General features: G+C 38.1%; 2 protein-coding genes across 2 annotated transcripts in view; both read left to right on the plus strand.

The window, feature by feature from the left end:
- Positions 1–3,776: 3,776 nt before the first annotated feature.
- On the plus strand, positions 3,777–119,291 carry BRWD1 (bromodomain and WD repeat domain containing 1). Its single transcript, XM_060010294.1, has 41 exons — positions 3,777–3,962; positions 4,056–4,114; positions 4,252–4,281; positions 4,435–4,494; positions 29,011–29,161; positions 31,225–31,323; positions 31,667–31,827; positions 32,982–33,203; positions 42,973–43,073; positions 44,229–44,299; positions 45,918–46,018; positions 46,818–46,858; positions 48,075–48,173; positions 51,016–51,166; positions 51,403–51,537; positions 55,328–55,456; positions 55,635–55,860; positions 61,180–61,365; positions 65,998–66,181; positions 68,487–68,580; positions 73,142–73,273; positions 79,782–79,876; positions 82,077–82,266; positions 83,912–84,037; positions 84,132–84,239; positions 86,871–86,995; positions 87,661–87,743; positions 90,927–91,038; positions 92,074–92,135; positions 94,770–94,925; positions 95,152–95,272; positions 96,188–96,313; positions 97,790–97,862; positions 98,961–99,002; positions 100,798–100,944; positions 101,703–101,855; positions 108,219–108,385; positions 111,646–111,872; positions 113,406–113,564; positions 115,666–116,568; positions 117,963–119,291. The coding sequence occupies exons 1-41, from the start codon at positions 3,914–3,916 to the stop codon at positions 119,126–119,128; spliced, it is 6,822 nt and encodes a 2,273-aa protein (XP_059866277.1). The 5' UTR covers positions 3,777–3,913; the 3' UTR covers positions 119,129–119,291.
- Positions 119,292–132,633: 13,342 nt separating this feature from the next.
- PSMG1 (proteasome assembly chaperone 1) overlaps positions 132,634–144,179 on the plus strand; it is an 11,912-nt gene continuing 366 nt past the window's right edge. The window contains exons 1-6 of the mRNA XM_060010295.1: positions 132,634–132,798; positions 134,100–134,206; positions 135,170–135,321; positions 137,639–137,701; positions 140,338–140,536; positions 141,423–141,559. Of these exons, the coding sequence (XP_059866278.1) occupies positions 132,662–132,798; positions 134,100–134,206; positions 135,170–135,321; positions 137,639–137,701; positions 140,338–140,536; positions 141,423–141,559 (795 nt within the window). The 5' untranslated portion in view covers positions 132,634–132,661. The remainder of the gene's footprint in view (positions 132,799–134,099; positions 134,207–135,169; positions 135,322–137,638; positions 137,702–140,337; positions 140,537–141,422; positions 141,560–144,179) is intronic.

A 144,179-nucleotide genomic window follows, 5' to 3' on the forward strand; every position in this document is an offset into this window, starting at 1 on the left:
CCACTGAATTTTTTTTTTATGATGATTCATCCTTAGGCAAATTCTTAAACTTTCTAAGCCTCAGTTTCCTCATTCTTAAAATGAGAATAATAGAGTCTAGCTCAGACTTGCCTGTGGTGAGATAATGCACGTATTATGCATTTTCAAATTTCAGCTCTCTCATGTACTAGCTGTGTGATCTTGTCTAGGCCCCCTGGTCTTTGGGCTCTGATTTCCTCCTTTATGAAATGTGGCGAGGGCAGAAAGCATTCTGCAGTGCTTGTGCTCAGTTTAAGGTAGTACTGTCCCACCGGGCTTGCAGCTACATGTCCTTGGGCGCTTCTCAGTCTCTCTGGGCCTCAGCTTTCTCAGTTGTGAAGTTAGCATATTAACAGCACCTGACCGTTGTGAAGATCAGTGATGTGTATCCAGGATGCTTGCCAAGGACTAAAACATCATAGTAGTTCCCTTTTAGTGGAGATGGGTGACAGCATTATAGCTGATGTCACCAGCCATTAAGATCTTCCAACCCTTGCTTACAAAGCACTTTTTCGATAATTTAGTTTTCCATGTAGCTTTCCTGTGGTGAAATTCAAAAGCTATTTCCATTTACCCAAAAGCAAACCTTAGTGTGTGCATTTGGGATGGCTTGGATTCAATTGCGTGAGGGACCCAAACATGATTCTCGCCTTATTTGGAGACCACTTCAAATAAGGCAGGTCCCAACTATGGAGTTGCTGATGGACAGTTTTCTCCCCTTTCCTCCTCTTCATTGTCTGTAAGTGGGAGTCAAATCTGGGTTTCTGTCACTTGACAGCTGAAGGGGGAAGATATTCTGCCTCTTGTCAGAAATCCTTGCGTCTATTCCAAACCTAGGAACAGTGCTTGTCGTGGACGTCACGGTAAGTTGTAAAGGAACTAGTAGCGCTTGTACAAGGGAAAACTCCTGTCATCTTTTCTGACCTCTTGTAATGGTTACCATGCTGCCCACACCAGAATTGCAGTTTTGGACAATGACCAGTGCTTGGGATATAAATTCTTGTAACATGTTTTGGGGCTTTTACTTTTATGATTTTGCTACAAAATGAAATATGCAACTCCTTCGTCTATCTCTGAAAGGTTAAATTCTCTTCTCTTCATGTCTTTGTTATTTGCTAACTTTGGTAATCTTGTAGCATCAGATCATACTGTCCCACAGGAATATATGCGCTGTAACTTCAACTAATCAAGTTGTTCCAAGTAGTTATCCATCGTAACAATTTAACTAGCCTGGATGCCCTATCTCAGTTGGTGGCACAACCTTGACCTACTAAGCCCCAAACTTGAGATTTTTGTGACTTTTCCTCTCATTCCACTTCAACCTCATCTTACTGATTGAACTTCCTATTTCTGAGCTTCTTTTTAAAATTTATTTTACTTATATTTATTTTTGGCTGCATTGGGTCTTCGTTGCTGTGCGCGGGTTTTCTCTAGTTGTGGCAAGCAGGGGCTACTCTTTGTTGCAGTGTGCGGGCTTCTCATTGCGGTGGCTTCTTTTGTTGTGGAGCATGGGCTCTAGGCGCGCGGGCTTCAGTAGTTGTGGCATGTGGACTCAGAAGTTGTGGCTCGCGGGTTCCAGAGTGCAGGCTCAGTAGTTGTGGCACAAGGGCTTTGTTGCTCCGTGGCATGTGGGATCTTCCCAGACCAGGGTTCGAACCCGTGTCCCCTGCCTTGGCAGGTGGATTCTTAACCACTGCACAACCAGGGAAGCCCTGAACTTCCTATTTCTGAACCCGTCTCTCTCTCCATCTTTACAATGATTGCCCTAATGCATCTCATCTCTTTCCTATTTTCGGGGTCGACTAAGTGATTTTCCTGCCTCTTGGTCTTAACCCTTTCAAATCTATCCTACAATGAAAAGAATCCTTTCTGGCTTAGAGCCCTTCAGTTGTTCCCAATTTTAACTCCCCCCCCAACTTAAACTTTGATTTAATGGGTCCCATTCATACTTCCAAAGTCACCCCAAGTAGTCATATTAAACTTGAATTCCTTAAACTTGGAATGTTATTCATGTCTTGGCCCTTTGTTGTTCATGTACCTGGAATCCCTTTCCACACACTGAAGACTCAAACTTCTACCATCTCCCCCTCCCACAGGTGGGTTAACCTTCCTTCTTGTCATTCTTTGCAACGATGTAAGCATCATTTCTCCTAAAAGACACTGAAATCTTGGATGGCAAAGCTGTAACTCATTCCTTCATCTCAATCCCCATCAGTGTTTGCTGAACCAACAGATACAAGAAAAGACTGCTGATGCACTCGTTCAAACACGTTTGGATCGCTCCCTTACAAACATATATAAAAACTTCTGCTATGTGGTGTCTAAATAATTAAAAGCTGGCACGTACAGGGTGCTTGCTGTACGCTAAGAACACATATTAACCCATTACACCCTCACAACCCTATGAAGTAGGCACAAATATTATCTACAGTTTACAAGTGAGGAAAATTGAGGCTCAGAGGTTGTGATTTGCTCAAAGTCACACACTGAACAGCCCGGCAAGGCCCAGGGTCAGTCCCACTCCAGGGTCTGCTCTAAACCACTACCTTTAACTTTTCTATGCTGTGGTTGTTATTCTACTGCGTAGGAATTGGAATTACAACGTCCTCTCCACGAGGACAGTATTTTGCTCGCTGTTGTACCTTAGGATTCCGAATAGGGCTCGTTGGCTATGCCGAGTGAATGAATCCGCAGCCTACCACGGCATTAAGGGAATTTTCTGGACCCTTGTGCACTGCTCCAGCCTCAAATCCTACTACTGTCTTCCAAGAGCATCCTAGTGACGCATGGTTCCCCCCCCCCCGCCGCCGCCCCGCCCCGCCCCGGGTGTCCCTCAAGGGACTGGGCTGCTGCGTGTCTATTGCCCGCTTCCTCCCACCCGCCTTCCTATCCGGCTAAGTCATCGCCGGCCTGGACTGCCTTCCCGGACTAGCGAAGTTGACATCCTCAGCGTTGTACTGCATTTTCTTTAACCCTTTCTACAAGACTGCTGGGCTCTCCTAGGACTGCGGCTCGGCCTCATGATTCTATCTTCTTCTACTGCATGCGGCAACGTGGACTCTTAGTAAACGTTTGCTGTGCTCTCCAAGCTACAGAGGCTCAGTGTCCGCGGCCCCCCGGTCCCCACCCCCATCCTGTGACTTCCCCACATCCCTCCTCCACTCTCGGGGGAAAGCTTCTCGGCCGGCCTTCTCTTTGCGGGCGACACGATTCTCAGTTGTAAGGGTTTCGCGTCCTCGAAGCAAGCGATCTTCCGTGGGGGGTAAACACACTGGCCCCAGATGACCGTCCGTGAGGTCCTTTCCGAGAACCCGAAGCTGGCGACCGCGCCGCACTCGCCGCGCGCCCTGGGACCCCCGCTTCCGCGTCGAGGGGGGTCCGCTCCGGCCTTCGAAGCGGAGACCTGTCCCTCTCCCGCCCCCGCCCCAGCACGACCCCCACCCGACCTCCGCCCCCGCCGCCCTCCCCTCAGCGCAGTCGGGCCGCCGCCTCACAATGGCCGGGCGCCTTCTCACCGCGCGCAGGGATCCCGGCCACGCGCGCTCCCCTCCCCCACGCGCCGCCTCCTCCGGGGCTCGGCCCCTGGCGCACATAGTCTCCGCCCTGCGCCCCCTGAAGCGGAGGAGAGGGAGGCGAGGCGCGCTCTTCCAGCCGCGGCCCGACCGCCGTTCGTCCGGTGGCGCCGGCGGCCCCCACGGAGGAACTACTTTCTCTCCCTCAGGGGCACTACTTCGCGGAGGCGTCGGCGCTGGCGGCGCGCACGGCATGGCGGCGGCAGCGGCGGCAGCGGCGGCGGCGGCGGCGCGCCTGAGGTAGAGAGACGCCGGCCCGGTCAGGCCTCGGCACGGCCTACACGCTTCGCTCACCCGCTCCCGCCCCGGCTCCGCGCCCGGCCATGGCGGAGTCCTCGCCCGCCCGACGCCCGGTGCCCCTCATCGAGTCGGGTAAGACGCGCCGCCCGCGGCGCCCCCGCCCCGGCCGCGGCCCCCTCCCCGCCGCCGCGCCTGCTCCTGACCCGACTCCCCGTCTCCCCGCAGAGCTGTACTTCCTTATCGCTCGGTACCTATCGGCCGGCCCGTGTCGGAGAGCCGCCCAGGTGAGTGCGGGCCCGCGGGCGGCGGCCGCGCTCCGGGGGTCGCGGCCCCGCCGCCCCCTGGGGTCGCGGGAGGAGGGCGCCTGGCGGACTCGGGGTGCGGCCCCCGCCCCTCTAACTGCGCGTCTCTTCGGCTGCAGGTGCTGGTGCAGGAGCTGGAGCAGTACCAGGTCTGTGCTGCGCGGCGGCGCCCGGCCCGCCGCGTCCCCTGCGTCCCCTGCCGGCCCTGCCCGGGGGCCGCTCGCCCGGCTCCCCCGTCCCCCGCCCCGCCGCCCCCCGCCCCCCGCCCGGTGGTCACTCGTGTGCGTCTCGGGTCTTTGCAGTTGCTGCCGAAGAGGTTGGATTGGGAGGGCAACGAGCACAACAGGAGCTACGAGGAATTGGTGAGAGTTTTGACATTTCCATCCCGGTGTTTCCGAGCGCCCGCCCCCCGCCCCCTTTTCTGGTCTCCTGCTGGAGGGGCGAAGTGACCGAGCGGCGCTCGGAGGGGGCGGGAGGGCGGCCCGGGCGTCACCGGGACGACGGGACTCCCCCCTGTAGGTAGTATTTTGCTTTGGGGTGGCCGGGCTTGTTTGGGTAGGAAACGGCTGCGGGGGGCGAGGTGGCGGGGTGGGTCCCCAGGTGCAGTGCTTCTGGTGAGAGCCGGGGGCGCGCCAGCCATTCAGCGAGCTGCTCTCATCCGTGTTTCTCCTGAACCCGACTTGTAACTCGACCTGTGATTGGTCTTCCTCCTTTTGCCCCGCCCATCTTCTCCAACCACTTGTTCCTAGGAATAGAAGCTTCGGTGTCTGAAAGGTGGAGAAATGTTCCTCTTTTTTCCCTCAGCAGAGTAATAAAAAATCTTGTCTGCTGTGAGACTGTGCCGCTCCTCCAATACTTGTGCCGCTGTAAACTGTGCTACACTTGTTGAATGCCTTAGGAAAGTTAATGTGATGAATTTTTACGTTGCTGCTTAGTGTATGTTACTTAATATAGGCTCTAAATACGCAGTTTCTTTCTGGAGCACCATTTAACATAGATTACAGTTCTCTTTCCATTGTATTTTGTCGTCTTTTTTAGTTGCTCTCACAGTATATATGATTTGGTTTGATTCATTCGTTTTGTCCTTAGTGAAATAAAACATTTTTCAGGAAAATATTTTTCCAATTTGTATATTAGGACAAAGGATTTCTTTAGTTGCCAGGTCATATTCAGCATCTCGTATGCACAAAACAACTGGGGGGGGGAAAAAAAAAGAGTTCCTGAATGATTTTTTACCACAGTTCTAATACCTGCAAGCAGAAGTTGGTAGAATATGATCACCATTGTTGAATTATACAAAAGAACAGAAATAGGGGGATTTGTTATCTGTATGTGAACAGTTAAGTATTTTTTTAAAAACTTAATTGTAGTTGATTTACAATGTTGAGGTAATTTGTGCTATACAGCAAAGTGATTCAGTTATATATACATTCTTTTCCACGTTTCTTTCCATTATGGTTTGTCACAGGATATTGAATCTAGTTCCCTGTGCTCTACAGTAGTACCTTGTTGTGTATCCATCCTCTATATAATAGTTGGCATCTGCTGACCCCAAGCTCCCAGTCCTTCCCTCCACCACTCCCCCTCCCCCGTGGCAACCACAAGTCTGTTCTCTGTGAGTCTGTTTCTGTTTTCGTAGATACTGAACACTTCAGTGTTAACAGTTAAAGTTGGTTGAATGTAACAAAAGATTCTATTTCAATTGTCAGTTTTAATATTTGCCTTCCTAGAGTTTTTTGAAGCAAACACTTAAAAGTGAATATTTTCAAGCAAGTGAGCTCTAAAGGTTCTGTATCATGGCAGTTTTTATGTTTTCTTGAGTTTGACATTTTGAGACTTAAGGAAATGTTTGAAGGAGTGCTCCGTTTTATTGTTTTACTCCTGTTGGTAGGTGAAAACAGTGTTGTCAGTGAAGCAGAAAAGCATTAATATTTTTTAAATTTATTTTTTATTGAAGTATAGTTGAATTACAATGTGTTAATTATTGCTGTACAGCAAAGTGACTCAGTTATACACATATATACATCCTTTTTCATATTTTGCATCATGGTTTATCATAGGATATTGACTGTAGTTCCTGTGCTGTACAGTAGGACCTTGTTGTTTATTCATTCTATATATACCAGTTTGCACTGCTAATTCCAAACTCCCAATCCAACCCTCTCCCACCTCCCTCCCCAGAAAAGCATCATTGACATGACAGTGCAGTCATGCTGCTGAAGAGAAAATTGCTTACATTTTGAAATAAGCGTAATGCTGTAACTACTGGAAAAGTTTCTTTAAAAATAGATTTGTATATTTTTTGGCTTTTGCTGGTAGAATTGCTTAAAACTTAAAATTCTGCTTTAAATTATTCAGAATCTCTCTTTGTGATATATCCCTATGATGTGGCTGCGACATATGTCTTCTCATTGGATGATTTGTCTGATGGGTATCCTCTTCCTCCTTTACCTTCCTGCCTCCTCCTCTCCCAGCACTAAATGGTAGAGGATGAGTTTCCTGTATAGAGAATTATTCTTTTGTCAAAGGTATGAGTAGCTTCTAGTTCTCCAACAAAGTCTCCTTTTTTTAAAAAAAAAAATTTTAAGAAGTGTTTAAATATACACAAATGAGAATAATGTAATGAATCTGCATATATCATAAAGAAATTCATTAGCAATTTTTTTTTTTTTTTTGTCTTTTGGCCTCACCCTGTGGCATGTGGAACTTCCCTGACCAGGAATTGAACCTGCGCCCCCTGCAGTGGAAGCACGGAGGCATCACCATTGGACCCCTGGGGAAGTCCCCCAATTTGCTATACTTATTTATTTTTTTATATTTGGCTTGAATTGGGCTTCAGACAAGTTCCATGCATTGGGCCGAAATTAAATCTCTTTTTATCTTGCATAGTATTTTTTTCCCCATGCTGTTGATTTACTGAAGAGACTGAGTTATTCTTTAGAATGTTTCACATATTGGTTTTGTCTGATTGTTTCTTATAATGTTGTTTGTTTCTTTACTTTGTTTAATTTATTCCTTTTTCTCAGTAGTTCGCATTCTTGGATCAGAACCACCTGGGAGCTTTATAAAATCTGGATGCCCAGGCTATGCCCCAGACCAGTTAAATAAGAATCTTTGTGGTGGGGCTGGACATTACTATTTTTTAAAGCCTTTCAGGTGATTCCCATATCACTCTTTATAAAGCTACAGTTTATCTTAGACTTGTGACCATGCTGTTATTCCAGCATGTACTTTGGAAGTAAGAATGTTTTTGATACTTCTCAGGAGAATTGAGACTAGTTATCTCTCAATACCTAACCCTGCATTAGCAGTTGGACCTGTGAATTTAATTGGAATTTTTATGATTTATAGGTGGTGAAGAAAGGGGAAGAGTGAAATAGAAGTATAGAACTGGGCATGGGAATTGGGAAGGACTAGGTTTGTAAAAGGAGGGGTGTATTTAAAAAGGGGAAAGTGATTTGATATACTTTGTGATTGAGTAACATGATAGATCAATTTTTGTAGGCAATCTCTTAACCAGAAAAAAAAAAATCAGAAGATTCTTATAGTGTAGCCTATCATTAGGGGATTTATCGTCATTAAGTTGTCATTTATTTATTTTTGGCTGCGTCCAGTCTTCGTTGCTGTGCGTGGGCTTTCTCTGGTTGTGGCGAGCGTTGCGGTGACTTCTCTTGGTGCACAGCACGGGCTCCAGGCGCATGGGCTTCAGTAGTTGCAACACGCAGGCTCAGTAGTTGTGGCTTACGGGCTCTAGAGCGCAGACTCAGTAGTGGTGGCGCACGGGCTTAGTTGCTCCACGGCATGTGGGATCTTCCCGGACCAGGGCTCGTGTCCCTTGCATTGGCAGGCAGATTTTTAACCACTGTGCCACCAGGGAAGTCCCTTGATATATATATTTTTTAAAATAATGTTTGAGTAGGCCTTTTGTGTGAGGGAAAGTCTTCAGAGTTATTTGTATTGAAATCAGTATCTGGTTTATTAGAATTGTAAGTGGTCATAGTTTTTAAACTTTTACGTTCATTTACAAATTTTAGAAGTCTAGTAACATATAGAAACAAGTATATTTGTTTTTACATTTTGATTAGTGTTTAATTTGTCACAAGAATTAAATCTTAAAATATTTAACACCAACTTAATATTGTTAATTAAATTTCCTTGGGGGTTTCCACACTATATATGCAAATAGATGATGATTTTAATCTATAGATGTCTCAAGATGGCAAACATAAGATCTAAGCATAATGTTTCTAAGAATTTAACTGTTGTAAGTATATTTTATTTATTTATTTATTTATATTTTTGCCCGCTCCATGCAACACGCAGGATCTTAGTTCCCCAACCAGGGATCGCACCTGTGACCCCTGCAATGGAAGTGCAGAGTCCTAACTACTGGACCACCAGGGAATTCCCAGTATATTTTTATTTTATTTTATTTATTATAAATTCATTTTAATTTATTTATTTTTGGTTGCCTTGGGTCTTTGTTGCTGCGTGCGGGCTTTCTCTAGTTATGGCGAGCGGAGGCTACTATTCTTTGTGGTATGAGTGCTTCTTGTTGTGGTGGCTTCCCTTGTTGCGGAGCACGGGCTCTAGGCATGTGGGCTTCAGTAGTTGTGGCATCTGGGCTCACTAGTTGTGAGGTTAGTTGCTCCGCGGCATGTGGGATATTCCCGGACCAGGGTTCGAACCCGTGTCCCCTGCATTGGCAGGTGGATTCTTAACCATTGTGCCGCCCGGGAAGTCCTATTTTATTTATTTTTATTTTAAAAAAAATTTATTTATTTGGCAGCATCAGGTCTTAGTTGCAGCATACGGGATCTCTCATTGTGGCGCGCGGGCTCCAGATCTTGCGGGCCCAGTAGTTGTGGTGCGTGGGCTTAGTTGCCCAATCAGTGATCGAACCCGTGTCCCCTGCATTGGAAGGTGGATTCTTAAACACTGGACCACCAGGGAGTCCCGTAAATGTATTTTAAATTTATTGTAGCAAATTATTCTTTTTTACTCTTACAAACATTAAAAATAGTTCAGTTATTACAAAACTTATTACTATATCAGAATAACTATAACTTGCACAAGTGTATTCATACTTCTTTTCTTCATCTCTACTTATTTGTAAACCTTCCTCGGTTTATGCATTCACTGTCCAAACCAAGGGGAGAGTGGTATTACCATCTTGAGCTCCCTACTGGATTAAGGACTCAGGTTATGATTGAAGATTATGACTCAGGTCTTGAAATTTGGGTGCACTGCCACATAGACTCTACTGTAGTCTCAAATTGAGCCTTTTTTTTTAAAAAATAGCAAGGCTACTTATTTACCCATTTCAAACAAAACAACTCCTGGGACTTCCCTGGCGGTCCAGTGGTTAAGAATTCCCTCTTCCACTGCAGGGGGCATGGGGTTGATCCCTGGTTGGGGAACTAAAATCCCATATGCTGTACTGCACGGCCAAAAATAAATAAATAAAACTCTGTTTTCCCCACCTGTATTGCAATTAGTCACATTACCATTTTATTTTCATTGTGGGATTCTAAAGACCCTTCATCCTGAGTGCAGCTTATTTCTTTCCTCTCTGCATTTTCTTTGTACTTGACTATAGAGATCTATCATTCTACAGGCATTTCATTGACAACACTTGGGAACACTTAATGATCATGGTAGTGTGATGATAAGTTACAGTCTAGCAATAGAGCAGTATTAAATCAGAAATTTGGGTTTTGGTGCCAGGTGGCTAGGCTGTAATCTTGATTTTTTAGCATTACTTACTAGATGTTCCAAGGCAGATTATTTAATCTCTACCTCAGTTCCTCGATCTGCAAGACAAGGGTAATAATAATTATATCAAAGTGTTGTGAACCTTATATGGAAATAAATGATTTTGCAGTGTTTATTAGTAACAATGTTGATAGGACAGTAAGTCATAATATTGTTAGACTTCCCCTTCACCTAATTTATATTTGTAGGGTCTTATGAAATAACAAAATACAGTCTTTATGAGCTCTAACACTTGTATGAATGATACCTGGTATTCACCCTTATGGATGACCACAGAGTAGGAAGGGGAACGGCAGTCTCTATACCTTAGTGCTGAATAACGGTAGTGGTGTCACTATCTGAGTCACTTAGCCTTGACTCTGCTACTTTATTTACTTAATTTTTTGGCTGTGTCAGGTCTTAGTTGTGGCGCACAAACTCTCTCTAGTTGTGGCGCACAGGCTCAGCAGTTCTCACGGCCTTAGTTGCCCCGTGGCTTGTGGGATCTTTGTTCCCCAACCAAGGATGGAACCCGCATCCCCTGCATTGGAAGGTGGATTCTTAACCACTGGACCACCAGGGAAGTCCCTTGACTATGCTACTTTAAAAGAGAATAGTTATTAGTTACTTTGTTTTCATAGGCTCATCTAATCATAACAGTTACTTTCCTCTAAAGCAGGGGTCTCTAACCCCTGTGCTGCAGACTGGTACCTGTCTGAGGCCAGTTAGGAACTGGGCCGCACAGCAGGAGGTGAGTGGCAGGCAAGCGAGAGAAGCTTCATCTGCCGCTCCCCATTGCTCCCCCCCATCACTTACATTATGCTTGAACCATCCCCCCACCAACCCCCCCCTCCCCCGCCACGGTCTGTGGAAAAATTGTCTTCCACGAAACTGGTCCCTGGTGCAACAAAGGTTGGGGACCGCTGCTCTAAAGGACAAAGGTCATGTGACGTTTTTCCTTTCAAATTGTCTAAATCCTTACAGATTTTAAAAAATCTCCTTCCTATGTGGAGTTATCTGTCTCTCTTTTTTTTCCCTTAGTTCTTTACTTTGAAGCTATGTTATCAGGTGCATACAAATTCCAAACTTATCTTCCTGTTTAGTTGATCCCCCTCCTTCTTTCAAATGGACTTAATTTTTTAGAGCAGTTTTGGGTTCATAGCAGAATTGAGTGGAAGATACAGATTTCCCATATACTCCTGCTCCCATAGTCTCCCTCATTATCAACATCTCCCACCAGAGTGGTACATTTATTGCAGTTGATGACTATTTTGACATACCATGCTCATCCAAAGTCTATAGTTTATGTTAGTGTTCTCTTACATTTACATTCAGTGCTCTTGGTATTGTATAGTCTGGGTTTGGACAAATGTACAATGACATGTATCCACCAATAGAGTATCATAGAGTAATTTTACAGCCCTAAAAATCCTTTGTGCTCTGCCTAAATATCCCTCCCTTCCTCCCTTCCACTAATGTTTTTGCTGTGTCCATAGTTTCACCTTTTCCAGAATTTGACCCTTATTTTATTTTTATTATTTTAAAATTTATTTATTTTAAAATTTATTTATATTATTTTTATTTATTTTTGGATGCATTGGGTCTTTGTTGCTGCACACGGGTGTTCTCTAGTTGTGAGTGGGGGCTACTCTTCGTTGCGGTGTGTGGGCTTCTCATTGCGGTGGCTTCTCTTGTGGAGCACAGGCTCTAGGCACGCGGGCTTCAGTAGTTATGGCTTGCGGGCTCTAGAGTGCAGGCTCAGTAGTTGTTATGCATGGGCTTAGTTGCTCCGCGGCATGTGGGATCTTCCTGGACCAGGGCTCGAATCCATGTCCCCTTCACTGGTAGGCGGATTCTTAACTGCTGCGCCACCTGACCCTTTTTTTAAAAATTAGGAAATACTCTCTCTTCATACTTCTTGCCTTAAAGTCTAACATTGCCTCGTGTTATTGTAGCCAGCCCAGCTTTCTTTTGGTTAGTGATGGCATGGTATATATATTTTTTTTATCCTTTTACTTTTGGTATTCCTGGGGTCTCATTTTTAAAGTGTGTCTCCTGAAACAGCATGTAGTTTTATTCAGTCTTTTAGTTGGAGTGTTTAAACCATTTGTATTTAATATAATTACTTAAACATGATTGTGTTAGACCTACCAAGTATCTGTTTTATATATGTCCCATTTATTTTTCCTCTCTTACTTTCTTTTGGATTAAGCAGCTGTTATTCTATTTATTTTTTTTATTGCTTTTCCATAATACATCTTTTTATTGTTTTAGTGGTTACCCTAGAGATTATAATATGCATTACCATTTACTTTAGGTACTTTAACCACTTCTCATATAAATGGAGTTAAAACTATTAGTTGTCACCCTCTTGTCCTTTGGGCTATTAGCATATTTTACTTTTACATATGTTATAAATTTTTCCAGATGTTATTGTAGTTGTTTTGTTTTATTTTATTTTTTTTGGCCACACTGCACAGCATGCAGGCTCTTAATTCCCCAACCAGGGATCATACCCGCATACCCTGCATTGGGAGTGCGGAGTCTTAACCACTGGACCACCAGGGAAGTCTCTGTAGTTGTTTTAAAGTCAATTTTCATTTGCTTATCCACTTGTATATCTTTCCTGGTATTTTTAATTCCTTCCTGTCTTTCCATGCCTCTTATATGTGATTATTTTTTGTTCAGTCTCCACAACTTATTTTGGTATTTCTTTTAATGAAAGTTTGTTGGCAGTGACTTCAGTTTTCCTTTTTCTTTCTTTCTTTTTTTTTTGGTTTGAAAACTTCTTTGTTTTGACTTTATTTTTAAAAAAATATTTATTTTTTTGATTTATTTATTTTCTTAATTTTTGGCCGTGTCTGGTCCTAGTTGGCAGCACGTGAGATCTTTCATTGTGGCGTGCGGTCTCTTTGTTGCGGTGCTCAGGCTTCTTTGTAGTTGTGGCGTGCGGGTTTTCTCTCTCTAGTTGTGGCTCATAGGCTCCAGGGCACGTGGGCTCTGTAGTTTGCGGCATTTGGCCTCTCTCATTGAGGTGCGTGAGCTCAATAGTTGTGGCGCGTGGGCTTAGTTGCCTTGCAGCGTGTGGGATCTTAGTTCCCCGACCAGGGATTGAACCCGCCTCCCCTGCATTGGAAGGCAGGTTCTTTACCACTGGACCATCAGGGAAGTCCCTTGACTTTATTTTTAAGGTATTTTTTTTTATTTTTAAATAATTTTTACTCATTATTATTAAAAAAATATTTTTAAAAAATTCTTTTCATTTATTTTTGGCTGTGTTGGGTCTTTGTTGCTGCGCGCTGGCTTTCTCTAGTTGTGGCGAGTGGGGGCCACTCTCGGTTGTGGTGTGCAGGCTTCTCATTGTGGTGGCTTCTCATTGCAGAGCATGGGCTCTAGGTGCACGGGCTTCAGTAGTTGTGTGCAGGCTCAGTAGTTGTGGTGCACGGGCTTAGTTGCTCTGCGGCATGTGGGATCCTCCTGGACCAGGGCTTGAACCTGTGTCCCCTGCATTGGCAGGCAGATTCTTAACCACTGCGCCACCATAGAAGCCCAGATTTTTTTTTTTAATTAATTAATTTGTTTGCTTTTTTTGGCTGTGTTGGTTCTTCGTTGTTGCGCGCGGGCTTTCTCTACTTGCGGTGAGCAGGGCCTACTCTTCCTTGCAGTGTGTGGACTTCTCATTGTGGTGGCTTCTCTTGTTGCGGAGCACGGGCTCTAGGCACGCAGGCTTCAGTAGTCGTGGCACGTGGGCTCAGTTGTTGTGGTTCGTGGGCTCTAGAGCGCAGGCTCAGTAGTTGTGGTGCATGGGCTTAGTTGCTCCATGGCATGTGGGATCCTCCCGGGCCAGGGCTCGAACCGGTGTCTCCTGCATTGGCAGGCGGATTCTTAACCACTGTGCCACCAGGGAAGCCCCCCAGATTTTTTTTGTTTTTAAGCTGTGAAATTCTGGTTGGTTGGTTGGTTCTGGTGTTTTTTTCTTTCAGCACATTAATAGTGTAAAGCCAGCAGTCTTACTATTCCTTCTTTCAAGATAATGTTTTTTCCTCTGGCTGCTTTTTAAGATTTTCATTTTGTCTTTAATTTTCAGAAGTTTTACTATGATATACTGTAGTCATTATCGATTACTACATAAAAAATTATCCTAAACTTAGTGACTTAAGACAACACAGATTAATTAAGTAATTATTTTTACTTGGTTGCGCCACACAGCATGTGAGATCTTAGTTCCCCAACCAGGGATCGAACCCGTGCCCCCTGCACTGTAAGAGCAGAGTCTTAACCACTGGACTGCCAGGGAAGTCTCACAGATTTATTATTGTCTCTGTTTAAGTCAGGAGTCCAGGCACAGCTGAGCTGAATCCTCTGTCTCAGTCTCTCTCAAGGCTGCAATCAAAGTGTTGGCCAGAGCTGGGGTTTCAACTGAAAGCTTGACTGTGGAAGGATCTGCTTCCAAGTTCACATCGTTTTTGGCTGGCTTCAGTTCCTGGAATGGATTGTTAGACTGAGAGCCTCAGTTCCTAGTTGGCTCTTGGCTGCACTCAGCTCCTTGCCACATTGATCTCTCCAACATAACAGCATGCCTCATGGAAAGATGAAGGCAGAGAGGGCAGTAGTCTGCAGGCAAGACAGAAGTCACAGTCTTCTGTAACCTAATAATGGATGTGTTACTCAATGTTAGTGTGTTCTGTTGGTTAGAAGTAACTTACTCAAGGGGAGGGGATTTCACAGGTCTGAGTACCAGAAGGTGGGAATGTTGGGGTCCATGTCAGAAGCTGCCTACCACATGTGCCTAGGTAGATTTCTTGGCACTTACTTTGCTTGGGGTTCTCTGAGCTTCTTGAATCTGTAGTATATCAAGTAGTTCACTGTATAATTAAAGTCTCCTATGGAAAGCATAGAAGAATAGGGCAGAATAAGTATTTTGAAGAGACAATGGCTGAGCATTTTCCAGCATCTGGGCCATCTCTGGGTCTGCTGCTTTTCGCCACTCCCTCTCTTGACCCTGGGTCTCATATTTTGCTTTGTTGTATGTCTCATCATCATTTTTTCTTTTGCGGTACGCGGGCCTCTCACTGTTGTGGCCTCTTCCGTTGCGGAGCACAGGCTCCGGATGCGCAGGCTCAGCGGCCATGGCTCACGGACCCAGCCGCTCCGCAGCATGTGGGATCTTCCCGGACCGGAGCACGAACCCGTGTCCCTTGCATCGGCAGGCGGACTGTCAACCACCGCGCCACCAGGGAAACCCTGTCTCATCATCTTTTGAAGTATACTGGGCCTTTTTGCGTTAAAAGAGTAGTGTAGTTAGTCTCAGTAAAGGATGTGCTTTTTTTCCTCTCTCACAGCTGTTACTTTGTGGGGTTGGGTCAATCTGATTTGTAGCTGATCATCTCTGGCCTTTGGTGCAGCTTTAGTTGCATTCACTTCATAACTGGCTTCACGTGTTCTGAGGGTGGGATTGAGACTCTTGCAGCAGAGTTTGGAATTTGGGCACCAGTGAGATTCTTTTTTTTTAAATTAATTAATTATAATTACTTTGGCTGCGTTGGATCTTAGTTGATGGCATGCGGGATGTTCGTTGAGGCATGTGGGATCTTTCTTTGCAGTGCATGGGCTTCTCTAGCTGTGGCATGTGGGTTTTCTCTTCTCTAGTTGTGGCACATGGGCTCTGTAGTTGTGGTGTGCATGCTCTCTAGTTGAGGCGCGTGAGTTCAGTAGTTGTGGTGTGTGGACTTAATTGCCCTGCGGCATGTGGGATCTTAGTTCCCTAACCAGGGATCGAACCTGTGTCCCCTGCATTGTAAGGTGGATTCTTTACCACTGGACCACCAGGGAGGTCCCACCAGTGAGATTCTTGAGAGGTCTATACTTTATAGCTGAGTTGCCTGCTTTCCAAATTTGTAAGATCTTGCGCTATTTTATAGTCCAGTTGCCTACATTTTTGTTCACGAAGAGTTCTCTTTGCTCTCCAGTTCTACCTTGTTGTCCTATCCCTAGCCAGCTGCTCTGCATCCAGATTTTGGCCCTGTGCAGTTGGTGAAGGCCTGTGGAAGGGAATTGGCATGGGTGCAACTCACTCTGAGGAGGCTCCTTAGTGTTCTAATCAGTCGTCAGCCCACAGGTGGCTGTTTAAAAATTTGACAGATTTTTCCTTTTTCCTTATGTCTGCGTTAGTTCTTCCTGCCTGTCTGCTATGGATGAAAACAGCTGTGAGTGTTTTTTCTGTTCACAGAAGGGCTCATCAGTTCCTTGGGTACAGTTAATTTAGATTTGTTCCCTTAGCCCTGTGAAGGGGGTAGATAATCTAGCTTGTTCTCATTTTTAAGGTGAGAGCAATGGTTTTTCTTGCATTATCTCCTTTGAAATAGTTGGAATAGATAAATGATTACTTTTGACTTTTAAAAATTATGTGGCACAGGAATTCCCTGGTGGCACAGTGGTTAAGAATCCACCTGCCAATGCAGGGGACACAGGTTTGAGCCCTCGTCCGGGAAGATCCCACATGTTGTGGAGCAACTAAGCCCATGCACCGCAACTACTGAGCCCGCGAGCCACAACTGCTGAGCCCCCCATGCCTAGAGCCCATGCTCCGCAACAAGAGAAGCCACTGCAATGAGAAGCCCACACACCGCAACATAGAGTAGCCCCCGCTCGCCCCAATTAGAGAAAGCCCGCACGCAACGAAGACCCAATGCAGCCAAACATAATTTTTTTATTTTAATTTATGTGGGACATACAACCACCTGTAGTTATTTGTAGGTACAGCTAATTATATTTCTTGGCACATAGTAGGCGCTCAGTATTTATCGAAATAATTAATGTTTAATGCTTAGTATATTTTTTTACTGAGAACCAGTCATTAACAGTTTGGTTATTAAATAGTGTTTTGTCTGATCTTTGAGTTCTTAAAATTTCTCTAAGAAGTGTACTTCATTTGTAGGGCAGGTAGGGCAGTGTTTAGCACCGAATGGTCACGAGATACATGGAAGTTATACATCCCTTTTTTTTTAAAGCTCCTTAATCCATTTCATTAGGAACCTACAAAATAGAATTTTTCAATGATTGTTTATCTTTCCTTTTTTATATGGAAATGGGGAAATGGCATTTTTTTTAAATTATGTATATTCAAATGATAGTGTTTTAAATCACACGGAACAACAACAACAACAAAATCTTGATAAAACAAGAAATGGGAGAAATAAAAACTGATTTCTGAACCAAATGTGTACTTACACAATAGTGAATCACTGGGAAATGTAGTCATGGACTAGGTAAGCTCCATGTGAAGAAAACATATAGGAATTCAAAAGCGTTATAGCACATAACTCTTTGTTTTTTAAATAGATAGGCCTCAAAGTTTTTTTTTTTATAGCACATCACATCTTTTTAAAATAAATTCTCACTTTTCTTTTTTGGCTACATTGGGTCTTCGTTGCTGCGCGCGGGCTTTCTCTCGTTGTGGCGAGTGGGGACTACCCTTGGTTGTGGTGTGCAGGCTTCTCATTGCAGTGGTTCTCTTGTCACGGAGCATGGGCTCTAGCCTTGAGGGCTTCAGTAGTTGTGGCACGTGGGCTCTAGAGTGTGTGGGCTTCGGTAGTTGTGGCTCGTGGGCTCAGTAGTTGTGGTGCATGGGCTTAGCTGCTCCGTGGCATGTGGGATCTTCCCAGACTAGAGATCAAACCCATGCCCCCTGCATTGGCAGGTGGATTCTTAACCACTGCGTCACCAGGGAAGCACCAGGACTATTTTTTTAAGGAAGTACGTTTATTGGCGGTTGATAATTCATCTTTTCTGAACTGCCTTTTTATATCTTTTACCTGCTTTTCTCCTGCTGTCTTATTGTTTTGCAAGAATTCTCTATATGTTAGGTTATTCTTTAGTCTGTCACATATTCTAAATTCCTTTTTCCAGTTTGCAAGTTGCTTTTTAGTTTTCTTTGGAGGTTTTGTTTTTAGAGGTTTAAGATTTTTAACTTTTTACATGTCTTAATCTTTATTTTGCTTTTATGGTTGTTCTTAAACCATACTTTCTGTACTAGAAAATTATAAAGGCAATATTATGTATTTACTCATTTATATTTTTCCTAGGTCATTTATAATTTCTTTTTAAAAATTTTTATCGTTTTATTTTTTTAAAATAAATTTATTTTATTTATCTTTGGCTATGTTGGGTCTTTGTCGCTGCACGCGGGCTTTCTCTAGTTGTGGCGAGCGGGGGCTACTGTTCGTTGCAGTGCACGGGCTTCTCATTGTGGTGGCTTCTCTTGTTGCGGAGCATGGGCTCTAGGCTCAGGCTTCAGTAGTTGTAGCTCACAGGCTCAGTACTAGTGGCTTGCAGGCTCAGTAGTTGTGGCTCGTGGGCTCTAGAGCACAGGCTCAGTAGTTGTGGTGCACGTGCTTAGTTGCTCCACGGCATGTGGGATCTTTCCGGACCAGGGCTTGAACCTGTGTCCCCTGCATTGGCAGGCGTATTCTTAACCGCTGCACCACCAGGGAAGCCCATAATTTCTTTTTAAATGTTTTTATGTAGAGTTTATTTTAGCATTTGGTTGGTATGATATATGAATCTAGCCTTTTCCAGATTGTCAGTCAGTTTGCAGGTAACATCTGAGTCATCTTCTTTCTCTGCAGAGAATGCAGTCATTATCATTTTCTAAGTTCTTTCTGACTTTCCTCTATGGACTTTTTCTGTTCTTGTGACATTCTGTACTATTTTTATGATTGAACTTTTTTTTTTTTAACGTCATTATTGGAGTGTAATTGCTTTACAGTGATGTGTTAGTTTCTGCTTTACAACAAAGTGAATCAGCTATACATATATATATGTCCCCATATCCCCTCCCTCTTGCGTGTCCCTCCTACCCTCCCTATTCCACCCCTCTAGGTGGTCACAAAGCACCGAGCTGATCTCCCTGTGCTGTGTGGCTGTTTCCCACTAGCGATCTATTTTACATTTGGTAGTGTATATATGTCCATGCCACTCTCTCACTTCGTCCCAGCTTACCCTTCCCCTTCCCCGTGTCCTCAAGTCCATCCTCTGTGTCTGCGTCTTTGTTCCTGTCCTGCCCCCACGTTCTTCAGACCAATTTTTTTTTTTTTTTAGATTCCATATATATGTGTTAGCATACGGTATTTGTTTTTCTCTTTCTGACTTCACTCTGTATGACAGACTCTAGGTCCATCCACCTCACTACAAATAACTCAATTTCATTTCTTTTTATGGCTGAGTAATATTCCATTGTATATATGTGCCACATCTTCTTTAAACATTCATCTGTTGATGGACACTTAGGTTGCTTCCATGTCCTGGCTATTGTAAATAGAGGTGCAAGGAACATTGTGCTACATGACTGTTTTTGAATTATGGTTTTCTTAGGGTATATGCCCAGTAGTGGGATTGCTGGGTCATATGGTGGTTCTATTTTTAGTGTTTTTTTTTTTTTTTTTTTTTTTTTGCGGTACGCGGGCCTCTCACTGTTGTGGCCTCTCCCGTTGAGGAGCAACAGGCTCCGGATGTGCAGGCTCAGCGGCCATGGCTCACGGGCGCAGCTGCTCCATGACATGTGGGATCTTCCCGGACCGGGGCATGAACCCGTGTCCCCTGCGTCGGCAGGCGGACTCTCAACCACTGCGCCACCAGGGAAGGCCTATTTTTAGTTTTTTAAGGAAACTCCATACTGTTCTCCATAGTGGCTGTATCAATTTATATTCCCACCAACAGTGCAAGAGGGTTCCCTTTTCTCCACACTCTCTCCAGCATTTACTGTTTGTAGATTTCGTGATGATGGCCATTCTGACTGGTGTGAGGTGTTAACCTCATTGTAGTTTTGATTTGCATTTCTCTAATGATTAATGATGTTGAGCATCCTTTCATGTGTTTGTTGGTAATCTGTATATCTTCTTTGGAGAAATGTCTATTTAGGTCTTCTGTCCATTTTTGAATTGGATTGTTTGTTTTCTTGATATTGAACTGCATGAGCTGCTTGTAAATTTTGGAGATTAATCCTTTGTCAGTTGCTTCATTTGCAAATATTTTCTCCCATTCTGAGGGTTGTCTTTTTGTCTTGTTTATGTTTTTCTTTGCTGTGCAAGAGCTTTTAAGTTTCATTAGATCCCATTTGTTTATTTTTGTTTTTATTTCCATTTTTCTAGGAGGTGGGTCAAAAAGGATCTTGCCGTGATTTATGTCATAGAGTGTTCTGCCTGTGTTTTCCTCTAAGAGTTTTATAGTGTCTGGTCTTACATTTAGGTCTTTAATCCATTTTGAGTTTATTTTTGTGTATGGTGTTAGGGACTACATGTAGCTGTCCAGTTTTCCCAGCACCACTTATTGAAGAAGCTGTCTTTTCTCCGTTGTATATTCTTGCCTCCTTTATCAAAAATAAGGTGACCATATGTGTGTGGGTTTATCTCTGGGCTTTCTATCCTGTTCCATTGACCTATATTTCTGTTTTTGTGCCAGTACCATACTGTCTTGATTACTGTAGCTTTGTAGTATGGTCTGAAGTCAGGCAGCCTGATTCCTCCAGCTCCATTTTTCTTTCTCAAGATTGCTTTGGCTGTTCGGGGTCTTTTGTGTTTCCATACAAATTGTGAAATTTTTTGTTCTAGTTCTGTGAAAAATGCCAGCGGTAGTTTGATAGGGATTGCATTGAATCTGTAGATTGCTTTGGGTAGTAGAGTCATTTTCACAGTGTTGATTCTTAAATCCAAGAACATGGTGTATCTCTCCATCTGTTTGTATCATCTTTAATTTCTTTCATCAGTGTCTTATAGTTTTCAGCATACAGGTTCTTTTGTCTCCTTAGGTAGGTTTATTCCTAGATATTTTATTCTTTTTGTTGCAGTGGTAAATGGGAGTGTTTCCTTAATTTCTCTTTCAGATTTTTCGTTATTAGTGTATTAGGATGCAAGAGATTTCTGTGCATTAATTTTGTATCCTTCTACTTTACCAAATTCGTTGTTTAGCTCTATTAGTTTTCTGGTAACATCTTTAGGATTCTCTATGTATAGTATCATGTTATCTGCAAACAGTGACAGCTTTACTTCTTCTTTCCGATTTGGATTCCTTTTATTTCTATTTCTTCTCTGATTGCTGTGGCTAAAACTTCCAAAACTATGTTGAATAATAGTGGTGAGAGTGGGCAACCTTGTCTTGTTCCTGATCTTAGAGGAAATGGTTTCAGTTTTTCACCATTGAGAACCATGTTTGCTGTGGGTTTGTCATATATAGCCTTTATTATGTTGAGGTAAGTTGATTGAACTTTTATAATATATAGTCAGCATTGTAGGTCAAAAAGAAGGTGGTCATTAAATACATTGTGTTGTGCTTTAAGGTGCTAGGGAATTAGGAAGGAATTGGTTTTGAACTATACCTTAACCAATAGCTGTGTAGCCATGTACGCTTTCTGGCCTTGTATTTGGGAAATAATATTTCTGTTCTAAATTATTTAATTGCATTTACTTAAGTATTTTAGACATTTCAGGGCTCAGCACCTGAACCTTTGACTCTCCACCAAGTACATTTCTTTTATTTGATTCTTTGTAAACTCTTGATTTATGTTTGTATTGCACTTTATGAATTTGTTTTAAAGACATAGGTAAAATGAATAGGTTTTATTTCTTTTGGCCATTTGGAATAGGACAGACTTCTGGGTGAAATAACTGAGTCTGGCTAGGAGATGTTTTACATTGATGTTGAAATCTGTGGTCTTTACTATGTACATGTGGCTGAAATTGTTATTTGACCAAGAACATTTATTATTTCATATCTTCTGTAGGCTATACATGTGTAAAATTCATGCATTTTAAAGTGCCTATTTCGGGAATTCCCTGGCGGTCCAGTGGTTAGGACTCTGTGCTTCCACTGCAGGGGGTATAGGTTCTATCCCTGGTCAGGAAACTAAGATCCAACAAGATGCGTGGCACCAAAAAAAAAAGTATGCCTGTCTCTTCTGTTTTAATACATCTTGTTAAACAGTATTTTTAGAAAATGAAGTTTAACTTCTTTGGGAATATTTGTGTCTTCATTAAGTTCCATATGCAGCGGTCCCCAACCTTTTGGCACCAGGGACCAGTTTCATGCAAGACAGTTTTTCCACGGGGTAGGAGGAGATGGTTCAGGCAGTAATGCGAGTGATGTGGAGCGGCAGATGAAGCTTTGGTCACTCGTCCGCTGCTCACCTCCTGCTCTGTGGCCCTCTGACGGTCCTCGGCCTGGGGGTTGGGGACCCCTGCCATATAGGATCCATACTTTAATTAGTCTTTGCACATTTTGATCATTCTGCTAAGAAAATTCTGTCATTTTGATTTGGTACAACAAAAATCTCAAGATGAGTGTTTTCTTTTCAGAAGTCAGGTGATTTATGTCTAAAGTCCCTGAGAATTTTGCATTCTGTGTTTTATTCTTTTCAGGTGGTCTGATGGTAGTTCAAGAAACAGCAGGAGAACTCCCTGTCAAGTGTATCAGAAACCTTATGGGAATTACCTGGTGGTCCAGTGGTTAGGACTCGGTGATTTCACTGCTGGGGCCCGGGTTTGATCCCTGGTCGGGGAACTAAGATTTCACAAGCTGCGTGTTGACCAAACAAACAAAAAAGAATATCAGAAGTTTTAGGTTTTTTTTCTCCTGAATAGTTTGTAAGTTGGAAAAGCTTATATGGTCTAGAAACAGGGGTCATTGTTTTGCTAAGGGAGGAAGAAAATATTAATAGATTGCACAGAAATGCTAACTAAGGATGTGTCCGGGCAATGAAACTGAGAAGAAATCTCCTGAGGCAGGGGACCGTTCCTGTAAAAATTCTCCTCCCTAATAAAATAGTCACAGGAAGAAAGAATCCTCCCCTTCCAGCATTTCCAGGGTATGATGGCAAGAGCTGCAAAAACCATCCAGCAACGTAAAAACTAAGAGTCTGAGGGCAAAAAGCCAAAATGTCAAGGCTGCCAAAGCAGAAAGACATGCTCTTTAATGACACCATTAGATCACTGCATCGATTCCATCTACAGACTTGTAAGACACCATTACATATCTTTATTATTACTTAAGCCACTGCTTTGCAGCAAATGGAGTATTCAACAGCCTATTTTCATGTGCTGCGCAATCTTACAAATCATAAAAGCATGTCCACCAATCTGAATACCTGTAACAAAGTCACCCACCAACCATCTCAGTAAAGTGAGGCTTGTCTGGAAAATGCTATTAATGCTGACTTCATTGTTGGCTAAGCAGGCAGTCGCTGCTCTGGGAAGCTAAAACTGGTTAACTTTTTTGAATTAAAATACATTGAAATGCTTTTAAATGAAGGATCTTCATGCCAGCACTAGAACATTTCTCTGCCTAGGTCCTTTTGTAAATACTGTTAAGCTCCTTTTTCCTCTTATTTATATAGGAATATTCTGCCATTGACTACTAAACTTGCACTTTTTATTTATTTATTTATTAAATTTTTTTTTTTTTTTTTTTTTTTTTTTTTGTGGTACGTGGGCCTCTCACTGTTGTGGCCTCTCCCGTTGTGGAGCACAGGCTCCGGACGCGCCGGCCCAGTGGCCATGGCTCACGGGCCCAGCCGCTCCACAGCATGTGGGATCTTCCTGGCTGGGGCACGAACCCGTGTCCCCTGCATCGGCAGGTGGACTCTCAACCACTGCGCCACAAGGGAAGTCCCTATTTATTAAAATTTTTTAAAAAATTATTTTGGCTGCGCCATGACTGAGTTGCGACACGCAGGATCTTTAGTTGGGGCATGTGGACTCTTAGTCGTGGCATGCGTGTGGGATCTAATTCCCCAACCAGGGATCGAACCTGGGCCCCCTGCCTTGGGAGCATGGAGTCTTACCCGCTGGACCACCAGGGAAGTCCCTAAACTTGCACTTTTTAAATAAAGAAGAATGTCTGTCTCATCAGAAGCTGCGGGGAATTTCTTAAGCAAGGAAGACACCAAATTTTTTTTTTTTTTTATAAAAGGCAGTGCTTTCTGTCACTTCTTATGTTTCATTGTTATACTGTACTTTTCATTGTTATAGGAATTATGATATGGTAGTTTACTTACACGTTTTCTGTTGTAGGATTTCTAGGTGTAGCTTAAAATAATTTGAGGGAAAGCTAAAGATTAGACAGGTACATATTAAAGATATTAAATATTAATTCTAGATCCTGATTAGATTACAGCATCCCAAACTTTACAGAAAAAGCTACTTTTCCCCATAACGTTCCAATTATTTATTTATTTGTTTAATTTTTGAATTTTATTTATTTTTTTATACAGCAGGTTCTTATTAGCCATCCATTTTATACACATCAGTGTATACATGTCAATCCCAATTGCCCAATTCATCCCACCACTCCCACCCCCTGCCGCTTTCACCCGTTGGTGTCCATATGTTTGTTCCCTACTTCTGTGTCTTACTTTCTGCCCTGCAAACCAGTTCATCTGTACCATTTTTCTAGGTTCCACATATATGTGTTAATGTACGATATTTGTTTTTCTCTTTCTGACTTACTTCACTCTGTATGACAGTCTCTAGATTCATCCACGTCTCTACAAATGACCCAATTTCATTCCTTTTTATGGCTGAGTAATATTCTGTTGTATATATGTACCACATCTTCTTTATCCATTTGTCTGTTGATGGACATTTAGGTTGCTTCCATCTCCTGGCTATTGTAAATAGAGCTGCAGTGAACATTGGGGTACATGTGTCTTTTTGAATTATGGTTTTCTCAGGGTATATGCCCAGTAGTGGGATTGCTGGGTCATATGGTAATTCTATTTTTAGTTTTTAAGGAACCTCCATACTGTTCTCCATAGTGGCTGTGTTAATTTACATTCCCACCAACAGTGCAAGAGGATTCCCTTTTCTCCACACCCTCTCCAGCATTTGTTGTTTGTAGATTTTCTGATGATGCCCATTCTTACTGGTGTGAGGTGATACCTCATTGTAGTTTTGATTTGCATTTCTCTAATAATTAGTGGTGTTGAGCAGCTTTTCATGTGCTTCTTGGCCATCTGTATGTCCTCTTTGGAGAAATGTCTATTTAGGTCTTCTGCCCATTTTTGAATTGGGTTATTTGTTTTTTTGATATTGAGCTGCATGAGCTGTTCGTATATTTTGGAGATTACTCCTTTGTCTGTTGATTCATTTGCAAATATTTTCTCCCATTGTGAGGGTTGTCTTTTCGTCTTGTTTGTAGTTTCCTTTGCTTTGCAAAAGCTTTTAAGTTTCATTAGGTCCCATTTGTTTATTTTTGTTTTTATTTCCATTACTCTAGGAGGTGGATCAAAAAAGATCTTGCTGTGATTTATGTCAAAGAGTGTTCTTCCTATGTTTTCCTCTAAGAGTTTTATAGTGTCTGGTTTTACATTTAGGTATCTCATTCATTTTGAGTCTATTTTTGTGTATGGTGTTAGGGACTGTTCTAATTTCATTCTTTTACATGTAGCTGTCCAGTTTTCCCAGCACCACTTATTGAAGAGCCTGTCTTTTCTCCATTATATATCCTTTCCTCCTTTGTCATAGATTAGTTGACCATAGGTGCGTGGGTTTATCTCTGGGCTTTCTATCCTGTTCCATTGACCTATATTTCTGTTTTTGTGCCAGTACCATACTGTCTTGATTACTGTAGCTTTGTAGTATTGTCTGAAGTCAGGAAGTCTGATTCCTCCAGCCCCATTTTTTTCCCTTAAGACTGCTTAGGCTCTTTGGGGTCTTTTGTGTCTCCATACAAATTTTAAGATTTTTTGTTCTAGTTCTGTAAAGAATGCCATTAGTAATTTGATGGGTATTGCATTGAATCTGTAGATTGCTTTGAGTAGTATAGTCATTTTCACAATATTGATTCTTCCAATCCAAGGACATGGTGTATCTCTCCATCTGTTTGTATCATCTTCAGTTTCCTTCAACAGTGTCTTATGGTTTTCTGCATACAGGTCTTTTGTCTCCCTAGGTAGGTTTATTCCTAGGTATTTTATTCTTTTTGTTGCAGTGGTAAATGGGAGTGTTTCCTTAATTTCTCTTTCAGATTTTTCATCATTAGTGTATAGGACTGCAAGAGATTTCTGTGCATTAATTCTGTATCCTGCAACTTTACCAAATTCATTGATTAGCTCTAGTAGTTTTCTGGTGGCACCTTTAGGATTCTCTACGTATAGTATCATGTCATCTGCAAACAGTGACAGTTTTACTTCTTTTCCAATATGTATTCCTTTTATTTCTGTTTCTTCTCTGATTGTCTTGGCTAGGACTTCCAAAACTATGTTGAATAATAGTGGTGAGAGTGGGCATCCTTGTCGTGTTCCTGATCTTAGAGGAAATGCTTTCAGTTTTTCACTATTGAGAATGATGTTTGCTGTGGGTTTGTCATATATGGCCTTTATTATGTTGAGGTAGGTTCCCTCTATGCCCACTTTCTGGAGAGTTTTATCATATATAGGTGTTGAATTTTGTCCAAAGCATTTTCTGCATCTATTGAGATGATCATATGGGTTTTCTCCTTAAATTTGTTAATATGACTTTTTTTTCTTCAATTTGTTAATTAGTCAGGTTATGTAGACCCTACTACCACTTTCTGTAACTGCTACCCAGGGCTTGAAGGGGCTTATGCTCACAGCAGTATTTGGTGATAATGATAGTAATACAGTGATTCTAGGATTGTTGCTGATAAACTTTCTGAGACTGAATATGCCTGCGAAAAACAAGATGGTAGAGAGATGGGCTGTTTGACCATTGAAGGGACTTTGTTTCTGGCTTTACTTCTGAGGACCTTGTGTAACTGTGGCTTACTCATTGAAGTTGCTGTTAGAAACTGTTACTAACGTTCATATCTAGGACTTGAAAATATTAAAGGAAAATTAGCTATTTATTATATTGATTTTTGTCTATGATATTTTTAAAAATTCAGGACCATTTTTTCTTTTCTTTTTTTTTTTGGTCTGTATTGGGACTAGAACCATATTATTTTTCAGATACACCTTATTTTGTACAAAAATAGGATAACCCCACCCCCACCCCGATCTTTGATTTGATTTTGTTAGAATCCTCAGAAAAGCAGAGAATCTGTAATTCTCTTTATGGGAGTTAATAGCTGCCGGATGGAGTCCGTGTTCCTATAGTATCTGGACTTTGTCTTTATCTACTTGCCTATGTTGAAGTCTTCTTTTTTTTTTTTTTTGCGGTACGCGGGCCTCTCACTGCTGTCGCCTCTCCCGTTGCAGAGCACGGGCTCCCAGCAGCCATGGCTCACGGGCCCAGCTGCTCCGCGGCACGTGGGATCCTCCCGGACTGGGGCACGAACCCATGTCCCCAGCATCGGCAGGCGGACTCTCAACCACTGTGCCACCAGGGAAGCCCTATTTATTTTTTTGAGGTATAATTGACATAATAAACTGAACATAAAGTGTTCAAGTTGATAAGTTTAGATGTGTTACGTGTACCGTGACCCAACACCTCAGTGAAGATAGTGAACATACCTATTACACCCAAAAGTTTCCTCTTCTTTTTTTTTTGCGGTACGCGGGCCTCTCACGGCCGCGGCCTCCGGACGCGCAGGCTCAGTGGCCATGGCTCACAGGCCCAGCCGCTCCGTGGCATGTGGGATCCTCCTGGACCGGGGCACAAACCCATGTCCCCTTCATCGGCAGGCGGACTGTCAACCACTGCGCCACCAGGGAAGCCCAGTTTCCTCTTCTTTATAATTCTTCCTGCTTATCTACCAGCCCCCAGTTACCTGTGACCTGCTTTCTGTAACTATATATTAATTTGCATTTTCTGGAGTTTTATATAAATGAAATCATATAGCATGCGCTCTTTTTTCTGGCTTCTTTCAGCATAATTATTCTGATATTCATCCATGTCGTTGTGTGTTATTAAATTTTTTTATTGCTGAATAGTATTCCATTGTACAGACATACAGTAATGTGTGTAGGCATTCACCTGTTAATGGACATTTGGATTGTGTTCACTTTGGGGCTCTTAAAAAGTAAGCTGTTCAAGAACATTCACATACAAACCTTTATGTGGATGTGTGCTTTCACTTTTCTTGGGTAAACACCTAGGAGTATTATAGCTAGATAATATGGTAATGTATGTGTTACTATTAAAAACGCTACCCCATTGTTTTCCACAGTGATTGTTCTGTTTTACATTTTCACCAGCAGTTTCTCTGCATTCTTGCTGATCTTGGTCTGGTTAGTCTTTAATTTTAGTTATTCTCATAGGTGTGTAGTGATAGCTTATTATGATTTTAATTTGTGTTTCATCAGTTACTGGTGATGTTGAGCATCTTTTCATGTGTCTGGTTGCCATCTGTATGTCTTCTTTGGTGAAGTGTCTAGTCAAATCATTCTTAAAAATTAGGTTTTTTAAAATAGTGTTGATAGTTCTTTATATATTCTGGATACAAGTCCTTTATCAGATATATGCTTTGCCAATATTTTCTTTCAGTTTGTGGTTGTCTTTTCATTCCCTTAACAATACCTTTTGAAAAAACAGAAGTTGTTAGCTTTGCTGAAGTCCATTTTATCTATTTGTTCTTTTGTGGATTATGCTTTTGGTGTCATTTTAGAAATCTTTGCCTAACATCACGTCATAAAGAGTTTCTCCAATGTTTTCTTTTACAAATTTTACGGTTTTAGATGATACATTTAGATCTATGATCTGTCTTGAGATAATTTTAATTTATTGTGTGATGTATACATTAAAGTTAATATTATAATTATTTTTTGGCAAATGGGTATTCATTTGTTCTGGCACCATTTGTTGAAAAGATTATCTTTTTTTTGTACCTTTGCCAAAAATCAGTTGTTCTTATATAACAAGTCCTGAAATCAGGTATTGTTCACCCTCAACTTTGTTCTTTTTCAAAGCTGCTTTGACTTTTCTAAGCCATTTGCATATACATTTTAGAATAAAATTGTCAATTTCTACCAAAAAAGCCTACTGGGATTTTGATTGGATGGCTTTGAATCTGTAGATTAATTTACTGCTTATTTCATTCTTTAATTTCTCTCAGCAGTGTTTTGTAGTTTTCCTTGTACATGTTTTTCACATGTTTTATCAGACTTATCCCTAAGTATTTATATTTTTTGAAACTCTTGTAAAAAATGTTGTTTTTGAAACTTGCTCTCCAATCAGGTGTTGTCCAATAAGCATGTGGCTCCTGATCATCTGTTGCAAATCTGCCAGCGCATCGGTCCCATGTTGGATAAAGAAATTCCACCCAGTATTTCAAGAGTCACTTCTTTACTTGGTGCAGGAAGGCAGTCTTTGCTACGTACAGCAAAAGGTACCTTAATTTGAAGAAGTGTTCTGCTTTGTATTACTAGCTTAATAATTATTATAATTGTGAAGTAATGTAAGCATTGTGGAAGAAAGGTGATATGTAACTAAAAACCATGCTGTGGACTATAAAATTCTCTGCATTTAGCATAGATGTTGAATTTTATTACATCAGTGTTTAATGGGTCCTTCTGCATTTAAAAAAATGATAAAGGTATAGATGTTAAGCTTAAAAGCTTGAATTTATTCTGAGATGTGTTTGAGGTTTTATCAATGTGAGTTCTTATTTTTCCATTTTGTAGCTCACTTATAACTTCACTGAATGTAATTGTATGTGTCTAATAAACTCTTTAAATGCTAGAAGTATTTCACTTGATATTTAGATTCTGAAGCCCTTTTATAAGGGGAAGTGATTTTCTAAATTTGGTAGCAGTTTGAAAATGAGCACCAAAAATGTACAAATGCATGGTTCTTTTTCACCAGTTTTTTTTGCGAAATTATGTGGTAGCAAAATGTTTGGAATTGCTGTTCTTTTTCTGTTAGCTTGGTATAAATTACTTAGACTCAGTATATGTATGTGATATGATCTATGTATACAACGTGGCTTAACTGCTAATGGGCAAGAATGTTGGCTCTTCTGATCCTGAGTATACGTCAAGTTCATCCCTCATGATTATTTTTAAGATCTGTTGCTGACGTGATGCTGCCTCTTAGATGCTCCACCAGTGTAAAGTTTGACTGAGAAAGAACAACCCTTCCTCTTGGTTCCATGCCAGACTGGTTTGTCAGCTTTAGTTGTTTCTCAGTGCTCTTATGGTCATGCCACACTGTGGCTTGAATCAGGAAACTGTTCATATTCTTCCTTTTTCTGTGTCCCTATTCACCTTGTAATTATTCTGTTTTAGGTTGTTATATAGTAGTTGCCTGGGTAGCCTGTTTTCCTGTTTTCTTTACTTGTGTCAAGCTCAATGTCGTTTTGTGATGAGCACTGCTTTAGAACTGGCAGACCTTAGAAGAAACTTCAGCAAGCTGTCCTAGGGTAGGGACCATATTTCTCTGTTTTGTACTAGTGACGCAAGAGGATGCCTTGTAACTGCTCTTTGATAATGATAGTGGTAATGAATTCATTCATGTAACACATGATATGCCTGTTAGTTTGGGGCACCCGAGGCTCAGTAGAGGGTTTATATAATGCCTTTCTTACCTTCCTCTTTCAGTTGTGAAGAAGCACATTTCTAGCACAGCATGATCTGTATTCTGCTGCTATCTCCTATAGAGGGGGTAGACAGTTTTTCTTAGTATATTTGCTAAGAGGGATAGGATTTGAGAATTAGTGTTCAGACTCAAAGATCCTACATATGCTCTTTTGTAAAGGATTATCTATGATCCTAAAACAAGAGGAAAGTCATTTAATTTTGTCAGTACTTTCTAAGGAGATTAAAATCATGGTAATATTGGCCATCATTATTTTTAAAACTCAGTAACATTTCAATAAGTTAAATAAGTCAGGATTTTCTTATAAACCAAAAAAATTGAAATTTTCCTTACAAAAATTTCTGGTTTTGGAGAGTTGGATCGGTTGTGATTAAGACCTTTATCATTAATAATTGTATGGTATAATTCTGCAATGAAAAATAAAAACCTGTTTGGCATTGAGTGGGACTTGGAGTCAAAAGATCTGGTTTTATGGTCCATCTTGACTAATCATTTACAGTGGATCTCTTTAAAGGTCCTGGAACCTTTGAGCCTCAGTTACCTCACTTGTAAATTGGCAATGATACCTACCTCACAGGGTTGTTGTGAGGATTCAATGAGATAATGTATGTGGAAAGCACTTTGTAAATTGTAAAGTGCTACACAAATGTTAGTTGTTGCTGTTGTATCTGAGATGTCTTAAATTTTTTTTTCCTTCAGAAATAGTCTAATAAACCTCTAGGGCTTTTCTGTTAAAGTATATTAGTTGGTAAACCTTTGAATAAACAGTTTATTACAATATACGTAAGTATTCTATAAAATCTTTCTTGGGGTTAACTTTCAAGATTTTATGTGTATCTAAAATTCATTTTAAAGACTGCAGGCACACAGTTTGGAAGGGCTCTGCCTTTGCTGCTCTTCATAGAGGAAGACCTCCTGAAATGCCGGTGAATTATGGTTCCCCACCAAATCTTGGTAAGTGAGGTTGACTTTTTAGAGGCCCAAAACCATTTTTAAATTTCTTGACCAACTTTGTAACTTCTATATTAAAACTTAAAAGGTAGTACTGGTAATGTTGTTTCAGATTTGTGGTTTTCCTAAAATTATTACTAAAAGTAATAAAAGTCAATGAAAACAATCTTATTTTAATAAGAAGTGTGTACTAGTGCTTATAGTAGAAGAGAATTGGGAAGAAACTTCGTCTTTAGGATTTCTCGAGCATTGATTTTTGTGACCCTCTAGAAATTGTTTTGGAGGTTTTCTTAGCTTTTTACATATTGGCTCCCCCTTAACCACTTTCATTGTTTTTATTTCCTAGTGGAGATACATCGAGGAAAACAACTCACAGGGTGTTCCACTTTTAGCACAGCATTTCCAGGAACTATGTATCAGCATATAAAAATGCACAGAAGGATTCTCGGACATCTATCTGCTGTTTACTGTGTAGCATTTGATAGGACAGGACATAGAATCTTTACAGTGAGTTAACATTTTAAACTCAATTTGGTATCATCTGGAGCACTTTAGTGTGCCTCAGAATTATCTAGAAAATCTTATAAAACATGTAGATTCTATCTTTCCTCTTTGTCAGGAATTTTGACTCAGTAGGTCTGGTGTGGGGCCCATGAATTTACATTTTTATTCAGTATCGCAAGTGATTCAGATGCAGATAATCAGGCCTTGTGTGTTTTTTGTGATAAACTGATTTAGAACAGTGGTTCTTGAGCATGATCATCAAGGATGCTTAAAAATATGCATTCCTAGTACTTCCCCTCCAGCCCATTCTAGACCTACTGAATTAGGTTATAGTATGTATTAACCAAAAACAATCCCCCCAAAACCCCTCTACATTAATCAAAAAGACCCCCTTCCCCCAAATCCAAATCTCTACAGGTGATTCATATTCACATTGATTAATCATGATCTAGGGGAATTGATTAACACTGAAAGATTATTTTATAATTGTTGTAAAACTATATGTAAATATTTGGAATTTAATTTGCCATTTTAATGTTTTAAGGGAAAATTAAGGTGGGTAAGAAGTTTAAATTTCATTTTTCAGTTGTTGAGACTCAGTAGATACTCAAATATTTGCTGAATGGATGGATGCTTGCTGGTACTATAAATTTGAGACTCTGTTGCTTAGTTATTTAAAATGAGTGTTCTAGTCCCATTATTTTTTGTTTTTGGAATTGCCACTTAATCAACTTGTGAAACATAGATCAGTCTTAACTAACATTTGTCAAATTATTTAGCTTGATGTGAGCTAAACGAACGTTTAACCATTGTTAATTGAAATGGGTGAGCCATGAACTTTTAGTTGGACTTATTCCATGGCAGAGAATTTGGGGAAAATAGTATTTATAATAAGTCTAAGCCATAGAAATGAAAACTTCAAGGTATCTTTATTATTTGATTTGAAGAAAAAACTATTATAAGTGTTCTTGGCTGTCAGAAAAAACTATTGTAAGTGTTGTTGGCTGTAAGGTTCATAATTTGCAGAATGTTCTACAGTTGGAAAGAGAGGAGGAGTTATAGACACTTAATTTGAGTGACATGTAAATGGTATTTTTTTAAATGATAAAAAAGCCTTGCTGTATTAACATTTTATTTTTGGGTGTATTTTTTCTCAGGGTTCAGATGATTGTTTGGTGAAGATTTGGTCAACACACAATGGCCGCCTATTATCCACATTAAGAGGTCATTCTGCAGAAATTTCAGATATGGCAGTAAACTATGAGAATACAATGATTGCTGCAGGGAGCTGTGATAAAATAATTAGAGTGTGGTGCTTGAGAACTTGTGCTCCAGTTGCTGTGCTCCAAGGACACACGGGGTCAATTACATCTTTACAGGTAAACTAGCTTTAGTGTTCACATTTGTGTATTATCTCCTTTTCCTTTAAAACTCTTTTTCTTTGGAGATGAGAAATAGTAAGATGCTTAGTAGTTATATGCTCTATTTTAAATTTAGTAATGAAGAGAAATATAATTAATCATAGTTCCATGAATCTTAGAAGGGTGATGTAACAAATATGTAATGCAGTTAAGAGCTGTATATAAAGGCTTGATGGATGACTTATTGTTTCCGTAAGGTTTATAGTTGAACTGAATGAGTGTCATTACACACTCATGGTGTTAAAGGAGAAAAATCATCAATTTAAGACTTGTGGATTTTGATGAGTGGATTAAATTTGCTGAAATATATTAATTTTTTTCCTTCATGGGGGATGTTAATTTTGAACCACATACACAGTAGACAGAATAGTATGATGAACCCCTATGTGCCCATCACCTCAGGCCAATTCTTCTTCAGCCATTTCACCTTGTACCCAAAGCAAATCCTAGATTTCATATCATTTCTTCTGTAAAAAACTTCAGTATGTCTTCCTAAAAGACATACTGTGTTTTATTAGAAACATTATCATCACACTTGTTTGTTGATGTTCAAATTTCCAGTTGTTTCATAAATAGCATTATTTTGTTTAGTTTGTTTGAATTAGGAATCAGACAAAGCCTGTACCTTACAATTGCTATAGATTAAAAGAATTTTAAAACAATTGCACAGTGTTGTCCAATTTTTTTTTTATAACCACTTGCAGTTTCTTTGTTGAGGAAGTTGGGTTTATCTATAGAGTTCCCACAGTTTGGGTACCATTTGCTTCCTTGTGGAGTAGATAACATGTTTCTTTGTATTTCTTGTAAGTTGGTTGTTGGATCCAGAGCAGTAGTTTTATTTAATGTGCATGAGAATCACTTGGAGGCCTTGTTTAAAACACAGATTGCGGGGCTTTCCTCGTGGCACAGTGGTTAAGAATCCGCCTGCCAATGCAGGGGACATGGTTTGATCCCTGGTCCGGGAAGATCCCACATGCCGCGGAGCAACTAAGCCCGTGCACCACAACTACTGAGCCTGCGCTCTGGAGCCCGTGCTCTGCAACAAGAGAAGCCACGACAATGAAAAGCCACAACAATGAGAAGCCTGCGCACCGCAACGAAGAGTAGCCCCCTGCTCACCGCAACTAGAGAAAGCCCGCATGCAGCAATGAAGACCCAACGCAGCCAAAAATAAAAACAAATATAGATAAATAAATTTATATAAAAACAAAAAAAGACAAAAAAACACAGATCGCTAGGCCCCAGTGCCAGAAATTTTGTTTGATTCAGAATGTTGGAGGCGGGGCCTGAGAATTTGCCTTCATAACAAGTTCTCGAGTGCTGCTTCTGCTTCTCCTTTATACATTATTATTATTTTAAAAATTTTATTTCATTGTATCTTTTATTTTATTATTTATTTATTCATTTATTTAATTTTAGCTGCGTTGGGTCTTTGTTGTTGTGTGCAGGCTTTCTCTAGTTGCGGCGAGCGGGGTCTGCTCTTTGTTGCGGTGCGGGGGCTTCTCATTGCGGTGGTTTCTCTTGTTGCAGAGCACGGGCTCTAGGTGCACGGGTTTCAGTAGTTGTGGCATGCAGGCTCTAGAGCGCAGGCTCAGTAGTTGTGGTGCACAGGCTTAGTTGCTCCGTGGCATGTGGGATCTTCCCGGGCCAGGGCTCGACCCCGTGTCCCCTGCATTGGCAGGCGGATTCTTAACCACTGCGCCACCAGGGAAGCCCTGCTCCCCCTTAGGGACTACACTTTCAGGATCATTGATCGAGAGGCTTGGTTACCTTGAGGTATGTTCTTCCAGGCATTGAACGTCTGGTGGACTCTGCAGTCGTCTTAGATCCATTAGTACTGAGAATGGTGCTACTCAGTCATTTTTTTTTTTTTTTGAAAATTACGTTTTGTTAGTAGATAATGATTTGTAAGGCCTTTTAAGACATGTTGGTGCTTCTGATTTGAGTTTGAGTAAGACAAGCAGAGTGGTTTCATTTTCATATGTGAATTTACCTAGGGTATATGTTAAGTGGTCTATAAGTAGATTTGGTGTGAAGTTCTGTGATAGAAGTGACTTTTCTCAATTCCTGTGGCCAATATTCTTGAAGAATAAAGACTGCAGACTTATTTTTGAAGGATGACAACTCTAATTGGGGTTGTGTTTTACTTTGAAAATGTAAGCAAAATTTTTGATTTGCCTGTTTATTTTTTGGCAAGGAGTATATTGTTCTCTAGAGGATTTCATAGGTTAAAAATTAATTCAAATCCTAGCTAGGTTCTAGAGGTTAAAAAAACTTTTTTCATTTTGTTATTTGGTATGAACTTATAGGCAACATAACAGCAAATAAGAACATTTATAATACTTTTTGAGGGTGTCTGTCTTAAAACCATTAGGGAATTCTTCAGTGTGAAAGTGGAGCTCTGGACTTCACTGAAAGCCCCATTCTTTTGGTAATGGGGGCCCACATGTGTTTACTACCTACTGAATATATCAAAAAACTCTACTTGGGTGGTGATAGGTTTTTATACTTCAGAAGGCTTATCTGTGCTTGCTAGTGGTTACTCTGAAGTTCAAAGTCAAGCAAATGCATGATTTTAGTTATTAATCTTTTTCATGTTCTTTGCCTTGTTGTTACTGGCATGTATAAACCATTTTAAATTTTAGTAAAGGTTTTCTTTTTATTTATTAAAAAAATGGTATGTAAGTAATATGGTTTGCAAAAAAATTAGACAGTAGTTAATAGCAAATAAAATTAAAGACTTCCATAATCTTACCATCTAGAAATAATCACTTTCAGTATTTTAGCACACACCTTTCTCATGGGTAGCAGTATACAGTGTCACTTAATATAATTTACATTCTCAAAAATGTTAGTATTAGACTTAACTGGGTTAGAGGTAGAACCTTTTGTCTATCTAAGAGGATCAAGTGAACATTCTTCAGGAGTAAAAGACATAATGCAGAGCTGGCAACTATAGAAAAGCTGGATGAGGGTGACAAAAGTATCTGAAGTACTAATAGAATGAGAAATTATGGGACCAAGATACAGTAAATAAGGAAAGCCCAGGGAGAGGAACTTGAGTTTGAAGGCATATGCCAGTTTCACAGGAGGTGGCTGAGAAGCTTAGCTGAAATTTTGACAGACTTGTAGGGTTGGGGAGGATATATCTTGGAAGTATGTATGCATAATAAATTCATAATAAATATGCAAATTTCATCAGAGAACTAGAAGTTAGTAAAAAGGAAATTCTAGAATTGAAATATATAACTGAATTTAATAATTCAGTGGATGGTTTTAACAGTGTATTAGATGCAACTGAAGAAATCAAAGAGAGAATTAATGAGCTGGAAATGGGGTTAGAAGAAAATAAATAGATGGAAGCACAGAGGGAAGAGTTTGGAATGTACTGAAAGAGATTAAGAAATAGACAGGAAATGCTGAAAAGATTCCACACGTGTATACATACATATATACCATATGTGTAATTGGAATTCCTGAAGAAGAGGAGAGAATGAAGCAAAAGCTTTGTTTGTAGTGATAATAGCTGAGAATTTTGCAAAATACGCTAAAGAAATAAAGCCACAGATTGAAGAAACACTAAGGATCCTGGGCAGAATAAATATACAGACATACTAAACATTACAGTAAAAGCTTTAAAACTGAAGACAAAGTGAAATCTTAAGTAACCAGAGGGGAAAATAAAGAAGGAATAAAACTGACGGCTAGCTTCTCAGTAGAAGCAGTGGAAGTTGATAGACAAAGGAGTACTCTTCTTAAAGTGTTAATAGGAAATGACTGCCAGTCTTGAATTCTGAACCTACTGAAAATACCATTGAACTACAATAAACACATTTTCAGACAAATGGAGAGTTTCTTAGTGATGGAACAGCACTAAAGGGAATTCGAAATAGTATCTATTAGGCAGAGAAGGAATGTGATCCCAGGCTTGGAATAAGAAAGAATGAAGAATTAAAAAAACAATGTGTGTGAGCAAATGGAAATAAACATTGACTCCATGCAACACATGTAATGTCTTAGGGTTTTAAATTATGTATGGAATTAAACTAACAGTAGTAATAGCTTGTATATAGGGAGGAGGTAACTTTAGTATTTGTTAGATCTTTGCATTTCATAATCTCTAAAATAATTAAAAGACTAGCAAGAGAATATATAACGACTAAGCTTAATAGAGGGGGAAATATGGAATAATAAAAAAGCAAGAAAGGAAAGAAAAAGAAGTGTAGGAAAAGTACTGAGATGAAACTAGGATATCATTAAATGGCATTGTAATCATAGATTACTTGTAAATGCATTAAATGGTCCGGATAAGAGAGAAAGATTTCAGACATAATTGAAAAACAAACCTCACCTTCAATATAAGGGTATAGGGAGTCTGGATGTAAAAAAAAGTAAAGGATGGAAACAATTATCCAAAAATTAACCATAAGAAGTCTGGTATAACATACTAATATTATTAGATAAAAAGGCATTAAGGCAAATACCAATTTTAGAGATAAAGAGGGACAATTTATAATGATTAAATGTTTCATTAGGCAGGAAGAAGAGTTCTGAATTTGTATGTGTTCAGTAACACAGCCTCAAAATACATTAAGCAAAAATAGAACATATGGGGAAAAATAGACCTCCATAATATTAATGGGCAATAAGCACATCTCTGGCTCTCTCAGTAGTTGGAAGAACAATCTGTGTCATTAAGAATATAGATTTGAACAATGTAAATAATAAGCTTGATCTGTATGATACATTAGAACACTGCATATTATATTCACATCATTTCTTTTCAGTCTTAAGTGGATTATTATATAAATATTGTCCACATTCCAACCCTTAAACTAAGTTCTCAATAAATTTGAAAATAGTGAAAATAATCTTAAGTATATTCTCCAGTAGTACTATTAAGCTGGAAATTAACTAGCAGCCAGAATTAATAGAATAATCCTCACTTTTATAAATTAAGCAATACACTTTTATGTAACCCATGCATCAAAGATGAAATCACAATAAAAATTTGAGAATATTTTGAACTGATTAATAATGAAAATATTATAATTATAACTTGTGGGATATAGAGTTTGGTAGCCAGCCACCAAGATGGTGCCCAGTGATTCTTCCCTCCTCATGCTGTTACCCACTGGTAGTCTCCTTGTTGAATAGGGTTGACCTGTGTAACCTATAGGATACTGGGAAGGTGATGTAGGGTGACTTCCATTGCTTGATTGTGAAAGGTTATAAGACAGTGGGAGTCACTGTCTTATTCTCTTGACATGAATGGAAACATCTGTCTTATTCTCTTGACTCACTTGTCTTGAGGGATGCCTGCTGTGTCATGTCGACAGGGCACTCAGACAGCCCTATGGAAAGGTCTTCATGGTGAATAATTGGAGTCTCCTACCTTAGCCGTGTGAGTTGGCCTTTCTGGAAGCATGTCCTCCATCCTCATTTAAGCCTGGGCTGACATCTTGACTTCAACCTCAGGAGACCCTGAGCCAGGACCACCCTGCTAAGCTGTTCTGAATTCTTGACCCTTAGAGACTGTGAAATAATGAATATTTACTGTTGTTTCCAGTAGCTAAGTTTTGGGATAGTTTGTTATACAACAGTAGATAATTAATACCCAGCTGAAGCAGTGCTGAAAGGGAAGTTTATAGCCCTCAATGCATATATTAAAGAAAAGGCTGAAATTCAGTGATTAGATGTATTTCTCAGAAAGTTAGAAAAAGAACAGGAAACAATTAAGGATGGAAAAAATAATCATAACAGTAAAGAGTATCAACAAAGCCAGAAGTTCTTTGAATGAAATACTAAAAATGGTGTAAGACTGAGATTAATTTAGGATCAAAATAGAAATATCATAAATATTATCATATTTGAAAAAGGGAATCACTATAGACCCTTCAGACACTAAAAAGTATATTTTAAAAGTTTTATATGGAAAATTTGAAAAAGTGAATTATTCTAAGACTGGCACAGAAAGAAATAAAATCTGAATAGACCTGTAACTATAAAATGCATTGAATCTGTAGTTAAAATTCTTTCTCTACCTGTTAGTATTTCTGTCAGAAATGTTTAACCTGAATCACATGAGGAAGCAGTCAGACAAATGCAAATTAACAGTTTATGAAAGCAATCTATATCCTTCAAAAGCTTAGTTTCAAAAAGACAAAAGGTGGGAGAACTATTTTATAAGGGAAGTAAAAAACTGTGACAAATATAAATATGTGATTTGGATCCTGTCTTTAAGAGAGGGAAAAAAAAAGAAAACCTATAATGGACATCTGAGAAATTGGGGGAAATTTCAATATTAATTGTATATTAAATGTCTTGAGTCTAATAAATGTATTATGTAGGAGAATATCATTGTTCTTAGGAGATACATGCTGAGGATTTTAGGGTTGAAGTGTCATGATGTCTGCAACTTAGATTCAGATGGTTCAAGTCCATCCAGTAGCCAGGGGCAAGTGTGGCAAAATATTAACGATTGGTGAATCTTGGTGACTGGTATGTGAGTGTTCATTGTACTATTCTTGCAGCTTTTATGCAGATTTGAAAGATTGCAAAGCGACATTTGGGGAAAATGAACAAATGCTATACTATCACTGCAACTGTTCAACATTAGCAAGTACTACTAAGCAAGAAAAAACAAAAATGTATAAATATTGGAAAGAAAGAGAAAAAAATTTTCATTTTCTTTTTTTTGGCCGTGCCGTGTGGCATGTGGGATCTTAATTCCCTGACCAGGGATCTAACCCCTGCCCCCTGCAGTGAAAGCATGGAGTCCTAACCCCTGGACTGCCAGGGAAGTCCCCCAAATTCTCATTTTTCAAACAGTTTGATTACCTACTTGAAAAAGCCAAGAGAATCAATGGAAAATGCCTTGACAGATTTCAGTTTAATCTTACAGTAGTTGTGGGACTAGATAGTGATAATGGCTGCAGAGTATTGTGAATGTACCAAATGCCACTTAATTATACATTTTAAAATGGTTAAAGTGGTGAATTTAACGTTGTGTGAATTTTACCCCCTCCTCCACTCCCGCATGCTAATAGCTCTGTCTAGAATGCACATGTGAGCACACAGGAAAGATTTGCATTTTAACAGTTAGTAGGACGGCTTACTACCTTTAAATAATGCATTCTTTAATAGCAAAATAGAGGATCAACATATATTAAAGACTGCTTATTTTGTCACTGAATAAGTTGTAAAAGTAGAAGTTATTATGCTCTCAGGCACATGTTATATACTAGACAGTTACTCAGGATGTGTGATTTCAGGAAAACTGTTTTGACTTTGGAAGTAGACATGTGAGATTGCAGTACAGAATCACAAAGCCAAAAGGGACTTTGAGAAATTGCAGTTCTTACTGTTTCCTTTATTTAGAGGTGCATGTTACAGTCATCGATGAGTAGCTTTGAGGTTGGTTAATAAAACATGGCTATATGTCAGCGATACTGCATTTGAGGAAATGTTGTTACTTAGAAACAGTAAAAGGAAGGCTTCAAAAGTTAAAAATGCCTGTTGGGTACTAAAAAAAAAAATCTCTTAAAACGCAAACTTAAGAGGATTTACCTGGTGAATTCTCTAAAACCTATTAGAACTGCTGAGAGCTTAGTAAAACATTTAGATATAGGACCCATGTCCTAAAACCAAAACTTTCTTATAAACCATCAATAATCAGTTTGCAAATATAATGAAAAAAGTACATAATTCATAATAGCAACAAAAGCTTCACATAGGAGTAAACTTACCAGGAGACGGGGAAAGGTCTTAAAAATAATGGCAGAACCTTGGGTGGTGGGGAGGGAATAGTCTAAATAAGTGAAAATTTCTACCATGCTCCTGAATCAGGAGATTCAATGTTGTAAAGCTGTCACATCTCCAGATCATGGTGTAAAGTCAGTGTATTTACATTTGAAATCCCAGTTGCTTTGTTTTAATGGAACTTGGCATGTTATCAAGTTCATTTAGAAAGAGAAAGATAAGCACAAATAGCCAACCACCCACCCAATCCCTCAAAAAAAACCCTCAACTTTTTGCGATACTAGGTATTTAAAAATGCTTTAAAAGATGTTATAAACAGTATAGTGTCAACCCAGGGCTAGACAAAGACATCAGTGAGACAAAATAGAGAGCAACAAACGTCTTGTGTATCTGTCACATTAAGTGACCTGTGTTCTAACTAACTTTAATTAAAATTCTTTACTCTGTGTTTGCAAGGTTACAAATTTTACCTTGTTTTAATTAACAAGAATTATCCAATTGTTAATATAATTTCAGTTACTACTTTTAATGGGATATTCTCTAAAACTCATTGTTAGTCCATATTCTGAAACATATCTACTTAGATGTAAATAATCACTTAAAAAACCCTTGATTTCATATATTCGAAGAGAAGGAGCTTAGAAGAAGCTTCACTGAAGAAGTCGTAGGTTCAAATTTTATCTCTCTTACAAAGTGTATATAACCTTGGGGAAAAGCATGAAACAGAGATAATAAACTATCTCTCTCTGGCATGTTGTAATGATAAGTAAGTATGTAACTCATACGGAAAAACAAAAACAACCCATTTCTTCCCAACACTTCCTTTTCTCTTAATGGCAATACTGGTCTTCCTTTTGCATAAGTTCCTTTATCTTGAATGTCTCATGAGTCAGCAAGTTGTGTTGCTTCTTTCATGAAGGTAGGGGGTACTGCCGTCCAGTTAAGGTTCTTGGATCAATTGGATTGATTCTTGGTTCTTTATCTTATCTGTTCCTTTTCAATCAATATTATATACTGCTGTCAGACAGATCTTTGGGTTGCCTTCAGTGTTTTACTTGAGAACTACAGTTAACCTCTTAACTTGGTGTTATTGGGTCCAGATTTTCTATCCATTTAACCCATTTCCATACCACTTCCAAAATGAACACTTAGTCTTATAGATCTTTCTGTTAACTATCACATTCCCTCTCACTTTTGTATTTTTGTTCATCTTATTCCTTTGCCTAGTGCGTTTTTCTTGTTTTCCTTATATTTTTCTGTCTTTTAAGCTGCCTTAAAAGCTGCCTTTGGTCCAGGATGTCTCTGGACCAAATTGATCTTGCTTTCTCTAGCTTGTTTGTGTAGCACAAATGTTAGCCCTGTTCCAAAGTTACGATATAATTTTTGTGTTTTCTTATAATACTTTTATGGTTTTGTTATTTAAATATTTAAAGTGTTGATCACTTGGAATTTATCCTGCTTTACAGTCTGAAGAATGGATCCATTTTTTCCCAGATTGTTGCACAGTTGTCCCTTTACCATTTATGCATTTACGATCCATTGTTTCCTCAACTGATTGAGATGGCTCCTTTATCTTAAGTCTTGTGTATTAGGGTCCAGTTTGGACTTCACATTTTTCCATTGGTCATTCTGTCATTGTGTACCTACTGTGCCCCATAGTTTTAATTAATTGGCTTTGTGGTCGGTTTCACATTGATAGGACTAGATCTTTACTTTTCTCTTTGTAAAAGTTTTTCTGACTGTTCTTGTTAGTTTTGAAAATAATCATTTATTGAGATCACATTACATTTACAAATTAGAGATAGACTTCATTTTTTACAGGTTATGAGTTTTCACTGCGATAATATTACCTATGTTTTGGATTTCTTGTGTTTTACTTAAAGTGTTAGTTGAAGTTAACTTTGAAAAACTGTTTAACTTCAGTAGCAGCTCAGGAAACTGAATTGCAAATGTTATTCCTTTTTAGTTTAGCCCAATGGCCAAAGGCTCTCAAAGATACATGGTCTCTACTGGTGCTGATGGGACAGTTTGTTTTTGGCAGTGGGATTTAGAATCCCTGAAATTCAGGTAAGTGACTTTAATTGTGTAATAAGTTTTCTTTTTTAATGTTGTTACAGTTTAGTCTAGTGAAATGAAATCTGATTATAAAGAGAAATTGTGTATTGTGGTTCCGCTTTTACTTTTGAATTTAATTTTTGTTAAACACAGCATATGTGCCATATTGACTACTGTTTACACTGTACGATTTAGATAGTTGGATATGTAAAAGGAGCATAGCCATGCTGTCTTAGTGGGCACATTTTTTTGAAAAAGAAAAAGTGATAGTATATATGTGAACATTTTGAAAAATGTTAGAAAAGTATAATTACATGGGCAGAAATTTAGGAAGGATCCTTTAAGAATCAGACCTGGATCATAGCCCTGCACTGCCCAGTGTGTTACCCGCTAGCCACATGTCTCTATTGAGCACTTCGGGTGTGGCTAGTGCAATTGAGGAATCGAATTATTAATTTAAATTTAACTGATACGATTCAGTTATTACAAAACTTTTAAACGTATTTCAAACAACTTGAATATGTGAATTTAGTTTTTCATCTATAAGTTTTATGAAATCTGAGTACAGATCAAGTATTTTTGATGAAAACTGTTCAAATTGAGATGTATTATTAGTGTCTAGTATGATCTGGAAGATTTAAAAGATTTAATATGAAAGAACCTAAAGTTCTCAATAAAATTTTATTAACATTGATGTGATATTTTGGATATATTGGTTTAAATGAAGTAAAACTAATTTTATCTTTTTACTTATAATGTGGCTACTAAAAAACCCTAGTTTTATCTTTATACTTAATGATGTGGCTACTAAAAATTTAAAGTTACACGTGTGGCTCGCATGCCCTTTCTGTTGGACCATGCTATCACCCGGTGGTTCTACATCCTACTCTGCGGCCTCGATAATGGATTCTCTCACACTGTCTGAGCTTTAGTCACCTAAGTTACAGAACGGGGGTTAGTAGGCTTGCTCTTTCGGTATACTATGTTCTGTATAAGTTTGGGGATTGGACAGTTCTCTGAAATCCATCCAGCTATAACAGCATATGTGGAAATATTTGGTATACTGTGAGGTACTAGAAATAAGATTATAACATTTAAATATGCTAGATTAAAACCAATATTTTAAACCATGTTAATGTGCTAAACTAATGTATTTTTCTTTTCAAGTCCACGTCCCCTGAAGTTCACTGAAAAGCCTAGACCAGGCGTTCAAATGCTTTGTTCTTCTTTTAGTGTTGGTAAGATAACTTTAGTGTTTTTTTCTTAGTTTTATTTTAGCATTTTGAATGACCACATTATGAGAGAGAGCTGGCAGAAAGGAGGCTTAAAGTGTCCATATGAGCAGTTCTTGTGCCATGTGCCCTGTGTGTATGATAAACCAAGAATGTGGTTCTTTTAACTGAACTGCATGTTTTTGGTAGTTTAAATTTGTTTTCCACACATCTTGTGAAATTATTCTCCATTTTCTTGTACAGTGGACTTGTGTGAAACCTTTCTTTTTGGGAGAGGTCAAAGATCTTTCCCCATAGACGTCTGAAAATTTGAACAAGTGAACTTTATATTCCAAAGCTAGGTTTAGGTGTGTAAAGCTGTTCGGAAAGCAGAGCCCCTTTTCATGCATTTTCAGAGCCGCAGCATCTTAAAGTCATTGTCACAACTAATACAGCAGAAGGAGATAGTGAACATTTCCAGTCTGAATTAACTTTTAAAAATTAAGCCTCATTTGATGTGTGCTTCCTGCCCTCCCCCCCCACCCCAGCACCACCAAACAATTCTCCGACACTAGTTAGGTGTCCTATAATTCAACTCAATTCTGACACTACCTACCTAGAGAATAGTGTGAGATCCCACAGGTTAAGGGCTCAGTCCTACAAGATGCCCCACCTACCCCCAGCCTCAGACCAGGTTGTCACCTGTGCTTCTGACTGATGGGCTATATAGAGCAGAGATTCCCACAACTTCCTCCTTGGGTTTGATTAATTTGCTAGAGCAGCTGACAAAACTCAAACATTTTACTCACTAGATTTTCGGTTTATTATAAAAGGATATAATTCAGGAATAGCCAGATGGAAGAGATGCATAGGATAAAGTACATGGGAAGGGGCACTCTCTGGGTGTGCTATTCTTCTCTGATCTCCACCTGTCCATCAACCTGGAATCTCTCTGAACCTTGCCCTTTTTTTTGCGGTACGTGGGCCTCTCACTGTTGTGGCCTCTCCCGTCGCAGAGCACAGGCTCCGGACGCGCAGGCTCAGCGGCCATGGCTCACGGGTCCAGCCGCTCCACAGCATGTGGGATCTTCCCAGACCAGGGCACGAACCCGTGTCCCCTGCATCGGCAGGCGGACTCTCAACCGCTGCGCCACCAGAGAAGCCCTGAACTTTGCCCTTTTGAGTTTTTTATGGAGGCTTCATTACATAGGCACAGTTGGTTAAATCATTGGTTGTCAGTGTTGATTCAGCTCTCTCCCAGCTCTCTTATCACATGGTTGGTTCCCCTAGCAGTTAGCTCCCATCCATAGATGCTTTCCAAAAGTCACCTCATTAACATAAACTCTGTTGTGTTTGAAATGGGTTTGATGAAAATCAAGACACCAGTATCACTTCACTTAGGACATTCTAAGGGTTTGAGGAGTTCTGCCAGAAAAAGGGATGAAGACCAAATATGTATTTCTTCCTAAAAGTCACAGCATTACACTGCATTAATTTTAAAAGTTCTTTATATAATGAATTAGAAAACAGATTTATTGAGATAAATTTAGTTTTGGCATAGAGAGCTTGCTTAATTTAATATAGAAATTTGGTTAAGATATTTGTTACAAACTGGATTTTTTAAACCTTAAAATTTTTATTTCAGGTGGTATGTTTTTAGCCACAGGTAGTACTGATCATGTAATCAGAATGTATTTTTTGGGTTTTGAAGCACCTGAAAAAATCGCAGAACTTGAAAGTCACACTGTAAGTATTCACGTTTTAAAATTCTGTAGATTGTTAATATTCCTGTTGGTACATAGCCTCATACTGCTAAGGGAAATTGTTACTGATTTTAATTTTAACTTAAATTTAGGGGGAATTGGAGGTGAAACATGATATTGACAAACTCAGCACCTTATGGTGCCAAATACTTTGCAGTGGTTATTTCAGCTTTAAGTCCAAACTCTTGATTATGATAATTAATCTGGGTGATTAGGTTTGAATTGGGTCTATTTATCTAAACCAAACTCATGAAATTAGAATGCTGTTTTATCAATGTGTACTAAGATAGATAACTCTCAGTATTCTGGAGTGCTGGTTAGCGGTCAGGTCATCTTTTCTCCTGTAGGAAGTTCTGTGAAGTTATTTGATAAAAAAAATCACTTTAAAAGAAATTATTATTATTATTTTTTGCACATAATCATCGAAGTGAATATGCCTTGTTTTCAGCTATTTAAACCTTTTATTTTGATCACTATCTACACGTCAATTTTTATACAGATGTAATTAATTGCAAATACTGCTTTAATTTTAGAAGTAGGCTTCTTTTTACCACATGTGTCTGTCTTTGAGACAAGAGCTGTATCTTAGTCTTATTAGGTTCGTAATTAGATTCTTTGCACTTAAACGTACAATATATGTTTGAATGGCAGGGTTAAGCAGCGTAAGTGCATATCTCTAGCTTTAAACCAAATATGCTTCTGGCTGTAAAACTGAGTGGGTTTTCTTTGTGTACAGACTATGTAGATGATTACTTTTGTGTTTGGTTTTTTCCCCTCTTTAGGATAAAGTTGATAGTATCCAATTTTGTAACAATGGTGATCGGTAAGTAAGTGTGTGTGTGTTTGTTTTTTTAAATTTTTTAATTTAATTTTTTTTATACAGCAGGTTCTTATTAGCCATCCATTTTATACACATCAGTGTATACATGTCAATCCCAATCTCCCAATTCATCCCACCCCACCCCCACCCCCCACCGTGTTTGTATTTGTGGGTGTGTTTTTAGGTAAATATACTATGCTTCCTATTAGTATAACTAATATATCACTTTGTAGGTATATATCATATTGCAGGTACTTGTTAGTAAATGTAATAATTGAAGGAAAAGTGTCTGGGGCAGGGAGGAAACAATTAAATGTAAGTTTTTAGAATTGTAGTTTCTGCAGCCTCCTATGACCAAAAAGTAGTTTTTCTTTATCTCGCTGCTGGCTAAATGTTTGATTTATAGGAAAATTAGGTGTAAGGATAAAGAAATTTGTTATATTTGAGTAGTAAAAAGAAAATCTTTTCTAATCTCCCAATCACTGTGATGTAGTGCAACAGAATTATCACTTAAATTATATCCTTTATGGTCCCCAGTGTCTTTTCAGGTACCTTTCCTAAACTGTGATTTTTTAACACTTAACTTTATTAAATGATTGATTTATTTTTACACATGGCTAGCATGAATTAATTTGAGTTTAGAGTTAAAATGCTTATAATGGTGCTTTTGGTCTTACTGTTTCTTCCATACATTTTTTTTGTGTGTGTGTGGTACACGGGCCTCTCGCTGTTGTGGCCTCTCCCGTTGTGGAGCACAGGCTCCGGATGCACAGGCTCAGCGGCCATGGCTCACAGGCCTAGCCACTCCACAGCATGTGGGATCTTCCCAGACCGGGGCACGAACCCGTGTCCCCTGCATCAGCAGGCGGACTCTCAACCACTGCGCCACCAGGGAAGCCCATCTTCCATACATCTTTAATTGTCCTTCTCCCCCCCACCCCCCCTCCAAATACTTATTGTACATTGTCTTTTCAAAACTCAATCTATTCGAGAAGCTAGTGATTGAGTTTGAAATGTGCTTTACTTAATAGGGCTAGGCAAATCATAGCAAACCAGATTTTCTCTGTTTAGATACGTGCTAAATTCCGTGTCTTTTGGAATAAACACCTATAGATTTACCTGCAGTCAAGATAGCTACAATAAAAATTTTTTCACTTGAAATATTAACTGTAGCCCTTGGTAGCACGTATGTGAGTAGAAGATCTTCTTTTCTTTTAAGGTTTTTAAGTGGTAGCAGAGATGGAACAGCACGGATTTGGAGATTTGAGCAGTTAGAATGGAGAAGCATCTTACTGGATATGGCTACAAGAATCTCAGGGTAAGTTGAGATGGTTTGTTTCTAAGTAGGTGCATCCTAAGTACTTGGTCTCTCTCTCTCTCTCTCTCTCTCTCTCTCTGGTTGGTTGATCGCTTTGTTCAGGGGACTGGAGCCACCTCCTATTAGAAGAGCTACGATCTAAGTGAATGGCTCCCTCCTGCACATCTGACAGTTAAATACTTAAACCTCATATATTCTTTTTTTTAAGAATTAATTAATTAATTTTTGGCTGCGTTGGGTCTTCGTTGCTGCGCGCGGGCTTTCTCTAGTTGTGGCGAGCGGGGGCTACTCTGTTGCAGTGCACGGGCTTCTCATTGCAGTGGCTTCTCTTGTTGTGGAGCACGGGCTCTAGGCACATGGGCTTCAGTAGTTGTGGCTCGCAGGCTCTAGAGCACAGGCTCAGTAGTTGTGGTGCATGGGCTTAGTTGCTCCGCGGCATGTGGGATCTTCCTGGACCAGGGCTCAAACTCGTGTCCCCTGTGTTGGCAGGCGGATTCTTAACCACTGTGCCACCAGGGAAATCCCCGCCTACTATTTCAAAAAATATATAAAAATAACTCAAGTATATCAAATGTGAAAATTTTCAGAAAATTCTACTTTTTGAAGGTAGGATTTTTGGAATTTTTAAGAAGACACAGCTACGTCTGGCGAAAAAAGCAAACACACTTTATTTAGGTTTAAAAAAATTAGGCTCCAGTGGGAGTGAAAATTTTTCTTTTTGTATGCTGAAATTTTGGTTTGTAAAATGGCATTGAAGGCAAGTTTGTCTAACTGTCCCCCTCCCTCAACCTCCAAAGTCTCAAAAACGTATCTTTAGCATCTTTGAGATAAGTTTAGTACTTTGCAAGATAAATATTACAAATTTCAAATACATTGCTTTTTTGGTTTGTATATTTTGGGAGGCAGTACAGGTGGTAGAAAGAGTATGTGTTTTGGAGTCAGACCTTTGCTCAAATACCATTTACACTGTTTAAAGCTATATAATTTTGACAACATCATTTAATATTTATTAATCTGTTTCATCATCTGGGAAGTGAGACTACCTGCCTTTAAGTATTGTTGGCAATTTTAAATCATATGAAAATTTCCAGCACTGCTTGGTCTAGAGTAGGCATATCAATATTCTTAGGAGTTTTTCTGAGAAATGTTACACATTTTAGATCTTCATGTCTGCTTTATTTTTAGTAATAGTAGGAGAAATTAACCCATTCTCTGCTGTGGCTCAAACAGTTGTATTGGATTTCAAAATAAATTTGATATTAATATTTTTGTGGAATGATCTGTGGTAGAGAATGGAAAGAATACATACTAGAAATCTGATAATCCTTGTTCACAAACAAATCTTTACAGTTATTTAAAAATGTTAGATCTGGATATTTAGAAGCATCTTAGTGTGAAAGTAAATAATAATGAAAGAATGGCAGTGAAGAACATTTGAAATGGTATTCGCCCATGAATAATTATTTTATTAGGCAAAATAGGAATACCATTGTAAAAACTTGAATAAAAATTTTTAAGTGAGACTGAGAACTATATATTTTTCTTGTTGTCACCCTCTCTTCATGGAGAGAACTTTTCTTGTATTTTCCCTCATGGTGGAAATATTCTTTTCTCATTTAAAGTTTTACTTATTTCAAATCTTGAAAGGCAGTGTTTTCTGTGTGTAAAAATTGATGGATATATTTGTTTTAGTGTTCTAATCTTGGCTAATCAACTTGATGAAATGCAACATGTCTGTTAGTAAATTCAAATGAAGTGTGGAGGGTCTTAGCCTGTATTCCATTTTGTCATTTATTTATTTATTTGGCTGCGTTGGGTCTTAGTTGTGGCACGTGGGATCTTCATTGCGGCATGCAGGCTTCTCTCTAGTGGTGGCGCATGGGCTCCGTAGTTGTGGCACATGGCCCAGTTGCCCCGTGGCATGTGGGATCCTGGTTCCCCGACGAGGGCTCAAACCCGTGTCTCCTGCATTGGAAGGTAGATTCTTAACCACTACGCCACCAGGGAAGTCCCCTTTTGTCTTTTATGTTACACTTCCTCTGACCAATCTAGTTAGATTTATTCTCTCATTTGTGTTCCATGGTGCTTACATAGATAGGTGTTAAATAGCACTCATTCCATATTCTTGTAGCCGTTTTCTTTAAAATACATGTTTATTATATGCTTAATCATTTCTTAGAATGTGCTCTGTGATTTCAGAAGCAGCTAGGTCCCCCCAGTCCCCCCAACCCCATACTACTGACTGCTGTATTTTATACAGAAGCTTTGCATATTGCTTTCATAAAGGCAGCAAAACACTGCAGACGTGTATCCAAGACCGTTCTTGGCAAGGACCTGTAGGAACAGTTTATAGGGAAGTAGAAAGAGATGAATGCAGCTCATTTACAGTTCAGCAAATTGAGAGTCTGTGTCAGGCACTTTGCTAGACATTGGGGTCATGAAGATGAATTACCTTCTTTCTGTCTTCCTGAAGTTTTTTGTCATCTATAGAGAGTGAAGCAGTTGAAAGTATTACTTATAGGGCTTGGGGTCAGGAGAAGGGAATAATTAGAAAAGAGGTAGAGAGAAAAAGCTTTGCTTTTATGAGCAGCGGCGGTATTCTGAAATCTGCCTGTATTCAGTCTCCGAACTGTTTGTAAATCATCCCTTACCCCTCGGGATTTTGCCCTTATCTGTTTATAGATAATCTTTTGCGGGTCAGATGTGATGAACTCTCTATCGAGTTGGTAAGGTATGGACATGAGCTGGATTACTTCAATTATTTTTGTATTGATGAGGGATTGTGTACATTGTACAGCCTCCTACACATATAGCATTGCACATTTCATATTTTTTTTCTTAGAGATTTATCTTTAGAAGAGGAAAGGTTTATGAAACCCAAAGTAACAATGATAGCTTGGAATCAGAATGATAGCATTGTTGTCACAGCTGTGAATGATCATGTCCTCAAAGTGTGGAATTCTTATACTGGACAACTGCTTCATAACTTATTGGTAGGTAGTTTTTATAACATATAACAAATCAAAAATTTTTGAACTATAATTTTATTTTTAATAAACATGTTTCATTTATATTATCAAATGAATAGAAATTTGTATATATACTAATGTATAAATTACTGTCATTAATACATATTTAAAAACTGTTATACACTGTGACAATATGGGCTTTTAATTTTAAACTTGTAACTTGCAAACCCTCCTTAACTGTATGACTTTGTTGAATAAAGGGACATGCTGATGAAGTATTTGTTTTGGAGACACATCCCTTTGATTCCAGAATTATGTTATCTGCAGGACATGATGGCAGCATATTTATATGGGATATTACAAAAGGCACCAAGATGAAACATTATTTTAATATGGTAAGTGGAGTGAGAGGTATCTTTATGCATGTTTGCATTTGTTCCAAGTATTTGGATAATGAAGTGTAGCCAGAAACCTATCTGCATATTTTGGCAGTTTATATTTCTAGAAATCAGGGTACTACCTAGTCTGATAAATATCTGATAGCCATATATACGTACATACATACAAATGTGAAATTAATCTGTATAACTAATTCACATGAGGGGAAGATTTTCAAAATTTATTTATTTAGCTTTGTGTGTGTGAATTTTCCCTGTCTGTGTTTAAATTGGCAAAATTATGGTAATTCACACAACTTTTTCACTATTTAAATTTATTAAAACATTTGATAATAGGGACTTCCTGGCCATCCAGTGGTTAAGATGCAGCACTTCCAATGCAGGGGAACTAAGATCCCACATGGCACGTGGTGCAGCCAAAAAAAAAATTTGATAATAAAAAATAATACTCAGAGTCATCTAGGGAATCGAACATCATTGTTTGTTTTTCAGTGTTTCTGCTTTTTGCACATGCATATTTGAAAACCAGATTACGATCTTATTGCATGTTTGTAGAATTTCTTATACATAACTACAATACAGTTACCAAAATAGGCAAATTTAACATTGATAAAGTAGCGTTATCTAATCCAGGTTTACATTCAAATTTTGTCAGTTGTCCTAATAATGCCTTTATAGTTATATTTTACCCCTTGGACCAGGATCTGATTCAGGATCATGCATTGTATTAAGTAGTTATGTATCCCTAGTTTTGTAAGATCAATAATTCTGCCTTTTTTTTCCCCTATATCTTGCCCTTTTATAGGCAAATAATGTTACAGGATATCTCTGTTTTGTCTGATACTTCTTCATGATACAATACTGTTTCACATTTTTTTTATGTAATAAAACATAAATGATAGTGTGCCGTCCATGCATTATATTAGACGGCACATGATATTTATATGTTCCACTGTTATATGGTGGTAATTATTAATATTTGGTTAAGGTGGCATCTGCCAAGTTTCCCCACTGATTTTTAAAATAGTTGTTTTTTCTTTGTAAATTTTAAACTGATTTGTTCAGAGACTATGTAAATGTCTGGTTCCTCATGAAACTTTCACAAATATCAGTATCCATCGAAGGCTTTCTAATGGCATCGTTCTTTACATATTTAGTAGTTGGCATTGTTGCACATAGTTTTGTAATCCTTTCTCATTTTATGTAAAGAATGTTTTTCAAACCCTTAAATATTTTTTAAGAATTTGCAAATGTATTTTTGACGGTAAATTCAGCCTATCTTAGAAGTATGTTACCTATATGTTTAATTTACTGTTGTCGAGTATTTAAGTGGTTTCTAAAATATGCACAGTAACAATACTTTGAATGTTTTTATACTTGGCTGTTTAGGTAGATCCCTGATTATTTCCTTGGGATAAATTCTGAGGGAAATGTGTAAAAGGGCTTGTACATTGTTAAGACTTTTGATTTATATATATATATGATATATATATATATATCATATATATATGATAGGTTTTATAAAATTACTCTTCAGTTTATATTGAGATCCAATTCAAACTATAATTAATTTTTGAGGCAATATAGTAGCATCCTATAGGTGAATGATTCTTAGATATTTGATTGAAGACCATCTTAGTTCATGTGTTCCATGTTTTTGTTGGGTTTTTTTGACCTTAAAATTTTCATTTCAATGTGCTTACACTGGACAGTTTCTTCAACAAACAGTTTAAAATACAGTTTTTTATTTATTAACATTAAGTGCACTAAAACAACTCAAATAGCCTGACCCAAGTACATCATTGGGCATCTCTGAAACTTGCATCTCTGTTCAAATTACTGGAAAAAGAACTAAGCCTTCTTCAGTTTTTCTATGGCCTTAAAATTCATAGGTACATCCATCTTTTAATTAGCCTTTAAAACTCAATAGGAACATTACATACTAAATTTAATCTATTAAAACAGAAAACTACATTAATTCAGGCTTTAAACAGAATATAAGCTAAAATAACTCTAAGCCAAAGAGTAATCTGAAAAAAGTCTCAAATGGGCAACGATGATCTTATTTCCAGTCAGACACCAAAAATTGGCCTTGTATACTGAATTCTTGTTACCTTTACTGCTCAGCTGAGAGTCTCCTAATTCTTTAATGCTAGACAAATTACGTAGGGTTGTAAACTACTAACAAAAACAGTATTTCATTAAGTAAATAGTTAACATAATGTGACACTGAAGTGTTCTCCAGGCACAGTTGAAGGTCGGATTTTGTCAGGAATCATTGTGTAGGACTCTTCAGACTGCAGGTAAAAACCGGAGTCTGTCTTGCTCTGCCTAGGTAGGTTTGCCCACTTGGGAAAACTTCCTTCTCAGCAGGTACCCTGAGCAAAGCTTTTGGTGCAGTAAGTTCCACATGTATGATAGGAGAGTAGCTGCCACCATCTTTGCTTTACCAGCCAAGGGCTCTCCCCTCCCCACCCTCCTCTGCTTTACTTGGACTGAAGGTCTCAGGCCAGAGGTGTGAAGTGGTGCCAGGGTGCAGGTTGGGCTGTGGTGGAGGTGGCTCTTCAAAGGACCCTGGGGGTGAATCTGTGTAATAGGAGGGAAAATATTTACACATTTTTTTCCTTTTTATGTTATGAGAGAATGCAAATTTGTATACATGGATTATCTTATTCAGCAAGTCCCTAAATATCCCAATACCTTAATTCCTCCCCCCCACCCCATTTTGTTAATTGGCACTCAGTCATGTGTGGTATAGCAGTAGTGAATTATTGCTTTTTGAGCGGGTATTTAGGTATGTATGTGAGTTTGTTTTGGCAGTTAGCTGGGTGGATGAATCCTTTTTCCAACGCTGATTTAACTTGTCCTAAAGTTTAATTATTGGAACGTTATAGGCTGAGACAACAGATAAGCATAGCTCTACACTATTGAGTTAATGAAACAACTCATTTAACTATAAATTGATAATACTAAACTACTATAATTTACAGTTAAAAAAACAAGAATAAAACAGAAAACAGTTTAAAAGTTATCTCTTTAAGGCAACATTCATGATGCACTTAAGAGTATTCTTTCTGAAATTTGTGGCAGTTTGAAATAAGGTAGTTGCAGGTGCAGGCATTTACATATGCACCCTTGAGACTTTGCAGCATTACAAATTTTGCGTTTCCACTTAGTCATCTAAGTGGAAAGCTTAAACTCCATAAAAGTATTGATTTTAGTTCATGAATTCCAAACTTTATTAATCTTTAATCATTTCTCTTGTAGTTTTTTTTTTTTTTTTTTTTTGCGGTACGCGGGCCTCTCACTGTTGTGGCCTGTCCCGTTGCGGAGCGCAGGCTCAGCGGCCATGGCTCACGGGCCCAGCCGCTCTGCGGCATGTGGGATCTTCCCGGACCGGGGCACGAACCCGTGTCCCCTGCATAGGCAGGCGGACTCTCAACCACTGCGCCACCAGGGAAGCCCCTCCCTTGTAGGTTATTAATCAAAAGATTTTTGTTATATATTGAAAGAAAAGTTTGTGAAATTGTCATTCACATGTAAGAAGTAAAGAAAGCCATTTTGGATTGGTTTATGATCCTTCATTTGATCAATTTGAGAACTAATTCTTAGAAGATCTTTTGAGATTTTTTTCTAGGCTAGTGGTATCTAAAATGAATTTTATTTTCTGAAAATATTAACATGTGCTTAACGAAAACTTTGTTTAAAAATTTGGTTTTTCAGAAGTTGATATACCAAAAGCTCTTACACAGAAATGGTCATACATTTTTCCCTCTGTGTTTCCTAGATTGAAGGACAAGGACATGGAGCTGTATTTGACTGTAAGTTTTCACAGGATGGACAGCATTTTGCCTGTACAGATTCTCACGGTCACCTTCTGATATTTGGTTTTGGATGCAGCAAGCCATATGAAAAGGTCATTTCATATACTTTCTCACAGCATGTAAAATAGTTATAAAGGATGTTTTGAAAATAGGTTAGATGTATTGATTTATTTTTTTTTGTCTTTTCAAACAAAGTTAACTGGTTAATAATTTATTTTCTTTAACATGTGTAAACCTCAAAATATCAATTTGTAAACTTGCCTTTTCTAGATTCCCGATCAGATGTTCTTCCATACTGACTATCGGCCACTGATTAGGGATTCTAATAATTATGTCTTAGATGAGCAAACTCAGCAGGCTCCTCATCTTATGCCTCCACCATTCTTGGTAGATGTAGATGGAAATCCTCATCCAACTAAGTATCAGAGATTAGTACCAGGCCGAGAAAATTCTGCAGATGAACATTTGGTTCCACAGCTAGGTTATGTGGCAACAAGTAAGTTCTAAGTCTTTTTTTTTGTTTTGTTTAATTTTTAATTTGAACAATGTAAGTAATAATACAAAGAACTTCTGTACTTTCAGATTCACCAGTCCTTAATATTTTGTTTTATTATTGTATCGCTGGATACATATTATTGTTTTGAACCATTTGACACTTACGTTCTGGCCCTCATGTCCATTTACCCCTAAATACTTCAGTATGTATTTTCTAAGAACAAAGATATTTTCTTATGTAATCATAAACTGTTATCAAAATTAGGACATTTAACAATTATATAATACTGTTATCAAATCTATAGTCTGTAATCAAATATTATTGTTCTAATAATGCCTGTTATAGCTTTTTTTTTCCTCCCTTGATGTAGATTTTAACTTGGGACTGCACATTAAATTCAGTTGTCATTGATTAAGTTCAGGTTATGCATTTGGGAAAGAAGACAACATAAATGGTGTTGTAGCCTTCCTGGAGTATCATGTAAGGATGCTCATGATTGTGTTTTGTGCACTTATTGGTGGCGCTGACTTTGAACACTTGGTATCCGCCAAGGTTTTCCACTATGAATTTTTTTTTCTCTTTGTAATTATTAAGTAGCTTGTGGTTTAAATAACCTGTTCTATTTCAGACCTTTAGGATCCATTGATAATATTTGCCTGAATCAGTTGTTACTCTGAATGTTGTAAAATGGTTTTCTAACTCTATTATCATTGCATCTGCATTTTATCATTAGCTGGCCATCTACTACTCTCCCATTTATTTATTTATTTCGTTTATTAAGTTTTAGTATGGACTTCCGGGTTGTTATATAGTGGGTTACAATCCAGTACTATCATTGTTTAGTTGCTCATATTATCCTTGGATTTGGCTGGGAGAGTCCATTCAAGCTGAGTTTTGTGTATTTTCCCAAGTCCCCATCATTCCTTGAGCACTTCATTACTTTCTGGCAAAAGATGTTCCAGTCCCGTCTTGTACTTTGCCTGTCCTAGCCAAGTACAGAGTTTTTTGTTTTGTTTGCTTTTGTATTTGTTCATGGCAGTGTAATGTTTTTCCCTAATATTATTAAATGCTATTTTTTATTTATTTTTATTTTTTAAAATTTTTTGTGGTACGCGGGCCTCTCATTGTTGTGGCCTCTCCCGTTGCGGAGCACAGGCTCTGGACACGCAGGCTCAGCGGCCATGACTCACGGGCCTAGCTGCTCCGTGGCATGTGGGATCTTCCCGGACTCGGGCACGAACCTGTGTCCCCTGCATCAGCAGGCGGACTCTCAACCACTGTGCCACCAGGGAAGCCCTAATATTATTAAATGAAGAAAAAAGATGCTTCTATTTTGTTTGGATGAGGATTAATTTACTGAAACTAAATCACCTTAAGGTTAAAGATTAATGTAAATCACTATATGTTTACTCTTTCAAATTTTTTTATTAGTTTGATTGAAGTGTACTTTATATACAACAGAATTTACCACTTTTAAGTCTACAATTCATATGAGTTGAGAAATGTTAAACAGTCATGTAAACCACCACCACAATCAAGATACAGAACATTTCCATTGCCCCCAAAAGTTCTCTTGGGCCTGTTTGGAATTAGTCCTCTCCCTTCTCCTGGCCCTTTGTAATGACTGTTTTATTTTGTCACTTTGATTTTTCCTTTTTAAGGAATTTTGTATAAATGAAATCATACAATATGTAGTCTTTTGTGTCTGGCTTCTTTAACTTAACATGGTTCTTTTGAGATTCCTGTTGCAGGTATCAGTTGTTTTTTTCCTGTTTATTGATAGTGCAGCATTGTATGGATATACCATCATTTATCTATTCACTAGTAGCTGAAAACCATTAGTCTTTTTTCCATTTTGTAGCTGTTTTAAGGAGTGCTGAAATATCCAACTATCCTGTGAATTTGTCTTATTTTTTCCTTCAGTTCTCTCAATTTTCTCTGTATGTATTTTAAAATTCTGTTATTATATACCTACACATTTCAGATTGTGCTCCTGGTGAACTCTTTTTTTTTACAATTTTATTTATTTTTGGCTGCGTTGGGTCCTCGCTGTGCATGGGCTTCCTCTAGTTCTGGTGCGCGGGCTTCTCATTGCGGTAGCTTCTCTTGTTGCGGAGCATGGGCTCTAGGTGCGCGGGCTTTAGTAGTTGTGGCACACGGGCTTCAGTAGTTGTGGCACGTGGGCTTCAGTAGTTGTGGCTCGCAGGCTCTAGAGTACAGGCTCAGTAGTTGTGACCCGCGGGCTTAGCTGCTCTGCGGTATATGGGATCTTCGCGGACCAGGGCTCGAACCCATGTCCCCTGCATTGGCAGGTGGATTCCCAACTACTGTGCCCCCAGGGAAGCCCTGAATTAATTCTTTCATCATTATGAAATGTCCCTCTTTATCCTCAGGAGTATTTCTTGTTTTGAAGACTATTAACTTCGTTTCATATTAAAGTAAATAATCCAACTTTTTAAAATTAGTGTTATCATGTTGTATCTTTTCAATTCTTCTAACCAATATGTCTTTATATTAAAACAGATTTCTTGCAGGCAGCAATCTAGTCTGACAACCTGTCCTTTAATTGGACTGTGTAGACCATTTACATTTAATATAATTATTAGCGTAGTCAGGCTTAAAGCTCTACATAATGCTACTTGTTTTGTCTATCCTTTCTGTTCTTTGTGCCGTTTCTCCTTTTTTTCCAAACTTTTTTGAAGTTGCTTATTTTTTAGTGTTTTATCATTATTGCCACTAATGTTTTATTAGCAATACCTGTTAGTCTTACTTATTTTTAATGGTTGTTCTAGGGCCTAAATTGTCACTGTGTAGTTTGCAGACCCATGGTTTTATCCATGACCTTTTATGGGGTCTTCGAGGTTATGACTATCTTCATAATAATATGAAACTATTATTTACCTTTGACATTTGCACTGATGAAACAGAAGTAGTGGTGGGTGAAACATTTGGTACCTGAGCACAAATCAAGGCCGTGGCACCAAACTGCTAGCGGTCATTGTATTCTCCACTGATTTGAACACACATTTTAAAATATTCTGAGTGTTAAAATTGGAAATATGCTTAAAACAGTTCTTGTTTGTGTCTGAAGTCTCTGTACTGACGAGTGGGAACGTGTACTATTGCCAGCCCTGTGAGAGTTCTGGCAATTTTTTGGCATTAAAAAATGGCTTGGCTTTTTCATGTTTTATTCCCCAGCATGGTGGAGTTTTAACCAATGTGTGCACATATTATTTAGCCAAAGAATCGATTCCTCATTGTGTACCTCTGAGCTTTCTGTGCAATCCAGTCCTCTCTGATATTCAGCCTTGCATATTTTAGTCTTTCCCCTGCTCTCAAACTCTGACCTCTGTCTCTCAACTCATTGTGACCTCTGGATGGTACTTGGGTTCCCTCTCCTTGTTCTGTAGTTTGGAGATTGCCTCCAGGCTGTTACCTGGAGCAATCAAAAGATTGGGCTCCATTGTCTTCTCTCAGGGATCACAGTCCTGTGCTGGTATCCAATATCTGAAAGCCCTTCTTTCATATATATTTTTTCCAGTGTTGTAGTAGTTTATAGTGGAAGGGCACTGTAGTACTTAAGCCTTTATGTGTAGAACCCTTCTTTAGTATTTGAATGGTGACTGCATTATGCCAAGTAGAAACAGGTATCATTCTTGATATTTCCCAAGTTACGTTTAAATTCAGTGCTGCGAAAGAAAAGTTACATAGGGTTTTTTGGGGAGGGGAGAGGATTAGAAGTCTCCTTTTCTGCTGTTTTCCCTTTGGTTCTATGTTGTGATCTTAGGGATGTTATGTTATTCCTAGTCCTAATTAAAGTCTTTTCATCCTTTTACGAAATTTTAAAAAATATACATTTATTTATTTTTATTTATGTTTGGCTGTGTTGGGTCTTCGCTGCTGTGTGCGGGCTTTCTCTAGTTGTAGCAGGTGGGGGCTACTCTTTGTTGTTGTGCAAGGGCTTCTCATTGCGATGGCTTCTCTTGTTGCAGAGCATGGGCTCTAGGCACATGGGCTTCAGTAGTTCTGGCACGTGGGCTCAGGAGTTGTGGCTCGTGGGCTGTAGAGCACAGGCTCAGTAGTTGTGGTGCACAGCCTTAGTTGCTCCATGGCATGTGGGATCTTCCCGGACCAGGGCTTGACCCTGTGTCCCCTGCATTGGCAGGCGGATTCTAAACCACTGTGCCACCAGGGAAGTCCCTTGTTATCCTTCCACTTCTTGCTGTCTTAGTTCATTTTTTGACAGTGGTCAAAAAATTTCCGTGGATTTTGTTTAGCTCTTCTAAATTCTTCATTGATTTCCACAGTAAAATGGAGATGTCATCAATAAGATTTAAGGGATCTAAAAGTAGATTAGTAGAATAGAAGTATTTTTCCCCCTGAAATAGTATATGACATTTTTCAGTTTCTGACATGTTACTATGGATGGAAGTATATCTTTGCATTCTTTTTGCCTAATACCCTATTAATTTCAATTTGTTAAGGTTCTGCTTATAAACTGGTGGGGGGGTGGTCCATGTTATTTATTATGTTCAAAGAAGATGCGTTTTATGGTGGGAGGATATGTAACGAGTTGATTGCATGAAAATGTCAATGTTTAGGTAAATTTCAAGACCCCACAACCATCTAACACTTTTTATCCATGAACACTAACTGAACCTATTAAATATCTCTGAAAATGTATTATTTGAAAAATAAAGAAGCAAAGACACTTAAAAATATCTGATTTTGTACGTGGAAGATTATGGCTATGCTTAAAGCTTATTTGAAAGAGTGACTTAAGCTTGGTGGGAGAGGCATGTGGAAACTGCCTCCCTCAACTGTGCATACTTGGGGTGGGAGAGAGCTGGAGTTGGGAGTGGTCATTTGTTGAAGGCCTAAAAGGTGTTACTTTTTTTTATTTCATAAGACAGAGAAATGCCACTGCTTTTCTCTACATCAGAAATCGCACATTATTGGTTGTTATAGTCAGAGAGACCTTGAGAGATAAGATTTTAATGAAATACTTGTATAAATGAGGGGCGTTAATGTGAAACAGAAAAACAAGACTTTCACTTTCACTCAAGTGTGTTTCCAGGTGCTCACTGCTAAGGATTTCAGAACCTCTGTTGAGGTTTTTGTGGTACTTAGTACCCTAAAGTTTGTTTTGAATTTTTTTCTGTGACTTAATTAGTTATGAATATAAAGGATATCTTTAATTGATTATTTTTGGAAAACAAGAATTCTGACAATTGCTAATGTAATTTTAATTGTAGCCTATTGAAAGTGTTTTCCTCTTCATATGTATTATGATTTCATATTCATTCATTGAATTTGCAGGTGATGGAGAGGTAATTGAACAAATTATAAGCCTACAAACCAATGACAATGGTGAACGAAGCCCAGAATCCAGTGTTCTTGATGGAATGATAAGACAGTTGCAGCAGCAGCAAGATCAGAGAATGGGAGCAGGTCAAGATGCTGTTCAAAGTGGACTTTCAAATGGGGAAGAAACACCCCGAAGAGGTAATAAATATATGAGAGGTATTTTGCCTTAATATGGCTGGATTGAAATTGAAGAATAAATGAAGTCATTGTCCCCTACATGCAGTGTAAAAAGCCTTAAGCAATGTACGCTTACAACTTGAGTAGTAGTCTGGAGGTAGCTTTATTAGGTGTAAGGTTGATGGGCTAACAAATGGACATTTGAATTTCAAGTACTATGAAAGGCTATTGAAATCTTTTTGCTCTAAAATAAGAGTATTTACAAAATTACATTAAATAAGAGTAAAGAACAAAGTGTTTTCTAAAGGAAACACTAGATTTCCTTTCCTTTATAATCCTTAAAAAACTGAATTGAGTAGAGCCCTAACGTTTCTTACTGAATCAGAAAGCTTGAAGTGAGTTTTCAGGGCAAAGTACTTGATATTGGAATGTGGTAATAATTATGTTAGTGGAAATAATCTAGAAGAGATGGGCAATTGTTATGCAACTGAAAACTTACTCTAGAAAAGCTAAAACCTTGTGGAAGATAAGAGAAGATTTGAGAGGCTGTAAAATGCTATAAAATTTCCTGTCTCTTTATCGCTCAGTGCTGTGTTCTGAACAGTTTCTTCAGCTCTTTCTGCCCTTTCACTCTTTTTTTTTTTTTTTTGCGGTACGCGGGCCTCTCACTGTTGTGGCCTCTCCCGTTGCGGAGCACAGGCTCCGGACGTGCAGGCTCAGCGGCCATGGCTCACAGGCCTAGCCGCTCCGCGGCATGTGGGATCTTCCTGGACCGGGGCACGAACCCATGTCTCCTGCATTGGCAGGCATACTCTCAACCACTGCGCCACCAGTGAAGCCCTGCCCTTTCACTCTTGATCTTCCTTTCATCTAATCTGCCTCGTAACTGGGCTTTAGATTTTTTTATTATTATTTGTTTTTTATTTTGACTGCATGGCTTGTGGGATCTTTTTTGTTTGTTTTTAATTTCTTTTTGGCTGCGTTGGGTATTCATTGCTGTGCGCAGGCTTTCTCTAGTTGCGGTGAGTGGGGGCTACTCTTTGTTGTGGTGCGCAGGCTTCTCATTGTGGTGACTTCTCTTGTGGAGCATGGGCTCTGGGCGCGTGGGCTCAGTAGTTGTGGCTCACGGGCTCGAGAGCGCAGGCTCAGTAGTTGTGGCGCACAGACCTAGTTGCTCTGTGGCATGTGGGATCTTCCCGGACCAGGCATCGAACCCATGTCCTCTGCATTAGCAGGTGGATTCTTAACCATTGTGCCACCAGGAAATCCCAGCTTGTGTAGTTCCCCAACCAGGGATCGAACCCAGGCCCTTGGCAATGAAAGTAGGGAGTCGTAATCACTGGTCCGCCAGGGAACTCGCAGTGCTTTAGATCTTTATTTGCAGCGACTGTTAGGTCTACAAGTTTCATTTTTTTCTTTTTAAAATATGACTTTAAAATTAGTGCCTTGTACTTTAAGTCTTACTTCTTTTATACATTTAACTGTTTTGGATTCTAGCAGCACAGAATTGGGTCTATCAAAACTTTGTTCTTCACATACTCTTTTTTTTTTTTTTTTTTTTTTGATGTACGCGGGCCTCTCACTGTCTTGGCCTCTCCTGTTGTGGAGCACAGGCTCTGGACGCGCAGGCTCAGCGGCCATGGCTCATGGGCCCAGCCGCTCCACGGCATGTGGGATCTTCCGGGACCGGGGCACGAACCCGCGTCCCCTGCATCGGCAGGCGGACTCTCAGCCACTGCGCCACCAGGGAAGCCCATTGACATACTCTTATTTTTCATTTACACATGCTCCTCTTTTATTTGTTTTAAATCATGATAATAATCTACATCTTTTTATGTGGTCCTGTCCTGTTTCCCTATCCCAAGATAACAACTATTCTGAATCTCATGTTGATTCTTTGCCTTTTAAAAAATAGATTTGACACTCTTAAATGTATGAATAAAAAGCATTTGTTTTTAAACTTTATCCAAAGGTTTATAAAGGTTAACTTTATCAAAAGGTTTATAAAAGGTTTATAAAGCGACTTAATTTTTTTCACATAGTGCTGTATTTTTAAGATTGCTCAGTTGTCACATTGGATTAATTTTGACTATTGTGTACTCTGTTGTATATCTGATTTTATTAATTCATTCTCTTGATGGGCTTTTGGGTAGTTTTGAGATTTTGCTAATCTCAAACAGAAATGCTATTAACAGTCTTGTATGGGTCTCATATACACTTGAAAGAATTTCTCTCTCTCAGGTATGTTTTTTTCCTAAATTCTAGAGTAAGATGTGAACTTTATCCCTTAGGCTTCATTCTATATCTTCCAAGAACTGGAACATTCTTTTATATGATCATAATACAATGGTCACAGTCAACAGACTTTACAGTACTACACAATGTACAGACTATACAGTACTGCTCTCTGATGTACAATCTTTACATTTCCCCACTTGTCCCAAAATTGTCCTTCATGGCTTTTTAAAATTTTAGGGTTTAATCAAGCCTTGGTCCATGTGTTTAATTATTGAGTCTCTTTTAATTTAGAACAGTTCCCTCATGGCACTGGTACTTTTGAAGAGTTCAGGCCTGTTGTTTCACAGAATTTCCCTCAATTTGAATTTGTCTGATTATCTCAAAATTGGATTCAGGTTAAACATGTTAGGTAAGAATACTGCATAGTTGCTGTGTTCTTCTCAGCGCATCAGAGCATGAGGCACAAGATATGTATGCATTTTTCTGCACCTTGCTTTTTTCCCTTAACAGCATATTCTAGAAATCACTCTCTTTCCATTCACAGAGCTTGTCTTCATTACTTTTTATAGCTTCATAGGACTCCACTGTGTGGAATAACCAGTCTTTGTAATTAATCTGTTTATGGCCACTTAAGTTATTTTTCATGCTTGCTATTACAAGTAATGTTGTGATACATATATTTTCTTCAGACTGTTGGAGAATAATACTATGACTTGGGCAGTCAAATTTAGAATTTAGGGCTTCCCTGGTGGCACAGTGGTTAAGAATCTGCCTGCCAACATAGGGGACATGGGTTCGAGCCCTGGTCCGGGAAGATCACACATGCCACAAAGCAGCTAAGCCCATGCGCCACAACTACTGAGCCTGCGCTCTATAGCCCACCAGCCACAACTACGGCGCCCACATGCCACAACTACTGAAGCCCATGTGCCTAGAGCCCGAGCTCCGCAACAAGAGAAGCCACGGCAATGAGAAGTCTGCCCACCGCAATGAAGAGTAGCCCCCACTTGCTGCAACTAGAGAAAGCCCATGCACTGCGACGAAGACCCATTGCAGACACACACACACATAAAATTTAGAACTTATTTTTAGTTCTCAATTCAAAAAGTGTTTCTTAAACATCAATATATTTTAATACAAATTTTGGATTAATAGCAGGGGCATTTAATGTCATTTTTAATAGATGGAGTATAATATGTTGTGCAGGGCAAATTGGTTCACATTTGATTGGTGAACAGAATGTTGTACATAGAAGAATGCAGAGGTTTGTTCATTCATATTTGAGTTTTACCCTAAGCACGGAGAGCTGGTGTATTTGGAGTAAAATTTAATAGCCTCCCGTAGGAAAGGATATAGCCCCCGGTTTTTTTTGTTGCCTTAGTAGCAGGATCCCCTTCACCCTGTGGTTCAAGAAAACAAGTACTTTGCCTGGGATTCCCTCCACATCCCCCCAGGATGGTCTCCATCCTTTGTGACTTCCAGCTCTTGGGAGGTTGCCCTGCCTCCTGTGTCTACCTGATCAGCTCTGCATAGGCTTAGGGCTTGATGTGGTCTGCATTGCCCTGTTACCCACTCTTCTAGCTCCAATTCAGGTGCTGCCAGCATTTCCCCACTTTGCATTTTTGTGAATTTTTAATAATGGGCTCTGGCAACTTGCTTGCTTGAGTGGCTTAGATTATCTCTTTAGGTCATAAATAATGTTTTTTGTTAGAGCTCTTATTATAAAGCCACCACAGTTTGAGGCATCTATTTGCAGTGCTAATTTTTCCAGAAAGATGTGTTTTTAGTTTGCAGTTTTGAGGAAGGCGAGGTTTTTAGGGCTGCAAATATAACATTATTATAGAAAATGCTTGTACATTAAATTTCAGAAAGTCTAATAAAAATGGAAATTGAGCTTAATAGTTATGTTAGTGTTTGTAGTCTACATTTTTTAAAGAGATCTGTTTAAATTTATTTTGGCTGCGTTGGGTCTTCGTTGCTGTGCGCGGGCTTTCTCTAGTTGTGGTGAGCAGGGGCTACTCTTCATTGCAGTGCATGGGCCTCTCATTGCGATGGCTTCTCTTGTTGTAGAGCACAGGCTCTAGGTGTGCGGGCTTCAGTAGTTGTGGCTCACGGGCTCTAGAGCGCAGGCTCAGTCGTTGTGGCGCACAGGCTCAGTTGCTCCTCGGCATGTGGGATCTTCCCGCGCCAGGGCTTGAACCTGTCCCCTGCACTGGCAGGCGGATTCTTAACCGCTGCGCTACCAGGGAAGTCCCCATGTAGCCTACATTTTGATCTCAGTCACATTAAGATTGTTTTTTCCAAAGTTTTTTCAGTAGATCTTTTTTTTTTTTGGTTTGTGTCTTAGTAGGAGGAATGTATATGCATATTAGATTGAAGTTTGTTTTGTAATCATTCTTGACAATTTTTCCCTAGGTTTTAGAAGACTAAGCTTAGACATCCAGTCCCCTCCAAATATTGGTCTGCGTCGTAGTGGTCAAGTGGAAGGTGTTCGTCAGATGCACCAGAATGCTCCACGTAGTCAGATGGCTACAGAGCGTGACCTGCAGGCCTGGAAGCGAAGAGTGGTTGTACCAGAGGTACCACTAGGCATATTTAGGTTTGTTTTAGGATATCTATTAATATTGTTTATATCTGTGAAAATATATCTATATGGTTATTTACACATTTTAATCATTAGTGGTATAAATAATCATATACATATATTTTAGTAATGGGTTGGGATGTATTTTAATTGTGGTAGGAAGATGTCAAAATTGTTCTCTAACTCCATAACCAATCTTGTTTCATCTATACAAACACCCCCTGTTCTCCCTTCAGTATTATTTTGAAAGATATTCCAGACATTAATATCATTTTGTCTAAAAGTATGTTCGTATGTAATTTCTAAGGATAAGGAATTGTCTTAAAATATAACTATAATGCCATTGTCATATCTTAAAAAACAAACAATTCCTCAGTAGAACCAAATAGCCAGTGTTTAAATTTCCAGTTGTTCCAAATGTCATATTTTTAGTTTTTTGCAAGAGTATTTCGTAAGTGGTAAAATTCCATCAGAAGGCACATAATATCTTTTTCTTTATTTCTTTTCTTTTCTTTTTTTTGTGATGCTAGCAGGAACTGATACTCACTGCCCAGGTTCATTAATTCATTAGGGATTATAAATAGTGATATTTCAGCTCTGAAGTCTTTATTATCTTGGCTACTTCCAAATAAAAATTTACCCACATCTACTATTTGATTATCCAGTAGTAAAGTTTGTATATAATAAACAAGTTTCTGTATAAAAAACAGGATAGCTGCCTGCTCATTTTGCTTTATTTACCTTCAAAATAAAGATTTATTCCTTTATATTCTCCCGCAGTGGCCAATTTGTGTGTTTGTGTTGTTCACTGTATTAATTACACTGCTGTGATTTAGCTTATTTCTAATGTCCTTGTTAATGTTTAAATTTTTTTTATCTCTGGCCAGGAGGAGCTTCTTCAGGTTGGCTCCTGAGTCCTTTTGAAATGATATAGTAGCCTTGTGTAGCATCTTTGCTGTCAGGCGTGGCAGGGTGTTATAGGTTCTTCTTGTAAATTTCTTGACCTAGACTTAGGATTAGTCTTTTCTCTTAAGCAGCCCTATTTTCTTTTAGTGAGAAATGATATTTCATAAGTATAGTGTGGATCGTAGGGTTTTCCTTGTACTGAATTGTGATGTACTGATTTTCAAGTTATCAGAATGGAGGCAGCAAATACTGTTTTTCATTGATATCTAAAATGTTTCAGTATTCTGTCATGTTTGTGTCTCACAATAACTAATACCTTGAAGATAATTTTGTAAAAGTTTTCATGTGTTTAGCCAGAAGAGTCAGTTGATTGGTGGAGTAATATTGGATAATACTTATATTTCATACAGTGAACTTAAGGATATTTATAAGTATATGATAAACTAATGAAAAGCAAAATCTGGAATTGGGATGAGAAATACAGAAAATCACTGTCGTGTATGCAGCATTCTATAATTAAGCCTTAAAATTATGTCTGAGTTGCATGCTCATCAGAACTGAAAGTGTCATTTTAGGATACTTTTTGTTGTCAAAATCAAGGGAAGCAAATAGGTATCAGGAGTGAAAGTCCTGAAGAATAGTTCCTTAAACGAGCATTTATTTTGTTAACATAAAGGAAGACTGGAAGTAGTTTAAGGCTAGAATCATGGTTCCCCAGCATTTTCCCCGGCGGCAAAAAGGACATTTCTAGTTGAAGGGATTTCATTTAAGCAGACTTAATGGTCCCACATGACATGTCTCCTCATAACTCATTGACCAGAATGTCCTCATATGGCCACACTTAGCTACAGAGGAGGCAAGGTAATACAGTCTCTATTTAGAGCAGCAAAGAGCCTAGATGAAAATTGAGATTTTGCTTCTAAGGAAGAAAGAAGAATGGATTTTGTGAGTCAGCTAGCCGCTGCAGTATAATTTTCCCAAAGAAGAGCATAGCTCTTTCTAGAACTCTATTCTAAAATACATTTGAGTTTTTATGAAGGAGATGCTGAGTGATACAGTAGAATCCTTTAGAGAATGGATTTGCAATCTTGGAAAATCATAGGTACATTCTGAGTAGCTAACACGAGAGATTCTGTTTGAGTTGGTCCTCATAGGGCCAATTAAAATACAAATGAATGAATATTTCTGTGTTAAATACGAAAAATAGGACCTACTAGCTGCCTCTGAGATTTGGGTTATATTAAATTTCTAGAAAAGTGTAGTTTGCCTTAAGTTTTGTTATAAGTTTAGGAATTTTCTGTATTAATTAAAAAAATACTTAAGTTATGATTCCCAGAATCATAATGATTAGTTTTTTTCTCTATATATCCTTTATTTATCAGCAATTAATATAACTGGGTACTTAAATTTGTAGGAAGTTGGAAGACTTCAGAATAGAGAAAGGTGAAGAAGAAAGAAATCTTTATATAATTGGAAGAAAGAGGAAGACTCTCCATCTTTCACAAAAGGTAACCTAAATTCCATTTCCTTAGGAATAAACAAATTAGAAATTAAACTGAAATTTATAGTTTTCTTTTTGATCACTGAGAATATTAGTAATATTAGTCTTCTGTTTGGGATTTAAAGTAGTAGACGTAAAGTTGTACAGGTGTTAGGAAAAGTGGCTTGAAACTTGCAGGAAGTAGCCTGATGCCTAACAGTGATGAAGGATTCTAGAAAATTATTGTTGGGATTTCCCTGGCGGTCCAGTGGTTAAGACCTTGAGCTCCCAATGCAGGTGGCACGGCTTTGATCCCTGGCCGGGGAACTAAGATCCCACATGCCTCACGGCACGGCCTAAAAACAAAATGTTATTGTCTAACAACCCCTAGAACATTGCCAGCCCATCAAAAGCATTTTGTATCCATTCCCAATCACTACTCTCTCCTTTCTCCTGCAGGTAACCAACTGTTTGACTTTTAAAGATGCTGGTTAGCTTTGTCTGTTTCTGATGTTTTCCAAATCATGCATTTATAAAAAATCTTAGATGTCACAATGGTTTGCGACAAAGCCCAACCCTACCTGAGAAAATCTTATTCCTTAGTGTTTAATTTCTTGACCATGATATGTGAAGTATTAACAAATTAATGGAATTTATACAAAATGTATGCACGATCAGTGCTACAAAACTATGGTGAAAATGGTTGTGTTTGCAAGATATTCTCCCAATTGGTCATTCAATTTTGTAGCCATATTGTGAGAAATGGCCTGTGCATGCCTGTCTGCCACATTAACTGCCTTGATGCATGGTGTTTTTGCTTATGACTTGGGCTTTGAGAATTAAATAAAAATAGTTTCTATCTTATTTAATTTAAAAATAATTCAAATCTATTACATCAACTACTGAAAAGAAAAAAATGTTGACTATCTTCAGCTATAGTTAGAATATTTTCTCATGGTGAAAAGCCTTCAAAGTTAAATTTACTAAAATTTTTAAGAAATTTTTTCATTTGTTTTATTTTTGCTGGAAAAATTTTGAAAGATTTTTAAACATTTGATTGCTGTTATGTATTCAGAAATTTCTAATTTGGATATGTAATTTGATACAATCTGTAATTAAATACATCAAAAGTTATTCAAGAAAGTTATAAAGTTAAATGCAGAGAGCTTTAAAAATTTCAATTTAGCTTTTGTCTTAAAAATGTTATCTATTTTAAACCCTGTATTGGATAAGAAGGCTAAGCCTTATACTTAATCTGTTGATGTACAAAGTACAGATATACTACATAAGTGTTTACATACTGTATGTATTGTCTGTGGTATTACAATTCGAGGGAGCCAATTAGGAGAAAGTCAAGTTTCCTATAGGGTAGTGGTAATGTTAAAAAAAGGGTAAGAAGGGCTTCCCTGGTGGCACAGTGGTTGGGAGTCCGCCTGCCGATGCAGGGGACACGGGTTCGTGCCCCGGTCCGGGAAGATCCCACATTGCCGCGGAGCAACTAGGCCCGTGAGCCATGGCCGCTGAGCCTGCGCGTCCGGAGCCTGTGCTCTGCAATGGGAGAGGCCACAACAGTGAGAGGCCCGCGTACCGCAAAAAAAAAGAAAAAAAAAAGAAAAAAAAAGGATAAGAAACACTGATCTAAATGTCATACAGTATGTATATGTAATCTTTTGTATCTGGCTTGCATTTGCCCTTGTGAGATCTGTCTTTGTTGTGAGTAGTTGAAGTTCATTTGTTTTCACTGTTGGATAGTATTCCTTAATGAGAATGTTGCTGTTTATTCTTAAAGGACATTTGGGTTGTTTTCATATTAGGAATATGAATTAGGAATAGTATGTTAGGAACAATATTGCTTTCAACATTTTGTACATATTTCTTGGTATCTGTCTGTATTTCTTTTTTTTATTACTTTTTTTTTTGCGGTACGCGGGCCTCTCACTGTTGTGGCCTCTCCCATTGTGGAGCACAGGCTCCAGACGCACAGGCACAGCGGCCATGGCTCACGGGCCCAGCCGCTCCGCGGCATGTGGGATCTTCCCGGACCGGGGCACGAACCCGTGTCCCCTGCATTGGCAGGCGTACTCTCAATCACTGTGCCACCAGGGAAGCCCCGCCTGTATTTCTTTTGAGTATATGTACTGGAGTGAAATTATTGGAGCATAGGATATGTGTATATTCAACTTTAGTAGTTAATACCACATGTGGTTTCAAAACGATTGCACTCTTGCTTATAGTGAGATAAGTATTAAAGTCTCACTATGTTTGTAGATTTCTTTGTTTCTACTTACTTTGCTTTGTGTAGTTTGAAGCTATGTTATTTGGTGTGTACAAATTTAGAATTTCCCTTTTTCCTACTGAATTGAACCTTTTACCATTATGAACTTATCTCTAGTAATGCTTTATTCTTCAAATTCTTGTATATGAATGTAGCTATGCTAGCTTTCTTTTGGCTAGCATTTGCATAGTACATGTTTTTATACTTTACTTACTGTCTTTCCCTTTTGCCTTTTTTTTAAAAAAAATTAATTTATTTTATTTATTTTTGGCTGCTGTGGTTCTTCGTTGCTGTGCGCTGCTTTCTCTAGTTGCGGTGAGCGGGGGCTACTCTTTGTTGCGGTGCACGGGCCTCTCATTGCAGTGGCTTCTCTTGTTGCGGAGCACAGGCTCTAGGTGTGCGGGCTTCAGTAGTTGTGGCACACGGGCTCAGTAGTTGTGGCTTGCGGGCTCTAGAGCACAGTCTCAGTAGTTGTGGCTCATGGGCTTAGTTGCTCCGTGGCATGTGGGATCTTCCTGGACCAGGGCTCGAAGCCGTGTCCCTTGAATTGGCAGGCAGATTCTTAACCACGGCGCCGCCAGGGAAGCCCTATTTTCTGTCTTTTTTGTTTTTAGGCTGTTTCTTGCTGTTCTGAATTTTTTTCTGACCGAATATATTCCACTCAGTTCTCTTCAGCTGTGTGTATCCTGCTAATAACCTTGCGTTCTTAGTTTTAGTTATTGTATTTTTCTATTCAGAATTTTCCAGAGTTTTTAGTTTTCTGCTGAAGTTCTCTTTATTTTAATTCCTTGAAAATCAGCCCTGGTTATTTAAAAAACCCATTTCTGGTTATTTCATTATCTTGTTCCCCTGTTAATCTCTTTGCATTCTGTGTTGATTTTTTTCTCATTTTATTACAATCACATTTTCTTTGTTGCCTGTATTTTTGATTGAATGTTAGATGTTAGAGATGGTTTGAAGCCTAGGATGGCATTTCTTCTCCAGAGAAGGTTTTAATTTGCTTCTGGTAGGCTACTAAGGCCACTCTCAAGCCTGTATCACCTTCACCCAGACAAGGATGGGCTTTTAGTTCCTTGGGATTACTGTTTATCTGTAGTTTACCTATAGGTCTAGATTATAGCTCTTTGGGCTAACAGCTGAAGCTTGAGGTGTTTGCCTATACATGGGAGACTCCGAATTGTAATTTTTGTTAGCATAACTCAAGAGTTTAGTCTGTCAGTTTTTTGCTTACCTGCTAAACCTTTCAGCTTCCTCTTCCAGAGTGAAATTCTAGGGTTCTTTTTTATTGCTTGTATCCTTTTTTGTGTATTGGTCCTGTAAATCTTCATAGCCTTGTTAGGTATATAGGGCCCTCAAACCGTTTTTTAAAAAAATACATATTTTGACAGATTTTCTTGTTCTTCTTAGTGGTAGTTTTGGTCCATCTGAATTTACATATTATTAGTCATGAAATTCATTAATAGGAGTTTTTGCCCTAACAAAAAAAGTACTGACAAATTAAGGAAAGAAGAGTTGTATTAAAATCAGCCAGGGTATATTGTTCAGGATATGTTGAAATGATAAAACATCTCAATGATTATCAAACAGATGGCACTAACGTGAAAATTGATTTGTATATCAGTTCTGGGAATATGTACTTTCACTGAGTGATCTCGCATACGTGACTTTGGTGTTGGAGGAATAGCATGTGCACTCCCCCGCCCCCCCCCCCCCCCCCCCCGCCGTTTCAATCTAGCTATTTTATTTGGCTGATTTTAAAAGATTATTTAATTATTTTGTTTTAATTAAAAAAAAGATATTTAAAAAATTCAAGCACAACTGAAAGTACTGACAACAAATCATCCAAAAAGTTAAAACCTGGAAATAACTAGGATTGATATTTGAGGATCATTTCAGATATTTCTCTATACCTGTGTATTCACACAGTGATATATTCCTTAAGGTTGGTTACTGCATCATAATATATGAATATATATTTTCACTTCTAAGATATATATTTTAAAGTGATTTCTTTTTTGGATTATAGTTATTATTATCTAATTTATGGTAAGCCAATTAACTTACGGTTTAGTTTGGGAAATGATGATCTAATGTGCCTAAATTTAGCCATGTTTTCTAAATATCTTAAAAGTAACAAAAACCAATCTTGGTTAACAGTATGTGGCAAAAATACCCATTCAAGAATATTTTATTTTTTGAACTATTATTATTATTTTTGCCTTAAATCCTTTTGGGATTGGATAGAGTGTGAAATACTTTATTGAAGATTGTACTTATTTAAGAGTTGATTTTCACCTGCATGTTTGTGTTTCAGTCTGATTCCGTGGCTTTGATGTCACAGTCTAGGCAGAGGACATGTAGGCGTAAATATCCAAATTATGGTAGAAGAAATCTTGGACGGTTTGAGTTGTCTTCTGGAAATGAATCTTCAAGCTCCGTAAGACATGTGAGTTTCATAACTTTAAAATATATAAAATAATCTTGAATAATTTGTCTTAACTCTTTACTTTGAATCTACCTTGAAATTTTGTGGAAGTATAGTATTCTCTAGAGATTAAGATGAAATTTCACATTTGAATTTCTCTAACAGTTTTGAACAGCTTTGTTATACCATGTAAGTGTACAATCTGGTGGTTTTAGTATATTAACAAAATTGTACCATCACCACCACTATTTAATTTCAAAATATTTTAATCACCTAAAAAGAAACCCTGTACCCATTTGCAAGTACTTCCCATTCCCACTCCACCCAAGCCCCTGGCAACCACTAATCTTTCTATCCCCATGGATTTTTGTATTCTGGACATTTCATTTAATGGAAGCATACAGTATGATCTTGTGACTGGCTTTTTTCACTTACTATGTAATGTTTAAGGCTGATTCCATGTATAGCATGGATGAATACTTCATTCTTTTTCATTGCCCAATATTCCATTATATGAATAGACCACAATTTGTTTACCCACTCATCAGCTGGTGGATATTTGTATTATTTCTACTTTTTGACTGTTACGGATGTTGTTCCTTATCATCATTAATGTACAGGGTTTTGTTTGGCCATAAGTTTTCAATTCATTTGGGTTTATATCTGTGAGTCAGTTTGCTGGGTCATATGGTAACTCTGTATTTTAACCTTTTGAGGAATTGCCAGACTGTTTTCCAAAGTGGCTGTATTATTTTATGTTCCCAGTCAGTAATGTATGAAGTTTCCAGTTTCTCCACATCCTTGTCCACACTTGTTATGTTCTGTCCTTTTGATTTCAGTTGTCCTGGTGGATGTGAAATGGTATCTCACTGTGGTTTTGATACATTCCCCTAATGACTAATGATGTTGAACATGTTTTCGTGTGCTGTTTTCCACTTGTATGTCTTTGGAGAAATATCTATGCAAATCTCTGGCCCATTTTTCAATTTGGTTGTCTTTTTTATTGCTATAAGGGTTCTTTATACATTCTGGATACAAATCCTTTATATCAGATGTATGACTTTGAAATATGTTCTCCCATTTATTGGATTGTCTTTTCACTTCTTTGCTTGTTTCCACTGAAGCACAAAAGTTTTACATTTTGATGAAGTCTAGTTTGTTTTTTCCTTAGTTGCTTGTGCTTTTGCCATCATATCTAAGAAGTCTTTGTCTTAACCCTTTTCTTGACTTACAGTAATCATATGTAAGTTACTGTTCTTTTTGATTTTTTGGGGGGAAACCAGTATTTCTGTAAAGAGTTTTTAAAGGTTAATATAATCAGTAATGTTTTGAGGATTGAAATGTTACATAAGGATGAACAATTTGAATTCCTCTGTAAAGCATTAAGGTAGTAGTCAAACATAGGGTTTGAATTTAAATCCAAATTCTTCTACTTCGACAAGTTGGTTAAACTTTTGTGCCTCTGCCTATATCTGTAAAAGTAATTAATAGTATGTCCCTCAGAGGTGTTGTGAGAATTCGTTTAGTTAACCATGTAAAGTGTTTAAAACACTGCCTAATATCCAATATGTTAGCTGCTAACCGTTCACTTAAATGATTTTGTGTTAACACCTTTCTTATTTATTTTCTTCTTCTTTATATGTATTGAGCATGTTTTAACCTTTAATGATTCAGGATAATTACGATAAATGTTCCCATCCATCCTCACTAGTTTCTGGCATATCTTTCCTGTGTTTTCTTTTCTTCTTTCCCCTATATACTCAATTAGATACATGTATATTTTTTCGCATACCACAGATAGTCTTTTGCACTTGGGTTTTTTCACTTAAAATATTCTTAAAATCACTTCATATCAGTTCATAAGTGCCTTCCTTATTTATTTATTTATTTTTAAAGAGTTGCATCATATTTAAGTTATCTGATTGTAACAGTTTATTTAACCACTCTCCTGGTTATGGGCATGTAGGATGTTTACAGCGTTTTCATTTTAAATAATGCTACAATGAATAATCTTGTAGATGTATGTATTTGTCTAATGATGGAGATGTTATTGCGGGGGGGAGCATTCCTTGAAGTGGGATTGCTGGGCCCAAAGGTAAACACGTTTGCATCTTATGAGATGCTGATAAAAATTCCTCATAAAGGAGAATTCCAACTTGCTTTCCTCCCTGTGGCGTAGGAGAGTGTCCGTTTTCTTACTGTTTACTAACAGTGTGTTACAATTTCTAATTTTTGCCAATTAATTGGCGAGAGATGGTATCTTAGTTTTATTTTTTATATGTTTTGGCTATTCTTTTATGTGATAGAATATTATATGTAACATGAAATTTACAATTAGCTGTTTTTAAGTATACAGTTCAGTGGCATTAACTGCATTTACAGATGTATGCAACCATCACTACTCTTCATTTCTAGCACTTTTTCATCATCCCAGACAGCAGCTCTGTACTCATTAAACAAGAACTCTCCCTATTTCCTTCTCTTCCCAGCCCCTGGTAACCTCTCTTATACTTTGTCTCTATGAATTTGCCTGTTTTAGGTACCTCATTTAAGTGGAATCACAATATTTGTACTTTTGTCTTTGGTTTATTTACAGTGTAGTTTACATTTCTCTTATGTGTGAAGTTGTACATATTTTTATATATTTAGAGTCTTTTTCATCTTTGTGCATTGTGTGTCATGTCTTTTGGCCATTTTTCTATCGTGTTTTTGGCCTTTTTCCCCCTTCAAGTTTTAATTTTTTCCACCCTGCTACATTACTGTATTTTTGAGTTAATTTTATCATTGGATTCTGTGAAGTTTTCCAGGTACACTCTCATTTATACAGTTTTCAGTTTTACTACTTCTCTTCTAATTTTTATACTTTTAATTGATTTTTCTTGTCTAATTGCAGTGTTTAATACTTCCAGTACATTGTTGAATACTAGTGAGATAGTGGACCATATTCCTGTTGTCAGTGGAAATGTGTCTGCTATTTTCACAATAAGTAAGATGCTTTGTTTTAGGTTTCTACAGTATACATATATATTATGCTAGGGAAATAGCAACTAATTCTTATTTTCTTAAGTGTTTCTGAAAAATCAGGAATGATTATAGATTGAGTTTTAATTTTTAGATCAGTAGTATTAATCTTACGATTTTATGTCTTAATTTGGTTTATTTGCAATTAATGGGGTACTTTTAAATTAACACAAGTATAATGTAGAATGTTAAATCTACTTGATCTTTTAAGATAAGTCATAATTTTGTGTTATGGTAGTTTACCTCCTACAGTGGTATGAATTCATTCTCCTGAGTGTTGCAGATGGGTGGAGACGGTTGTGTATATGTGTATGTTGGTTCCATTACGCTTTAGTTTGGAAAGCACTGATAGTAGAAAAAGTATGGGTTTTAGAGTTGGCCTGGTTTCTGATTCCATTTCTTATACTTACTCTTCTGTGACCCCAGGCGTATTTCTTTACATTTCTTAGCCTTGGGTTTCTCTATATATGAAAAGGTAGTAGTGGGCAGGTAGTGACTTGAGATAATACAAAACAAATTGGCAAGACGGATCCAAGATTTGTGGGGTTTGAATCTTGTATAATTTTAGGGACGTTCTTTAGAAAAAGAATTCAAAGTTACAGATAGACACAGGGCCTTGGTAGGCAAGTTAAATTGAAAACCTCTGAAACTTAAGTTTCATTAGCTTTTTCTTAACCCTGCCTCTGTTTACAGAAGTATTTTGAGAGTTAATGCAGATAAAACATTTAAAACTTTTTCCCAGAATGCATGGTTTCCAGGTAGTAGATTTTAAAAGTTTATTTTATTACTGTGATTTTTTAGAAGTCTATTTTGAGCATAAAAAGCAGACTCGTGTTGAGTAGATCTAGTGTGATTGGCCTAGGAATCTGTACTCCTTGAATAGCATTGGGCTCACATTTTGAGGAACATTTTTTAAGAATATGTTTACTTTGCATTTTGCCTACTCAAATGAAGTAAACAAAATAGCTATTTCCTTGCAGTTCCATCTTTTTAGTTTTGTTTCTCCATGGCATTTTCATCATCCGTTTATGATTCACTTAATGGAAGTAGCTGTTACAGGAAAAGGTTGTATCTCAATTTAAAAGTACCTGCTTAGTATCCAAGACCAGAATTTAAAGTAGATGGCAGCTATTAGGGTTGTGGGAATTAGCTGCTTGTTCCCCTCTCTTCCTTTAAAGACTTCCGTGTTTCAGGTTTAAAAAAAATTACACAGTAAGTACAGCGAGTTCCCATATACTGTTTCCCTAAGTGTTTCCTATTAATAACATCTTGATTTAGTGTGGTACATTTGCTACAACTGATGAACCAATTTTATACATTATCATTAACTAAATTCTGTAGTTTACATTAGGGATCACTCTGTGTTGTATGGGTTTAGACAAATGCATAATGTTATGTATCTACCATAATAGTATCATACAGAATAGTTCCACTGTCCTAAACGCCCCCTCTGCTGTACTTAATCATCACTCTCTCCCTCTTCCTGAGCTACGGGCAACCACTGATCTTTTTACTGTTTCCATAGTTTTGACTTCTCTAGAATGTCATATAGTTGGATCAAACAGTAGGTGGCCTTTTCACATTGACTACTTTCTAGTAATATGAGTTTAATTTTCCTCTATGATAAGTCTATATTTAGCTCTGTAAGAAACTGCCCAACTATTATCCATAGTGGTTGTGTTACATTTTGTATTCTGATGAAAAGTGAATGAGAGTTCCTGTGCTTCACATCTTTTTAAGATGATATTTCTTCCCAACTTCATCTATAGATTCAACACAGTTCCAGTCAAAATCCCAGCAAGTTTATTTTGTGGATATTGGCAAAGAGATTCTGAAGTTTGTTTGGAGAAAAAAATGACCCAGAATAGCTAACGATACTGAAGAACAACAAAGGTGCAGGACTGATAGATACATTAAGACTTAGTATAAATCTCCAGTTTTCAAGACAGTGTCGTACTGGTGAAAAAATAGACAAATAGATCAATGGAATAGAATAGGAACCCAGAAGTAGACCAATACAAATACACTCAACTAGTGTTTGATGGAGGAACAAAGACAACTCAATGGACAAAGCGTTGTCTTTTCAACAAGTGGTGTGGAACAACTGGACATCCACATGCAAAAAAAAAAATCTAGACACAGTCTTTTCACAAAAATTAACTCAAAATATCTCATAAACTTAATGTAAATGTAAAACACAAAATTATAAAATTTCTAAAAGATAACATATAATAAAAATCTAGGTGACCTTGGGTGTGATGATCACTTTTTAGATACAACTCCAATAGCATGATCCATGAAAGAAAAACTTGACAAATAGAAAAGCCTGAAAGATACTGTTAAGAGAATGAAAAGACAAGCCATGGACTGGGAGAAAATACATGTAAAACTCATGTCTGATAAAGGACTTGTATTCTTTTTTCTTTATTAAAAAATTTTTTTTAACATCTTTATTGGAGTATAATTGCTTTACAATGGTGTGTTAGTTTCTGCTTTACAACAAAGTGAATCAGTTATACATACACATATATTCCCATATCTCCTCTCTCTTGCGTCTTCCCCGCACTCTCCCTATCCCACCTCTCTAGGTGGTAGGACTTGTATTCTTTCTTTTTTTTAATTTTTTTGAGAAAAGGACTGGGAAGGTCTTCTTTAAAAAAAAATAAATTTATTTATTTACTTATTTTTGGCTGTGTTGGTTCTTTGTTGCTGTGTGCGGGCTTTCTCTAGTTGCGGTGAGCAGGGGCTACTCTTCGTTGCGGTGTGCGGGCTTCTCATTGTCGTGGCTTCTCTTATTGTGGAGCACGGGGTCTAGGCGTGCAGGCTTCAGTAGTTGTGGCACATGGGCTCAGTAGTTGTGGCTTGCGGTCTCTAGAGCTCAGGCTCAGTAGTTGTGGCGCATGGGCTTAGTTGCTCTGCGGCATGTGGGATCTTCCTGGGCCAGGGCTCGAACCTGTGTCCCTTGCATTGGCAGGCAGATTCTTAACCACTGCGCCACCAGGGAAGCCCAGGACTTGTATTCTTAAAACTCAATAAGAACACAACCCAATTTAAAAATCGACAAAAGATCTAACGGGGACTTCGTTAAAGAAGATATACAGATGGCAGATAAGCACATGAAAAGGTGCTCAACATCATATGTAATTAGAGAATTGAAAGTAAAATGAGATACCACTGCCCACCTATTACAGTGGCTTGAGTCCAAAACACTGAGAACATTTACATTGACTTATTAACTTTGCTCAGAGAATGGCCTCTTGTATCAGTTTCTTTTGTTAATAGTAGTAGTGTTAAGTCTCACAAATATTTTCTATTGTCTAATTTTTTGATAAGAAAAAGGATGTAGTAAAGACACTTGCTTTTTGTTTTAAGTTTACCTATTTTATTACCCGGTTACCATACTTACTCCTGAGATGATTAGAATGACTGTGTGGTTTCTCTTGCCTTGTGTTATTTAATCTCAGAGATCAAGATTTTTATTCTATTTTTCTCCCCCTCACAAAATTAGGAGACTTCCTGTGATCAAAGTGAAGGTTCTTGTTCTTCTGAAGAAGAAGAATGGAAAAGTGATAGAAGAAGTGAAAGTGACAGTGAAAGTTCAAGGTACCTGTTTTTACTCGCTTTAATCTTCTAAGCATTTTAGTCATGACGTTGAATGGAATCATACTTGAATGGCATTCAAGGTGTAAGAGCTTCCAACTGTGGAACAACTAACATTGAGTTTTTAATACATTTAAAAGGAGGAGAAAGCTGGATTAACTGCTATTTCTATAGAAAATATTTTGGGTATTTGTTTTTGGACTATAAAACATTTGAGCCAACAGTGTAAGTATGTGTACTCAAAACATCAATTTAGTCTTGGGCTACATTTATAAAGAGGAGTATACAACGTCTGTTTGGTAAAATCACAGTTAAATTTATTACTAGTTACTGCATACCTTGATGTAAGTTCAATTAACTATCAAGAAGAAAAAAAAAAGGGACTTTTATTCAAGCCAAACTGAGGATTATAACCGGGAAGCAGATTCTCAGGAAGCTCTGAGAACTGTTCCACCTGTTAGAAGCTGAAGGCACAGTCATATACATTTTCAATGATGGTACATCAGGATGACATACTGCTATTTTATATAAAGTTCACGAAGGATACATAGTCCAGATAAACTTTTGCAAAGTGAGCACCAAGCACTATGACCCCCTACAGAGCTGGGAAAGAATGTTATTCTTTTAAGAAGTTAAATTGCTAACATCAGAAGAAAGAAAAACTTTGATCTTTGCTGTCGAGCAGGCACTCCCATCTTTGAGCAGCTCTGGTTAATGTGTAATGCCGATGCCCGCTGCACATTAGGGAGGGTGGAGGCCCAAATGGACACAGAGAGAGAATTTTATGTTTAATTTTTCTTGTCCTGCCTTAAAATATAAATTTTATTTTATCATACGTATTACCTTTTGTTTAGTTTTGGTATCCAAATTTCATGGGACTAAGATGTTAACATTTGTTCCTTGTCTTGGTAAATGTCAACTTTGTCCTGGCAGATGCTTCAGCCAGAAACCTGGATATCATTCTCTTTTCATAACATTTCCATCACCAAGTCTAGAAAATTCTCCCTTCTAAATATGACTCAGATTATTTTAATTTCCATTGATACTGTGCTTTACAGAACACCATCCCATACTCCTGGCTTCCTTTCTTGTCTTCTTTTATTCCATTATGCTTAGGAGCTGGAGTGATTTCTAGAGCACTTGTCTACCCTTATTTTTGTTTGTTAACTTAATTTTAATTGTGGTGAAATATACAGAACATAAAATTCACCATCTTAATTGTTTTTAATTGTACAGTTCAATAGTGTTAAGTACATTCACAGTGTTGTGCACCCAATCTTCAGAACTTACTTCGTCTTGCAAAACCGAGACTGTGTACCTACTAAACAGCAGTTCGCCACTCCACCCCACCCACCCCTGGCAACCACCACTGTCCTTCCTGTCTCTATATTCACTATCTTTTAATTCAATTTTTCTTGAATTTTATTGTACAAAGCAGATGCTCTTAAGATTTTTAAAACAGCTCTTTTTATAACATAAAATATAATACAAAAATAATATTTGTAATAAATAGCTTTTGGAACTGTGTGTTATCAAGCCTGAGAGGTATGTGGTTGGACAATGATGGCCCCAGTAGAGGATTTTTATCCTTTTCTGTGTTTGCTAAAGCTGGGAGTGGGCCAGGGGCTAGTTTCCTAGTTTCCTGTTTGACTCTGCTTTTGCTCCAGGGTAGGTTAGGACTAGGACCTCTCTGGGATCTTTTCTCATATCAGGGAGAGTCCCCCTGTTGGCAAGAAGCTTTGTCCACTTAGAGCTTTCTGTTCTGTGCTTTCCTTGTGGCTCTCAGTGTAGTCACTGACAGTTTGTCATTCTACTTACAAATTCTAGTCCCATTTTGGAGCCTCCTGCGGTTTAGGGGGTGTGCTGCCTTTCTGCACAGTCTCTCCTGCTTTCGTAGCTACACTTCACTTTTGGAAAGGGTATTATTAGTTGGCTCTAGATGTTGTCTTCTATGAGGTCTCATCCAAATTATACTTCAAAAAATTTCTCAGGCTTATATCCTTAATTTCCAGTGTCAGTGAAGATTTTTCTCCTTCTCATGGTCTTTGGTCATTTCAGTATGCACTGATAGGGAGGGCAGTCCAATCTTCCCAGGATCTTTTCTTTCCTCCTTGTTATCTCTCCTCTCTTAAGGTTGTAGGATGAATTTACTCTTAGGGCTTAGATTCTGGTTCTGTATGACTGAAACTGTTTTCCTCCCTAGTGGCTCTTCATCTAGATATTCTGATTGGACGGCTGACGCAGGCATCAATCTGCAGCCTCCTTTACGAACGTCATCCCGTCGACGAATTACTCGGTTTCGTAGTAGTTCAGAGGACGAAATGTCTACTGAGAATTTATCTCCTCCAAAAAGGAGACGAAAGAGAAAGAAAGAAAATAAGCCTAAAAAAGAGGTAAGAAAAGTATATCTTTAAAAATACCATCTATCTACACTTTTATAGTTTCTGTCCATATTTAGAAATAGAAATCTTTGGGAATTTGGAGGCTTTATTATTATTATTTTTTTGATCGATATACATCATCAGGAGTCAAATGTACAATGCAAACAAACTTATTTTTGGAAAATTTCCTTTGTTATTAAAACTTCTCTAATCTGCTCTGAGTTGGACTTGGCACTTATACCTTTCTGAATCTGTAACTTAGAGGGAAAGCTCTATTTTGCTCAGATCCCCACCATAACTCTTATTTTGTCCTCCAGTTCCAACACCAAAAATATACTTCAAGGCATTTTAAGATCCTTTCTTCTTGTTTTGTCTGCTGTTGTCCTGTTTCCCATTTTCATTTGACATGTTTTGTCTTCATACTTTTCTCCTAATTGTAATATTGCTATACCTTGTTCCATGTACAGTGCTACATGTGCTCCTGTCATATAGGTAGCTGTTGTTATTTAAAGATGCTATGTCTTTGTATTAGGTATCTATTGCTGTGTAACAGATCATCTTGGAACATAGCTTAAAAACAAGAAACATGTATTATTTCATGTTTTGATGAATCAGGAATTCGGGAACTGATTAGCTGATTTTTGGCTCATGAGGTTGCAGTCATCATGTTAGCTTGGGTCACAGTTGTCTAAAGGCTTGACTGGGGGTCGATCTTTGAAGTTTGTTAATGGGACAGTTGGCTGCTGGCCTCAGTTCCTCACCATATGGGCCTCTCCATAGGGCTGCTTGAGTGTCTTCTTGACATGGTAGCTGATTGTCCCCAGAGCAAGTGATCCAAAAATTAAGCAGGGGCTAAGCCTTTTATGACCTAGTCTTAGGAGTCGCACATCGTTACTTCTGCTTTTTTCTATTTGTTAGAAGTAGTTGGAGCCCACATTGAGTGGAGGGTACTTAGGCTCCACCTCTTAGAGAGGAAAGGAGGAGTATCAAATAATTTGTGGTTGTATTTTAAAATTACCAGTCTTTTCTTTTTAATGTTTTTCCATTATGGTTTATCACAGAATATTAAATATAGTTCCCTGTGCTATACAGTAGGACCTTGTTGTTTATCCATCCTAAATATAATAGTTTGCATTTGCTAACCCCAAACTCCCATTCCATCCCTGTACCACCCCCCTCCCCCTTGGCAACCACTAGTTGTTCTCGATGTCTATGAGTCTGTTTCTATTTCATAAAAGTTCATTTGTATCATATTTTAGATTCCACATGTGATATCATATGTAAGATTACCAGTCTTAAAACCTCAAATCAAGAGGAGACTCCCTGAGATGATTAGTCTGTGGTGAAATTCACTGTGGAGTCTTGGCAAAGCAGCCTTAGTGTGAAGAGGATCCAGCTGGAAATTAGACCCACTTCATAGGATGTAAAGTGCTATGCAGAATCTGTTAGAAATTCAGGAGATTCTAGGAAAGTGCTAGGTAGATATACAATGCTTGCACAGCTGATAATGTTCCTATGTATGCTGTTTAAAAATTAATCATTAGGTGACATGCTAATAAAACAGCCATTCTGAATGGTGAAGTCTTTTGTTTTTCAATGAAACAGTGCATGCTGCCCCTTTCTATTCTACTAAACTTTGTTTTCTTCCCCTTGGCAGAATCTGCGGAGGATGACTCAGGCAGAGCTTGCAAACATGGAACGTTTATATGAATTCCATCCTCCGGTTTGGATAACTGACACCACACTTCGGAAGTCTCCTTTTGTTCCTCAAATGGGTGATGAGGTGAGAGTAATAAAGTTTAAAAATGTGAATATGGAACGTAAAATTAATATTACTCTTAGGTTTTTATTTTTAAACGTATACTTCCCTTTTGTAGGTAATATATTTTCGACAGGGTCATGAAGCTTATATTGAGGCTGTCAGAAGAAATAACATTTATGAACTGAACCCTAACAAGGAGCCATGGAGGAAAATGGATCTTAGGGTAAGATGATGGTATTATTAAATCATTAAACATTTAGCACATACATGTATAGTTAAATTATTTATAAATCCATTAAAAATAACCTACTGGAGGCATACTTCATTACTACCTTTCTGTTAATTTCCAACTTAAAAACATTTCTGCTGTTACCTGCTAAGCATTAAGGTCTAGTCAGAAGACATGCTTGTCACTGGGCACTCTGTACATTATTGGAAGGCAGCTTGGCTGTATATATCATTAATCTTAAAATGATTGTACCCAGGACAGATTTTCAAAAGAAGTGCAAGTTTTCAAAGAAACCAACACAAATTGGAGAAAAAGGTTCAACCTCACATGTAATAAAATACAGAAAAAACTTTAGCTTCTCTGTACTTAACCAATTTTATGTATGTACGTATTTTTAACACTTAAAGAAAATACCATGTTTTAACAAGTAGCAAAGGTTTAGGTTTGTTAATAGTTGTTCAACTTGGTGATAAGGGTGCATGAAACAGGTGCAGGCTCCCTGCAGGGTATCTTGGCAGTTGGAATTGAAACTAAAAATATTTAGACCTTTTAAATCAGCAGTTCTACTTTTGGTAATTTAGGAAACAACCAGAAGTGCATACAAATTTAAATTCTATATCACTGTTTATAAAAACAAAAAATTAGGGAAAAATCCAAATATCCCACAGTACTGAACGAACCAAACCATGATATATTCACACATTTGGCTCCTTTGTAGAGCCCACCACGTAACCGAGGCTTTTAAAATGTTTGTAGAATGAATGTTACGTATTCACAGTGTGTTACTAAGAGGAAAAACGGAATGTGAAATTCTGGTTTTGGTTATGATAAAAATTTAAAGACATATATGGTCAACCAAAATAAATACATTAAAATGTTAGTGGTGATTACATGTAGAGTAGTATTACAGGTGATTTTTAATCTTTATACTTCATATTTTTGATACTTTCATTAACTGTTAGAAGATGAAAAACTCAATGGCTCTACTTCTTTGAATTTGGCTTTAGATACATTCAAATTTGTGTCTCTTTCACTTATTACTGTGTACCTGAGGACAGCTGATCCTCATATTTCTTGTTTTCTGTATTTACGAATTTGCCTTTCTCACTGTTTGCTATTTGTAACACCAAAATCACTACTCAAGGTGCTTTCTAGTCATTTGCAGACATGCAGTGTGGCAAAAGATTTAAGTTGTCTGCCCAGCATGTTCTCAGCTGAGGTTGAACAAGGTGATACTTCCTTCTTTTGAGCTCTCATATTGTACATAAATGTTCTTTTTGCAGTCTATTCAGTGCCACATTAAACATTTTTCAGATTTTTGTGCTTTTTTTTTCCAGATTTTTGTGTTGGTGACTTGCTGTTTAAGATGGCCGCCTAGCGTAGTGCTAAAGTGCTGTCTTGTGTTACTATGTACAGGAAGGTGATGATGTACCTTATGGAGAAAATCTGTGTGTTAGATAAGCTTCTTTTAGGCATGAGTCATAGTGCTGTTGGTTGTGAGTTCAATGTTAATGACTCAACAACGTAGATTAAATGACGTGTCTCGGGCTTCCCTGGTGGCGCAGTGGTTGAGAGTCCGCCTGCTGATGCAGGGGACACGGGTTCGTGCCCCAGTCCGGGAGGATCCCATATGCCGCGGAGCGGCTGGGCCCGTGAGCCATGGCTGCTGAGCCTGCACGTCCGGAGCCTGTGCTCCGCAACGGGAGAGGCCACAACAGTGAGAGGCCCACGTACCGCAAAAAAAGAAAAAAGACGTGTCTTTACATAGAAATTCACATTACACAAGATACTGTCTTAATTAGGTGACTGAAATATTACGACTGGGGGCCTGTAGCCACCTAGCCTTGTATTCCCTCCAGGAGCAGTGGTTCAGTGTTCACTGGGAACTCACTAATTCATCATTTTGGGTGGCACTATAGAATAGTAAGAATGCTGCAGATAATGAGAACCAACTGTATTTTTAGCACTTTGGCACATTATAACAATAATATTTTGTACAGTGAATAAATGGATGAATCATCTCATATTCTTAGTATTAAGGAAACAGGTATTGGGGGAAGGCTAATTACAGTATAATGAGTAGGAGGCTCTATCATGGTAGGAAGTTTCTCCCATTCCCTGTCTTACCCCTACTGCCTGGAATAGGTCACGGCACATAGATCTTCAACAAATATTTATTGAAATGTATTAGGTAGAAATTTATTGTCAAGTTTTTGAAGAATAATAAGCCAAACGCTTACATATTTTGATTTGCATAATACAAAGTTAAATAAATGAAAATGTTTCTTTAGGAAGAGAAGAAAGCCAGAAGGAAATTCTGATTGTGCACAGTGGTTATGTTTAGATACTGAGCTGATGGGTGATTTGTGTGTTCCTTCTTATACATTTGTTGTGTTTTTTTCTAAAGTTGGTATATTCCTTACGTTAGAAACAGTGTTAAATACCGGTCTTCAAAAAGATGTGAAGATTTAGCAAAAACAATTGTAATTAATGGTAAATTAAACCCCTCTTCTGGTTTGGAATCCTAAATTGTGAGCTGACTTAATTTGGCAATATGTGGAGAATTATAATCTTGAGGAATTGCTTTATTTTAACCATTTATTCTTTTAAAAATATCTGTTAAAGGATCAAGAGTTGGTCAAAATAGTTGGAATACGATATGAGGTTGGGCCCCCTACACTTTGTTGCCTCAAACTAGCATTTATAGATCCTGCGACTGGAAAACTTATGGACAAATCTTTCTCTATTAGGTATGTGTTACTTTTTAAAAAATGGAATTATTTAAATTTAGATTTTCCCTCTCGCTGATCAGCATGTCCTTTGCATTCAGCTGCAGGGTAAATAGTAGAGCACTGTGGACAGCCCAAGATGTAAGTTGAAGTTCTGATAGATGGGACCCACTGGAAGTAAAAATACTGGTACTGCAGCAGCAATTAGGCGGGAGCGTGTTTTATACATTTTTCATGCCACTTAAATGTGTAGAGAATTCTGGCCTGTAGTGGAAATTGCTTCCGCATTTGTTTTTGAGAAAATGTTAGAATAATTTGCTAAACCTGTGCTGTCCAATATGGTAGCCGTTAGCCACGTGTGGCTGCCAAGTACTTGAACTGTCGCTAATTTGAATTGAGTGTGATGTAAGTGTACACATTGGATTTTGAAGGCTTGGTATGAAGGCAAAGAATGTAAAATATCTCATTGTTTTGTATTGATTATGTGGTGAAACAATATTTAGGATATATTGGGTTAAATAAAATACACTATTAAGATTAATTTCACTGGTTTCTTTTTACTTTAATAAGGCTAGTCAAAAATTAAATATTACATATGTGGCTCCCATTGTATTTCTTTTGGACATTGCTGCTCTAGACTATAACCTGTTGTGCAGGAAATTTAACAGTCTTTTATTTTTGTTTAGATATCATGATATGCCAGATGTTATTGACTTTCTTGTATTGCGTCAATTTTACGATGAAGCAAGACAGAGGAACTGGCAGTCTTGTAAGTCTGTCCTTACTGAATTTTATATACCCTGAGAAATGAATCTCTCATTTTATTGCTCTAAATATTTTGATTGTGGTGCTGCTTATTATGGTGGATGCAAACATGTAAATTCTGGAAAGAAATATAAGACTGCTAAGTATATTTTGCTTAGGGCTTGGTATGGTATGTGACATTTTGGAAGCATGATTTCTTACTCCTGGAATAGACCTTCTATTTCCTTTCAGACTTGTCCACACTGCATTACTTCCATCTTTAATGTGACACTGGTATAATTAACAAAATTACCTGTAATGTAAAACAATAAGAAATTTGAAAAATAACACAATAATGTTCTGGTATGCCAGAATATCTTACCTTTGATAATCATATCAACCCAGACTTAAATAGGTTGACTTGAGGTAACCATTCCCTTAAAACAAAAAATTTGTGTAAAACTTAACGCTTTATAACCATGCATTGTATGGGTCGACAGAAAAAATAAAATCACCTAAAGGTGGGCACTAACTTTTGAATGTGGCTTTTTGAATGTGGTTTCAGTGTGGTTTTCATGGTGACTATTTAAGGCAGGCTGGTAGGCTCACTTGCTTAGACTTGTGTAGGTTATTAATCTCCTCAGGATATAATTGATGACTGTAATTAGGCCAGCAACTGTAATAGTTATTTCACAGGTGTATATGTATTACTTTCCAGTATGTAATGCTGTCCGGGGAGCTCATGTATTGAGTTTGACTTTAGTCACCTAGGAGAATGAAAAGTCATTCTCCTTTTATCAATTTTAGTGAAATACTGAGTTCTACCTAGGCTGTGTCAGCTGGTATACACATTCATAAATGATGTTCAGACCTCATTAATTTTCGTAATTCCTGCAGCCTTTTTCTGCAGGCAGTAGAAACAGGTAAATAAATTCCCTGAGTTGTCCCTATTTGAAACGAAATCTTATCGGAGAGTGTGGCTGCTCTTAGTAGACTTTTTTTTTTAGTACACTATTTTTAATGGTAATGTCCACACAAGTAATCAGGGTTATTTTGGGGACTGGAGGTGTAAAGGAAAGTTTTCTTGAAGAGAAGCATTTAGCCACCAAAGACAGAACAAAATAAAAAACAAACCAAACAGCTGGAGTATGTAGAAGTTAATGTTGTACAGCCAAGTTCCAAAGAACTTTATAGTTTCCTAGCCAGTCTGGTTTTCAACCCCCATGATGTGTAAATTAGAAGCTCTCATTTTGTTCTACCAACATACCCATTCAAAAAGATTTCTTAACCTCGATTCTCTACAAGTAAATGCTAGAGATTGATTCCTGACTACCCCTTGTAATTTGGTGGGTTTTGTTTTATTTTTGAGGTTGTGAAATTATTGTATCATATCTTCTATGCTAATTAATTTGTTTTTGCTCCCCCATAAAAATCTTACCTCTTCTGCTGAAGTTTGAGCAGTTATTATAGGAAGTTGCTTGTGAGAACTTTTTACTGAGCAGATGTTTATCCTGCTTTTGACTAGCCAAAATAGGTTTATTTGAAAAATCTTAATGGAATAGAAATGCCCATTTTTACCATGAGAAAATGAATTTTTTAAGCCTCCTTTTAAGTTAAAGTTTTTAGTCTTTACCAAAGAACTATTTTTATCTCAACTGAAAGTATTCTAATGATAGATAAATAGGGAAGAAAAATATTACCTAACTAATTCTTGGTGTCAAAGACTGGCTCACTTAGTAACCATATATTTTTGTATTAGGTTTCTCAAAATGAAGCCCCTGGATTTGTTATTATTACAGTAATACTTATTGTAACAAATATTATAATTGATATTTGTTAAATTAGGTTATTTACATTATAGAATTGGACAGCAATCCTGGTGTTACATCAAAATTTTGGTATATTCCTTCTATTAAAAAGGTTTGTTGTTAAAATTTATTAAGACTTCTTTTTAAAGTTAAAGTGTTTTGGAATATCTGTATTAATGAAATACTGTCAAAAGTTGAATTTTATTAATGGTAGAAGGGTGGTGGGATGAGGGGCTTATGGGTTTCTAATGATTTTGAAGTAAAATATACTTAAAGATCATGTTTATATAAATTTGAAAATATATTAACCTCAAAACATGTAGCTCCAATAGTTGTGATATTGCTATTTTTTTCAGTTTTACAGAATTTATTGAAAGCATACTTTCTTTAGTCAAGACCATTTGTGGGGAATATTCTCTTTCTTGGGAGTGATATGTAGCTTTAATTTTGATTGATACTATTTCTGTAAAACTTTTCTTAAAGAAGGAATTGTTAATCTACCAAAGAATTATTAATGAAGGATAAGTAACTTTTTTTCATATTGATTTTGTTTTGAAAATGATGGGATGGATGGGAAGGAGGAGATAGGGTTATTACAGCAGTCTGTGTTTCTTTTGTAATATATGTAAAACAAAGATCGAATACAGTTTCTTTCTCTAGAAGTTGTTAACAGTTATAGAATATATTTAGAAATGTATATGTATAATCTAAAATCACTGAAGTCAGTTGAAGTATTCTTTCCAGTTACTTTGGTTTGTATAGGGAGCTCTCCTAAGCTCTGCTTGTCTGCTTTTATATTATGCTGAGATAATGGGGTATATGGATGTTTAAATCTTTTAAATAATAAATACGTATTTTTAAGGGTACATTTAGACCTGATTTTTATTATGAGGTCTTAAGAATTAGAACACCGTTTTATGTGGAGATATTTATATAGCAGCAACTTTAGAAGAATCATGGATTAACTTCTGATCATACGTTTATAACTTGTTTTATTCAGGAAAAGTTACATATTTCATAAGTACATTTAATATGCTTATTAAATATTTATTGATTTGTATACATCGTTGTAAAAGATTTTTGAGTTTTTTAAATTTTGTTCTTTGTAATAGAACTTATTTTGGAGTGGGCATTTGGATCCATTAAATAATGGAACCTAGTCATAAACCGTTTTCATCAATTAGATTATATGGTTTTATACCTTTGGTAAATTGCCGAGTGTAGTACTATGTCTTTTTCACGTATGTTTTATCACTAAAGATTGCAGGTAAGTGGTGAAGAATGGCTAAGTTTAAGATAAAAATATTATTTGATTTGTTTTATCTGTCATAGGTATTTTGTAAGTTAAAAATGTTAATGTTAGCAAATTGATGTCTCAGACTTGGTCGTCTCTCTTATAGGTGACAGGTTTCGTTCTATCATTGACGATGCTTGGTGGTTTGGAACGGTGCTGAGTCAAGAGCCGTATCAGCCACAGTACCCTGATAGTCATTTCCAGTGTTACATTGTTAGGTATGTATGCAGATGAAAACCAGTCATCTGCAAACATTTGTTCGCTGCGGCAGGTTGTGGTATGAATGACGTGTTTCAGGTTAAAAAAAACACCATTGAGTTCGTTGTTAAGTCACGTCAGTCTCACCTTTGCAGCATCTCTCTAGAATGCCTCTGTTACTAGTACCCGCCTTGGTACAGGTTCTGCTTGCTTCCCTGGGACCTTTTTTGTAGCCTCCTAATATTTCCTCAACCCAATATTGCAGGATCATTGTTCAGGAGCACATGTTACTTCATTTCCCTTGTTCAAAAAAAGTCTTTGCTGCCTTTCCATTGGCTGTGGAAACAAAGTCCACATTCTGAAGTGTGGCATTCAAGGCCTTCACACTATCTTTCTTCACTTACCCTGGGTACAGGCCACACAGCATTTCTGGTTTTGTCCTTGAATCCACCATACATTTTTATACTTGTTTGTTATAATCTATTCGAAAAAAACCATACTATTTAAACTTACTGCTACAGTGAGGTTAATTTTTGCATTTTCTATCTTTTTGTTTACTCTTGTAGTGGGTACCTAGTTATTAGCCACAGGTTTATTTTTTATTTATTTATTTTTTTTGTGATACGCGGGCCTCTCACTGCTGTGGCCTGTCCCGTTGCGGAGCACAGGCTCCGGACGCGCAGGCCCAGCGGCCATGGCTCACAGGCCCAGCCACTCCGCGGCACGTGGGATCCTCCCGGACCGGGGCACGAACCCGCGTCCCCTGCATCGGCAGGCGGTCTCTCAACCACTGCGCCACCAGGGAAGCCCCTATTTTTTATTTTTTATTGGAGTATAGTTGCTTTACAATGTTGTGTTAGTTTCTGCTGTACAGCAAAGTGAATCAACTATACATATATCTCCTCTTTTTTGGATTTCCTCCCCATGTAGGTCACCACAGAGCATTGAGTAGAGCTCCTTGTGCTGTACACAGTGTTCTCATTAGTTATCTATTTTATACGTGCTATCAATTGTCTTTATGAAGGGCTAACCAGACTTTTTTTTGGTTTTAACAGGTGGGACAATACTGAAATTGAAAAACTTAGCCCATGGGACATGGAACCAATACCTGATAATGGTATGTAATTTTTAAACAATGAAAGTACATTTTCAAGTTTCTATGTTACTAATGCACATAGAGCACATTTGTGGTCTTTGAGAAACATTTTTAAATTTATGGTAACTGAGCTTTACTAAAACAAGTGAACAGAATTATGTGTATCTGGCTCCTTAATTCTTATCCTGTTTCCAACTTGTTGCTCGCTGTATCTTAGTCACCAACTGTCATTTCTCATGTAATTGTGCTTTAGTCTCTTCTTGATCTCCTTCACTTAGCCTCCATTTCTCTTTCCTCATCCTTATTCTTTTACCCTTGTTCTTTCTTCAGAGAAGAGCTCTAACCTGACTTCTGTCTTTTGCATTACCTCAACTTGTCTGAGAAGTAGAGTTCTTTGTTCCAAAGGCCGTATCTTCTCCAGTGCTTGCTGTCCCACTCCTTTGAACTTCTCTTGGACCTGGTATTTACACTTAGTTCATTCCCTCCAACAATTTTAGTTTCCTCCTTCCTATCTCCATTCAAGTTTGGATTTGTGTCTTATACCTTAAAACAGCTTTCATTTCATTTTCTTGAACATTTTGCTACTGAATAACTTCACTCTTGTTGAACTTTTTGAAGGGGTACCCTGTATATCTGTTGGCTCCCATCTCTCCACCATCAAGCTTTCTTTTATATTAGTGTTGATTCAGCATAAAAACATGTAAGAACTTGTGTCCTTCCACATCCACCATTTTTGACACATGAAATCTTTGCCCTGTGTTTTTTGCTTGTGTCTGCCTTAAGGGTCAAGCCCTTTTTCCTTTGTGTTTTTTTTTTTTTTTTGGTACGCAGGCCTCTCACTGTTGTGGCCTCTCCCATTGCGGAGCACAGTCTCCGGACGCGCAGGCTCAGCGGCCATGGCTCACGGGCCCAGCTGCTCCGCGGCACGTGGGATCCTCCCGGACCGGGGCACAAACCCGTGTCCCCTGCATCGGCAGGCGGACTCTCAGCCACTGTGCCACCAGGGAAGCCCCCTTTGTGTTTTATTCTCTGACATATCTCCATCAACTGTTGCCTTGCTTTACTTTGGAAATAAGGAGTTTTTCCTTTTTTTTCCTCTTTTTGTTTTTTTTTTAACATCTTTATTGGAGTATAATTGCTTTACAATGGTGTGTTAGTTTCTGCTGTATAACAAAGTGAATCAGCTATACAGATACATATATCCCCATATCTCCTCTCTCTTGCGTCTCCCTCCCACCCTCCCTTTGCCACCCCTCTAGGTGATCACAAAGCACTGAGCTGATCTCCCTGTGCTATGCGGCTGCTTCCCACTAAGGAGTGTTTTTCAAAAAAATGTTTTCTAAATAACTACACTTAGCAATATGAAATGACATTTTGCGTTGTATAAAACATACATAGATAAGTGAAAACCAACATTTTTTTGAGGTCTTACTCTGCTGCTAAGAACTTCATATGTATCGATTCATTTAATCTTACTCTGAGGTGATGCTCTATTATTAATTTTACAGATGAAGGAACTCAGGCTCAGAGCGTTTTCAGTAACTTAGCTAAGTCACACACCTCTAAAAAGGATAGGAGTTTGGATTCTAGCCTAAGCCATCTGGCACCAACCAGTGCTTTTAACTGCTAGTTATAGCTGCCGCTTTGTAAACGATACCAAATCAATAAAAGCACTTGCATAAAGAGATTTTACATGTTAATGAGGCCAATAAGTCTTTAGAAGAGTTGTCAAAAGACATGAACAGGCAGAAAAATAAATTTGGAAGCATATGAAGAAAAGCTCATTTGCATTATCAGTCTCGGAAAGGTATATTAAAATAATAATATTTTAAATAATTTAAAATATTAAAACATCGTTTTACCTATCAGATTGTTAGATTGATACGTTTGTCTTCTTTCTGTTGACATTTTTCTTTTTTAAAAAAATAGTTTTCAAGAAACTATTCTCTGAATATTTACATTGCCTCTTTTTCTTTTTAAAAATGTGCATACTCTTCCATTATCAATTTTTACTGCACTTTTTAAACATTTCATTTTGAAATAATTTCAAACTTAAGAATATTACAAAAAGAGTACGAAGAATTTCTGAACACCCAATTTTCTCAAATGTTAACATCGTAACACAAGTATAGTGCATTTATCAAAATCAGGAAATACCATTGATACACTTCTAATCTTATAGACCTTTTTCAAATTTTGACCATGGTCCTAATGTTCTTTCACACATTGAATTTCATTGCCATGTCTTCTTCGTCTCCTTTAGTCTGGAATCCCTGAATCTTTCCATTATCTTTCATGACCATGACACTTCTGAAGAGCACTGGCCACTTTGCAGAATTTCCCTCAGTTTGCGTTTGTCTGGTATATTTCATGATTAAGTCCAGAGTTTGCATATTTGGCAAGAGTGTCAGAGAAGTGACGTTGTGTCTTTCTCAGTGCATCATATCAGGAGGCACGTGATAGCAATTTGTCCTGTTACTGGGAATATTAACTTTAATCATTTAATTCAGGTGGTGTCTGCCAGGTTTTTCTGCTATAAAGTAACTTCTTTTTCCTTTGATTAGTATCTTGTATGTGAACTTGGACAACTGAATTTAAATATAGTGTATATTTAGTTTGGTTTGATTTTTTTTTTCTTTTTTGATGGACTCATAGTTGATCCACCTGAAGAATTAGGAGCCAGTATTTCTGTCACTTCAGATGAGCTAGAGAAATTGCTCTACAAACCCCAAGATGGTGAATGGGGTCAGAAATCGAGAGATGAAGAATGTGAACGAATTATTAGTGGTATAGATCAACTTTTGAATCTTGGTAAGTTTTTTTACGGTGACAAGTTTATGTTCAAGATTCTTTTCCACAAAAGTATTTTAAAACAGTAGCATAATTGTGGTTGTGTTCTTTATTACAATTTGTATTTATTACTTTTTGGGTAAGCCTGTAGTGCTAATTGTAGCTCTGTTTTATGAATGATTTGTAGAGAAATATCACTTAGAGGTAATGAATTTCTTGATGAAAATTCTTCCTTCTGCCATTACAGATATAGCAGCAGCTTTTGCAGGTCCGGTTGATCTGTGTACATATCCAAAGTACTGTACTGTAGTGGCCTATCCAACTGATCTGTACACAATTCGAATGAGACTTGTTAATCGATTTTACAGGTCAGTAGAAACCTACTTTAAAAAAAATTTGAAAAGATATTTGGCCAGTTAACCAGGTAGAGTTAACAGAGGTAATGGTGGCTGATAGTGACAGTGGTGGAGTGGGGGCTGATTGACATTATTTTCTGTTTCATTCTCTTCTTTTGTTATAGTCATTTCTTGGTCCTGTGTAAGACAGTGTGTTAGATGCCTATGGGTAGGTATGGATAGAACCTGGATAAGGAGAAGTACCACGTTTCATTCCTCAGTCTTTAGTAGTCTGTTTTTCTTGCAAAAGCTGCTCCATTTAAATATAAAATTTAGTTAGTAATGACTTTGGCCTTTGAAAGATTAAATCCCCAGAGTCATCAACTTTTTATCTCTGGCTTCTAGAGCTTTGAAAACTATAAAATTTCCCATTCTCAGTGATTTTTTTTTTTTTAAAGCAGGTGATGGTATTCTGTATGATTCAGCTGCTTTGAGAAATTATATTTACAAAAAACTGACTTCTTGAGTTCACATTGTTGATGTTAATTTACCTCTGTAGTGCATTCGTTCAGAAACCAGTTTGTGAGTTTATAGTCAGATTGACTTTCTTAGGATTGATGGTATTTAACACATTTTCTTCATTGAGTCTCAGTAGCTTCAAATATACCTATAGGCAGTGTGAAAAGGGAGGGTTGCCCTTTTGGTTTTCTGGATGTGATTAAGTGATCTGTTACGACTTTCAGTCCTTAAATGTATTCTCTGCGGTTCAGCTTCCAGTATAATTGCTTATGACTGTGATCAAGTTGACAGTATTAGAAAGTTATTCATTATAACTTTACACTTATGGTTTAATTAATATATCATGCTGGCTTAACATGCTGGATTTTTTTACTTGGTTTCTGTCTTTTCATTTTTTAAGCCCTAAATTGCCTGTTTTTTACTTTGAAGGAGGCTATCTGCATTAGTTTGGGAAGTCAGATATATAGAACATAATGCCAGAACATTTAATGAACCTGAGAGTGTAATTGCAAGATCAGCTAAGAAGATAACTGACCAGCTTTTGAAATTTATCAAGTAAGTGACCTCATATTATAGATGTTGTGGAAAAGTGCCTTTGCATATTGTGCTCTTAAAACTATCCAGTTCTTAATTTGTGCTCTCTGAATTATACCCTTTTAATGTGTTACATTAAATGACATTTCTTTACATTTCTTCTTTTGTGATTGTAATTTAGGTAAAGGAATGAGAAATTGAATAGTCCAATTTTTTCTATTTTTAAAAATTTTGAAATAATTTTATACTACAGAGAGTTGCCCTATGTATACATATACCCTTCACCTGTTTTCCCCTTAGGTTAACATTTTACACAACTGTGGTGTCCTTATGAAGTGTTAAGAAATTATCCTTGATACAGTACTATTGACTAAAGTGTAGAATTTATCTGGATTTCATCAGCTTTTACATCAATGTTTTTTTCTGTTTCAGGATCCAATCCAGAATTCCCACTGCATTCACTGTTTTGTTTTCTTAGTCTCTTTTAATCTGTTCTCTAGTCTTTCCTTTCTTTTATCACTTCATCACTTTTTAATGAGTGCTGGACACTTATTTTGTAGTGTGTAATTAATTTGGCTCGTCTGATATTTTCTCATGATTAGATTGAGTTTTAATCTGTTTTGGATTGTATCCTGTGAATATTCCACACTTTTCTTGCATTTGGAAATCGATTTGGACTAGTAGGATGAAAACTGACCTGCAGGTTGAGATCCAGGTTCTAACCTAATCTGTTCTGGTGAAATTTTCTGGGTGACTTTGCACACATTACTCAGCCTCTTTCCTTTAAAATGAATGATTTTGCTATATGACCTTGTATGCCTTTCCCCCAGTTATAAAAATTCTTTGAAAGAATTATATACTGGAGAAGATAATTTATAAACTCTGACATCATTTTCAGTATCTGGCTACAAACTGGGGAATAACTGATTGCAGCTGTTTCACTCTCCTGGGCTGAATCTGTCTGATGTCTGGAGGACTCAAACTTATTGCCTCTCCTCCCAAAGTTTCTTCTTTCTACTTCAGGGAGGTCACATACCCATTTTCATCTCCGTTGTGTCTAGATACCCCTATTTTATGATTCTTTCTTTTGCTGTGTTTACAGTGAGGTTAAGATATAATTTATTTTAGTTTTTACTTCCTTTTTTGCTTCTATTCTTTTTTATCTCAAATCAACCATTTTCCTGGTACTCACTGTACAAATATTACTAGTGGTGATAACTTTGAAAAACTCATCCATGTATTCATCCAGTTGAGGCTATACATATAGTATTTCTGTACACACTTAAATTGAAAAAAAAATTAACTTTCAGTGTTCTAGTATGGTCAGTTGTTTCCACAGAGGATAGAGTAAAAACCTGATATTCTACTGCTTGAAATTAGGTGTGCATAGGAACTGTTTGCATAGTTGGGGAACTGTTTGTATCTTAATCTGTAGTTTGAATATTTGGAGACAGGGACTACATTTGCATACTGTTAAATTAAAAAATTGTCTTTTAGGAGTCAAGACTGTACAAATATCTCAGAACTTTCTAACACTTCTGAAAATGATGAGCAAAATGCCGGGGATTTGGTATGAAGTTTGTCAATTTTATAATGATTTTTGTTAATTTCAAATGATAACTTAGAATGAAGAGTGAAGTAGAAAACGTTGGTTACCTAAATCAATTCTTGCTATATTCCAATGAACTATGAAAATAGGGCACTTGATAAAACTACATTTTAAAATTATCTAGATCATCAATGAGGTAATAGCCAATAATTGATATTAAATAAACAAGTTATGTCTAAGTGAATTAACTTAGGTGTGGAATATATTCTCTTTCCAAATTTGAGATAGAGAAAGGTGTATTATAAGAAGTACCTTGGATATGTTTTTGGTAAAATCAGCATCTGAGGGAATTCCCTGGCAGTCCAGTGGTTAGGACTCGGTGCTTTCACTGCTGTGGCCTGGGTTCAATCCCTGTTTGGAGAACTGGAATTCCACAAGCCATGTGGCACAGCCAAAAGAAAAAAAATCAGTATCTGAGAGTTGGATTTAATTGTAATTAAAAACTAATGAACTTTACCATGCTGTAAGTACCCTAAAATCCTTCACTCAATATGGTGTTGAAGTGTAAGTAAAGGCAGGTATCATTGATGTTGTGTAATTTCACTTCAGAGAAAATCAGGTTGTTGTATGGAGTTGCAGGAAGGATATTTTTTTAAAAACAGTGTGGTGTCAGTTTCTACACAAACTATCATTGTAGTTCACTGATTTTCATTGGAATAAAAATGGGGATGCTAATATGTGATTTAGGGAATAAGAAAATGTGTAGCGTACAAAATGTAGGAATCTGTGGGAGACTCTTCTGAGTTTTATGGAAGAGGTAAAAACACAAATTTAAAGCTCCTTGGGCATGTCTTCTGTGGACATGCACAAGGCAACTTTTTATAGCTATATTTTGGATTTAGTGCATGTTTACGTTAGGGAATGTAAATGGTTATTAAGAATAAGAATAAGGGTTGGTTTCTTGGAGGGTGAGTGCCACAAAGACCATCTGATAGTCTGTATTTTGAGATTTTGTTAACAAGTTATAACCCTCGTAAACCTAATGTCTTTGATATGCTAAGATTATTGCATATCTAATGAAAATATTAACACTTAAAATGCTCTGGTTTTTATTCCTAGGATGATAGTGATCTTCCTAAAACATCTTCTGGAAGAAGGAGAGTAAGTTAATTTGTGTGATTAACCTTAGTTGTTTATTTACTCTGTGTTTTAAAATCAACATAAGATTTTAGGTGTTGTCTTTGAAAAGTTACATTGATATTGATATTGAATATTTTATAAGAGAAATGGGAGAAATCACTGTAAGGTGGATGGCTAGGTAAGGTTTAATGGAAGGGTTGGGATTTGGACTGTGTCCTCAGAATGAGATAGAGTAAGAAGAGGACACTTGAAAAGTAAGGGTTATTATGATTCAAGCTAAAAAAGTAGGAAAGTGTGGCATGTCAGTGGGCTACTGAGAGCATTGGCCTGACTGGCGTAGGGGTTGAATTTTGGAGTGAGCAAAGTGGTTGCGTCTGGCTGTTACGTTGGGAGCAGATTATGGTGATATTGTAAACCAAAGATTTCTTTTAAATTTACAGTAGAGAGTCAATTCCATAGCCAAAACAGATTTTGATTAAAGTTAGATAGATTTGTATTAAAGTTAGGAGTTCATTGCAAGAATCTCAGAGAAAAGGTGGGAAACTTAGTCAAGAATAGTGCTGGCTGGGAATTCCCTTGCGGTCCAGTTAGGACTCTGCACTTTCACTGCCGAGGGCTCGGGTTCAGTCCCTGGTCAGGGAACTAAGATCCCACAAGCGCACAGTGGCGTGGCCATTAAAAAAGAAAAACAAAAGAATAGTGTTGGCCTGCAATAGAGAGGAAGGAAAGAAGATGAGACCTTTTAATGGGAAAATTAACTAGGATTTGGTGACTGAACCTTTTTTAAAAATGAGGATTTGTTGGGAGGATAGGGGAGAACAAAGTGGGAAATAAGCTTTGGATATTGGGTAGTTAAAATTGTGGTGTCATCAGCAGTTCTTGAAGCTCTTATGTAAATGTTAATTAAAAGTAAAGCTTATTAATTGGAAAATGCTTAATAGTGTTATCTTATATTTCATTCAAATGCTTAAATTTAAGCTGTTTATCACATCAATTTTCATAATATGCTGCCTCAAATAACAATGAAAAGTTAAGATTTGAATTATTACCATTTTCATATAATTTCATTTCTAAACAGACTTCTAAGTATTTAGTATCTGTTTAGTATTTGTCGTGATTGCTGTAGCAAATTATAAATCTAGTGCCTTAAGCAATAAAAATACCTTGTAGTTCTGTGGATTAGAAGTTTGGCATGGGTCTCACTGGACTAAAGTCAAGGTGTCAGCATAGCTGTGTTCCTTTCTGGAAACTCTAGGGTAGAATTCATTTCCTTCCATTTTCCAGCTTCTGGAGCCTCATGGTCCCCTTGCATCTTCAAGTCAGCAGCATAGCATCTTCCAGTCTGCCTCTGACTCTTCTGCCTCCCTTGTATGAGGACCCTTGTGATTACATTGGGCCCACCCTGATAATCCAGGACTGTCTCCCCATCTCAAAGTCTATCTACTCTTTTAGTCATATCTGCAGAATCCCTTTTGCCATAGTCACAGGTTCTTGGGACTAAGATGTACACGTGTTTGGGAGCATTATTCTGCCTACTGCATTATCCATTGTAATACTTCATGTTCTGTGAGAACATTTTCTAAACTTAGGAGATAAGTGGTGGAATGAAAATGTTTTTAGAGTAACAGATGTGACACTGGGTTTTTTAAAAAAGTGGATTTTTTTCCCCAAGTAGATAGAAAATCATGTAATGACATATTATGACATAATACAGAAGACAACAGCTCAGTTGCATTCTTACCATTATACTGTATCATACCATAGTGTGGCTTTTCCAAGATTGAAAAAACTTTTAATGTTATGAATGTATTTTTAGGTTCATGATTGGAAAACAAGGAGCATCAAAGCAACCAATTATGTTGAAAGCAACTGGAAGAAACAGTGTAAGGAACTAGTGAACTTAATATTTCAATGTGAAGATTCTGAACCATTTAGACAACCTGTTGATTTGGTTGAATATCCAGTAAGTTGTCATTATTTGAATGTTTGGGGCTTTTCTTGTTGGTGTAGAGGAGATTGGGATAGAGGTATTCAAATTAAAAAGTAAGATGTCTAGAATTCCCTGGTGGCCTAGTGGTTAAGATTCTGGGTTTTTCACTACTGTGACCCGGCTTCAATCCCTGGTCGGGGAACTGAGATCCTGCAAGCCACGTGGCGTGGCCCAAAAAAAAAAGAAAGAAAAAACCCCCAGCAACCAAAAAGTAAGATGACTAGGCTTCCTGTTAACTTTGTCTCTGACCACTAATTCAGCTGTGGAAGAGTTGTTTTACACAGTTTTCTTGAATTAATAGACACCCTTGTAACTTGGGTTAAGACGTAGTTAACCAGTGTTACGTAATATAATTGGAGGATTAGTAGGCCCAGCCCCAGGAAAACTATGAATTGGTTAAAAGTGTCTGTCTTTACTTTCTAATAGGGAAATGGAAAATGACCTAAAAAAAAAAAAAATTAGAAAGCACAAATTTACTGTAGGAAGCTTAGAAATTATAGAAGGGTATAAAGAAGGAAATAAAAACAATTTCATATCTTGCTGCCAAGTATATAATTTTGTTATATTTCTTGTCCATATGTTTGGATGTCTTCTTTAAAATTATTGTTGATTCTTAAGATCCTTGTACCCTTTTTTCTTCTGTCATTTTGAATATTTTAGAGATTTGATGCACTTACATTTCTAAAAACAGGAATCGAATCTTTGAACTAATTATTGTTTTTAAAACCTAGGATTACCGAGATATTATAGATACTCCAATGGATTTTGGAACAGTAAGGGAAACTTTAGAAGCGGGAAATTATGACAGCCCTTTGGAATTTTGCAAAGACATCCGGTTGATATTTAGCAATGCAAAAGCATATACACCAAATAAAAGATCAAAGGTAATTTTAAAAGTGGTTTATAAAAAAGAAAAAAAGTACGTGTGATCTGTGTAGATGGTAATTTTCTAGTGTTTGGTAGAGGTGGGAGCATAAAAGATCAGTGAGTAGAGTAAAACCACTGTTAAGCATAGAGTGCCACTGCCCAGGCATCTGCTTAGGAAACATCATTTCCTTGTGACACTGTTCCGCTTTCCTCAAGTTTTATAAACAAAAGAGTATTGGTGCGAGTGAGGACACCAGTGAAAAATGAACAAATTTGTATTTGATGTATAGAGTGAGAAAAATGTGTTTTCTTACATATGGGAATCTTGAAAAGTGGATTGGGAACTTAGTGATAGAGGCTGGAAGAATATTAAAAGTAAGAAAAGGAAAATCTGAAGTGAGCGTGGACTACTGATGGCATACTAACATTTTTTATCTGAAGAAGAAACACATCGGCCATCTGATTAGTTAAGAACACAAGTAGAGTGGACATTCCTAAATTTTTGTTCAAATGTTCTATGTTGGATAACTTTTCAAAACTTGTTGAAACATAATAAATACACAAAAGGATACACGTACTCTCAGTGAATATTCATAAACCTTTGTAGCCAGTGTGCTGGGTAATTAAAAAAAAAAGCAATAATTTGAGAGTAAGACTTTAAAATAAAGCCCTTGCTTGATGTTACAGCACTTTCTCTATCATCAGTGACTATCACTGCTAATTAACCATTTTGTCTTAATTTCACTTCTCCCTCATTACTTATTATCAGACTGCGTGCATTAATTCTTCTCTTAATCTGAGAACCTTTTCATTGCATTCAGTATCCAAATTGCTTATTGGATCAGTTTAACATACAAGTCTAACATTTTTCCAAGCTTGTGTTGTCAGTATTCACCATTTGCGAGACTTTCTTTCCAGACAGAAAATAAATTTCATTCATGTCTTTTTCCCTTTTGTTTAAAATATGTTTGAGGATACATCATACAACTCATGCATTTGAAGTGCACAATTTAGTGGGCTTTAGTATATTACCAAATTTTCAAAATTGTGGTTACATATATATATAAAACAAAATTTATCATTTTAACCATTTTTAAATGTATAGTTCACTGGCATTAATTACATTCACAGTGTTGCTCAGCCATCACTGCTATTTCCAGAACTCTTTCATCATCCCAAACAGCAACTCTGTCACCAGTAAGCAAGTAACTCCACATTCTCCCTTTCCCTCAGCCCTTGGTAACCTCTAATTTACTTTGTATCCCTCTGAATTTGCCTATTGTAGATATTTCGTACAAATTGAATCACACAATATTTGGCTTTTGTGTCTGGCATATTTCACTTAAAATAGTATCTTAAAGGTTCATCCATGTTGTTGCCTGTATTGGAACTTCATTCCTTTTTTTGGCTGAATAATATTTCATTGTATGGGTATATGACATTTTGCTCATTCATCTTTTGATGGACACTTGAGTTTCTACTTTTTGGTTATTGTGATTAATGGGAATACAAGTATTTGTAAGAGTTCTTGTCCTCAGTTTTCTTGGGTATATATCTAAGAGTGGAATTTCTGGTTCATAGAGTAATTCTATGTTTAGCCTTTTCAGGAACCACCAAACTATATTCCATAATGGCTGCACCATTTTGTATTCCCACTGGCAATGTACGAGGATTCTAGTTTCTCCACATACTTGCCAAAATTTGTTATTTTCTGTGTTTTTTAAAAAAATTACAGCCATTGTAGTAACTGTGAAGTGTTATCTCCTTGTAGTTTTGATTTGTATTTATGTTATGACTTATTAAAAATTATATCTAGAATTTATTTAAATCAGATATAGTAAGACATGCAGACATGAATTGTCATGAAGGAAGAAGTTTATACTCACAGATCCCTAGAAACAGAAGTGTGTGATACAAGGTTGATGAGTAGGCAGAGGGGAGAGGAGGGAAGGAAAGAGTATGGCGCAGAGCTTAGATAGGGGTTTTCACAGGACGGCAAGGCAGGGCAGAGTAAACAGTCTGGGATTGGCTAGTTTGTAGTAATTGGAGCTTTGATTTGTAGGGGTGGTCTCTAGATGTCTGATTCCTGGCGCTGGGGTGATTTGGGTAGGGGGAATATTGGCTTGGTGTATGAGAGTTTGATAAAGAAGACCTGTTAGGTGTTTGATCTCTGGATTGATTGTTTTCTGTATCAGAGGTACACCTGCAAAAAAAAGCCACTTGCTATCTCTGGGAACTAGCCCTGGGATGGGGTAGTCTCTCCAGGATCAAGGCTCCAAATGCCAGAGCATCAATGATACAGAAAATAAGAAAATATAGTCAGTACACTAATGATGTTGAGTATCTTTTCATGTGGTTATTGACCACTTGTATATTTTCTTTGGAAAAATATCTATTCAAGTGGTTTGCCCAATTTTTAATTGGATTTTTGTCCTTTTGTTGTTGAGTTGTAAGAATTTTTAAATATATTCTGGATATTAAGTCCTAATCAGATGAATGTTTTCCAGTTATTTTGTCTGTAGGTTGTCTTTTCACTTTTGATAATGTCCTTTGATGCAGAAAAGTTTTTAATTTTGATGAAGTCCAATTAATCTATTTTTTTTCTTTGGTTTCTTGTGCTTTTGGTTTCATGTTTAAGAACCCATTGCTACTTAGCGTCACACAGCCTGTAAGATGCCCAACACTACTATGGAGCAATTTGAAAAATATGTGTCAGAAACTTAAGTGCCATTTGACCCATTAATTCTAATTTTTTTTTTTTTTTTGTACGCGGGCCTCTCACTGTTGTGGCCTCTCCCATTGCGGAGCACAGGCTCCGGACGCGCAGGCTCAGCGGCCATGGCTCACGGGCCCAGCCGCTCCACGGCATGTGGGATCCTCCCGGACCGGGGCACGAACCCGTGTCCCCTGCATCGACAGGCGGACTCTCAACCATTGCGCCACCAGGGAAGCCCCATTAATTCTAATTTTAATAATTATGTTTTATAGACAGTGTTAACTGTAGAAAAGACTACTTGCACAATATATTAAGGAGTAATTTATAGAGGCAAATGTTTGGAAATAGTGTTCAAAATAGTTTAAAAAAAATCCACTGCCAAATTCAGTGTCATGAAGATTCACCTCATGTGTTCTTCTAAGAGTTTTATGGTTTAGTTCTTATGTAAGCTATTGATCCATTTTGAGTTAATATTTGTGTATGGTGTAAGATAGAGGTCCAGTTTATTCTTTTGCATGTAGAAATCCAGTTGTCCCAGCAACATCTGTTGAAGTGACTATTCTTTCCCTATTAAATGGCCTTGCACCCTTTTTGAAAATCAGTTGGCCATAGATATATGGGTTTATTTCTGAACTCAGTTCTGTTCCATTGGTTTATACATATGAGTGTTTGTCTCTGTGTCAGTACTATAATGTTTTGTTTACTGTAGCTTTAGTAGTAAGTTTGGCAGTAAAGGAAATTTGAGTCCTCTTACATTGTTCTCTTTCAGGATTGTTTTGGCAGTTCAGGGGGTGCAATTCATTATGAATTTGAGGATTGACTTTTTCCATGTCTGTTTTCATAGGGATTGAATTGAATGTGTAGATTGCTTTGGGCAGTATTGACGTCCTGACTACTGTTTTTCTATCCTTTAACGCCAGATGTCTTTCCATTTATTTAGGTCTAATTTCTTCCAGCAATGTTTTGTAATTTTCAGTGGAGAGTCTTACAGCTCCTTGGTTAAATTTATTCCCACATATTTTATTGTTTCAGATGCTATTTGAGATGCAGTTGCTTTCTTTTTTTTTTTTTTTTTTTTTTTTTGTGGTGCGCGAGCCTCTCACTGTCCACTGTGCCACCTGGGAAGCCCTGCAGTTGCTTTCTTAATTTCCTTTTTTGCTTGTTCATTGTTGGTGTATAGAAACAGAGCAGATTCTTGTGTGTTAATCTCATACTCTGTAATTTAGTTGGATTAATTTGTTAGCACTAATAGCTTTCTTGTAGAATCTTTGATTGCTTCTATATATAGGATCATTTCATCTGCAAATAGAGATAGTTCTACTTCTACCTTTCCAATTTGAATTATTTTTATTTCTTGTTTAATTGCTCTGGTAGAATTTAAGGTACAGTGTTGAATAACAGTGGTGAAACCAGGCATTCTTGTATCATTCCTGATCTAAGGGGGAAAGATTTTCAGTCATTTACCATTGTGTATAATGATAACTGCGGGTTTTTCACACATGCCCTTTTTCATGTTGAGGAACCAATAATTTTAGCACTCATTTTTGTTAAACAATTTTATTTTTAATTCAAATGTATTATTGAATTTTTCAGATGAAAGTGGTGGTACTCAGGAGTATCAGAGCTTTCAAACTTAATACGATTGAGGAAAAAAAATCACTCTTGTTAAAATTGGTGACTTATGCTAGAGTTCAGGTTTGAGGGAAAAGAATAATATATATACAAAATACTGGAAATAACTGTTAAAGACCACTTCAAAGATAAAGAGGGATTACAGATTTCACATATACTTATTATATGTATGTGTATATAGGTTTCCTTCTGTATTTGAACATACCCCATTTCTAGGTGAAGAACCAGCTACCTTAGGACACATCTTGATAACAGATACACGGAATAGATCAAGATAAAGCACAGATGCTCACAGATACAGTTCAAAACTGTGGTGACCTGCCTAAACAAAATGAGTCACAAAGAGATGTACACCAAGACACATCATAATTAAAATGGTAAAAGCTAAGCATAAAGAGAGAATTCTAAAGACAGCAAGAGAAAAACAAAGAGTCATAACGTAATAGATACCCCTTAAAGCTGTCAGCTGATTTTGCTGACCAGAAGGCTGTCGAATTACATATTCAAAGTGCCGAAAGGGAAAATCTGTTGTCATTATACTTTTGTCAAGGCCCATAGAATATTCAACACCAAGAATGAACCCTAATGGTTCTGATGGACTTGGGGTGATAACGTGTCAATGCAAGCTCAGCAACCATAATAAATATATCTCTCTGGTTTGGGACGTTGCTAAAAAAACAAACAAACAAAAAACTGAGGTGACCTGATGCTGAGATGCTGAGTGTAGTTGCTGGGGAAGGAGCTTGGCGGTGCTACTCTTGCTGTTTGAGGTACGCACTACCTCTATAACAGCTTGCTGCAGACAAATGCTGAACTCTGTTTTCACCTTTTTTCATAGAAGTGAAAATCTCCTTTGGATTTTTTTTTCAGTTAGCGAAAACAAGTACTAATAAAGTACGTCTTTTGTAAAAGTGAAGTGGCAGAAAGTAGCGTTTTTGAAAGTGGGGATACCTGTATATGTATGTGTGTATATATGTATGTGTGTGTGTATATATATATATATATATATATATATATGAATATGGCAAATTCATACATTTTACATACTTTTTAAAGGTTCCCCAGTGTTAGTCTCTTCACCCTCCTCTACCATGCACCAGAATGATTGATATTTAGCTTTTGAATATTAGATTTTTACTTTATAGGAATGATTGTGGATGAGTAAAGAGTACTTCCTGTGAATACAGAGCTGTGCCAAAAAGTTATTTATAGCGGCACTCAACATTACATTGCTGTTCTTTTGAGGATTTGATGTTATTTAATTATAAAAGTTATTAGAACACAATTTTATATAAAGTTATAGGGCATAATGTCTCCTTTAGGATGTAAGCAATCGTTTTTTTCCCAATAATAATCTAAGTGGCATCAGAGGCAGTCAGATTTCAAGTAGAGAGTAGTGTAGAAGTGCTTTTGTTCCCTTGCCCCAAGGAGACACTGCTTTTCTGCTGCCTAAATAGCAGCCTTAAAACCAACCAGGGGGCTTCCCTGGTGGTGCAGTGGTTGAGAGTAAGCCTGCCGAAGCAGGGGACATGGGTTCGAGCCCCAGTCCGGGAAGATCCCACATGCCGCGCAGCGGCTGGGCCCATGAGCCATGGCCGCTGAGCCTGCGCGTCTGGAGCCTGTGATCCGCGACGGGAGAGGTGACAACAGTGAGAGGCCCGCGTACCGCAAAAAAAAAAAAAAAAAAACAACAACCAACTTCCTATCTACGTTTGGGAGAAGGAGGCGTTTTGGGGATTTGTACAGGTAGATGTGGAAAAAACCAGTTGAGAACCATTGACATACAGACATAAATCCTAGATACAACCCTAGGGTTGATTGATTTAAAATTACTTTCTTTTCATCGGAGAAGTGTGTATTTGATACTTCCACTGTCCTTGCAGGGAAGCGATGGGAAATGAAGTAAGGAACAGTCATTTATCTATAACAGTGATATAATAGATTACAAGTAGCCTCAATGACTATAATTTTACTTGTAAAAATATTTTAAAAGATATTTTATAGTACTAGTTTTGCTTTCATGTCCTTGCAGATTTACAGTATGACGTTGAGATTGTCTGCCTTATTTGAAGAAAAAATGAAGAAAATCTCTTCTGATTTTAAGATTGGTCAAAAATTCAGTGAAAAACTTCGGAGAAGCCAGAGGTTCAAGAGACGGCAAAATTGTAACCGTGTCAATCAGTCTAACAAAAGTATCAGGTAAATTGGTTATTGCAGTCTTTGTGTGCAGTTTTTAAAAATTTCAGGTTGTGATACTTCTTTGATTTTATTAAGCTAAAAATTCTTAATCATTTTACAGTATATTCACTAAAGAATAGTCATTGTTTTTTATGGCTTGAAAGCATTCTCTGCATATAGAGCTGTTGCATTAATTTTTAATTATATACATTTGTAAGCATTTAATGAAAAGCATCAACTAAATCTTACTAAGGATTATTCAAAATATTTCTTGTCTTCTGCATAAGAATTTTTGTTTTTAATGCAGAGGATAAAATGATTACTCTGTATGGCTATTGAGCATTTGATCGTGTAAGGGAAAATGCCAGTTAGATGTAATGCACTCTATTTTCACTGGGGATTAGTTGTAGAGAAGAAATATAAAATGAAGGATTTATTCTCTTTATAGTAAATTAATATTAATTTATATTTTGCCATTTATGACTATGTAGCTTACATTACTATCAAATTTATAGATATTTTGACATGTAGAAATATGGAAATTGAGTTTTTCAGTGTTTAGTTTGTTTTCATGTACTTTTTTTTTTATAAATTTATTTTATTTATTTATTTTTGGCTGCATTGGGTCTTTGTTGCTGCACGTGGGCTTCCTCTAGTGTGGCGATCGGGGGCTACTCTTGGTTGTGGTGCGCAGGCTTCTCACTGTGGTGGCTTCTCTTGTTGCGGAGCACGGGCTCTAGGCGCGCGGGCTTCAGTAGTTGCAGCACACAGGCTCAGTAGTTGTGGTTCGTGGGCTCTAGAGCACAGGCTCAGTAGTTGTGGCTCACGGGCTTAGTTGCTTCATGGTATGTGGGATCTTCCCGGACCAGGGATCAAACCCACGTCCCCTGCATTGGCAGGCAGATTCTCAACCACTGCGCCACCAGGGAAACCCATCATGTACATTTTGAATGTGCGCTATACCCTTGATGGATTTCCTCATGGTTGTTCTTGGGATTACACCATGCATCTCAATTGAAAACAATCTACTTCAGGTTAATACTATTTAATTCCCATAGATATAAGAATTCTGTTCCAGTTTAGCTCCCTTCCCCTTCTTATTTGTGCTGTTACTGTCATACAGTTTATATCTTTATAGGTTGTTTTATGAAGTTGTCTTTTAAATCAGATAAGAATAAACAAATTACTTATACTGTTATTTATGTTTACTTATGTAATTATCTTTCCCAGTGGTCTTTATTTCTTTTTATAGATTTGAGTTACCCTCTGGTGTCCTTTCTTTTCAACCTGAAGTCCTTTAATATTTCTTGTAAGGCAGACATGCGAGCAGTGAATTCCCTTAATCTTTGTTTATCTGGGAATGTCTTAATTTCACTTTTATTATTTAAGACTAGTTTAGTTGGCAGTGTTTTTCTTTTAGCACTTTGAAGATGTCATCTTACTGCCTGCTGACCTCCAGTGTTTCTGATGAGAAGTCAGCTATTAATCTTACTGAGGTTCCCTTCCTTGTGCATATGGAGTTTTCTCTTGGTGCTTTCAAGATTTTCTTTTTGTCTTCATCTTGCAAGTGACTGTAGGTGTGGATTTCTTTCCGTTTATCCTTATTGAAATTTGTCCAGCTTTGTGGATGTATAATGTTTTTCATCAGATTTGGGTGGTTTTCAGCCATTATTTCTTCAGATACTTTGTTCTGCTCCTTTTGTCTCCTTTGGGGCTCCCATATGTTGGTATGTTTAATGGTCTCCCAGAGGTCTCTGAGGCCTTCTGCATTTTTTTTCTTCATAAAGGATAGGATGAAAAGGAAAAGTTTTCACTCTTGAGCTACTATCACCTTGTCTACTGTTAAAAATCAAGTTTATGGGCTTCCCTGGTTGCGCTGTGGTTGAGAGTCCGCCTGCCAATGCAGGGGACACGGGTTCGTGCCCCGGTCTGGGAAGATCCCACATGCCGCGGAGCAGCTGGGCCCGTGGGCCATAGCCACTGAGCCTGCGCGTCCAGAGCCTATGCTCTGCAACGGGAGAGACCACAACAGTGAGAGGCCCGCGTACCGCAAAAATAAATAAATAAATAAATAAATATGTATATACTTATGATAAGTATATAAGCATATAATTATTTCTTTTTGTATTACCCTTCAGCTGATATTAATGGAAGTTAAAATTTTGACATAACAAGTTTGAGTTTTCCTTTTTTTACTTTTATTTTTTAATAAAAGGAGGAAACCAAGATGTTACGTTTTACAGTCATTTGTCCCCCTCCCATTTGTAGCTGACAGATGGGATTTAACACATGGAAACTGAAGGACTACTTGTCTTTAAACATGGTCTGTTTACATTTGGAAACTTGAATTTTCTTGATTATGATAAACAATAACTGCTTAAAAGAACTGTGTTTTTTAAAAATTGAAGTATAGTTGATTAATTGTGGTTATCTTTAAGCTCCTAAAAGCTCCTTTGTCTTTTTGTTTTAAAGGAAAACAAAACCAAATCCTTTTGTTTTAAAGGATTATCTTTAAAAAACATGAATATTACTCAGATCTGTAATTTAAACCCAAAGATTGTCTTATCTTAAACTTCCACTGTTTTTCACCATAATCCATGGCTCAGGGGCCAATTTTGGTGAATTGGCCCTTAGATGTAAACAGATTGGTCTCAGAAAAAAACTAGCTTGTTCTCGTTTTTGCCTCTCTGTTCTTTCTCTTCAGGTTTTGTCAGTTTCTCCTAATTTTATACTGTCTTTAGGAATATATAAATAGGAGCCTAGAGGGAATGTTGTCGTATTGAGACTCAAATTTGTAATATGGGCAGTTCCTTGGTGGCCAAGTGGTTAGGATTCCAGGCTTTCACTGGTGTGGCCTGGGTTCAGTCCCTGGTCAGGGAACTGAGAATCCCGCAAGCCGTGGTGCAGCCAAAAATCAATCAATCAGTCAAAATCACATCACATCACAAGCTCTATTGCAGATATAACTTTAAAAAAATTTGTAATATGAATGAATGCCTGTATTACATAAATGTTGGCTCCTCTTAGCATTTAATCCAAAGAATCTAAGGTATTCAGCATGATTTTCTGTAATTCTGTTACTTGGATCATTTGTTCATTACTCAAATTTGGAATAAAATGATGTCAGGTTTAAAGAGAACAGTAATCCATGCTAGAATAAGATGTTAATAATGAATATTTTAATGTCTTGATCATAAAGTTATTCTCAGGTTAAGTAATAATACACTTTATTTAGGCATCCTCTGTTTTGTTAAATATTGTTTTATTTTTTCTTTGACCAGAAATATCAAGCAGAAGCGCTTAAAATCTCAGGCAAAAGTAATTCCTGAGTTGGTAGGTTCTCCTGTCCAGTCTACCTCAAGTAGGGCAGCTTATTCTACAAGCCACAAGACAAGTGCTAGTGTCTCTTCGGGTGTTACTTCTGGTGATTCTTCAGATTCAGCGGCATCATCAGAAAGAATGAGGAGAAATACACCTGTCACTCTAACAAATGGCTCTACATTATCTGGTGAGAAATGGAATGTTATATATTCACCTGTTGAGCACTCACGTTTGTAACATTGGTAGTTACTGTGGGTTTAGAGGAGAGAATAAAGAAGTAAGACATGACCTTGACATTCAAGGAACTTAAATTTAACAGAAGAGATTTAAGTAATACATGGAATAATTAGATTATATTTGATAAATACTGTTCTTTGCAAGTGGTGCAGCCACATTTTAAGCAAATTTGAATCATTCAGGTTTTAAATAATGTGATATAAGTACCACTGTTTGTGCAAAATTTGACATTTAAAAATTTCTTTAAATTAAAAAAAGGACTTGGTAATCATGTAAGTTTAAAGCTGATGACCTAGTAAATTCTAAACTGTTTATTTTATTACTATTTGGTGGTATAACTGTAGCTGACGCTGACCCTTTGTTAGCATTGTGCGAATGAGGCCATGGTGTGTACATACTTGCATATTGCTCTGAGTGATTTTGGTGACTTGTGATGATGGTATAATGATTACTGTTGTGATTTAAAATAGTAGGATCAAACAGGTAAAATGCAGCCAAATTTTAGAGACTGGCAAGTCTTGCAGAAAAGTTTGGATTACTTAATAGGGTCCCTTGTTGTGAAGGAATCACATGACGAATTCTGTTTCAGGAAGATTAATCAGTTTGGCAGTGATATGTGGGGAAGGAGAAGAATCTGGAAACGTAGTCAACATGATGGGAAGTGGGATACAGTAGGAGCAGGCAGAGTGGGCAAACTGCAGAGCAATTTCAAAGGAAGGAACACGATTTGGTGACTGATAACCCCTCTAACAGCCACTCTGTTCTTTGACGTAGAGTTGGGTTGTAATATGGAGCAGAATTTTGTCTTTCAGCAGTATGTTCCCACTCATTTTGATGCAATATTTATTTTGTGATAGGCATGCAAGAACTGAGCCTGGATGAAGGAGCAGGAAATTTGGTTTCCTATCTTGTGCCTACACTTGTGCATATACTCATTAAGTATTATGGTGGGGGGAAATGACCTGTACTATTTAAATTATTCATCTCACACCTTTTCTACCTTTTTTGTGTGTGTGTGTGTTGAAATGCTCTTTCTTGAGCTTGGAAGCCTGTATGGTACAACTATGCTGTTAGGAAGGGCTACTAGAAAGAGACCTGAAAGCCTACTGAAATACTGGACTTGAAATGATTGTCTTTTCTATAGGAAATACCTGTCTCATAACAGAAGGAAGAAGATAGTGGAGCTAATTAAATTTTTAATGAAAGCTTGTTTATAAAATATATAAATTGTATTTTCTGAATCCAAACCAGTATTAACATGTTACTTTCAGAAATAAGAGAACAAACTTGATTTCAGATGCTGATTATGTACCTTTTAATACCAAAATGTTATCAGCTATTCTTTGGAACGGTTTTAAAAAATATACTCTCCTTTTCAGAGTATTTTAAGAATCTGCTTTTAGTCTATTGTTACAAAATAACTGCTTGTGTGTAAAGATAGGAGAATATATGTAATGAACTGTTGATGCTTCATTTTTCTTAGAAAGTGAAATGGAAGATTCCTTAGGTACCTCTTCATCATCTTCAGCTTCAAATAGTTCAGAGGAAAGCAAAGAGAGTTCAAGAGCTCGTGAATCCTCCTTACGTAGTGGGCTGGCCAGGAGCAGGATGACCAGAACCAGAGCCGCTAAAAGAAAAACTGGTGAGAAGAGGCTCAGTGGTACTTTGGAGAAATGTACATCAAGAGAATTCAAAAGCTAAATATTGGATGGTTTATTTATTTATTTACTTAAAAACATTTTTTTTTAATTTAAATTTTTATTTATTTTTTGACTGCATTGGGTCTTTGTTGCTGCACGTGGGCTTTCTCTAGTTTTGGCGAGTGGGGGCTACTCTTCGTTGCGGTGCATGGGCTTCTCATTGCGGTGGCTTCTCTTGTTGCAGGGAGCACGGGCTCTAGGCGTGCAGGCTTCAGTATATGCGGCGCTTGGGCTCAGCAGTTGCGGCACGCGGGCTCTAGAGTGCAGGCTTGGTAGTTGTGGCACACGGGCTTAGTTGCTCTGCGGCATGTGGGATCTTCCTGGACCAGGGATCGAACCCGTGTCGCCTGCATTGGCCGGTGGATTCTTAACCACTGCACCACCAGGCAAGTCCTGGATGGTTTACTGACTTAATGCATCTGCACATGATTACATGTCCTTTAGGCTTTTTTTTTTCTTGAGGTATAATTGACATATAACATTATATTAATTTCAGGTGTACAATGTAATGATTTGACATTTGTGTACTTTACAGAATGGTTACTGTGCGTCACCATACATAGTCACAAAATTTTCTTTTTTCTTGTGATGAGGACTTTTAAGATTTAGTCTTAGCAACTTTCAAATATGCAATACAGTATTATTAACGATACTTGCCATGCTGTACATTATATCTTCATAACTTATTTATTTTATAACTGGAAGTTTGTACCTTTTGACTCCATTCACCCATTTCACTCACTCCCTATGCACCCTACCCTCAGGCAACCACCAGTCTGTTCTCTGTATCTATGAGCTTGTTTTTTGTTTTGTTTTTGTAGATTCCACACATAAGTGAGATCATAGGGTATTTGTCTTTCTCTGTCTGACTTACTTCACTTAGCATAATACCCTCAAGGTCCATCTGTGTTGTCGCACATGGCAAGAGTCCATTCTTTTTTATGGCTGAGAAGTATTCGTGTGGGTGTGTACCTTTTTTATCCATTCATCCATTATCGAACACTTAGGTTGTTTCCGTATCTTGGCTATTGTGAATAATGCTGCAGTGAGCATGGGGGTGCACATATCTTTTCACATTCATGTTTTTGTTTTCTTTGGATAAACAGCCAGAAGTGGAATTGTTGGATCATATAATATTTCTATTTGTAATTTTTTGAGGAACCTCGATACTGTTTTCTATAGTGGCTGCACCAATTTACTTTCCCACCAGCCGTGCACAGGGGCTCCCTCTCCTTCACATCCTCACCAACACTTGTTATTTCTTGTCTTTCTGATGATAGCTATTCTAAAAGGTGTGAAATGATATCTCACTGTGGTTTTGATTTGCATTTCCCTAATGATCAGTGATGTTGAGCATCTTTTCATGTGCTTGTTGGACATCTGTATGCCTCTTATGGAAAAATGCCTCTTCAGATTCTCTGCTCATTTTTAAATTGGATTGTTTGTTTTTTTGCTATTGAGTTGTATGAGTTCTGGATATTAACCCCTGATTAGGTATATGATTTGCAAATATCTTCTCCCATTCAGTATGTTGCCATTTCATTTTGTTGATGATTTCCTTTGCTTTTTAGTTTGATGTAGTCTTGTTTATTTTTGCTTTTGTTGCTTTTGCTTTTGGAGTCAGATCTAAAAAATCATTGCCAAGAATGATGTCAAGGATTTTTCTACCCATGTTTTCTTCTAGTAGTATGATTTCAGGTCTTACATTCTTTAATCCACTTTGAGTTAATTTTTGTGTATGGTATAAGATAGTAGTCTAGTTTCATTCTTTTGCATGTGGCTGTCTAGTTTCCCAACACCATTTATTGAAAAGACTGTCCCTTACCATTTTTATATTCTTGGCTCCTTTGTCGTAAATTATCTGACCATATATGCATGGGTTTATTTCTGGACTCTCTGTTCTGTCCTTTAAACTTTTTAAATTTAGAAAGGTAAACTTGTTTTGGCATTAAAAAAATAAGGAACATCAGTACTAAAATGAAGTCATTTAAAAATGTTGAAATAAGGAAGACCTCTCTAATTTTACTGTTACTTTATTTTTAGGTCCAGTTTCTTTAGAAAATGGATGTGGTAGAAGAGCCACTAGAAAGAGAGTCTATTTAAGTGACTCTGATAACAATTTTTTGGAGACTGGTGAAAGTCTAAAAGCCAGAGCTGGAAGTAACCGAAAAGTGCTACGAAAGTGTGCTGCTGTGGCTGCCAATAAGATAAAGTTAATGAGTGACGTAGAGGAGAATTCTAGCTCTGAAAGCGTCTGTTCTGGCCGTAAGCTGCCTCACCGCAATGCTTCTGCTGTAGCTAGAAAAAAGTTATTACATAATTCTGAGGATGACCAGAGCTTAAAGTCAGAACTTGAAGAAGAGGAGCTAAAAGATCAAAATCAACCATCACCATTGTCCAGTTCTCATGCTGCCCAGAATACAGAAAATGGAGATTCAGAGTCAGAAAGTGATTTGCGGGTAGCCCGGAAAAATTGGCATGCTAATGGTTACAAGTCCCAAACTGCAGCAACTTCTAAAACAAAATTTCTTAAGATAGAGTCTTCTGAGGAAGACTCTAAAAGTCATGATTCAGATAATGGACGTAACAGAACTGCTGGCCCATCAACATCTTCGCAGAAACCTAAGGCAGAAAGCATCTCAGAGGAAGAGGAGGAAGCAAATTCTGAACCAAGAAAATATGGTGGTAGGAGGTACAACACAGGTCGCAAGAATGCTGCTTTCCTTAAAAAAGCAAAAATCTTCAGTGATTCAGAGGACTCTGAATCTGAAGCAGAAGATGGAGAAGACGGTAGATGTCATAAAATGGAAATTAACCCGAGTTCAGGGAATGTGAAGTGTGAACCTATTGCTGGGTCCCAGTGTTTTTCAGATCATGTATCTGAAACTGATCTGGATTCAGATGATGACAAGAAAACAAAAGAAAAACCAAACAATTTTATGAAAGGTAATTCAAAACATTTAACCTTGGTTCACTGATTTTTCTCACTGTCCTTTTTTTTTTATAGCATACATGTCTTTTCCCCCCATAAAACTTTTCTTTGCCACCTGTTTAGTTTTGCTTATGTAACAGGAAGCCTTGGCCATAGCTGTTTTTTTTCTCTTTTTGTCTTTTTTTTTTTTTTGTGGTACGCGGGCCTCTCACTGTTGCGGCCTCTTCCGTTGCGGAGCACAGGCTCCGGATGCGCAGGCTTAGCGGCCATGGCCCACGGGCCCAGCCGCTCTGCAGCATACGGGATCTTCCCGGACCAGGGCACGAACCCATGTCCCCTGCATCAGCAGGCGGACTCTCAACCACTGCGCCACCAGGGAAGCCTCATAGCTGTTTTTAATAGAGATTTCAGTTCTTATAATGGAATGGAGATATTGTATTGGCTATGGGCTTAAGAAAAGCAGAGGCCGGCACATTTATAAGCTGTTGGTGATAATAGTTTGAGGAGAGGAAAGAAAAGGGTTGAAAGGAATGTGATAAGTAATAATAATAATAGCAGGAGCTTCCCTGGTGGCACAGTGGTTGAGAGTCTGCCTGCCGATGCGGGGGACACGGGTTTGTGCCCCGGTCTGGGAGGACCCCACATGCCACGGAGCGGCTGGGCCCGTGAGCCCTGGCCGCTGAGCCTGCGCGTCCGGAGACTGTGCTCCACAACGGGAGAGGCCACAACAGTGAGAGGCCCGCGTACCACAAAACAAAATAACAAACAAAAAAAAATAATAATAGCAGCTAAGAACAGTTACCAAGTTACCAAGCTATTTCTTATCAGGAAGTTTTTCTAAGTGCTTTACATTTATTTATGAACCAGTTTAGTCTTCATATCTTTTATGAGATAAGTACTATTATTATTATTATGTCCATTTTACTGATAATAACTCTGGAGCATGGAGAATTTAGATAACTTTCTGAATTAAGATTGTCCTGGTAAATGGAGATTGAAAAGTATTAAAGAGCAAGAGGCATCTAAAGCTAAGACTAACTGTAGTGTGTGATGGAATCTGTGAAGTTAAGTTTCAGGGAGGCTGAGAGTGATGAGTTTGCATACTTTAGTGCAGTGATGAAGAGAGTGCAGTTTGTATTCATGTAAATAAAATACTCTAGTGTCAGGTGCTTTGTGTATATAGACAGAAAGGCATGGGATGTTATTGATGGGAGTATGTTATACTTGTGGATGGTGCTGAGGCTGAAAAAGTCACTGTTCTAAAGTAGTAAAAGCCCAACCCATTCACCGCCACCCTCTTTCCAAGTTAGAAAGAATCTCGGACTTCAGTTGTTTAAAATGTTGAACATTTAATTCCTTTAGACTTAATCTTCTATTAAAGATTAAAAGAGTACTCTTTAATTTTTAGACTCTGCATCACAAGACCATGGACAAAGCAGAAAAGTTGCCAGGAAGAGGGTCTGTTCCAGTGACTCAGACAGCAGTTCGAAGGTGGTTAAGAAAGCATCAAAAGCCAAAACGGGTCTCCTAAGAGTTCCTCGAAGATGTGCCACCACCGCTGCTACTAGGATCAAGCTAATGAGTGATGTGGAAGACGTCGGTTTAGAAAATATGTGTACTAGAAGCAAAAAGGGAAGGAAAAAGTCCCTCCATTTTGCATGTACCACAGCTAAGAAGGTAGTGAGTGATTCTGAGGGAGATGTAAACTGTGACGTGCCAAACGAACAATATGGCTGTGAAGGGAAGCCACCTGAAGCCGACTCAGACGGTAGTACAAAAAGTATTAATCAGTCTTTAAATGAAGACTCAGACTCTGAAGGTATGTTGAATTCAAGACACAAGAACAGGCATACTAGTAGTCACAAAACAAATGTTGCACCTTCTAAAACAAAGAATTCCTTGATTGGGTCTTTGGAGGAAGATTCAAAAAGCCATATTCCAGGGAACGAGACTGGTAGAAAATGTTCTTCTGAGTCAACTCCGGTGCAAAAGGCTACTGCAGAGAATAACTTTGAAGAGGAACTGAATTATGGGCTACGCAGGTGGAATGGCAGAAGACTCAGGACCTATGGGAAGGCTCCTTTCAGTAAGACAAAAGTGATGCGGGATTCGCAGGAAGCAGCCGAGATGGCAGAAATGAAAAGGAAGAGACTGCATCCTGAATTGGAAAATGTGAAAGCTTCTGAAACAACAGGGAGCTCAAAGTGTGGACCTGACACTAGTCCCAAATCTGATTCAGATTTGGGGTCTGCCCCTGAATCAGATGCTGACTTTACTGATGATACAAAAACCAAAAAGAGGAAAATGAAAGGAAAAGCAAAAGTAGTTAGAAAAGGTAAAACTTTTACAGCTAACGTGTCTAAAACCGTGAGACGACAAAGACAAAGCAAACGTCCTAGGTTAAACGTGGATGATAATGACTGGGAGGATGTGGACTATGCAAAATCTAAAAGAGTTCTTCGGCGTTCAAAAATAAAGACGAGAAATCAGGGTAGGAGGACCGTGAGATACCATGATGGGGATGACGACAGAAGCTTAGAAAATGTGTTAGATTTTGATGATTGCACCTTATGACCTTGAGGGAAAACCAGTTCATTTAAAGAGGGAATGGACTGGAATTTATAGTGAAAGCTGGCTGTTGAAATTATTTTTTGTCCTACAATTCAGGGAATATATTTATATTTTTCTATGAAAAGTTATGAATGTGACTAAATCATGACTGTTATTTTTATTTGCACTTGCTTGCCTTTGTAGCAGCATTCAGCACAGGTGCCAAAATATGCTTCATTTTGGGGGCAGATCTACTTTGACAGTATTTACATATAGCAAGAGTTTGAAATACGTTAAACACTAGACATTCTGGTTATCAAAACCAATGAGCATTACTTTCATGGTAGCAATTGTCATACAGTTATTTTCAGAATTCGTCAAGAGGTGGTAGTTTCTAATCCCAGTCCTATTGTAGTATGAATTTCATGTGACCTTTGTTTACAGATTCTTCATAAATATTCTGTGCATACTGACATAACAATTGTGGGAGGGGTAACCATGATTAGTAGGCAAGGTACCTACCACTTTTTTCTTTCCCTGGCTACTTGAGTAGAATGCATTATACCAGATTGGTCATTTTCATTGAAATGGTTTCCAATTTTTGTTTCAAAGCCCTGTTGGGTCTTTCTCTTTTTCTTTATTTTTAAGGAAAATATCATCCATTATATTTTATAAACTTGAATTTATAAAGTGCTGGTAAATTATTATTTTTTTTTAACGTTTGTGCATTATAAACCTCTAAGGCCAGACCATAGTACTAGCATTTTCTTTTAAATTGTGCACTAACAAAATGCTATATAATTTGTCTTTCCAAGATCTCCTGGTTTCCATGTACGGAATTTAACCAAAATCTTGGTCTTCCATAGTCTTACTCTGTGAAATAGAGGAGTTTGTGTGCCTTAGATTTAGATAAAGTGTGTTCTTTAATAGAGTGTACAGGGCTAAAAGAGTAAATTATGTGTAATTTCCCCCCATCTCTTGAAATTGTAGAGTTGATTTTTGTTAAGAGTGCAATCACAAATCTCATTTATATAGGAAAATAGTTAAATGTCATTCTCCATCTCTTTTAGTCTACTGCTGCCATGTGCAATCCCAAGCATTCTTTGCTGGTGCAACTAAGTATCTTTATTAGTGACCTCTAGTTTAAATCTAAGAAACTGTCATGTGTTGTTGGAAAATAATTTTGAAATCCACTTAAAGCGTAACTTTTACATCATCAAATACCATAGTACACTTATTTTCGAGCCAAATATTTTTACTTGATAGGTTGTGCTACTCCAAACAGTATAGGTGGCCATTCCTAGCTTGTTTGTGCCTGAAGATGGACTTGATTCAAGTGGTTTACATATTTCGTAGCTAAAGGGGTATGTTACAGTACTCCCACCCTTTGTTATTTATTGGCCCTAACTGTGTTTGGTTTCAGACAAAATTAACCCTTTTCTCCTGTGTATCCTTAAGGTGGCAGATAAGGAAAAGCATCAGACTCTGGTATCAGTGTTAGAGTGTTCTTAAGTGTTGCTACTTTTTAGTTATCTTTTCCAGTTGACATGGTAGAAGGTACTTTCTCTTTCTACTCTGGTATAAGGGGAAGGATGTTCTTAGACATTACCAACTGAGGTAGGTGGTATACCTACCTCTCCTTTGGTTGTTGAGAGAGCTATCACCACTTCAAAACTATGATGCTTTTCTTCTCAAAGCTCGTGTTAACTGTATTGTTAACAGATTGAGTCAGGGTAATTGTCCTTGACTACTGACCTGAAAAAAATTAATGGCATGCTCTTCCTTAATTTTAAGAAATGGTGATAGATGTCGTATCCATTAATTTATTTTAACTCTTCTTAAGCTTCTCTGTTTTATATCTATTCTCAGGGTTATAACTCCATGTTTACCATCACCTGGAAAAAGGTACCAAAAAAATCCATAAATAAATATGGAATATATTCATAAATACATCAGTTCTTTTGGTAAAATGATACTTTGACCATTTAGGCTTCATCAATAGAACTAGTCTTATCTTTTGGACTGAATTAACTGAATTGATTGGCTGGTCAACCGTTCATAATTGTTCATTTTGTCCAAAATGGTTAGGCCTTTGTGTGTAGAAGCAGTATTTTGGTTTCATCTGAAAAACAAACAAACCCCCCCAAAAATTGGCCTGGTGACTTTGAAAGCATGGTTGACAATGGTAGCTTCTCAAGTTCTGAAGTAAAACTAAGGGATTATAGAAAGAATCATTTTTATGGGTTTTTTTGGTCACGGTGCTATTCCTAAGGTTAACTTTGAATATGTGACACACACTGCTAAGTACCTTTAAGGAAAATTAATAAATAATTAATAGTTCAAAATGTTTACATTGAGCACTAGAACATGTTTGACTTTTTTTCTACTTTATGTGAAATGAGCAGGGATTTAATGCACAGATGTACTTTAATATGTTTGGGATCAGTTTGTATTTTTCTTGTGAAAAAAGACAAAAGGTTACAAAGTGAATGTGAACTGATCCAGAAGTAAGTGCTATAGCTTTCAGTTGCACTTGAAGTAACTTAATGATGTATATGAAAAAAAGACTACTGTGGTTGTTTATGTCCAAAGTCCTATGATTTTATTCATTTATGGTTAAAAAGGTTTGAGGTGTATTTAGATTCGATTTTTGATTCCTTTGAAAGACTAATTTTACCAAGCATATTAAGACAAAAAGATTTCAGACGTTAAAAAAAAAAGGTGAGGTTTAAAAAAGCTTTTTTTCCCCCACTTCCTGCTTATTTAAAAAGGGTATACTGACAATGTGTAGTAACTTCTGAATAAAAGGAAAAGTTTATCCCATTTTCAGATAATTCCTAGGGTAATCATTCTCCCTTTATTTTAGGGATTAAACCCTTTGTCAATTTAGTAATCCTTGAAAGAATGATAAAGCATTTATTTACTCACAGCTTCTAAGTTACAACAAAAAAGTTTCTTCTAGATAGTTAAGAGTTGTACCTAAAAAATAAATTAGTTTTATAATAAGAGAATGGGGGGAAATAACTTATGTTTTAGGAAAAGGCTCTTCAAAACCTAGAAGTGCAAATGGGAAAAGGAGACGTAAACCAATAAACATGCCATCTGAAGGTAACTACTGTCCAAAAATAAGACACGTCACTGAATCCTTCACACTCCATTGCTTGATGACTTCTTAAGTAAAAATTGTTATTTAGAGTAATGTTGGGTCCATACTGTGTTCCCTGTCCCTCTTCCAGCCTTTTTTTCTTTAGAATAATCAGAACACAGAATTTATTAACTTCACTGTATGGTATTAAAAACTAAAATGAAAGGATTTTATTAATCTCTCCTGTCAGTACAAATTGAATTTGTGTTACCTGAAAAAAATGAGAGGTTTGTATATCAGTAGATTGCAAGAACATTGTTAAAGGTGCATACAATATTTTTGGTTTTCCTTTCTACTCAGTTGTACTCGTTTTTTGAGTAATATTTAAATGGCTAGAAAAGGTTTTTTTGCCTGCCTTTTTAGAGCTGAAATGCCATCTCCACTCTTTTCATTGATACTAAGTCAGTATATTTACTTTATCAGGTATCTTGTGGTTGTCATCAAATCCTTTAGTACGTACATTGTATAGAAATTATAGTTCACTTATTCTAGTATGATGGAGTTTAACAAAGCACCTTCATTGTAGAAGAACTTTCCGCCTGTTAATTATTTAAGTTATATCTCTCAACTTCTGCTGTGGGTATCAGGGAATAATAAAGCAGAAACCCTAAGAAATTTGCAACCTAACAGAATAAGACTGTCTCTTATTCTAGTATTCGGGAACACACATACCAGCTCAAATATATTTGTCAAAGCTAGGGAGAAAATGGAGCATTTTGGAAGAATCTAGTCCAACTTGATTTGTAAATGCTAATCCTACTTATAGCTCAAATTGTGAATTTAATGGAAAGAACTGAAGTGTGAAAAGTATAATGGTGAGGGCTGTGTTGTGTTTTCTCACATTTTAAGAAAAGTTTTTATAGCTGTTTCTTAAAATTATATATGTTGCCTAAGGATACATGGGAATTCTCAAAGTTAAGAGAAATTTTTACCAATCACTCATAATCTGCCAAACTGGTTCCTAATGTGTTGTTAATTTGGTAGAAGAATATCAAGACTCTTACTTGGTATCTCTTCAAAGATTGCCTTTATGGATTTGATGGAGGGAGGAGGGGTGGGGGCACTCACAGCATTTGAGTCCTACAGATTTGCAGGCTCTATCTTTGGCAGCATGCAAGTCGCTACAGACTATTTGTCAAGACCGATCATTTCATTGAATTTAATTATCAGTGCTACAGCATATTGTCTGGTCACACCTTAGTTTTTACATTAATTTTAAGGTAAGTTTTATCATTTATTAAAATCTTTAATGGGAATTAGGACTGTAAAGAGAAAGAGGCATTCTGAAAATTGAAATGAGATCGCACAGACTATGTGGACTGCAGCAGCCAGCCCTACTTACTGTTGGTTCCACAAGGAAAATTATATAGAAATTATTACCTTTTTCAATCAGTGGTTAAATGTTAAAGGAATCTTTAATTTTTAATAGGTTGAAGTTGATTTCCTAAGTTTTGATCCACCCTTAGTCCTTGGACTGTATGGACATATTCAGTTCATCTGTAAAATTCTACCATTTTAGTGGAGCTTGTCAGAAAGGCACATCTTTAATTTTTCACTCCCACATGAGAGCTCTACTTTAACTTTTTCTAAATTAGCTCGTTACCACGACTGAGTCAGCATTGACACCTAGGAACAAATTTTTTAGACAACTGAAGTAGTAGAGTATAATAAATTTAAGTCATCATAATTATAAGCAAAGGCTTTTTTTTTTTTTTTTAAACTACTACGAGCCTTCTAGCTGGTTAAGTCTGTGAGGTCTGCAACATCCAGTCAATTTCCATTGCAGCTCATCTTTACCTCTTGTCTTAAGCAACTCTCCAACCTTTATTCATTTGTGATTTCTTCTCATGCAGGCAGAATGCAGGGCTACAGTTCGTTGTGAGCCAGGGGAAACTGGAGGGAGTCAGATGTTCTTGCAAAGGGGCTGCCGTTGGACTGTGTGGCCCTGCTGCTTTTCATTCGTAACTAATAAAGTAGATGGAAAAGCCAGTATTTACTTCTGATATCTTCTTATCCTGCCTATGTTAGTCTGAAATGATGTTAAGATCTCTCTGAAAAAATTCATTAAGCAGATAAATGTAAGATCCCTGAATTCATACTTCATATAGTCTTTATCAGATTTTTAGAAAAAAAGTTGCAGTAGCCATCACAACTCTTGTGAGAATCATTATATGACTGTTACCAATTAATTGCTCCTAGAGATGAAAGAAAACTAGAGTCAGATTAGCTGTAGATGCAAAACAAAACAAGGTTCTATGTACCCATCATTGAATGAATTAAAGACTTAAGTTCATGTGTTCAACCACAGAAGTGACCAAACTAACAGAGAACAGCTCTTGGTTACAGAATTATTTCTGACAATCCCTTGACCTGACACTGCCATACTACAGACATTGACTTCTCAGTGTTACCAACTCCCCCTAGAAAAATGTTAAACCCAGCGAGTTACAGAAAACACTATTCTATAGCCCTTCTCTAAAGAGACTTTCTGGAAATTTACGCTGTAAGGAATATCAGTAAATGCTATTTGCTTCCTGAGTTTTGGTCATTTCACTGCCTATCAATGAAGGAGAGAATGAAGAAAGAACATCTCATATCTGCTCTGATAAGAGGCTTGCAGGACAGAGGGTATGACTTGCAACTAAAATGTTTCCCCTTTATAGGGATTTGATTTATCCACCAATCACAGTGACCAATAATGTCTGTACTTAAAGTATATGAAATAGGCTAGCATATTTTCATTTTGATTCAGACATTCTTTTATATTTTTCCAGTATCAGATTTGTTTCTAATACTCCCAATTGAAATGCTGATAAGATTAAAATTGTTTATGCTTCTGTAGCAGTGATATGAAGTTTATTTTGGATTTAGGAATACAATTTTGTATCATGAAGTATCATAATTGGAGTATGAATGATCCTTAAAATACAGAAACTAGAGATTGCTGCTCTGAATCAGAACTGTAATGTCTATATCTAGGTTTCTATTCACTACAGACTATATCAGAATACATAGTGATCTCTGAGTTATAATTTAAAGTGGTCATCTAGGTAAACTGTGATGGAGCACTATTAAAGATGTAAATTTTCACTCTACTAGTGAAGTTTTTACCATACCCAAATAGGGAATCATTTACAGAAAAGCAACAATGCCTCTAGCACTCAGTGACTGTTCCAACACCTGTGGCTGACCCAAGACCATCTAGGACAGTAGGACTTTTGGGATTATACTGATTTGTTAGTAGTAAATGACACGATCACAGATGTATTTTTAGAGCAGTATCCTCCAAAAATTTTAAGCTTGTACCCTAATACATAAATTGGACTTCTCTCTAACCCTGAATTATCCTGTATATATTTCTAAAAACTGTTTGTGATTTTCTCAAGGACAATAAAACACTTTATAATTTACTAAGTTCTCAGTAATAAAATTAACACTGACTTACATGTATCTATTATTATATTTTAAAAAGTTCACCACTGTCATTCTTCTGTCTTCCTCAGATTGTTTTTATGAAATTCCCATTTTATGGTCTAAGTCTTCAGAGATAACAGCTTTATCAAGTTGAAGTTGCTTATACAGTATAACTTATTCCTGTATTCTCTCCCCTCTGGACATAGTTCATATTTCCTTAAAGCATTTTTAAAAGGCTAATTATAGTTTCTTCTGTAGAATCTTAACTTTTCCCTTATTTTGGATTACAAATGTCTTAAGAGTTGGTATTACTAGGTTCCTAAGTTGTCAGTATAAGTACTTTCATCACTACATTAAAAAGGAATTAAAAAAAATAAAAAGGAATTAGTTAATGCAATTTAAATCATTTTGTCCCACAGAAAATTTTAGTGTAATAGGATTTTATCTATACCATTCAACTGGATATGTTGTTGGGAATGAACCAATTGCCTTTTTTTTTTTTTTTTGCGGTACGCGGGCTGCTCACTGTTGTGGCCTCTCCCGTTGCGGAGCACAGGCTCCGGATGCGCAGGCTCAGCGGCCATGGCTCACAGGCCCAGCCGCTCCGCGGCATGTGGGATCTTCCCGGACGCGGCACGAACCCGTGTCCCCTGCATCGGCAGGCGGACTCCCAACCACTGCGCCACCAGGGACGCCCCAATTGTCTATTTTTAATATTTTTTTCAACATGCAAATGGATGCAGTTTGTTGACTGATAATAGCATATCCTTATCTTACCATAAAGTACAAATTTCACCTTAATTTTGCCATATATTTTTAAAAACTTCATCTGTTGTAGCACATTTATATTCTAGCATTTGCTTAACATTGATTCAATGTGCTAAAGATTCACTTTGAATCCAGGGTTGGTTTGCTGAGACAGTAGTTTATAATTTAAAAACATTGTTTGAAGTGGTAAAGATACCACTTTAAGCCAGTCCTCCTTTCACTCCCCAATTTCATGTGCAGGGGACTCCACAGAGCCCAACGAAGGGTGTGGAGTGGGGGCGGGGGGGGGGTGGTGGGGGTGGACCTGCTGCATGGAGCCCCGCCCTGCTGAGTAGCTCAGCCTGCTAAAATGCCATTTTTGCAATGCCGTGGGACTTATACTGAGCACATCATGTCTTTAGAAATAGAGTTTCACTGGAAAAACAAATAGAAGACTGAGGCATTTGTGGGGGGTTGCTTTTAGCAGAGTAGTTCCTAATCTACTTTGGGAGAACTTTCATGGGTCTTGGAGAAAGCACAAAGCACATCTTTGAAACGAGTTTCATAGACTTAAGGTAAAATCTGAAGGGTTTTTCTTTTGAGTGTGGAAGACCTTCCTCATAATCCTTGCTCTGTTGTTAATGAACATGTCAATCCACAGAAGCCATTTTCACCTGTACTCATTTGCCCTTGGTGACAGAAAGATACACATCTCCCCTCACAAAAGGAAAAACTAAGAAGGCTGGTAATTTGTAGTTTCACTGCTACAGAGTAACCGTGTTGATAGCTGAGAAAACCCTTACTTACTCTCCTTAGCAGTGAAGAGGATATAGTGGAAGTGAGTCCTCCAGACGTGTGGTGATTTCAGTATCTGCAGCTTTTCCTTATCAACTGCCGAATGTCTGGAAACATGAGGCAGGGTCCTACAATCTCACCCCCCAGCAAGACTTGTGAACCTTTAAGACAGTTTTAGATAGTTTGACTCAGTGGCAGCAAGACTAGATTGCCAACAGATAAGGCCCAATATTCAGGGGCTGATGAACTTCAGATGCATTTTTATCAAGAGATATTTTTGCCCCAGATACTTTTGCTCATTAATCTTGTATTTGAAACTTGAAAATACAGCATTCAGATGTTGGCAAAAATAAAAATGATATGAGCCCATCTAAGCTGGTAGATGTGCAGTGGTAGCCCAGCACCATGGGGCAGCTCAGCACAGCCCCACTAAGATCCATCTGAGCTACCTTGGAGGCTGCCTCAGGCCACATGAAGGACCTGCTTCTCTAGTGTGCCTTTTGTCCTGCCTTTTGGCTGGTGGATCCCGTCACAGTTTCTAGCTCACAGCTACACTTCCTCAAAGGAAGCTTTCCTTGTCCCTTACGAAGTTAGGTTTCTAGAGTATTTCTCACAGCACCCTGTGCTTCCTTATAGCAACTATACTTGTGTGTGTAGAGTTCATTTCTTTTAGAATATTTAGCCTGATCCTCTGTGTGCCCAGCATATACCAGCTCAGAAAGTATCTGAATAATAGTGAAACTAGGATTTAATCATTTCAGTTATATAAAATGCTGAAATAATTTGAAAAAAAATGAATCTAGGATGAAAACCACATTTCAGTTATATAAAACTAATATACAGTTCCTTTTTATCTACTAGTTACCCATGTAATTTTTTTTGACTGAAGGAAACATTGGTGTTGGAACTAAAACCTTAACGATCTTGAAGTAGGGCTGATGCTGTATCATCAGTCATGATGGCATTTCCTTGTTTAGGTTCTAGGAAAATTATTTCAGAAATCATATTGAGTATTTTAAAGTAATTCAACATAGAGTATTAGAAATGATACCAAAAATTTAAAACCTACAAAGTTCTATTGAAAAAATTCAGATTTTTAAAAAGTGCTTTTAGGTTAGTAGCTTTAGGTTAGTGACTGAACGTACTTAACTCCATTCTTACAAGTCTGCTACTGCTTTGAGTGACAGTTATCCTTCCAGATTGCAAAGTATGCCAGGTGCAAGGGATCGTAGCTTCTACCCAAGACTTCCTTTTGTAGATAAGGAAATGGAAGGTTGTATCAATGTCGAAAACGTATCATTGACGATGATCATTTATGTTTTTTAATTTAGCAATGTGAGTAGTTTTAACATTTATTGTTGAGGAATGTAAGTAGTAGTAAAATCTTGTGTTACAAGATTTTTCCATTTATATGAACTTTCACTCATTTTTCAGAATCTGTTCTAGAGACAGAGACCCCAATACAAAAATGAGAACATGTATGCATAATCAGAAGGATGCAGTGCGAATGCCTAGTGAAACTCTGAAAGCAAAAATGGTGCCTGAGAAAGTTCCCCGCAGATGTGCCACTGTTGCTGCAAATAAAATAATGAGTAATCTAAAGGAAACGATTTCAGGACCAGAAAAGGGGTGGATTAGGGAGAGTAGCAGAAGACTGCCCCGTCGAAATGCTGCTGCTGCAGCTAAGAAAAATTCCTGAATGTTTATAAAGAGGATGACACAACCATAAATTCTGAAAGTGAAAAGGAGCTAGAAGATATTAATAGAAAAATGCCTTTTTTAAGGCGGTTCAGATCCTGGAAAGAAAAAGCACAGTAGTGACTATGAAAATGTAGAGTAGAATTGAAAACCAGGGGCCACAAGTAAACTGGCAGTTGCATTCTGCTCCTAGCTCTAAACGTTAATCCCTTGTTGGCACCTTCGGAGGAATTTCTAAAAGCCATAATCCAGTGGGTCAAAGTGGGAGGACGGCTTCCTCCTAGTCAGCCCTCGTACAGACACACGTTACAGAGAATTCTGGAGGGGAAATAGATTGTGGAGCCTGTAGCTGGAGAGGCGGAAAGAAAAGACAAATGGCCTGTCATGAGATTATTCCTTTCCAGAAAGGGAGGGCCTTGAAGAAATCTCTTGATTCTTCAGAGGAAGAAAATAATGGGAATTGTACAGGCTTGAGATTTCAAAATCTCAACCTGATGCTAATTTTCAGCGTTCTGCACTACAGTATAAAATTTCAGACCACCATGACTATAGTGTCATTAATGAAATAAGAGAAAAAAAGGCACATTTCAAGAGGAAGTGCCATTGAGCCTATTTGACTTTTTTTTTCTTTTTTTTTTTTTTTTTGCGGTACGCGGGCCTCTCACTGTTGTGGCCTCTCCCGTTGCGGAGCACAGGCTCCGGACGCGCAGGCTCAGCGGCCACGGCTCACGGGCCCAGCCGCTCCGCGGCATGTGGGATCCTCCGGGACCGGGGCATGAACCCGCGTCTCCTGCATCGACTCTCAACTACTGCGCCACCAGGGACGTCCAAGCCTATTTGACTTTTGATTGAAGCAAATACTTTAACAAGATCCAGTCCCCATAATTCACAGCCCCCAAAGGTATAAACAACTTAAACTATAGAAGGACCTGGGGTTCAATGATGGGGATGTTGATAAATGAGTTCTGAAGTAGAGCGTTGGAAATAGACAATTAGAGAAAATCCATTAGTATTCTTCTTTTGTTTATAATACTGGAATTCATACTGAATGGTGACCACTTGATATGACTAATTCAGGGAATATATATTTTTCTATGAAAGCTATGAATGTGACTATCACAACTTTTTCTCATTTTTACTTTCATGTAGCAGCATTTACAGAGATGGCCAAAATGTGCCTCACTGTGAGGCAGATCTTAGTTTTAATGACATAGAAAATAAAAAGTATAGATCAAAACAGTCATATTTTTAGATGATACAGTCACATCCTCTTATGTTTCTCTATAGCACCTTAAAAGAACTTTATGAACTTATTACAAATTTATTACAGTCTCATCACAATGGCAGCATGTCTGGGCTATTTCAGTCCTTCACTAGGATTGGAAAATCTGGTCTTGATACTATAAAGAACTTATTTGCAATGAGGTTTAATTTGTTAATAGTTGAAATTAAAATCACCAGATTAAATGAACGCACTGTCAAATCTTTTTAACATGGTAACATGCTATTGGAAAACTGAATTGTTAGAAGCAAGCTGTTCTCCCATTTAAAAATATCTGTGAATATTAATATAAGATTTGCATGTGTAAATCTGAGAAAGTAAAATATAGAAACTTAAGGGTTTCTATTCCTTTTTCATTAGACTAATGTAGTGCATATTTTTTGGTTATACAGATCAACTGAGTGTCTTGATTACTTGAGAAATTTGTGGTTGCATGTCTGCTTAAAAAAAGGCTTTTTGTTGTCATTTTCTTTTTCTTAGCATAAGCCAGAGTATTTCTAACCTACGGAGTCTGTGTTCTTTGCTCTGTTTATAGTATATTTTCATCTGAAATACTGATACCAGTAACTTGTTACTAGTACAGGTGAGAAAGGGAAGAATTCCTAATAAACTGCTAATATTTTTAGGTGCATGAGGTTTGATTTTTGATCTTTAATGAAATGTTTAAACCCATTTTCAGTCCCATATTTACACTTAATTTCATAGAAACTTCTTATTGGGTATGCTGTGTCCTCAACAAATGCCATAAAATGAAAATGTTAAAAATCTCAGTTTAAGACTATTTTATTCAAAGTGTTTTGACAAGTTCAGTGTCATGAAAATTTCATTTTGAAATTATAACTTACTGTGGTGGGGTTAATTTCTGTCAGTACTTGAGATTGTATCATCAGCCTTCTTTCATAGTGGAATCCCTTTTCTGGTTGACTTTTTAATTTGAACATATACGTGCCTTTTTTTAAGTGTTTGGCCTAAATTTATTGTAACTGCATGAAGTAAGCATTTGTTTAAAATTTAACATTCTTGTAAAACTCTCTCTCTCTGAAATGTATGCAGAATTTTAATCATGGCTAAATGTACTATCATTACCCTGTTTATAATTTTAATCAGCTTTCCACAAGTGATTTTTTTCATAATGTAATTGAAATCAAATTTAGGATCTTACTGGTAAAAATGAAGCTATTTTATTGAACAGAAGGACTAAGTGATGCCCAAACTTTTATTCTGCAATTCAGTCATCCTATAAAACCAAGTAACCCAGGAGTGTTCATGCAGTTTTAAAATATTACACTGGTAATCTTGTATATTCTAGCTTGCTAGCTATACCCAAAGTTTCCTAAGCTCTAACTGGATAGCAATTTGGTCTTATTGTTTATACTTAAATGTTCAAATTTCTTCAAAACTCAATATATTATTTTGCAGTAATGTGTAAAATTGCTAAATACTGATTTTATGGAAAGGCTTGTTCCACTTCTTTAAACAAGATGTTTCTAGCAACAGATTTCTGAGATTTTTTTTTTTAATCTCAAGAGGCTCCCCCGACCCCAAATTAGCACTTAACTTTGTTACTATTTATTGATAGGGTTTCAGAATGTAAGCAATGCCCTCTAGTTTCAGCACAACTAAATCTAGGTGAATGGACTTTTTTTTCCGTTGCAATACTGGGTATTTTCATTTACACTATGGTATAGTGTCCCTTTTCTCTCCTGCTTGGATTAGTGCTCCGTTAACTTTGTCTCGATTAAATTTGAAAGATGAGAACCAATTCAAAAATTACATACTTTGCTTATTAATGAAAGGCTATTTAAGACGAAAACAAACTTTGTATTAGAAATGGCCAAGTCTTAAAAAAGAAGCAACTATTTTTGCATTAAGTCTTTTAGATCAGCTTGACAAGCATCAGCTTTTGAAATGTGACTTCCTATTGCCAGAGTAAAGGCTCATTTTTACAACACCGCGAAGCACTGTATTTCTTCCTGCCCTCCTCTGTCCACTGTCCCTAGGACGCGCCGGGCTGGCACCTACCTGGGGCGGTCGCGGTTTGAAGCCGGGTGCTTAATAAACCAAAGCTCACCCAGTCACTCCTAACGGAGAAGAAAACGGAAACGGATTTAAAGAAGGAAAGGTAACCTGGCTGCCCTCTTCCCGGAGCGCTACAAACCGGGGCTGGGGCAGCCGAGCCCCGCCTCTGCCCGTTACCTGCCGGACGGGAGGCCCCGCCCCCTGGCTCGCCTCTCGTTTCTCGCCTCTCTAGCCCGCAGTCATCCGATCTCTCGGTGGCCCCGCCGAGCTCAGGCGGCTGAAGAATAAACGCTCCGGGCTTGCGCCGGCGCAAGGACCGGGGCGCATGCGCGGGGGTGGTGCCCCCCCCCCCCCGGGGGGGCGGGGGCGGTATGCGGTGGTGATCAGGGGCGCTTGCGCGGGGCGCCTGCGTCGTGCTGTGGAGCCGCAGTTCGGCCGGGAGGGTGTGAGGGCGGTTATGGCAGCCACGTTCTTCGGGGAGGTGGTGAGGGCGCCGTGCCGAGCCGGGACGGAGGACGAGGAGGAGGAGGAAGAGGAGGGGAGGAGGGAGACGCCCGAAGACGGGGAGGTCCGGCAGCAACTGGCGCGGAAGAGGTGAGGTCTTGGGCGCGACGTCGCAGACCCGGCCTGGCGGGCGCAGGAGCAGACGCGCAGGCCCAGGGGTCGCGGCTGCTCCGCGCTCGGCACCGATCCTCGAGGGGCACAGGGGGTCCAGACAGCTCCGGGGGCGCCGGGTGGAGGCGGCTCGCGGGGCTTGCTGCAGGCTCCGTGCAGCCGTCAGATCCTCGCGTCTTTAAAGGCATCCTTTAGCTTTGATGCAGGTGGTTTCCTGCGGGCTTGTTAGGTTTTCCAGCGCTGCAGGACTGTCTTCCCGCTCCAGGTTTGTCGTGTCTTTGGTTTATGGACATAAGACAGGTCTTTTAGAACTTTCTTCTCCGCCGCACACCTCAGTTAGTATTACGTATCAGTAGCAGATGGATATGTCTTTTTAAAAAATGGATTATTTCCAAACACACAGACACTGGAGAAAATAGTAAAATGACACTTTAAGCCCATCCAGTCACGTAAGTTCAACAGTTATGAAGATTTTGCCACATTCATTTTATCTCCCTCCACCCCCTAGGTGGGTCCCAGTCACCGTGGCCTTTCACCGCTACAGTTTTCCGAATGCGTCTCAACGATATAGGCATTGTCTTACGTATGCTGTCATCCTCCTTAACAATTAATAATACTTTTTGGATACTGTTTAATAGCCAGTCCGTGGTCAGATTTATGCAGTTGTCTCAGACGTGACATTTTACAGTGGGCTTCTGGAAATCAGAATCCTGGCCAGGCTCGCACCTTACATTTAGATGTTTCTTCTTTTGTGCTTCCTTTCGTTTGGAGCAGCCCCCCTCCTTTTTCACCCTGGCTGAGAGACTGATTGTCCTGCAGACTGTCCCATGCTCTGGATTTGCCTGATTGCTTCCTCTTGGTGTCATTTATGCAGATGTGTGTCCATCACCTGCATCTCCTGTAAAGGGAAGCTCCTTCTAAGAGGCTTGGTCAGTATTTTGCTGGCACGGATGCCTCGGAGGTGGTATTTGCAGTTTCTCACTGCACACTGTGCCCAGTTGTCCCACTTTTAGGGGTTCTAAGATGGATTGATCAGTGGGTCAGCTGGACAGCTTGATCCCTCTTGTACAGTTCTCCAGGAACTTTGCAGCAAAGGGTTTTACCTGTTAGTTATCGTCGCCTGAATCCATTGTTTCCTTAGGATTATAATTATGTTCTTTACAGAATTAAAGTTTGCATTTTACTTAATACAAAATCATACTTATAGTAGCCTTTTTGTCATAGTATAGTACTGATTACATTTAAATTGCTTTTGTTTCGTCTTTCGTTTCTTGTGTTAGGGAGGTGCGGCTCCTTCGAAGACAAACAAAAACAACTTTGGAAGTTTCTCTGCTAGAAAAATATCCTTGCTCCAAGTTTATAATTGCTATAGGAAATAATGCAGTAGGTAAGTGCAAGTGCATTAGACGACACATTTTGTTGAAAGAGCAAAAGCTGAAGTTGCTTATTTATTTCCACCATAAAAGATTTCTAATGTCTGTTACTTTTTTAGAAAAAGTCGTAGCAGAGTAACTTTGTATCTGAGTGAATTCTGTCCCTGCTCATGCGGCACTGTCTTTTTGATAAGCTTGAAAAATGAGATTTAGAGGAAATGTTCTTGGCTTTGGGAACTTACGAAGTCAAGGAAACACGGTTTCTAGTATACAGGTTTTCTTAGGCTTCTGGGCCTGTCGTGGCCAGACTGGGAGGGCAGCGGTGGCATGTGCAACACGGCCCCCTTGTCACAGTGGTCCTTGCATGTTTTTGAGTTAACCAGCTCCTTTAAAAACATATGGAGCACTCTAAAAATGACAATAATAATTGCTACATTTTTCAGTACTTGGTTTCTACGATCTTCACATATATGAATTCATTTGATAGGTTAAAGCCAGAACGGTGCAGAGTGCAGCTAGAACAACGCACACACACACAAGTACACAAACCTGTATCGTTTTAGGGGGTTCACAGGCGTGGAGGAGAGCCTTGGGAAACCCCAGTGAAGATTCCTTGCCCTGTAAGGTACCCCTAGTGCTTGTAGAGGAGTACATGGTAAATAACTGCTGACTCATTTACATGAAGTTCTCCTGGCCTGAAATTTTCCACAAGGGTGTTACAGTGTGTGTCTGGTAAAGTCTGTCAGCAAACCTGTCTTCTCGATTCCTGGCTCCAGTACCACCTGTACTCAGGGTGTGGCCTTTAACTTCTTGAGGCCTCAGCGTGTTTTCCTGCAAGATGATGGTGTGCATAAGGTTGATGGTCTCAATGGCTCTTTCAGCTCTAAGATTCTCAAGTAACCTGAATATCATTTTTATTGAATAGAAAATGCAACTTGCGGATCCAAATACTAACTTATGCGAATTGTTTTTCACAGCATTTTTGTCATCATTCATCATGAATTCAGGAGTCTGGGAAGAAGTTGGTTGTGCTAAACTCTGGAATGAATGGTGTAGGACAGTGGACACTACACACCTGTCCCCCACAGAGGCTTTTTGTGTGTTTTATCACCTAAAATCGAATCCCTCGGTATGTGGGGCCTGACTTGTATGTTTAAGTGGGGTTCCTTAGGCATCATTTATGTAGTGTTCCTTTGAATTTCATGTTCCTTTATGTCTCCTTTTGGGCTGAGGGCTTCTGCCTGTAGGCAGTGTTAGTAACCACTTTTTTGTCTGGTTCTTGTTTTTTTATTTTTATTTTTTAAAATTAAAAACAAATTTAAAAAAAATTTTAATTAAAAAACCTTTTTTTATTGAAGCATACTTGGTCAACAACGTCACTTTTTTGTTTATATAAATGTTACCGTGGTGTGTTGGTAAACTTCTGAGGAAATTCTGAAATAACTTTTTTAGAAACAAACCAGAAACATTAGATATTTAAACTTTGCCCACATTCAAAGAATGATTTAAGCTGGCAAAGGTAAACATGGGAAAATGCGTACCCGCTGTGGAAGCAGGGAGTTCTGCTTTGTCGCTGTATACCCACCCGGTATTCAGCCAATGCTGAGCACAGCCTAGGGACTCAGTTAACATTGAGCAAATGGATGCTTCGTGCATTCTAGATACAATTCTGTTGACCTTAAGCTTTCATCCTCACCTGATTCATCCTGATTTTTTTTTTTTTTTCTTTTGGCCGCTCCCCTCGGCTTTCGGAATCTTAGTTCCCCAACCAGGGAGCAAACCCGTGCACCCTGCAGTGGAAGTGCAGAGTCTTAACCACTGGACCGTCAGCGAATTCCTAATTCATCCCGATTTTTTAAGTTATGAAAGATAACTCTGTAGCTGATGCCTAGTGGTTTCATTGGAACCGTTTGTCCTAATCCTATCCTTGGGTTCATTGAGAGAAAGGAGTGTCCTGGGCGGTTTGGGAGACAGGTCAGGCAGGTGAGGTGGCCGGGCAGGTGATGTCTGTCTCGCCACCTGCTTGTCTGACAGAGTGCCGTTCCACAGCTGCTGAGTGCTTGAACAGAGGCCAGGGGCAGGGATTCAGACAATGCAAGAAGTCAGTAATTCCATAATACTTTAATGTTAGCCTTGAAAACTATAAAATTTGATTTTGTAATACTTACAGTTTGTTTTTGTAATATGTTATCCAAAGTTATTAAAGTTTACATAAGGATTTTTGTAAACATCCAGTATTTATAGGAAATAAGTAATAAGGAAACTAAGCATTTTTTTTTTAAGATTTTTTGATGTGGACCATTTTTAAAGTCTTTGTTGAATTTGTTACAACATTGCTTCTGGTTTATGTTTCTTGGTCCCGAGGCATGTGGGATCTTAGCTCCCTGACCAGGGATCGAACCTGTACTCTCTGCGTTGGAAGGCGAAGTCTTAACCACTGGACTGCCAGGGAAGTCCCAAAGCATGTTCTTTATCTGATCCTTAGTAGGAAGTTTTCACTCTAGAATACATCATGGAGGTCAAGCAGTAGAAATTTCTGTTACTGCATTTAGTTATACCATTGATTGGTTGAGTGTCTCTTGACTATCCAGAATCTTTGTGTGTAGCTAATTCCATATCTAGTCTTTCTCTTCCCCCTGTCCCTGGGCCCTCTTTTTCCCTCTTGTGCTGCTGCTTCATTTTTTTTTTTTTTGGCCACACCACACTGCATGCGAGATCTTAGTTCCGCCCAACCAGGGATCGAACCCGTGCCCCCGAAGTGGAAGTGCAGAGTCTTAACTGCCGGATCACCAGGGAAGTCCTTGTGTTTCATTTTTTCCCACTTGTGTCATTAAGTGTTAGTGTTTCTGGCGATATTTCAATAGAAGACAAAGTTGACTTTTATGGATGCTATCATTCCACAAGCATTAATAATCCGGAATGTCATCCTTTTACAGCATTGTGCATTGCATGTTTTCACTTCAAGCACATGGTCTGGACATGGTGTCTAGAATAATATTGCCTTCCAGGCATCAGCAGTGTCCTAGGGTGCCGCTGGGCTGAGATGCTGCTGGGCTGCTGTCCTGATAGCACTTAATGTTTTTGTAACGCTTTCTGAGTTTGATCTTCACAGTGTGCGGCACCACCCCCCGGATGGGCAGCAGGCCTGGTGTCGTCTCTGTTTTATAAAGAGGACTCCGGTAGTACTTACTGATAGTATCTTTAGAATCTCCTGTGCCAGCCATCACAGTTGCTCTGTCAATGTGCACTTTTCTCTGATACTAATTGCCAGTAGTGGCTTGATTCTTAAATTTTAAAAAGAAAAATAAGGAAGGCAGTAGCAGATTAAGCAAAACAAGTGTTATCCAGAGGTTATGTTGGGATTCACATGATATGTATATGATGACAGTGTGGGGTGTGTGTAACATTTATTTGACCTGACAGAAAACTCGGGGTTTGATTTTCAGGTTGTGCTCTGTCAATGTAGTTGCTACGTTGCTGAAGATCAGCAGTATCAGTGGCTGGAAAAGGTAAGAGAGATTCTGGGGTTGCTACTTCATCAAGGTTCCGTTTCTTTACACGTAAACCTATGTAGTCAGATGTTGAAGCGGGGTAAGTATTTGCTTTTTCCCTTAGAAATATAGTAGGAGTTTGTTACAGAATATAAAGAATAAAAGAACTCATTTGGCAAATGTGATCAGCAATGTGCTAAAGATCGTTGGTCATAAAAACATAAGACATAGTTGGAACAAGTTACCCCCATGAAACAGAGCAGGGTTGCAGCCACGGGTGAAAATGGGCCGTGCTGACAATGCTGCCCGGAAGCACAGGGACGGGAGGTGAGAAACTGGGTTCCTGGGGTTGGTGCTCAGCTGACACTCACACCGGGGTTTCATCCATTTTTCGTCGCATTAGAATGGATCAATTGAGGCTTCATTTTGTGGGAAAATTGAGCACATGGTATGTGTCCACCAAAACAAATTTTTCAGTGAAGAACTTAGCTAGAAATTTTAGAGAATAATCATTAATTTTGGTAGTTGCAGGTTATTATTTTTTAATTATTTATTTACTTATTTTTGGCTGCGTTGGGTCTTTGTTGCTGTGCACACTTTCTCTAGTTGCGGCAAGCGGGGGCTACTCTTCGTTGCGGTGCGTGGGCTTCTCATTGCGGTGGCTCCTCCTGTTGCGGAGCATGGGCTCTAGGCGCACGGACTTCAGTAGTTATGGCTCGTGGGCTCTAGAACGCAGGCTCAGTAGTTGTGGCACGTGGGCTTCAGTAGTTGTGGCTCATGGGCTCTAGAGCACAGGCTCAGTAGTTGTGGCGCACGGGCTTAGTTGCTCCGCGGCAGGTGGGATCTTCCTGGACCAGGGCTCGAACCCGTGCCTCCTGCACTGACAGGCGGATTCTTAACCACTGCGCCACCAGGGAAGTCCAGTTGGTAGTTGCAGGTTATTTTTAAATGAAATAGCCCTTTTATATACGTCTTTTCAACATTGCAACTTAAATCTTAGGCATATTTTTATGTAGGTATTACAATTAAGTTCATTAGAAATAAAAAATTTGATGTACACCTGCTTTAAACCAGATTGGCATACTTAGAAACATTTATTAAAAGTTATTCAATGCATTTTATTAAATGAGGAATTTTCTAATAAGATCTGTGAATCTTATGGTGGTATATATGATTTTATGCTGTGTACCTACGTGTATTTTCTAGAGAGAGGGTCCATAGCTTTCAGCAGATCTCAGAAGGGTGGGAAGCTGCCATATTGATTGTATTGTCAGTTTATGTAGGACGTTTTATTATTTTTGTGCTATGGAACAGCTGTTCTCTCTCAGACTTGAAAAAATGTAGAATTATGCATTTCCAAAACAGAATTTTTTAATCAGTATTTTCCCCGCCCCGGGGATACTCTTCGGGTCCCTCTGCTGTTGGGTTCACGTCAGCCGCATAATCCTGATAATCACACACAGTCCAACAGGTGTCAAGTATTGTGGCTTCAGATGATAAGTATTTTAGGGAGGATGATAAATCAGGCCTTGTGAGTAACGTTATAGCCCTTAAATGGGACGTATCTGCTGACAAATGTATGTGGTGTTAAGTTTTGTGTTTATTTATAAAGCTACACTACAATTAAAGTCGCCTTATAAATCACTTACGGCACATAATATAAAATCTTCAGTTCCCTTGCTATTTGAAATAGCCATTTTGCTCTCTTCATAAAATATTTTCAAACAAGGTGCAATGACCTAAAATCTACTCTTTTTTTCCTTAAAAGATAGCTGCTTTTTTTTTTTTTTCTTCCATCACCAAAGATTTTAAAAGCTGGAAGGGTCCCTGGAAATCCATGAAATACCAACTTAGGTGGACATTGAGGTCTTGAGCGATTGAAACTTAGTCTACGATTGAAATAAATTTAAAAGCGAATTTAAGAATCATTTGCACTGATAAAACACTTATGAGTGCAACTTGCAAGTGATGTTCTTAGAAACATCCTTAATACAGTGTTCTTGAACCTATTATATTAGTGAAAGGATCACTTCCTGTTGCTGATACAACACTAGTCTAAGTGGAGCGTTCTTAGAGATACCTGTGTTAGAAGAGATCTTGATCACGTCACTTTATCCAGTAAAGAATGGGTGTCATTCCCATTCACTTCTATTCAGTGTAACACTGTTCTCAACACTGATTGCAAGTAGTGATCTTAGAAACAGAACAAACTGGAACAAACCAAAAAGAATAATTTGCAGGCATCTGTGGCGGGCGGGAGAGGGCGTAAACGAACAGGTGCTCATAGTTGAGTGACTGCCTTACCTGCCATGGCATCCCTGGCTGTTAGCTGCTCTGCCTCCTTTGTTCCTGACTTCATTTAATCCAGATCACACCTCCCTCAGGTAAGTAGCCCTTAGTTCACAGGTGAGGAAGGTAACTTGGAGAAGGTTACCCAACTAGAAAGTGACAGAATTAAGATGAGACCCAGGTGAGGGCACAGCAAAGCATGGGTTTTGTTTTTCCATGGACAGTTCCACCCCTGCAAGGTGTGTGTGTGTGTATGTGTGTATATATATATGAATGGTGTAGATAAACAACTAGAGGGATGTTTCTATTCTGTCACAAAATTATATATATATATATTTTTTAATTTGAAATCAATTTTGTGCTAGGTTTTTGGCTCTTGTCCAAGGAAGAATATGCAAGTAACTATTCTTACATGTCGACATGTTACTGACTATAAAACTTCAGAATCTACCAGCAGTCTTCATACTCCTTTCCTGAAAGCCCTAAAAACACAGAATTTCAGAGAGCCTCCTTGCTGTTCACTGCTAGAACAACCAAATATCGTGCATGACCTTCCTGCAGCAGGTGGTATTACAGTGCATAGCATTCACATTTTATCTTGTTATTACTTTATTCATAGTTATGAGTTGGACCAGTAGGGATCTTTTTGAGGCCGTTTGTTAATGATGATTGATGCCATTGTATTGCTGTTTCTCCTCACTAATTGCTCTAGTTGCTGGTATATTCTGTTTGGTTTGTGTCTTGAAACTTTCCAGACACACAGTTGTATGAGAGCAGCTCAGAGTTCTTAACTGTTAGCTTCCGAGTTGCCGTTTCTTTTTGGTCTTTGATAACTCATCATGCAAGCCAGTGTTAGATGTAAGTTGTTGGTGTATGAGAAGTTGGTAAAGTACGTGTTAATTGTCAGAATAGAAGCTTCAGATATTGAATTTTGGTAGTTGCTTCAATAGTTTATTTTTTATTCCTGTTACCAATTATACCCTAACATCATATCAAATTATGATTGTCACTTTTTAGTGGCTAATATGTTATAATAGATAATTCAGTGTTATTTGTTAATAAATAAAATGTTTTTAACTTTAAATGTTAAATTTACTAGAATAACTGGCTAAATATTTTACATTGTGCATTGTATATTTATTATTTAGTTTACTTTAGTGTAGTCAGCAAAATTTTAATCTTGTGTCTTAGCTAACCCAGCTGTGTCTCAGTAGTATGTTCAGAAAATGCAAAATAAACATAATTGTAAAAGCAAGAGATAACTTAGGAAAATAAATTGGCTTTGAAAGAAAATGTGCATTATAATTGGTTCAGAATGTCAGTAAATGCTTTGATTAAAAGAGGCAACAGAGATGACTTTTTAAAAGCAGCCTTTATGAGTTAGAGGTATTTAATTTCAAAATCATATAACAGAAAACTTAAGTGATTTTTTTTTCTTGTATATTCATAGTTCTGAGTTATTGTCAAGTATGGAAAATCTCTGCAATTCTGTACTTATGTTATACTGATGTGATGAAATTAGACCTAATCACAGTTGAAGCTTTTAAGCCTGTACTTTCTTCCAGAAGCTTGAAAAGTTTGGTTAAGGTAAGGTTTTATCTCATTGACTTAATAGCTGAGTTATTATAATGAACTTAGTAACAAACATAAATGTATGGTATCAGTGTGAAACCTAAGCAGCACGTAGAGATCCTTTTTTCTCCACGTAAAGAGAAAACTGCTGGTCTGGCAGTTTGAATTTGATTGTCACATATTCTTCTAGATATACTTCTGTAACTTGGAGAATATTTTGATCATGTTTTGTCAGGATAGATCAGGGCTTTAAATCCCAGATGTTTGTGTGGAAAGATGTTTTCACTGTTCAAGAAGTTTCTGTAACTAATTAATTTGGAAGGTGTAATTTTTGAGAAGGCATTTTTGAGCACAGTATGGATCAAATTATCGTCATGTTTATTCACTTAATTTTACATGGGACTAGATGAGATAAATCTGTTCCCTGTTCTCAGTTTGGATATATCTGTGGGCTCCTTTCCCAGAAAAATACATATGGGAACATGTATAGAAAAGTTTTGCCAGTAATTTCAGGTAGTTTAGGAACTCCAATCCTCTCCCTAAGAGATTAGCTGAAAGTCCGTGGACTCCTGGTTTAAGAACTTCTTCCTTAAAGGGAAGAGATTATAACAACATTGTTCCAAGTTGGAAGCCTTGTTTTATTCTAGAATGGCCATTGGTATTAGGGCAGCTTTTCTTGTAAGTTCTGTTGGCGTCATCTCATTTCATAGCTGTCATAAATTAGTTAGATTGTCAACTCCGTGGGAACGTTTTCCCTTTTGGTGTCCCCAGATCATCCTGAATATGATGTGTAGAAGGCCCTCAACCATCTGTTGAATTAGTAAGAGTGAAACTGTAGCTTAGTATAATTCAAGTATATCTTTCAGATGAGCTAGAGTCATGGATAATCTTTCAGACAAATTGAGTTATTTTGTATTTAGCATCTCCTTCCGAGGATATAGTGACTAATAGTGCTGCTTGCATCTGTAGTTAACCGATTGGCTCTTCCCACTTCGTTGAGAGCAGGGGCCATGGCCGTTGTGTCTCTTCTGGGCACTTTCACTGGAGCATCTTTGCCACAGACATTGTGGCTGCAAGCATGTTCACTGCAGAAATTTTCATCACGTAACTAATTGTCTGAAAGGCAGTTTGCCATAAAAGATAAAATAACGAAAAATAAAAGAGGGACATTAAAAAGGACATAGTGAAACATGAGAAATGAATAACAAATTTAGAAAGATTTTATTGCAAAATACAGAATATTTGAATACATTTAAAATGTATGTAAATTTATGGCGGTACTGTGCAAATAACAGATTCTGTGGGTTGTACGTAAGCTCTTGTCTTCCAGGTTGTACATACATGTGAGCATACGTGTGCGTATGTATATATACGTATACATATATGTGTGCGCGCGCAAACACACACACACACACACACACACACACACAGGCTTGTTGATTTGTCTCTTCTTTCAGCATTGCACCTATTCTTTTTCACCAAAATTTCTTCCTTCATTAAGAGAGATATCAGTTTCCAAGCCTGGGATGCATATGTGTGACCTGAGCCTCCTTATTGCCTTGTGAAACCTTTTCTGCACTGTTTGTTCTTGGCCTGTTGTCACATGTCCACTGGTGGACGTTCCACTCTGCACCTTCAAATCACCGAAGGATTTGTGAACTGGTGTGTTACCGTTTTCTAGTGTAGTACACGATCTGGCTTTATCCTCTCCTGTTTCACACTTCCCCTAAGTTTTGTCACCGTATTTTGTGTCAAGTCGATGTGCATAGTTGTCACGATCCCCTGTTTTAAGACGCCAGGTCTGCTCGTCACCCTGCACACCATCATGAGGGCCAAGGCTTAAGTGACTTAGAGAGTCCTGTGTCAACAGAGAGACCCAGACTGTCGGCCAGTTGTTTCGTCTTTTGTAGCTGAACTGCCGTGCGGCCAGTTAGCCCCGCGGTGCGCACAGTAGAGAGGAGCTGGGGCTTCAGCAGGAGGGCCGGGCGGGTTCTGCTCGTGGTGCAGTTGGTGCTCAGGGCACAGATGCTCCAGGAGTATCTGCACTCATTCTCAGACTTGCAAATCATCTGCCATGTGGGGTTTAAGTCAACTTCCAGTGTCTAAAAATATTCTTTGGAGAGGAAATTTAATTAACTTTTTTAAAGTGGCTCTTTGAAGGGTGCTGTTTTCTTAATGACCAGATACAGTCATCCTGGCTTAGGTCATCTCTTCTGTCCTTCTCAAAGTGGTATTTGGTCAACAAAATGGAATTCTCTTGCACGCCTGCCCCGTGGACCCCACGGTGCTGGGTGGTCCACAGCCTGGAGGTGGCGCAGGCGGCCGCTGTGCCAGGTGCCAGCCAGGGCGGGGGTATGGGGGCGAGGCTGACCCGAGGAGAGGCCCCACGGGGAGGGTGGCCCTCCAGCTGGACTGGAAGGGTGGGTGAGTCCTAGGGGAAGGAACGTGCAGAGGGAGGCGGCGTGAGCACGAAGTTGGCAAGTTCAGGGTGCGTTTGAGGAGAGCGGTGGGGAGCGTGGTATTGGGGTGCAGACGGGCATGAGCTCAGGTGGGCCAAGCAGAGTGTTGTGTCCGTCTGAGGGCTTTAGGCTCCCGGGAGACCTGAGGTCCCGGTAGAGCTTCGGGCGGGGGGCGG

Source organism: Delphinus delphis, chromosome 4 (genome assembly GCF_949987515.2).
Source record: "Delphinus delphis chromosome 4, mDelDel1.2, whole genome shotgun sequence".
NCBI lineage: Eukaryota > Metazoa > Chordata > Mammalia > Artiodactyla > Delphinidae > Delphinus > Delphinus delphis.

Bases quoted from the DNA above. Each gene is read 5' to 3' on its own strand.
- BRWD1 (XM_060010294.1), top strand. From the start codon at position 3,914: ATGGCGGAGTCCTCGCCCGCCCGACGCCCGGTGCCCCTCATCGAGTCG. The intron at 84,240-86,870 runs GTAAGATGATGG...TATCTGTTAAAG, and splicing joins GGAGGAAAATGGATCTTAGG to GATCAAGAGTTGGTCAAAAT. The intron at 94,926-95,151 runs GTAAGTTTTTTT...CTGCCATTACAG, and splicing joins AGATCAACTTTTGAATCTTG to ATATAGCAGCAGCTTTTGCA.